The sequence below is a fragment of the Taudactylus pleione genome, unplaced genomic scaffold (assembly GCF_031769625.1).
Source record: "Taudactylus pleione unplaced genomic scaffold, aTauple2 ptg000085l, whole genome shotgun sequence".
NCBI lineage: Eukaryota > Metazoa > Chordata > Amphibia > Anura > Myobatrachidae > Taudactylus > Taudactylus pleione.
In genome coordinates this window covers 10,942,936-11,085,292 of record NW_028284487.1, presented here as the reverse complement: position 1 = coordinate 11,085,292, position 142,357 = coordinate 10,942,936, and the positions used below count along the sequence as shown (strand labels likewise).

Here is a 142,357-nt window from a genome sequence, read left to right as displayed (position 1 = left end):
TTTCCTTAAAGTTGAATTTTAGGATAGCTTATCTATATTTAAACTTTGTATAAATCCCATCATCTTCAGTGGTTTTTTTACTCCAAACTAATTTTGAAGCTGTTTCAAATCAGTTTTCAACTGGAGAGATGTTTGTCAAACATTTGGAAATAGGAAAAGTTGCAATAAGAATGCAGTGATCCATCACTTGTGCTATGGTTTTAAGATATTCTGGTCTTAAGAATTTTCTTCTTCAGTGTGCACTAATGAGAGTAAAGGTCTGTTCTTCTTCTCTTCTTAAAACTTAGTCCCCCATAGTAGATTCAATCACCAAATAAATGTCCTGATTGATTAATTTGCCTTAGCATTTCTTAGATTTGCCATATTGCTATATTTGAGAAAAAGTTTTCTATGTATGCCATATAGAGAAATGCTGCATCAGCCAAAGGATGACATTTTTGTTTATTCCTAACATGGATTTAAAAATTCTCTGTTTGTATGTGTCTATGATGTTCTCTAGCAAGTTTCAAGGGCTGCTAACTGTAGCCAATGCATTCATTCCACACTTCATGCACTTTGCCGCTGGATAAAATCCCTTCTTGGCATTTCTTGTAGGACAACAATAAAAATCACATGGCCCGTATGGGGATCGAACACATGACCTTGGCATTATTAGCACCACGCTCTAACCAACTGAGCTAACCGGCCAAACATAAAAGCATCAGCAAACACAAAAATGCCAAATGTACCTAAAACAGGAGAACATTCAGTATTTCAAAGATCAGCAATATTGAGTAGAGGAAGATTCTCTAATAATGGGTTCCATGGTGTAATGGTGAGCACTTTGGACTTTGAATCAAGTAATCTGATTTCAAATCTTGGTGGGACCTAACTTTGTTCAATTTCCTTAAAGTTGAATTTTAGGATAGCTTATCTATATTTAAACTTTGTATAAATCCCATCATCTTCAGTGGTTTTTTTACTCCAAACTAATTTTGAAGCTGTTTCAAATCAGTTTTCAACTGGAGAGATGTTTGTCAAACATTTGGAAATAGGAAAAGTTGCAATAAGAATGCAGTGATCCATCACTTGTGCTATGGTTTTAAGATATTCTGGTCTTAAGAATTTTCTTCTTCAGTGTGCACTAATGAGAGTAAAGGTCTGTTCTTCTTCTCTTCTTAAAACTTAGACCCCCATAGTAGATTCAATCACCAAATAAATGTCCTGATTGATTAATTTGCCTTAGCATTTCTTAGATTTGCCATATTGCTATATTTGAGAAAAAGTTTTTTATGTATGCCATATAGAGAAATGCTGCATCAGCCAAAGGATGACATTTTTGTTTATTCCTAACATGGATTTAAAAATTCTCTGTTTTGTATGTGTCTATGATGTTCTCTAGCAAGTTTCAAGGGCTGCTAACTGTAGCCAATGCATTCATCCCACACTTCATGCACTTTGCCGCTGGATAAAATCCCTTCTTGGCATTTCTTGTAGGACAACAAGAAAAAGCACATGGCCTGTATGGGGATCGAACACATGACCTTGGCGTTATTAGCACCACGCTCTAACCAACTGAGCTAACCGGCCAAACATAAACACATCAGCAAACACAAAAATGCCAAATGTACCTAAAACAGGAGAACATTCAGTATTTCAAAGATCAGCAATATTGAGTAGAGGAAGACTCTCTAATAATGGGTTCCATGGTGTAATGGTGAGCACTTTGGACTTTGAATCCAGTAATCTGATTTCAATTCTTGGTGGGACCTAACTTTGTTCAATTTCCTTAAAGTTGAATTTTAGGATAGCTTATCTATATTTAAACTTTGTATAAATCCCATCATCTTCAGTGGTTTCTTCACTCCAAACTAATTTTGAAACAGTTTCAAATCAGTTTTCAACTGGAGAGATGTTTGTCAAACATTTGGAAATAGGAAAAGTTGCAATAAGAATGCAGTGATCCATCACTTGTGCTATGGTTTTAAGATATTCTGGTTTTAAGAATTTTCTTCATCAGTGTGCACTAATGAGAGTAAAGGTCTGTTCTTCTTCTCGTCTTAAAACTTAGTCCCCCATAGTAGATTCAATCACCAAATAAATGTCCTGATTGATTAATTTGCCTTAGCATTTCTTAGATTTGCCATATTGCTATATTTGAGAAAAAGTTTTCTATGTATGCCATATAGAGAAATGCTGCATCAGCCAAAGGATGACATTTTTGTTTATTCCTAACATGGATTTAAAAATTCTCTGTTTTGTATGTGTCTATGATGTTCTCTAGCAAGTTTCAAGGGCTGCTAACTGTAGCCAATGCATTCATCCCACACTTCATGCACTTTGCCGCTGGATAAAATCCCTTCTTGGCATTTCTTGTAGGACAACAATAAAAATCACATGGCCCGTATGGGGATCGAACACATGACCTTGGTATTATTAGCACCATGCTCTAACCAACTGAGCTAACCGGCCAAACATAAAAGCATCAGCAAACACAAAAATGCCAAATGTACCTAAAACATTAGAACATTCAGTATTTCAAAGATCAGCAATATTGAGTAGAGGAAGATTCTCTAATAATGGGTTCCATGGTGTAATGGTGAGCACTTTGGACTTTGAATCCAGTAATCTGATTTCAATTCTTGGTGGGACCTAACTTTGTTCAATTTCCTTAAAGTTGAATTTTAGGATAGCTTATCTATATTTTTATCTTTGTATAAATTCCATCATCTTCAGTGGTTTCTTCACTCCAAACTAATTTTGAATCTGTTTCAAATCAGTTTTCAACTGGAGAGATGTTTGTCAAACATTTGGAAATAGGAAAAGTTGCAATAAGAATGCAGTGATCCATCACTTGTGCTATGGTTTTAAGATATTCTGGTTTTAAGAATTTTCTTCTTCAGTGTGCACTAATGAGAGTAAAGGTCTGTTCTTCTTCTCGTCTTAAAACTTAGTCCCCCATAGTAGATTCAATCACCAAATAAATGTCCTGATTGATTAATTTGCCTTAGCATTTCTTAGATTTGCCATATTGCTATATTTGAGAAAAAGTTTTCTATGTATGCCATATAGAGAAATGCTGCATCAGCCAAAGGATGACATTTTTGTTTATTCCTAACATGGATTTAAAAATTCTCTGTTTTGTATGTGTCTATGATGTTCTCTAGCAAGTTTCAAGGGCTGCTAACTGTAGCCAATGCATTCATCCCACACTTCATGCACTTTGCCGCTGGATAAAATCCCTTCTTGGCATTTCTTGTAGGACAACAATAAAAATCACACGGCCCGTATGGGGATCGAACACATGACCTTGGTGTTATTAGCACCACGCTCTAACCAACTGAGCTAACCGGCCAAACATAAAAGCATCAGCAAACGCAAAAATGCCAAATGTACCTAAAACATTAGAACATTCAGTATTTCAAAGATCAGCAATATTGAGTAGAGGAAGATTCTCTAATAATGGGTTCCATGGTGTAATGGTGAGCACTTTGGACTTTGAATCCAGTAATCTGATTTCAAATCTTGGTGGGACCTAACTTTGTTCAATTTCCTTAAAGTTGAATTTTAGGATAGCTTATCTATATTTAAACTTTGTATAAATCCCATCATCTTCAGTGGTTTTTTTACTCCAAACTAATTTTGAAGCTGTTTCAAATCAGTTTTCAACTGGAGAGATGTTTGTCAAACATTTGGAAATAGGAAAAGTTGCAATAAGAATGCAGTGATCCATCACTTGTGCTATGGTTTTAAGATATTCTGGTTTTAAGAATTTTCTTCTTCAGTGTGCACTAATGAGAGTAAAGGTCTGTTCTTCTTCTCGTCTTAAAACTTAGTCCCCCATAGTAGATTCAATCACCAAATAAATGTCCTGATTGATTAATTTGCCTTAGCATTTCTTAGATTTGCCATATTGCTATATTTGAGAAAAAGTTTTCTATGTATGCCATATAGAGAAATGCTGCATCAGCCAAAGGATGACATTTTTGTTTATTCCTAACATGGATTTAAAAATTCTCTGTTTTGTATGTGTCTATGATGTTCTCTAGCAAGTTTCAAGGGCTGCTAACTGTAGCCAATGCATTCATCCCACACTTCATGCACTTTGCCGCTGGATAAAATCCCTTCTTGGCATTTCTTGTAGGACAACAATAAAAATCACATGGCCCGTATGGGGATCGAACACATGACCTTGGTGTTATTAGCACCACGCTCTAACCAACTGAGCTAACCGGCCAAACATAAAAGCATCAGCAAACGCAAAAATGCCAAATGTACCTAAAACATTAGAACATTCAGTATTTCAAAGATCAGCAATATTGAGTAGAGGAAGATTCTCTAATAATGGGTTCCATGGTGTAATGGTGAGCACTTTGGACTTTGAATCCAGTAATCTGATTTCAAATCTTGGTGGGACCTAACTTTGTTCAATTTCCTTAAAGTTGAATTTTAGGATAGCTTATCTATATTTAAACTTTGTATAAATCCCATCATCTTCAGTGGTTTTTTTACTCCAAACTAATTTTGAAGCTGTTTCAAATCAGTTTTCAACTGGAGAGATGTTTGTCAAACATTTGGAAATAGGAAAAGTTGCAATAAGAATGCAGTGATCCATCACTTGTGCTATGGTTTTAAGATATTCTGGTCTTAAGAATTTTCTTCTTCAGTGTGCACTAATGAGAGTAAAGGTCTGTTCTTCTTCTCTTCTTAAAACTTAGTCCCCCATAGTAGATTCAATCACCAAATAAATGTCCTGTTTGATTAATTTGCCTTAGCATTTCTTAGATTTGCCATATTGCTATATTTGAGAAAAAGTTTTTTATGTATGCCATATAGAGAAATGCTGCATCAGCCAAAGGATGACATTTTTGTTTATTCCTAACATGGATTTAAAAATTCTCTGTTTTGTATGTGTCTATGATGTTCTCTAGCAAGTTTCAAGGGCTGCTAACTGTAGCCAATGCATTCATCCCACACTTCATGCACTTTGCCGCTGGATAAAATCCCTTCTTGGCATTTCTTGTAGGACAACAAGAAAAAGCACATGGCCCGTATGGGGATCGAACACATGACCTTGGCATTATTAGCACCACGCTCTAACCAACTGAGCTAACTGGCCAAACATAAAAGCATCAGCAAACACAAAAATGCCAAATGTACCTAAAACAGGAGAACATTCAGTATTTCAAAGATCAGCAATATTGAGTAGAGGAAGACTCTCTAATAATGGGTTCCATGGTGTAATGGTGAGCACTTTGGACTTTGAATCCAGTAATCTGATTTCAATTCTTGGTGGGACCTAACTTTGTTCAATTTCCTTAAAGTTGAATTTTAGGATAGCTTATCTATATTTAAACTTTGTATAAATCCCATCATCTTCAGTGGTTTCTTCACTCCAAACTAATTTTGAAACTGTTTCAAATCAGTTTTCAACTGGAGAGATGTTTGTCAAACATTTGGAAATAGGAAAAGTTGCAATAAGAATGCAGTGATCCATCACTTGTGCTATGGTTTTAAGATATTCTGGTTTTAAGAATTTTCTTCTTCAGTGTGCACTAATGAGAGTAAAGGTCTGTTCTTCTTCTCGTCTTAAAACTTAGTCCCCCATAGTAGATTCAATCACCAAATAAATGTCCTGATTGATTAATTTGCCTTAGCATTTCTTAGATTTGCCATATTGCTATATTTGAGAAAAAGTTTTCTATGTATGCCATATAGAGAAATGCTGCATCAGCCAAAGGATGACATTTTTGTTTATTCCTAACATGGATTTAAAAATTCTCTGTTTTGTATGTGTCTATGATGTTCTCTAGCAAGTTTCAAGGGCTGCTAACTGTAGCCAATGCATTCATCCCACACTTCATGCACTTTGCCGCTGGATAAAATCCCTTCTTGGCATTTCTTGTAGGACAACAATAAAAATCACATGGCCCGTATGGGGATCGAACACATGACCTTGGTGTTATTAGCACCACACTCTAACCAACTGAGCTAACCGGCCAAACATAAAAGCATCAGCAAACGCAAAAATGCCAAATGTACCTAAAACATTAGAACATTCAGTATTTCAAAGATCAGCAATATTGAGTAGAGGAAGATTCTCTAATAATGGGTTCCATGGTGTAATGGTGAGCACTTTGGACTTTGAATCCAGTAATCTGATTTCAAATCTTGGTGGGACCTAACTTTGTTCAATTTCCTTAAAGTTGAATTTTAGGATAGCTTATCTATATTTAAACTTTGTATAAATCCCATCATCTTCAGTGGTTTTTTTACTCCAAACTAATTTTGAAGCTGTTTCAAATCAGTTTTCAACTGGAGAGATGTTTGTCAAACATTTGGAAATAGGAAAAGTTGCAATAAGAATGCAGTGATCCATCACTTGTGCTATGGTTTTAAGATATTCTGGTTTTAAGAATTTTCTTCTTCAGTGTGCACTAATGAGAGTAAAGGTCTGTTCTTCTTCTCATCTTAAAACTTAGTCCCCCATAGTAGATTCAATCACCAAATAAATGTCCTGATTGATTAATTTGCCTTAGCATTTCTTAGATTTGCCATATTGCTATATTTGAGAAAAAGTTTTCTATGTATGCCATATAGAGAAATGCTGCATCAGCCAAAGGATGACATTTTTGTTTATTCCTAACATGGATTTAAAAATTCTCTGTTTTGTATGTGTCTATGATGTTCTCTAGCAAGTTTCAAGGGCTGCTAACTGTAGCCAATGCATTCATCCCACACTTCATGCACTTTGCCGCTGGATAAAATCCCTTCTTGGCATTTCTTGTAGGACAACAATAATAATCACATGGCCCGTATGGGGATCGAACACATGACCTTGGTGTTATTAGCACCACGCTCTAACCAACTGAGCTAACCGGCCAAACATAAAAGCATCAGCAAACACAAAAATGCCAAATGTACCTAAAACAGGAGAACATTCAGTATTTCAAAGATCAGCAATATTGAGTAGAGGAAGACTCTCTAATAATGGGTTCCATGGTGTAATGGTGAGCACTTTGGACTTTGAATCCAGTAATCTGATTTCAAATCTTGGTGGGACCTAACTTTGTTCAATTTCCTTAAAGTTGAATTTTAGGATAGCTTATCTATATTTAAACTTTGTATAAATCCCATCATCTTCAGTGGTTTTTTTACTCCAAACTAATTTTGAAGCTGTTTCAAATCAGTTTTCAACTGGAGAGATGTTTGTCAAACATTTGGAAATAAGAAAAGTTGCAATAAGAATGCAGTGATCCATCACTTGTGCTATGGTTTTAAGATATTCTGGTTTTAAGAATTTTCTTCTTCAGTGTGCACTAATGAGAGTAAAGGTCTGTTCTTCTTCTCTTCTTAAAACTTAGTCCCCCATAGTAGATTCAATCACCAAATAAATGTCCTGATTGATTAATTTGCCTTAGCATTTCTTAGATTTGCCATATTGCTATATTTGAGAAAAAGTTTTCAATGTATGCCATATAGAGAAATGCTGCATCAGCCAAAGGATGACATTTTTGTTTATTCCTAACATGGATTTAAAAATTCTCTGTTTTGTATGTGTCTATGATGTTCTCTAGCAAGTTTCAAGGGCTGCTAACTGTAGCCAATGCATTCATCCCACACTTCATGCACTTTGCCGCTGGATAAAATCCCTTCTTGGCATTTCTTGTAGGACAACAATAAAAATCACATGGCCCGTATGGGGATCGAACACATGACCTTGGCATTATTAGCACCACGCTCTAACCAACTGAGCTAACCGGCCAAACATAAAAGCATCAGCAAACACAAAAATGCCAAATGTACCTAAAACAGGAGAACATTCAGTATTTCAAAGATCAGCAATATTGAGTAGAGGAAGACTCTCTAATAATGGGTTCCATGGTGTAATGGTGAGCACTTTGGACTTTGAATCCAGTAATCTGATTTCAAATCTTGGTGGGACCTAACTTTGTTCAATTTCCTTAAAGTTGAATTTTAGGATAGCTTATCTATATTTAAACTTTGTATAAATCCCATCATCTTCAGTGGTTTTTTTACTCCAAACTAATTTTGAAGCTGTTTCAAATCAGTTTTCAACTGGAGAGATGTTTGTCAAACATTTGGAAATAGGAAAAGTTGCAATAAGAATGCAGTGATCCATCACTTGTGCTATGGTTTTAAGATATTCTGGTTTTAAGAATTTTCTTCTTCAGTGTGCACTAATGAGAGTAAAGGTCTGTTCTTCTTCTCATCTTAAAACTTAGTCCCCCATAGTAGATTCAATCACCAAATAAATGTCCTGATTGATTAATTTGCCTTAGCATTTCTTAGATTTGCCATATTGCTATATTTGAGAAAAAGTTTTTTATGTATGCCATATAGAGAAATGCTGCATCAGCCAAAGGATGACATTTTTGTTTATTCCTAACATGGATTTAAAAATTCTCTGTTTTGTATGTGTCTATGATGTTCTCTAGCAAGTTTCAAGGGCTGCTAACTGTAGCCAATGCATTCATCCCACACTTCATGCACTTTGCCGCTGGATAAAATCCCTTCTTGGCATTTCTTGTAGGACAACAAGAAAAAGCACATGGCCCGTATGGGGATCGAACACATGACCTTGGCGTTATTAGCACCACGCTCTAACCAACTGAGCTAACCGGCCAAACATAAACACATCAGCAAACACAAAAATGCCAAATGTACCTAAAACAGGAGAACATTCAGTATTTCAAAGATCAGCAATATTGAGTAGAGGAAGACTCTCTAATAATGGGTTCCATGGTGTAATGGTGAGCACTTTGGACTTTGAATCCAGTAATCTGATTTCAATTCTTGGTGGGACCTAACTTTGTTCAATTTCCTTAAAGTTGAATTTTAGGATAGCTTATCTATATTTAAACTTTGTATAAATCCCATCATCTTCAGTGGTTTCTTCACTCCAAACTAATTTTGAAACAGTTTCAAATCAGTTTTCAACTGGAGAGATGTTTGTCAAACATTTGGAAATAGGAAAAGTTGCAATAAGAATGCAGTGATCCATCACTTGTGCTATGGTTTTAAGATATTCTGGTTTTAAGAATTTTCTTCATCAGTGTGCACTAATGAGAGTAAAGGTCTGTTCTTCTTCTCGTCTTAAAACTTAGTCCCCCATAGTAGATTCAATCACCAAATAAATGTCCTGATTGATTAATTTGCCTTAGCATTTCTTAGATTTGCCATATTGCTATATTTGAGAAAAAGTTTTCTATGTATGCCATATAGAGAAATGCTGCATCAGCCAAAGGATGACATTTTTGTTTATTCCTAACATGGATTTAAAAATTCTCTGTTTTGTATGTGTCTATGATGTACTCTAGCAAGTTTCAAGGGCTGCTAACTGTAGCCAATGCATTCATCCCACACTTCATGCACTTTGCGCTGGATAAAAGCCCTTCTTGGCATTTCTTGTAGGACAACAAGAAAAAGCACATGGCCCGTATGGGGATCGAACACATGACCTTGGCGTTATTAGCCCCACGCTCTAACCAACTGAGCTAACCGGCCAAACATAAAAGCATCAGCAAACACAAAAATGCCAAATGTACCTAAAACAGGAGAACATTCAGTATTTCAAAGATCAGCAATATTGAGTAGAGGAAGACTCTCTAATAATGGGTTCCATGGTGTAATGGTGAGCACTTTGGACTTTGAATCCAGTAATCTGATTTCAAATCTTGGTGGGACCTAACTTTGTTCAATTTCCTTAAAGTTGAATTTTAGGATAGCTTATCTATATTTAAACTTTGTATAAATCCCATCATCTTCAGTGGTTTTTTTACTCCAAGCTAATTTTGAAGCTGTTTCAAATCAGTTTTCAACTGGAGAGATGTTTGTCAAACATTTGGAAATAGGAAAAGTTGCAATAAGAATGCAGTGATCCATCACTTGTGCTATGGTTTTAAGATATTCTGGTCTTAAGAATTTTCTTCTTCAGTGTGCACTAATGAGAGTAAAGGTCTGTTCTTCTTCTCATCTTAAAACTTAGTCCCCCATAGTAGATTCAATCACCAAATAAATGTCCTGATTGATTAATTTGCCTTAGCATTTCTTAGATTTGCCATATTGCTATTTTTGAGAAAAAGTTTTTTATGTATGCCATATAGAGAAATGCTGCATCAGCCAAAGGATGACATTTTTGTTTATTCCTAACATGGATTTAAAACTTCTCTGTTTTGTATGTGTCTATGATGTTCTCTAGCAAGTTTCAAGGGCTGCTAACTGTAGCCAATGCATTCATCCCACACTTCATGCACTTTGCCGCTGGATAAAATCCCTTCTTGGCATTTCTTGTAGGACAACAAGAAAAAGCACATGGCCCGTATGGGGATCGAACACATGACCTTGGCGTTATTAGCACCATGCTCTAACCAACTGAGCTAACCGGCCAAACATAAACACATCAGCAAACACAAAAATGCCAAATGTACCTAAAACAGGAGAACATTCAGTATTTCAAAGATCAGCAATATTGAGTAGAGGAAGACTCTCTAATAATGGGTTCCATGGTGTAATGGTGAGCACTTTGGACTTTGAATCCAGTAATCTGATTTCAATTCTTGGTGGGACCTAACTTTGTTCAATTTCCTTAAAGTTGAATTTTAGGATAGCTTATCTATATTTAAACTTTGTATAAATCCCATCATCTTCAGTGGTTTCTTCACTCCAAACTAATTTTGAAGCTGTTTCAAATCAGTTTTCAACTGGAGAGATGTTTGTCAAACATTTGGAAATAGGAAAAGTTGCAATAAGAATGCAGTGATCCATCACTTGTGCTATGGTTTTAAGATATTCTGGTTTTAAGAATTTTCTTCATCAGTGTGCACTAATGAGAGTAAAGGTCTGTTCTTCTTCTCGTCTTAAAACTTAGTCCCCCATAGTAGATTCAATCACCAAATAAATGTCCTGATTGATTAATTTGCCTTAGCATTTCTTAGATTTGCCATATTGCTATATTTGAGAAAAAGTTTTCTATGTATGCCATATAGAGAAATGCTGCATCAGCCAAAGGATGACATTTTTGTTTATTCCTAACATGGATTTAAAAATTCTCTGTTTTGTATGTGTCTATGATGTTCTCTAGCAAGTTTCAAGGGCTGCTAACTGTAGCCAATGCATTCATCCCACACTTCATGCACTTTGCCGCTGGATAAAATCCCTTCTTGGCATTTCTTGTAGGACAACAATAAAAATCACATGGCCCGTATGGGGATCGAACACATGACCTTGGTGTTATTAGCACCATGCTCTAACCAACTGAGCTAACCGGCCAAACATAAAAGCATCAGCAAACGCAAAAATGCCAAATGTACCTAAAACATTAGAACATTCAGTATTTCAAAGATCAGCAATATTGAGTAGAGGAAGATTCTCTAATAATGGGTTCCATGGTGTAATGGTGAGCACTTTGGACTTTGAATCCAGTAATCTGATTTCAAATCTTGGTGGGACCTAACTTTGTTCAATTTCCTTAAAGTTGAATTTTAGGATAGCTTATCTATATTTAAACTTTGTATAAATCCCATCATCTTCAGTGGTTTCTTCACTCCAAACTAATTTTGAAACTGTTTCAAATCAGTTTTCAACTGGAGAGATGTTTGTCAAACATTTGGAAATAGGAAAAGTTGCAATAAGAATGCAGTGATCCATCACTTGTGCTATGGTTTTAAGATATTCTGGTTTTAAGAATTTTCTTCTTCAGTGTGCACTAATGAGAGTAAAGGTCTGTTCTTCTTCTCGTCTTAAAACTTAGTCCCCCATAGTAGATTCAATCACCAAATAAATGTCCTGATTGATTAATTTGCCTTAGCATTTCTTAGATTTGCCATATTGCTATATTTGAGAAAAAGTTTTCTATGTATGCCATATAGAGAAATGCTGCATCAGCCAAAGGATGACATTTTTGTTTATTCCTAACATGGATTTAAAAATTCTCTGTTTTGTATGTGTCTATGATGTTCTCTAGCAAGTTTCAAGGGCTGCTAACTGTAGCCAATGCATTCATCCCACACTTCATGCACTTTGCCGCTGGATAAAATCCCTTCTTGGCATTTCTTGTAGGACAACAATAAAAATCACATGGCCCGTATGGGGATCGAACACATGACCTTGGTGTTATTAGCACCACACTCTAACCAACTGAGCTAACCGGCCAAACATAAAAGCATCAGCAAACGCAAAAATGCCAAATGTACCTAAAACATTAGAACATTCAGTATTTCAAAGATCAGCAATATTGAGTAGAGGAAGATTCTCTAATAATGGGTTCCATGGTGTAATGGTGAGCACTTTGGACTTTGAATCCAGTAATCTGATTTCAAATCTTGGTGGGACCTAACTTTGTTCAATTTCCTTAAAGTTGAATTTTAGGATAGCTTATCTATATTTAAACTTTGTATAAATCCCATCATCTTCAGTGGTTTTTTTACTCCAAACTAATTTTGAAGCTGTTTCAAATCAGTTTTCAACTGGAGAGATGTTTGTCAAACATTTGGAAATAGGAAAAGTTGCAATAAGAATGCAGTGATCCATCACTTGTGCTATGGTTTTAAGATATTCTGGTTTTAAGAATTTTCTTCTTCAGTGTGCACTAATGAGAGTAAAGGTCTGTTCTTCTTCTCATCTTAAAACTTAGTCCCCCATAGTAGATTCAATCACCAAATAAATGTCCTGATTGATTAATTTGCCTTAGCATTTCTTAGATTTGCCATATTGCTATATTTGAGAAAAAGTTTTCTATGTATGCCATATAGAGAAATGCTGCATCAGCCAAAGGATGACATTTTTGTTTATTCCTAACATGGATTTAAAAATTCTCTGTTTTGTATGTGTCTATGATGTTCTCTAGCAAGTTTCAAGGGCTGCTAACTGTAGCCAATGCATTCATCCCACACTTCATGCACTTTGCCGCTGGATAAAATCCCTTCTTGGCATTTCTTGTAGGACAACAATAATAATCACATGGCCCGTATGGGGATCGAACACATGACCTTGGTGTTATTAGCACCACGCTCTAACCAACTGAGCTAACCGGCCAAACATAAAAGCATCAGCAAATGCAAAAATGCCAAATGTACCTAAAACATTAGAACATTCAGTATTTCAAAGATCAGCAATATTGAGTAGAGGAAGATTCTCTAATAATGGGTTCCATGGTGTAATGGTGAGCACTTTGGACTTTGAATCCAGTAATCTGATTTCAAATCTTGGTGGGACCTAACTTTGTTCAATTTCCTTAAAGTTGAATTTTAGGATAGCTTATCTATATTTAAACTTTGTATAAATCCCATCATCTTCAGTGGTTTTTTTACTCCAAACTAATTTTGAAGCTGTTTCAAATCAGTTTTCAACTGGAGAGATGTTTGTCAAACATTTGGAAATAGGAAAAGTTGCAATAAGAATGCAGTGATCCATCACTTGTGCTATGGTTTTAAGATATTCTGGTCTTAAGAATTTTCTTCTTCAGTGTGCACTAATGAGAGTAAAGGTCTGTTCTTCTTCTCTTCTTAAAACTTAGTCCCCCATAGTAGATTCAATCACCAAATAAATGTCCTGATTGATTAATTTGCCTTAGCATTTCTTAGATTTGCCATATTGCTATATTTGAGAAAAAGTTTTTTATGTATGCCATATAGAGAAATGCTGCATCAGCCAAAGGATGACATTTTTGTTTATTCCTAACATGGATTTAAAAATTCTCTGTTTTGTATGTGTCTATGATGTTCTCTAGCAAGTTTCAAGGGCTGCTAACTGTAGCCAATGCATTCATCCCACACTTCATGCACTTTGCCGCTGGATAAAATCCCTTCTTGGCATTTCTTGTAGGACAACAAGAAAAAGCACATGGCCCGTATGGGGATCGAACACATGACCTTGGCATTATTAGCACCACGCTCTAACCAACTGAGCTAACTGGCCAAACATAAAAGCATCAGCAAACACAAAAATGCCAAATGTACCTAAAACAGGAGAACATTCAGTATTTCAAAGATCAGCAATATTGAGTAGAGGAAGACTCTCTAATAATGGGTTCCATGGTGTAATGGTGAGCACTTTGGACTTTGAATCCAGTAATCTGATTTCAATTCTTGGTGGGACCTAACTTTGTTCAATTTCCTTAAAGTTGAATTTTAGGATAGCTTATCTATATTTAAACTTTGTATAAATCCCATCATCTTCAGTGGTTTCTTCACTCCAAACTAATTTTGAAACTGTTTCAAATCAGTTTTCAACTGGAGAGATGTTTGTCAAACATTTGGAAATAGGAAAAGTTGCAATAAGAATGCAGTGATCCATCACTTGTGCTATGGTTTTAAGATATTCTGGTTTTAAGAATTTTCTTCTTCAGTGTGCACTAATGAGAGTAAAGGTCTGTTCTTCTTCTCATCTTAAAACTTAGTCCCCCATAGTAGATTCAATCACCAAATAAATGTCCTGATTGATTAATTTGCCTTAGCATTTCTTAGATTTGCCATATTGCTATATTTGAGAAAAAGTTTTCTATGTATGCCATATAGAGAAATGCTGCATCAGCCAAAGGATGACATTTTTGTTTATTCCTAACATGGATTTAAAAATTCTCTGTTTGTATGTGTCTATGATGTTCTCTAGCAAGTTTCAAGGGCTGCTAACTGTAGCCAATGCATTCATTCCACACTTCATGCACTTTGCCGCTGGATAAAATCCCTTCTTGGCATTTCTTGTAGGACAACAATAAAAATCACATGGCCCGTATGGGGATCGAACACATGACCTTGGCATTATTAGCACCACGCTCTAACCAACTGAGCTAACCGGCCAAACATAAAAGCATCAGCAAACACAAAAATGCCAAATGTACCTAAAACAGGAGAACATTCAGTATTTCAAAGATCAGCAATATTGAGTAGAGGAAGATTCTCTAATAATGGGTTCCATGGTGTAATGGTGAGCACTTTGGACTTTGAATCCAGTAGTCTGATTTCAAATCTTGGTGGGACCTAACTTTGTTCAATTTCCTTAAAGTTGAATTTTAGGATAGCTTATCTATATTTAAACTTTGTATAAATCCCATCATCTTCAGTGGTTTTTTTACTCCAAACTAATTTTGAAGCTGTTTCAAATCAGTTTTCAACTGGAGAGATGTTTGTCAAACATTTGGAAATAGGAAAAGTTGCAATAAGAATGCAGTGATCCATCACTTGTGCTATGGTTTTAAGATATTCTGGTCTTAAGAATTTTCTTCTTCAGTGTGCACTAATGAGAGTAAAGGTCTGTTCTTCTACTCTTCTTAAAACTTAGACCCCCATAGTAGATTCAATCACCAAATAAATGTCCTGATTGATTAATTTGCCTTAGCATTTCTGAGATTTGCCATATTGCTATATTTGAGAAAAAGTTTTTTATGTATGCCATATAGAGAAATGCTGCATCAGCCAAAGGATGACATTTTTGTTTATTCCTAACATGGATTTAAAAATTTTCTGTTTTGTATGTGTCTATGATGTTCTCTAGCAAGTTTCAAGGGCTGCTAACTGTAGCCAATGCATTCATCCCACACTTCATGCACTTTGCCGCTGGATAAAATCCCTTCTTGGCATTTCTTGTAGGACAACAAGAAAAAGCACATGGCCCGTATGGGGATCGAACACATGACCTTGGCGTTATTAGCACCACGCTCTAACCAACTGAGCTAACCGGCCAAACATAAACGCATCAGCAAACACAAAAATGCCAAATGTACCTAAAACAGGAGAACATTCAGTATTTCAAAGATCAGCAATATTGAGTAGATGAAGACTCTCTAATAATGGGTTCCATGGTGTAATGGTGAGCACTTTGGACTTTGAATCCAGTAATCTGATTTCAATTCTTGGTGGGACCTAACTTTGTTCAATTTCCTTAAAGTTGAATTTTAGGATAGCTTATCTATATTTAAACTTTGTATAAATCCCATCATCTTCAGTGGTTTTTTTACTCCAAACTAATTTTGAAGCTGTTTCAAATCAGTTTTCAACTGGAGAGATGTTTGTCAAACATTTGGAAATAGGAAAAGTTGCAATAAGAATGCAGTGATCCATCACTTGTGCTATGGTTTTAAGATATTCTGGTTTTAAGAATTTTCTTCTTCAGTGTGCACTAATGAGAGTAAAGGTCTGTTCTTCTTCTCGTCTTAAAACTTAGTCCCCCATAGTAGATTCAATCACCAAATAAATGTCCTGATTGATTAATTTGCCTTAGCATTTCTTAGATTTGCCATATTGCTATATTTGAGAAAAAGTTTTCTATGTATGCCATATAGAGAAATGCTGCATCAGCCAAAGGATGACATTTTTGTTTATTCCTAACATGGATTTAAAAATTCTCTGTTTGTATGTGTCTATGATGTTCTCTAGCAAGTTTCAAGGGCTGCTAACTGTAGCCAATGCATTCATTCCACACTTCATGCACTTTGCCGCTGGATAAAATCCCTTCTTGGCATTTCTTGTAGGACAACAATAAAAATCACATGGCCCGTATGGGGATCGAACACATGACCTTGGCATTATTAGCACCACGCTCTAACCAACTGAGCTAACCGGCCAAACATAAAAGCATCAGCAAACACAAAAATGCCAAATGTACCTAAAACAGGAGAACATTCAGTATTTCAAAGATCAGCAATATTGAGTAGAGGAAGATTCTCTAATAATGGGTTCCATGGTGTAATGGTGAGCACTTTGGACTTTGAATCCAGTAGTCTGATTTCAAATCTTGGTGGGACCTAACTTTGTTCAATTTCCTTAAAGTTGAATTTTAGGATAGCTTATCTATATTTAAACTTTGTATAAATCCCATCATCTTCAGTGGTTTTTTTACTCCAAACTAATTTTGAAGCTGTTTCAAATCAGTTTTCAACTGGAGAGATGTTTGTCAAACATTTGGAAATAGGAAAAGTTGCAATAAGAATGCAGTGATCCATCACTTGTGCTATGGTTTTAAGATATTCTGGTCTTAAGAATTTTCTTCTTCAGTGTGCACTAATGAGAGTAAAGGTCTGTTCTTCTACTCTTCTTAAAACTTAGACCCCCATAGTAGATTCAATCACCAAATAAATGTCCTGATTGATTAATTTGCCTTAGCATTTCTTAGATTTGCCATATTGCTATATTTGAGAAAAAGTTTTTTATGTATGCCATATAGAGAAATGCTGCATCAGCCAAAGGATGACATTTTTGTTTATTCCTAACATGGATTTAAAAATTTTCTGTTTTGTATGTGTCTATGATGTTCTCTAGCAAGTTTCAAGGGCTGCTAACTGTAGCCAATGCATTCATCCCACACTTCATGCACTTTGCCGCTGGATAAAATCCCTTCTTGGCATTTCTTGTAGGACAACAAGAAAAAGCACATGGCCCGTATGGGGATCGAACACATGACCTTGGCGTTATTAGCACCACGCTCTAACCAACTGAGCTAACCGGCCAAACATAAACGCATCAGCAAACACAAAAATGCCAAATGTACCTAAAACAGGAGAACATTCAGTATTTCAAAGATCAGCAATATTGAGTAGATGAAGACTCTCTAATAATGGGTTCCATGGTGTAATGGTGAGCACTTTGGACTTTGAATCCAGTAATCTGATTTCAATTCTTGGTGGGACCTAACTTTGTTCAATTTCCTTAAAGTTGAATTTTAGGATAGCTTATCTATATTTAAACTTTGTATAAATCCCATCATCTTCAGTGGTTTTTTTACTCCAAACTAATTTTGAAGCTGTTTCAAATCAGTTTTCAACTGGAGAGATGTTTGTCAAACATTTGGAAATAGGAAAAGTTGCAATAAGAATGCAGTGATCCATCACTTGTGCTATGGTTTTAAGATATTCTGGTTTTAAGAATTTTCTTCTTCAGTGTGCACTAATGAGAGTAAAGGTCTGTTCTTCTTCTCGTCTTAAAACTTAGTCCCCCATAGTAGATTCAATCACCAAATAAATGTCCTGATTGATTAATTTGCCTTAGCATTTCTTAGATTTGCCATATTGCTATATTTGAGAAAAAGTTTTCTATGTATGCCATATAGAGAAATGCTGCATCAGCCAAAGGATGACATTTTTGTTTATTCCTAACATGGATTTAAAAATTCTCTGTTTTGTATGTGTCTATGATGTTCTCTAGCAAGTTTCAAGGGCTGCTAACTGTAGCCAATGCATTCATCCCACACTTCATGCACTTTGCCGCTGGATAAAATCCCTTCTTGGCATTTCTTGTAGGACAACAATAATAACCACATGGCCCGTATGGGGATCGAACACATGACCTTGGCATTATTAGCACCACGCTCTAACCAACTGAGCTAACTGGCCAAACATAAAAGCATCAGCAAACACAAAAATGCCAAATGTACCTAAAACAGGAGAACATTCAGTATTTCAAAGATCAGCAATATTGAGTAGAGGAAGACTCTCTAATAATGGGTTCCATGGTGTAATGGTGAGCACTTTGGACTTTGAATCCAGTAATCTGATTTCAATTCTTGGTGGGACCTAACTTTGTTCAATTTCCTTAAAGTTGAATTTTAGGATAGCTTATCTATATTTAAACTTTGTATAAATCCCATCATCTTCAGTGGTTTCTTCACTCCAAACTAATTTTGAAACTGTTTCAAATCAGTTTTCAACTGGAGAGATGTTTGTCAAACATTTGGAAATAGGAAAAGTTGCAATAAGAATGCAGTGATCCATCACTTGTGCTATGGTTTTAAGATATTCTGGTTTTAAGAATTTTCTTCTTCAGTGTGCACTAATGAGAGTAAAGGTCTGTTCTTCTTCTCGTCTTAAAACTTAGTCCCCCATAGTAGATTCAATCACCAAATAAATGTCCTGATTGATTAATTTGCCTTAGCATTTCTTAGATTTGCCATATTGCTATATTTGAGAAAAAGTTTTCTATGTATGCCATATAGAGAAATGCTGCATCAGCCAAAGGATGACATTTTTGTTTATTCCTAACATGGATTTAAAAATTCTCTGTTTGTATGTGTCTATGATGTTCTCTAGCAAGTTTCAAGGGCTGCTAACTGTAGCCAATGCATTCATTCCACACTTCATGCACTTTGCCGCTGGATAAAATCCCTTCTTGGCATTTCTTGTAGGACAACAATAAAAATCACATGGCCCGTATGGGGATCGAACACATGACCTTGGCATTATTAGCACCACGCTCTAACCAACTGAGCTAACCGGCCAAACATAAAAGCATCAGCAAACACAAAAATGCCAAATGTACCTAAAACAGGAGAACATTCAGTATTTCAAAGATCAGCAATATTGAGTAGAGGAAGATTCTCTAATAATGGGTTCCATGGTGTAATGGTGAGCACTTTGGACTTTGAATCCAGTAGTCTGATTTCAAATCTTGGTGGGACCTAACTTTGTTCAATTTCCTTAAAGTTGAATTTTAGGATAGCTTATCTATATTTAAACTTTGTATAAATCCCATCATCTTCAGTGGTTTTTTTACTCCAAACTAATTTTGAAGCTGTTTCAAATCAGTTTTCAACTGGAGAGATGTTTGTCAAACATTTGGAAATAGGAAAAGTTGCAATAAGAATGCAGTGATCCATCACTTGTGCTATGGTTTTAAGATATTCTGGTCTTAAGAATTTTCTTCTTCAGTGTGCACTAATGAGAGTAAAGGTCTGTTCTTCTACTCTTCTTAAAACTTAGACCCCCATAGTAGATTCAATCACCAAATAAATGTCCTGATTGATTAATTTGCCTTAGCATTTCTTAGATTTGCCATATTGCTATATTTGAGAAAAAGTTTTTTATGTATGCCATATAGAGAAATGCTGCATCAGCCAAAGGATGACATTTTTGTTTATTCCTAACATGGATTTAAAAATTTTCTGTTTTGTATGTGTCTATGATGTTCTCTAGCAAGTTTCAAGGGCTGCTAACTGTAGCCAATGCATTCATCCCACACTTCATGCACTTTGCCGCTGGATAAAATCCCTTCTTGGCATTTCTTGTAGGACAACAAGAAAAAGCACATGGCACGTATGGGGATCGAACACATGACCTTGGCGTTATTAGCACCACGCTCTAACCAACTGAGCTAACCGGCCAAACATAAACGCATCAGCAAACACAAAAATGCCAAATGTACCTAAAACAGGAGAACATTCAGTATTTCAAAGATCAGCAATATTGAGTAGATGAAGACTCTCTAATAATGGGTTCCATGGTGTAATGGTGAGCACTTTGGACTTTGAATCCAGTAATCTGATTTCAATTCTTGGTGGGACCTAACTTTGTTCAATTTCCTTAAAGTTGAATTTTAGGATAGCTTATCTATATTTAAACTTTGTATAAATCCCATCATCTTCAGTGGTTTCTTCACTCCAAACTAATTTTGAAACTGTTTCAAATCAGTTTTCAACTGGAGAGATGTTTGTCAAACATTTGGAAATAGGAAAAGTTGCAATAAGAATGCAGTGATCCATCACTTGTGCTATGGTTTTAAGATATTCTGGTTTTAAGAATTTTCTTCTTCAGTGTGCACTAATGAGAGTAAAGGTCTGTTCTTCTTCTCGTCTTAAAACTTAGTCCCCCATAGTAGATTCAATCACCAAATAAATGTCCTGATTGATTAATTTGCCTTAGCATTTCTTAGATTTGCCATATTGCTATATTTGAGAAAAAGTTTTCTATGTATGCCATATAGAGAAATGCTGCATCAGCCAAAGGATGACATTTTTGTTTATTCCTAACATGGATTTAAAAATTCTCTGTTTGTATGTGTCTATGATGTTCTCTAGCAAGTTTCAAGGGCTGCTAACTGTAGCCAATGCATTCATTCCACACTTCATGCACTTTGCCGCTGGATAAAATCCCTTCTTGGCATTTCTTGTAGGACAACAATAAAAATCACATGGCCCGTATGGGGATCGAACACATGACCTTGGCATTATTAGCACCACGCTCTAACCAACTGAGCTAACCGGCCAAACATAAAAGCATCAGCAAACACAAAAATGCCAAATGTACCTAAAACAGGAGAACATTCAGTATTTCAAAGATCAGCAATATTGAGTAGATGAAGACTCTCTAATAATGGGTTCCATGGTGTAATGGTGAGCACTTTGAATCCAGTAATCTGATTTCAATTCTTGGTGGGACCTAACTTTGTTCAATTTCCTTAAAGTTGAATTTTAGGATAGCTTATCTATATTTAAACTTTGTATAAATCCCATCATCTTCAGTGGTTTCTTCACTCCAAACTAATTTTGAAACTGTTTCAAATCAGTTTTCAACTGGAGAGATGTTTGTCAAACATTTGGAAATAGGAAAAGTTGCAATAAGAATGCAGTGATCCATCACTTGTGCTATGGTTTTAAGATATTCTGGTTTTAAGAATTTTCTTCTTCAGTGTGCACTAATGAGAGTAAAGGTCTGTTCTTCGTCTCGTCTTAAAACTTAGTCCCCCATAGTAGATTCAATCACCAAATAAATGTCCTGATTGATTAATTTGCCTTAGCATTTCTTAGATTTGCCATATTGCTATATTTGAGAAAAAGTTTTCTATGTATGCCATATAGAGAAATGCTGCATCAGCCAAAGGATGACATTTTTGTTTATTCCTAACATGGATTTAAAAATTCTCTGTTTTGTATGTGTCTATGATGTTCTCTAGCAAGTTTCAAGGGCTGCTAACTGTAGCCAATGCATTCATTCCACACTTCATGCACTTTGCCGCTGGATAAAATCCCTTCTTGGCATTTCTTGTAGGACAACAATAAAAATCACATGGCCCGTATGGGGATCAAACACATGACCTTGGCATTATTAGCACCACGCTCTAACCAACTGAGCTAACCGGCCAAACATAAAAGCATCAGCAAACACAAAAATGACAAATGTACCTAAAACAGGAGAACATTCAGTATTTCAAAGATCAGCAATATTGAGTAGAGGAAGATTCTCTAATAATGGGTTCCATGGTGTAATGGTGAGCACTTTGGACTTTGAATCCAGTAATCTGATTTCAAATCTTGGTGGGACCTAACTTTGTTCAATTTCCTTAAAGTTGAATTTTAGGATAGCTTATCTATATTTAAACTTTGTATAAATCCCATCATCTTCAGTGGTTTTTTTACTCCAAACTAATTTTGAAGCTGTTTCAAATCAGTTTTCAACTGGAGAGATGTTTGTCAAACATTTGGAAATAGGAAAAGTTGCAATAAGAATGCAGTGATCCATCACTTGTGCTATGGTTTTAAGATATTCTGGTCTTAAGAATTTTCTTCTTCAGTGTGCACTAATGAGAGTAAAGGTCTGTTCTTCTACTCTTCTTAAAACTTAGACCCCCATAGTAGATTCAATCACCAAATAAATGTCCTGATTGATTAATTTGCCTTAGCATTTCTTAGATTTGCCATATTGCTATATTTGAGAAAAAGTTTTCTATGTATGCCATATAGAGAAATGCTGCATCAGCCAAAGGATGACATTTTTGTTTATTCCTAACATGGATTTAAAAATTCTCTGTTTTGTATGTGTCTATGATGTTCTCTAGCAAGTTTCAAGGGCTGCTAACTGTAGCCAATGCATTCATCCCACACTTCATGCACTTTGCCGCTGGATAAAATCCCTTCTTGGCATTTCTTGTAGGACAACAAGAAAAAGCACATGGCACGTATGGGGATCGAACACATGACCTTGGCATTATTAGCACCACGCTCTAACCAACTGAGCTAACCGGCCAAACATAAAAGCATCAGCAAACACAAAAATGCCAAATGTACCTAAAACAGGAGAACATTCAGTATTTCAAAGATCAGCAATATTGAGTAGAGGAAGATTCTCTAATAATGGGTTCCATGGTGTAATGGTGAGCACTTTGGACTTTGAATCCAGTAGTCTGATTTCAAATCTTGGTGGGACCTAACTTTGTTCAATTTCCTTAAAGTTGAATTTTAGGATAGCTTATCTATATTTAAACTTTGTATAAATCCCATCATCTTCAGTGGTTTTTTTACTCCAAACTAATTTTGAAGCTGTTTCAAATCAGTTTTCAACTGGAGAGATGTTTGTCAAACATTTGGAAATAGGAAAAGTTGCAATAAGAATGCAGTGATCCATCACTTGTGCTATGGTTTTAAGATATTCTGGTCTTAAGAATTTTCTTCTTCAGTGTGCACTAATGAGAGTAAAGGTCTGTTCTTCTACTCTTCTTAAAACTTAGACCCCCATAGTAGATTCAATCACCAAATAAATGTCCTGATTGATTAATTTGCCTTAGCATTTCTTAGATTTGCCATATTGCTATATTTGAGAAAAAGTTTTTTATGTATGCCATATAGAGAAATGCTGCATCAGCCAAAGGATGACATTTTTGTTTATTCCTAACATGGATTTAAAAATTTTCTGTTTTGTATGTGTCTATGATGTTCTCTAGCAAGTTTCAAGGGCTGCTAACTGTAGCCAATGCATTCATCCCACACTTCATGCACTTTGCCGCTGGATAAAATCCCTTCTTGGCATTTCTTGTAGGACAACAAGAAAAAGCACATGGCACGTATGGGGATCGAACACATGACCTTGGCGTTATTAGCACCACGCTCTAACCAACTGAGCTAACCGGCCAAACATAAACGCATCAGCAAACACAAAAATGCCAAATGTACCTAAAACAGGAGAACATTCAGTATTTCAAAGATCAGCAATATTGAGTAGATGAAGACTCTCTAATAATGGGTTCCATGGTGTAATGGTGAGCACTTTGGACTTTGAATCCAGTAATCTGATTTCAATTCTTGGTGGGACCTAACTTTGTTCAATTTCCTTAAAGTTGAATTTTAGGATAGCTTATCTATATTTAAACTTTGTATAAATCCCATCATCTTCAGTGGTTTCTTCACTCCAAACTAATTTTGAAACTGTTTCAAATCAGTTTTCAACTGGAGAGATGTTTGTCAAACATTTGGAAATAGGAAAAGTTGCAATAAGAATGCAGTGATCCATCACTTGTGCTATGGTTTTAAGATATTCTGGTTTTAAGAATTTTCTTCTTCAGTGTGCACTAATGAGAGTAAAGGTCTGTTCTTCGTCTCGTCTTAAAACTTAGTCCCCCATAGTAGATTCAATCACCAAATAAATGTCCTGATTGATTAATTTGCCTTAGCATTTCTTAGATTTGCCATATTGCTATATTTGAGAAAAAGTTTTCTATGTATGCCATATAGAGAAATGCTGCATCAGCCAAAGGATGACATTTTTGTTTATTCCTAACATGGATTTAAAAATTCTCTGTTTTGTATGTGTCTATGATGTTCTCTAGCAAGTTTCAAGGGCTGCTAACTGTAGCCAATGCATTCATTCCACACTTCATGCACTTTGCCGCTGGATAAAATCCCTTCTTGGCATTTCTTGTAGGACAACAATAAAAATCACATGGCCCGTATGGGGATCAAACACATGACCTTGGCATTATTAGCACCACGCTCTAACCAACTGAGCTAACCGGCCAAACATAAAAGCATCAGCAAACACAAAAATGACAAATGTACCTAAAACAGGAGAACATTCAGTATTTCAAAGATCAGCAATATTGAGTAGAGGAAGATTCTCTAATAATGGGTTCCATGGTGTAATGGTGAGCACTTTGGACTTTGAATCCAGTAATCTGATTTCAAATCTTGGTGGGACCTAACTTTGTTCAATTTCCTTAAAGTTGAATTTTAGGATAGCTTATCTATATTTAAACTTTGTATAAATCCCATCATCTTCAGTGGTTTTTTTACTCCAAACTAATTTTGAAGCTGTTTCAAATCAGTTTTCAACTGGAGAGATGTTTGTCAAACATTTGGAAATAGGAAAAGTTGCAATAAGAATGCAGTGATCCATCACTTGTGCTATGGTTTTAAGATATTCTGGTCTTAAGAATTTTCTTCTTCAGTGTGCACTAATGAGAGTAAAGGTCTGTTCTTCTACTCTTCTTAAAACTTAGACCCCCATAGTAGATTCAATCACCAAATAAATGTCCTGATTGATTAATTTGCCTTAGCATTTCTTAGATTTGCCATATTGCTATATTTGAGAAAAAGTTTTCTATGTATGCCATATAGAGAAATGCTGCATCAGCCAAAGGATGACATTTTTGTTTATTCCTAACATGGATTTAAAAATTCTCTGTTTTGTATGTGTCTATGATGTTCTCTAGCAAGTTTCAAGGGCTGCTAACTGTAGCCAATGCATTCATCCCACACTTCATGCACTTTGCCGCTGGATAAAATCCCTTCTTGGCATTTCTTGTAGGACAACAAGAAAAAGCACATGGCCCGTATGGGGATCGAACACATGACCTTGGCGTTATTAGCACCACGTTCTAACCAACTGAGCTAACTGGCCAAACATAAAAGCATCAGCAAACACAAAAATGCCAAATGTACCTAAAACTGGAGAACATTCAGTATTTCAAAGATCAGCAATATTGAGTAGAGGAAGACTCTCTAATAATGGGTTCCATGGTGTAATGGTGAGCACTTTGGACTTTGAATCCAGTAATCTGATTTCAATTCTTGGTGGGACCTAACTTTGTTCAATTTCCTTAAAGTTGAATTTTAGGATAGCTTATCTATATTTAAACTTTTTATAAATCCCATCATCTTCAGTGGTTTCTTCACTCCAAACTAATTTTGAAACTGTTTCAAATCAGTTTTCAACTGGAGAGATGTTTGTCAAACATTTGGAAATAGGAAAAGTTGCAATAAGAATGCAGTGATCCATCACTTGTGCTATGGTTTTAAGATATTCTGGTTTTAAGAATTTTCTTCTTCAGTGTGCACTAATGAGAGTTAAGGTCTGTTCTTCTTCTCGTCTTAAAACTTAGTCCCCCATAGTAGATTCAATCACCAAATAAATGTCCTGATTGATTAATTTGCCTTAGCATTTCTTAGATTTGCCATATTGCTATATTTGAGAAAAAGTTTTTTATGTATGCCATATAGAGAAATGCTGCATCAGCCAAAGGATGACATTTTTGTTTATTCCTAACATGGATTTAAAAATTCTCTGTTTTGTATGTGTCTATGATGTTCTCTAGCAAGTTTCAAGGGCTGCTAACTGTAGCCAATGCATTCATCCCACACTTCATGCACTTTGCCGCTGGATAAAATCCCTTCTTGGCATTTCTTGTAGGACAACAAGAAAAAGCACATGGCCCGTATGGGGATCGAACACATGACCTTGGCGTTATTAGCACCACGCTCTAACCAACTGAGCTAACTGGCCAAACATAAAAGCATCAGCAAACACAAAAATGCCAAATGTACCTAAAACAGGAGAACATTCAGTATTTCAAAGATCAGCAATATTGAGTAGAGGAAGACTCTCTAATAATGGGTTCCATGGTGTAATGGTGAGCACTTTGGACTTTGAATCCAGTAATCTGATTTCAATTCTTGGTGGGACCTAACTTTGTTCAATTTCCTTAAAGTTGAATTTTAGGATAGCTTATCTATATTTAAACTTTGTATAAATCCCATCATCTTCAGTGGTTTCTTCACTCCAAACTAATTTTGAAACTGTTTCAAATCAGTTTTCAACTGGAGAGATGTTTGTCAAACATTTGGAAATAGGAAAAGTTGCAATAAGAATGCAGTGATCCATCACTTGTGCTATGGTTTTAAGATATTCTGGTTTTAAGAATTTTCTTCTTCAGTGTGCACTAATGAGAGTAAAGGTCTGTTCTTCTTCTCGTCTTAAAACTTAGTCCCCCATAGTAGATTCAATCACCAAATAAATGTCCTGATTGATTAATTTGCCTTAGCATTTCTTAGATTTGCCATATTGCTATATTTGAGAAAAAGTTTTCTATGTATGCCATATAGAGAAATGCTGCATCAGCCAAAGGATGACATTTTTGTTTATTCCTAACATGGATTTAAAAATTCTCTGTTTTGTATGTGTCTATGATGTTCTCTAGCAAGTTTCAAGGGCTGCTAACTGTAGCCAATGCATTCATTCCACACTTCATGCACTTTGCCGCTGGATAAAATCCCTTCTTGGCATTTCTTGTAGGACAACAATAAAAATCACATGGCCCGTATGGGGATCAAACACATGACCTTGGCATTATTAGCACCACGCTCTAACCAACTGAGCTAACCGGCCAAACATAAAAGCATCAGCAAACACAAAAATGCCAAATGTACCTAAAACAGGAGAACATTCAGTATTTCAAAGATCAGCAATATTGAGTAGAGGAAGATTCTCTAATAATGGGTTCCATGGTGTAATGGTGAGCACTTTGGACTTTGAATCCAGTAATCTGATTTCAAATCTTGGTGGGACCTAACTTTGTTCAATTTCCTTAAAGTTGAATTTTAGGATAGCTTATCTATATTTAAACTTTGTATAAATCCCATCATCTTCAGTGGTTTTTTTACTCCAAACTAATTTTGAAGCTGTTTCAAATCAGTTTTCAACTGGAGAGATGTTTGTCAAACATTTGGAAATAGGAAAAGTTGCAATAAGAATGCAGTGATCCATCACTTGTGCTATGGTTTTAAGATATTCTGGTCTTAAGAATTTTCTTCTTCAGTGTGCACTAATGAGAGTAAAGGTCTGTTCTTCTACTCTTCTTAAAACTTAGACCCCCATAGTAGATTCAATCACCAAATAAATGTCCTGATTGATTAATTTGCCTTAGCATTTCTTAGATTTGCCATATTGCTATTTTTGAAAAAAACAGTTTTCTAAGTATGCCATATAGAGAAATGCTGTATCAGCCAAAGGATGACATTTTTGTTTATTCCTAACATGGATTTAAAAATTCTCTGTTTTGTATGTGTCTATGATGTTCTCTAGCAAGTTTCAAGGGCTGCTAACTGTAGCCAATGCATTCATCCCACACTTCATGCACTTTGCCGCTGGATAAAATCCCTTCTTGGCATTTCTTGTAGGACAACAAGAAAAAGCACATGGCCCGTATGGGGATCGAACACATGACCTTGGCGTTATTAGCACGACGCTCTAACCAACTGAGCTAACCGGCCAAACATAAAAGCATCAGCAAACACAAAAATGCCAAATGTACCTAAAACAGGAGAACATTCAGTATTTCAAAGATCAGCAATATTGAGTAGAGGAAGATTCTCTAATAATGGGTTCCATGGTGTAATGGTGAGCACTTTGGACTTTGAATCCAGTAATCTGATTTCAAATCTTGGTGGGACCTAACTTTGTTCAATTTCCTTAAAGTTGAATTTTAGGATAGCTTATCTATATTTAAACTTTGTATAAATCCCATCATCTTCAGTGGTTTTTTTACTCCAAACTAATTTTGAAGCTGTTTCAAATCAGTTTTCAACTGGAGAGATGTTTGTCAAACATTTGGAAATAGGAAAAGTTGCAATAAGAATGCAGTGATCCATCACTTGTGCTATGGTTTTAAGATATTCTGGTCTTAAGAATTTTCTTCTTCAGTGTGCACTAATGAGAGTAAAGGTCTGTTCTTCTTCTCTTCTTAAAACTTAGTCCCCCATAGTAGATTCAATCACCAAATAAATGTCCTGATTGATTAATTTGCCTTAGCATTTCTTAGATTTGCCATATTGCTATATTTGAGAAAAAGTTTTTTATGTATGCCATATAGAGAAATGCTGCATCAGCCAAAGGATGACATTTTTGTTTATTCCTAACATGGATTTAAAAATTCTCTGTTTTGTATGTGTCTATGATGTTCTCTAGCAAGTTTCAAGGGCTGCTAACTGTAGCCAATGCATTCATCCCACACTTCATGCACTTTGCCGCTGGATAAAATCCCTTCTTGGCATTTCTTGTAGGACAACAAGAAAAAGCACATGGCCCGTATGGGGATCGAACACATGACCTTGGCATTATTAGCACCACGCTCTAACCAACTGAGCTAACTGGCCAAACATAAAAGCATCAGCAAACACAAAAATGCCAAATGTACCTAAAACAGGAGAACATTCAGTATTTCAAAGATCAGCAATATTGAGTAGAGGAAGACTCTCTAATAATGGGTTCCATGGTGTAATGGTGAGCACTTTGGACTTTGAATCCAGTAATCTGATTTCAATTCTTGGTGGGACCTAACTTTGTTCAATTTCCTTAAAGTTGAATTTTAGGATAGCTTATCTATATTTAAACTTTGTATAAATCCCATCATCTTCAGTGGTTTCTTCACTCCAAACTAATTTTGAAACTGTTTCAAATCAGTTTTCAACTGGAGAGATGTTTGTCAAACATTTGGAAATAGGAAAAGTTGCAATAAGAATGCAGTGATCCATCACTTGTGCTATGGTTTTAAGATATTCTGGTCTTAAGAATTTTCTTCTTCAGTGTGCACTAATGAGAGTAAAGGTCTGTTCTTCTACTCTTCTTAAAACTTAGACCCCCATAGTAGATTCAATCACCAAATAAATGTCCTGATTGATTAATTTGCCTTAGCATTTCTTAGATTTGCCATATTGCTATATTTGAGAAAAAGTTTTTTATGTATGCCATATAGAGAAATGCTGCATCAGCCAAAGGATGACATTTTTGTTTATTCCTAACATGGATTTAAAAATTTTCTGTTTTGTATGTGTCTATGATGTTCTCTAGCAAGTTTCAAGGGCTGCTAACTGTAGCCAATGCATTCATCCCACACTTCATGCACTTTGCCGCTGGATAAAATCCCTTCTTGGCATTTCTTGTAGGACAACAAGAAAAAGCACATGGCCCGTATGGGGATCGAACACATGACCTTGGCGTTATTAGCACCACGCTCTAACCAACTGAGCTAACCGGCCAAACATAAACGCATCAGCAAACACAAAAATGCCAAATGTACCTAAAACAGGAGAACATTCAGTATTTCAAAGATCAGCAATATTGAGTAGATGAAGACTCTCTAATAATGGGTTCCATGGTGTAATGGTGAGCACTTTGGACTTTGAATCCAGTAATCTGATTTCAATTCTTGGTGGGACCTAACTTTGTTCAATTTCCTTAAAGTTGAATTTTAGGATAGCTTATCTATATTTAAACTTTGTATAAATCCCATCATCTTCAGTGGTTTCTTCACTCCAAACTAATTTTGAAACTGTTTCAAATCAGTTTTCAACTGGAGAGATGTTTGTCAAACATTTGGAAATAGGAAAAGTTGCAATAAGAATGCAGTGATCCATCACTTGTGCTATGGTTTTAAGATATTCTGGTTTTAAGAATTTTCTTCTTCAGTGTGCACTAATGAGAGTAAAGGTCTGTTCTTCTCGTCTTAAAACTTAGTCCCCCATAGTAGATTCAATCACCAAATAAATGTCCTGATTGATTAATTTGCCTTAGCATTTCTTAGATTTGCCATATTGCTATATTTGAGAAAAAGTTTTCTATGTATGCCATATAGAGAAATGCTGCATCAGCCAAAGGATGACATTTTTGTTTATTCCTAACATGGATTTAAAAATTCTCTGTTTTGTATGTGTCTATGATGTTCTCTAGCAAGTTTCAAGGGCTGCTAACTGTAGCCAATGCATTCATTCCACACTTCATGCACTTTGCCGCTGGATAAAATCCCTTCTTGGCATTTCTTGTAGGACAACAATAAAAATCACATGGCCCGTATGGGGATCAAACACATGACCTTGGCATTATTAGCACCACGCTCTAACCAACTGAGCTAACCGGCCAAACATAAAAGCATCAGCAAACACAAAAATGCCAAATGTACCTAAAACAGGAGAACATTCAGTATTTCAAAGATCAGCAATATTGAGTAGAGGAAGATTCTCTAATAATGGGTTCCATGGTGTAATGGTGAGCACTTTGGACTTTGAATCCAGTAATCTGATTTCAAATCTTGGTGGGACCTAACTTTGTTCAATTTCCTTAAAGTTGATTTTTAGGATAGCTTATCTATATTTAAACTTTGTATAAATCCCATCATCTTCAGTGGTTTTTTTACTCCAAACTAATTTTGAAGCTGTTTCAAATCAGTTTTCAACTGGAGAGATGTTTGTCAAACATTTGGAAATAGGAAAAGTTGCAATAAGAATGCAGTGATCCATCACTTGTGCTATGGTTTTAAGATATTCTGGTCTTAAGAATTTTCTTCTTCAGTGTGCACTAATGAGAGTAAAGGTCTGTTCTTCTACTCTTCTTAAAACTTAGACCCCCATAGTAGATTCAATCACCAAATAAATGTCCTGATTGATTAATTTGCCTTAGCATTTCTTAGATTTGCCATATTGCTATATTTGAGAAAAAGTTTTCTATGTATGCCATATAGAGAAATGCTGCATCAGCCAAAGGATGACATTTTTGTTTATTCCTAACATGGATTTAAAAATTCTCTGTTTTGTATGTGTCTATGATGTTCTCTAGCAAGTTTCAAGGGCTGCTAACTGTAGCCAATGCATTCATCCCACACTTCATGCACTTTGCCGCTGGATAAAATCCCTTCTTGGCATTTCTTGTAGGACAACAAGAAAAAGCACATGGCCCGTATGGGGATCGAACACATGACCTTGGTGTTATTAGCACCACGCTCTAACCAACTGAGCTAACCGGCCAAACATAAAAGCATCAGCAAACACAAAAATGCCAAATGTACCTAAAACAGGAGAACATTCAGTATTTCAAAGATCAGCAATATTGAGTAGAGGAAGACTATCTAATAATGGGTTCCATGGTGTAATGGTGAGCACTTTGGACTTTGAATCCAGTAATCTGATTTCAATTCTTGGTGGGACCTAACTTTGTTCAATTTCCATAAAGTTGAATTTTAGGATAGCTTATCTATATTTAAACTTTTTATAAATCCCATCATCTTCAGTGGTTTCTTCACTCCAAACTAATTTTGAAACTGTTTCAAATCAGTTTTCAACTGGAGAGATGTTTGTCAAACATTTGGAAATAGGAAAAGTTGCAATAAGAATGCAGTGATCCATCACTTGTGCTATGGTTTTAAGATATTCTGGTTTTAAGAATTTTCTTCTTCAGTGTGCACTAATGAGAGTTAAGGTCTGTTCTTCTTCTCGTCTTAAAACTTAGTCCCCCATAGTAGATTCAATCACCAAATAAATGTCCTGATTGATTAATTTGCCTTAGCATTTCTTAGATTTGCCATATTGCTATATTTGAGAAAAAGTTTTTTATGTATGCCATATAGAGAAATGCTGCATCAGCCAAAGGATGACATTTTTGTTTATTCCTAACATGGATTTAAAAATTCTCTGTTTTGTATGTGTCTATGATGTTCTCTAGCAAGTTTCAAGGGCTGCTAACTGTAGCCAATGCATTCATCCCACACTTCATGCACTTTGCCGCTGGATAAAATCCCTTCTTGGCATTTCTTGTAGGACAACAAGAAAAAGCACATGGCCCATATGGGGATCGAACACATGACCTTGGCGTTATTAGCACCACGCTCTAACCAACTGAGCTAACTGGCCAAACATAAAAGCATCAGCAAACACAAAAATGCCAAATGTACCTAAAACAGGAGAACATTCAGTATTTCAAAGATCAGCAATATTGAGTAGAGGAAGACTCTCTAATAATGGGTTCCATGGTGTAATGGTGAGCACTTTGGACTTTGAATCCAGTAATCTGATTTCAATTCTTGGTGGGACCTAACTTTGTTCAATTTCCTTAAAGTTGAATTTTAGGATAGCTTATCTATATTTAAACTTTGTATAAATCCCATCATCTTCAGTGGTTTCTTCACTCCAAACTAATTTTGAAACTGTTTCAAATCAGTTTTCAACTGGAGAGATGTTTGTCAAACATTTGGAAATAGGAAAAGTTGCAATAAGAATGCAGTGATCCATCACTTGTGCTATGGTTTTAAGATATTCTGGTTTTAAGAATTTTCTTCTTCAGTGTGCACTAATGAGAGTTAAGGTCTGTTCTTCTTCTCGTCTTAAAACTTAGTCCCCCATAGTAGATTCAATCACCAAATAAATGTCCTGATTGATTAATTTGCCTTAGCATTTCTTAGATTTGCCATATTGCTATATTTGAGAAAAAGTTTTCTATGTATGCCATATAGAGAAATGCTGCATCAGCCAAAGGATGACATTTTTGTTTATTCCTAACATGGATTTAAAAATTCTCTGTTTTGTATGTGTCTATGATGTTCTCTAGCAAGTTTCAAGGGCTGCTAACTGTAGCCAATGCATTCATTCCACACTTCATGCACTTTGCCGCTGGATAAAATCCCTTCTTGGCATTTCTTGTAGGACAACAATAAAAATCACATGGCCCGTATGGGGATCGAACACATGACCTTGGCATTATTAGCACCACGCTCTAACCAACTGAGCTAACCGGCCAAACATAAAAGCATCAGCAAACACAAAAATGCCAAATGTACCTAAAACAGGAGAACATTCAGTATTTCAAAGATCAGCAATATTGAGTAGAGGAAGATTCTCTAATAATGGGTTCCATGGTGTAATGGTGAGCACTTTGGACTTTGAATCCAGTAATCTGATTTCAAATCTTGGTGGGACCTAACTTTGTTCAATTTCCTTAAAGTTGAATTTTAGGATAGCTTATCTATATTTAAACTTTGTATAAATCCCATCATCTTCAGTGGTTTTTTTACTCCAAACTAATTTTGAAGCTGTTTCAAATCAGTTTTCAACTGGAGAGATGTTTGTCAAACATTTGGAAATAGGAAAAGTTGCAATAAGAATGCAGTGATCCATCACTTGTGCTATGGTTTTAAGATATTCTGGTTTTAAGAATTTTCTTCTTCAGTGTGCACTAATGAGAGTTAAGGTCTGTTCTTCTTCTCGTCTTAAAACTTAGTCCCCCATAGTAGATTCAATCACCAAATAAATGTCCTGATTGATTAATTTGCCTTAGCATTTCTTAGATTTGCCATATTGCTATATTTGAGAAAAAGTTTTTTATGTATGCCATATAGAGAAATGCTGCATCAGCCAAAGGATGACATTTTTGTTTATTCCTAACATGGATTTAAAAATTCTCTGTTTTGTATGTGTCTATGATGTTCTCTAGCAAGTTTCAAGGGCTGCTAACTGTAGCCAATGCATTCATCCCACACTTCATGCACTTTGCCGCTGGATAAAATCCCTTCTTGGCATTTCTTGTAGGACAACAAGAAAAAGCACATGGCCCGTATGGGGATCGAACACATGACCTTGGCATTATTAGCACCACGCTCTAACCAACTGAGCTAACCGGCCAAACATAAAAGCATCAGCAAACACAAAAATGCCAAATGTACCTAAAACAGGAGAACATTCAGTATTTCAAAGATCAGCAATATTGAGTAGAGGAAGATTCTCTAATAATGGGTTCCATGGTGTAATGGTGAGCACTTTGGACTTTGAATCCAGTAATCTGATTTCAAATCTTGGTGGGACCTAACTTTGTTCAATTTCCTTAAAGTTGAATTTTAGGATAGCTTATCTATATTTAAACTTTGTATAAATCCCATCATCTTCAGTGGTTTTTTTACTCCAAACTAATTTTGAAGCTGTTTCAAATCAGTTTTCAACTGGAGAGATGTTTGTCAAACATTTGGAAATAGGAAAAGTTGCAATAAGAATGCAGTGATCCATCACTTGTGCTATGGTTTTAAGATATTCTGGTCTTAAGAATTTTCTTCTTCAGTGTGCACTAATGAGAGTAAAGGTCTGTTCTTCTACTCTTCTTAAAACTTAGACCCCCATAGTAGATTCAATCACCAAATAAATGTCCTGATTGATTAATTTGCCTTAGCATTTCTTAGATTTGCCATATTGCTATATTTGAGAAAAAGTTTTTTATGTATGCCATATAGAGAAATGCTGCATCAGCCAAAGGATGACATTTTTGTTTATTCCTAACATGGATTTAAAAATTTTCTGTTTTGTATGTGTCTATGATGTTCTCTAGCAAGTTTCAAGGACTGCTAACTGTAGCCAATGCATTCATCCCACACTTCATGCACTTTGCCGCTGGATAAAATCCCTTCTTGGCATTTCTTGTAGGACAACAAGAAAAAGCACATGGCCCGTATGGGGATCGAACACATGACCTTGGCGTTATTAGCACCACGCTCTAACCAACTGAGCTAACCGGCCAAACATAAACGCATCAGCAAACACAAAAATGCCAAATGTACCTAAAACAGGAGAACATTCAGTATTTCAAAGATCAGCAATATTGAGTAGATGAAGACTCTCTAATAATGGGTTCCATGGTGTAATGGTGAGCACTTTGGACTTTGAATCCAGTAATCTGATTTCAATTCTTGGTGGGACCTAACTTTGTTCAATTTCCTTAAAGTTGAATTTTAGGATAGCTTATCTATATTTAAACTTTGTATAAATCCCATCATCTTCAGTGGTTTCTTCACTCCAAACTAATTTTGAAACTGTTTCAAATCAGTTTTCAACTGGAGAGATGTTTGTCAAACATTTGGAAATAGGAAAAGTTGCAATAAGAATGCAGTGATCCATCACTTGTGCTATGGTTTTAAGATATTCTGGTTTTAAGAATTTTCTTCTTCAGTGTGCACTAATGAGAGTAAAGGTCTGTTCTTCTCGTCTTAAAACTTAGTCCCCCATAGTAGATTCAATCACCAAATAAATGTCCTGATTGATTAATTTGCCTTAGCATTTCTTAGATTTGCCATATTGCTATATTTGAGAAAAAGTTTTCTATGTATGCCATATAGAGAAATGCTGCATCAGCCAAAGGATGACATTTTTGTTTATTCCTAACATGGATTTAAAAATTCTCTGTTTTGTATGTGTCTATGATGTTCTCTAGCAAGTTTCAAGGGCTGCTAACTGTAGCCAATGCATTCATTCCACACTTCATGCACTTTGCCGCTGGATAAAATCCCTTCTTGGCATTTCTTGTAGGACAACAATAAAAATCACATGGCCCGTATGGGGATCAAACACATGACCTTGGCATTATTAGCACCACGCTCTAACCAACTGAGCTAACCGGCCAAACATAAAAGCATCAGCAAACACAAAAATGCCAAATGTACCTAAAACAGGAGAACATTCAGTATTTCAAAGATCAGCAATATTGAGTAGAGGAAGATTCTCTAATAATGGGTTCCATGGTGTAATGGTGAGCACTTTGGACTTTGAATCCAGTAATCTGATTTCAAATCTTGGTGGGACCTAACTTTGTTCAATTTCCTTAAAGTTGAATTTTAGGATAGCTTATCTATATTTAAACTTTGTATAAATCCCATCATCTTCAGTGGTTTTTTTACTCCAAACTAATTTTGAAGCTGTTTCAAATCAGTTTTCAACTGGAGAGATGTTTGTCAAACATTTGGAAATAGGAAAAGTTGCAATAAGAATGCAGTGATCCATCACTTGTGCTATGGTTTTAAGATATTCTGGTCTTAAGAATTTTCTTCTTCAGTGTGCACTAATGAGAGTAAAGGTCTGTTCTTCTACTCTTCTTAAAACTTAGACCCCCATAGTAGATTCAATCACCAAATAAATGTCCTGATTGATTAATTTGCCTTAGCATTTCTTAGATTTGCCATATTGCTATATTTGAGAAAAAGTTTTCTATGTATGCCATATAGAGAAATGCTGCATCAGCCAAAGGATGACATTTTTGTTTATTCCTAACATGGATTTAAAAATTCTCTGTTTTGTATGTGTCTATGATGTTCTCTAGCAAGTTTCAAGGGCTGCTAACTGTAGCCAATGCATTCATCCCACACTTCATGCACTTTGCCGCTGGATAAAATCCCTTCTTGGCATTTCTTGTAGGACAACAAGAAAAAGCACATGGCCCGTATGGGGATCGAACACATGACCTTGGTGTTATTAGCACCACGCTCTAACCAACTGAGCTAACCGGCCAAACATAAAAGCATCAGCAAACACAAAAATGCCAAATGTACCTAAAACAGGAGAACATTCAGTATTTCAAAGATCAGCAATATTGAGTAGAGGAAGACTATCTAATAATGGGTTCCATGGTGTAATGGTGAGCACTTTGGACTTTGAATCCAGTAATCTGATTTCAATTCTTGGTGGGACCTAACTTTGTTCAATTTCCATAAAGTTGAATTTTAGGATAGCTTATCTATATTTAAACTTTTTATAAATCCCATCATCTTCAGTGGTTTCTTCACTCCAAACTAATTTTGAAACTGTTTCAAATCAGTTTTCAACTGGAGAGATGTTTGTCAAACATTTGGAAATAGGAAAAGTTGCAATAAGAATGCAGTGATCCATCACTTGTGCTATGGTTTTAAGATATTCTGGTTTTAAGAATTTTCTTCTTCAGTGTGCACTAATGAGAGTTAAGGTCTGTTCTTCTTCTCGTCTTAAAACTTAGTCCCCCATAGTAGATTCAATCACCAAATAAATGTCCTGATTGATTAATTTGCCTTAGCATTTCTTAGATTTGCCATATTGCTATATTTGAGAAAAAGTTTTTTATGTATGCCATATAGAGAAATGCTGCATCAGCCAAAGGATGACATTTTTGTTTATTCCTAACATGGATTTAAAAATTCTCTGTTTTGTATGTGTCTATGATGTTCTCTAGCAAGTTTCAAGGGCTGCTAACTGTAGCCAATGCATTCATCCCACACTTCATGCACTTTGCCGCTGGATAAAATCCCTTCTTGGCATTTCTTGTAGGACAACAAGAAAAAGCACATGGCCCGTATGGGGATCGAACACATGACCTTGGCGTTATTAGCACCACGCTCTAACCAACTGAGCTAACTGGCCAAACATAAAAGCATCAGCAAACACAAAAATGCCAAATGTACCTAAAACAGGAGAACATTCAGTATTTCAAAGATCAGCAATATTGAGTAGAGGAAGACTCTCTAATAATGGGTTCCATGGTGTAATGGTGAGCACTTTGGACTTTGAATCCAGTAATCTGATTTCAATTCTTGGTGGGACCTAACTTTGTTCAATTTCCTTAAAGTTGAATTTTAGGATAGCTTATCTATATTTAAACTTTGTATAAATCCCATCATCTTCAGTGGTTTCTTCACTCCAAACTAATTTTGAAACTGTTTCAAATCAGTTTTCAACTGGAGAGATGTTTGTCAAACATTTGGAAATAGGAAAAGTTGCAATAAGAATGCAGTGATCCATCACTTGTGCTATGGTTTTAAGATATTCTGGTTTTAAGAATTTTCTTCTTCAGTGTGCACTAATGAGAGTAAAGGTCTGTTCTTCTTCTCGTCTTAAAACTTAGTCCCCCATAGTAGATTCAATCACCAAATAAATGTCCTGATTGATTAATTTGCCTTAGCATTTCTTAGATTTGCCATATTGCTATATTTGAGAAAAAGTTTTCTATGTATGCCATATAGAGAAATGCTGCATCAGCCAAAGGATGACATTTTTGTTTATTCCTAACATGGATTTAAAAATTCTCTGTTTTGTATGTGTCTATGATGTTCTCTAGCAAGTTTCAAGGGCTGCTAACTGTAGCCAATGCATTCATTCCACACTTCATGCACTTTGCCGCTGGATAAAATCCCTTCTTGGCATTTCTTGTAGGACAACAATAAAAATCACATGGCCCGTATGGGGATCGAACACATGACCTTGGCATTATTAGCACCACGCTCTAACCAACTGAGCTAACCGGCCAAACATAAAAGCATCAGCAAACACAAAAATGCCAAATGTACCTAAAACAGGAGAACATTCAGTATTTCAAAGATCAGCAATATTGAGTAGAGGAAGATTCTCTAATAATGGGTTCCATGGTGTAATGGTGAGCACTTTGGACTTTGAATCCAGTAATCTGATTTCAAATCTTGGTGGGACCTAACTTTGTTCAATTTCCTTAAAGTTGAATTTTAGGATAGCTTATCTATATTTAAACTTTGTATAAATCCCATCATCTTCAGTGGTTTTTTTACTCCAAACTAATTTTGAAGCTGTTTCAAATCAGTTTTCAACTGGAGAGATGTTTGTCAAACATTTGGAAATAGGAAAAGTTGCAATAAGAATGCAGTGATCCATCACTTGTGCTATGGTTTTAAGATATTCTGGTTTTAAGAATTTTCTTCTTCAGTGTGCACTAATGAGAGTTAAGGTCTGTTCTTCTTCTCGTCTTAAAACTTAGTCCCCCATAGTAGATTCAATCACCAAATAAATGTCCTGATTGATTAATTTGCCTTAGCATTTCTTAGATTTGCCATATTGCTATATTTGAGAAAAAGTTTTTTATGTATGCCATATAGAGAAATGCTGCATCAGCCAAAGGATGACATTTTTGTTTATTCCTAACATGGATTTAAAAATTCTCTGTTTTGTATGTGTCTATGATGTTCTCTAGCAAGTTTCAAGGGCTGCTAACTGTAGCCAATGCATTCATCCCACACTTCATGCACTTTGCCGCTGGATAAAATCCCTTCTTGGCATTTCTTGTAGGACAACAAGAAAAAGCACATGGCCCGTATGGGGATCGAACACATGACCTTGGCATTATTAGCACCACGCTCTAACCAACTGAGCTAACCGGCCAAACATAAAAGCATCAGCAAACACAAAAATGCCAAATGTACCTAAAACAGGAGAACATTCAGTATTTCAAAGATCAGCAATATTGAGTAGAGGAAGATTCTCTAATAATGGGTTCCATGGTGTAATGGTGAGCACTTTGGACTTTGAATCCAGTAATCTGATTTCAAATCTTGGTGGGACCTAACTTTGTTCAATTTCCTTAAAGTTGAATTTTAGGATAGCTTATCTATATTTAAACTTTGTATAAATCCCATCATCTTCAGTGGTTTTTTTACTCCAAACTAATTTTGAAGCTGTTTCAAATCAGTTTTCAACTGGAGAGATGTTTGTCAAACATTTGGAAATAGGAAAAGTTGCAATAAGAATGCAGTGATCCATCACTTGTGCTATGGTTTTAAGATATTCTGGTCTTAAGAATTTTCTTCTTCAGTGTGCACTAATGAGAGTAAAGGTCTGTTCTTCTACTCTTCTTAAAACTTAGACCCCCATAGTAGATTCAATCACCAAATAAATGTCCTGATTGATTAATTTGCCTTAGCATTTCTTAGATTTGCCATATTGCTATATTTGAGAAAAAGTTTTTTATGTATGCCATATAGAGAAATGCTGCATCAGCCAAAGGATGACATTTTTGTTTATTCCTAACATGGATTTAAAAATTTTCTGTTTTGTATGTGTCTATGATGTTCTCTAGCAAGTTTCAAGGACTGCTAACTGTAGCCAATGCATTCATCCCACACTTCATGCACTTTGCCGCTGGATAAAATCCCTTCTTGGCATTTCTTGTAGGACAACAAGAAAAAGCACATGGCCCGTATGGGGATCGAACACATGACCTTGGCGTTATTAGCACCACGCTCTAACCAACTGAGCTAACCGGCCAAACATAAACGCATCAGCAAACACAAAAATGCCAAATGTACCTAAAACAGGAGAACATTCAGTATTTCAAAGATCAGCAATATTGAGTAGATGAAGACTCTCTAATAATGGGTTCCATGGTGTAATGGTGAGCACTTTGGACTTTGAATCCAGTAATCTGATTTCAATTCTTGGTGGGACCTAACTTTGTTCAATTTCCTTAAAGTTGAATTTTAGGATAGCTTATCTATATTTAAACTTTGTATAAATCCCATCATCTTCAGTGGTTTCTTCACTCCAAACTAATTTTGAAACTGTTTCAAATCAGTTTTCAACTGGAGAGATGTTTGTCAAACATTTGGAAATAGGAAAAGTTGCAATAAGAATGCAGTGATCCATCACTTGTGCTATGGTTTTAAGATATTCTGGTTTTAAGAATTTTCTTCTTCAGTGTGCACTAATGAGAGTAAAGGTCTGTTCTTCTCGTCTTAAAACTTAGTCCCCCATAGTAGATTCAATCACCAAATAAATGTCCTGATTGATTAATTTGCCTTAGCATTTCTTAGATTTGCCATATTGCTATATTTGAGAAAAAGTTTTCTATGTATGCCATATAGAGAAATGCTGCATCAGCCAAAGGATGACATTTTTGTTTATTCCTAACATGGATTTAAAAATTCTCTGTTTTGTATGTGTCTATGATGTTCTCTAGCAAGTTTCAAGGGCTGCTAACTGTAGCCAATGCATTCATTCCACACTTCATGCACTTTGCCGCTGGATAAAATCCCTTCTTGGCATTTCTTGTAGGACAACAATAAAAATCACATGGCCCGTATGGGGATCAAACACATGACCTTGGCATTATTAGCACCACGCTCTAACCAACTGAGCTAACCGGCCAAACATAAAAGCATCAGCAAACACAAAAATGCCAAATGTACCTAAAACAGGAGAACATTCAGTATTTCAAAGATCAGCAATATTGAGTAGAGGAAGATTCTCTAATAATGGGTTCCATGGTGTAATGGTGAGCACTTTGGACTTTGAATCCAGTAATCTGATTTCAAATCTTGGTGGGACCTAACTTTGTTCAATTTCCTTAAAGTTGAATTTTAGGATAGCTTATCTATATTTAAACTTTGTATAAATCCCATCATCTTCAGTGGTTTTTTTACTCCAAACTAATTTTGAAGCTGTATCAAATCAGTTTTCAACTGGAGAGATGTTTGTCAAACATTTGGAAATAGGAAAAGTTGCAATAAGAATGCAGTGATCCATCACTTGTGCTATGGTTTTAAGATATTCTGGTCTTAAGAATTTTCTTCTTCAGTGTGCACTAATGAGAGTAAAGGTCTGTTCTTCTACTCTTCTTAAAACTTAGACCCCCATAGTAGATTCAATCACCAAATAAATGTCCTGATTGATTAATTTGCCTTAGCATTTCTTAGATTTGCCATATTGCTATATTTGAGAAAAAGTTTTCTATGTATGCCATATAGAGAAATGCTGCATCAGCCAAAGGATGACATTTTTGTTTATTCCTAACATGGATTTAAAAATTCTCTGTTTTGTATGTGTCTATGATGTTCTCTAGCAAGTTTCAAGGGCTGCTAACTGTAGCCAATGCATTCATCCCACACTTCATGCACTTTGCCGCTGGATAAAATCCCTTCTTGGCATTTCTTGTAGGACAACAAGAAAAAGCACATGGCCCGTATGGGGATCGAACACATGACCTTGGTGTTATTAGCACCACGCTCTAACCAACTGAGCTAACCGGCCAAACATAAAAGCATCAGCAAACACAAAAATGCCAAATGTACCTAAAACAGGAGAACATTCAGTATTTCAAAGATCAGCAATATTGAGTAGAGGAAGACTATCTAATAGTGGGTTCCATGGTGTAATGGTGAGCACTTTGGACTTTGAATCCAGTAATCTGATTTCAATTCTTGGTGGGACCTAACTTTGTTCAATTTCCATAAAGTTGAATTTTAGGATAGCTTATCTATATTTAAACTTTTTATAAATCCCATCATCTTCAGTGGTTTCTTCACTCCAAACTAATTTTGAAACTGTTTCAAATCAGTTTTCAACTGGAGAGATGTTTGTCAAACATTTGGAAATAGGAAAAGTTGCAATAAGAATGCAGTGATCCATCACTTGTGCTATGGTTTTAAGATATTCTGGTTTTAAGAATTTTCTTCTTCAGTGTGCACTAATGAGAGTTAAGGTCTGTTCTTCTTCTCGTCTTAAAACTTAGTCCCCCATAGTAGATTCAATCACCAAATAAATGTCCTGATTGATTAATTTGCCTTAGCATTTCTTAGATTTGCCATATTGCTATATTTGAGAAAAAGTTTTTTATGTATGCCATATAGAGAAATGCTGCATCAGCCAAAGGATGACATTTTTGTTTATTCCTAACATGGATTTAAAAATTCTCTGTTTTGTATGTGTCTATGATGTTCTCTAGCAAGTTTCAAGGGCTGCTAACTGTAGCCAATGCATTCATCCCACACTTCATGCACTTTGCCGCTGGATAAAATCCCTTCTTGGCATTTCTTGTAGGACAACAAGAAAAAGCACATGGCCCGTATGGGGATCGAACACATGACCTTGGCGTTATTAGCACCACACTCTAACCAACTGAGCTAACTGGCCAAACATAAAAGCATCAGCAAACACAAAAATGCCAAATGTACCTAAAACAGGAGAACATTCAGTATTTCAAAGATCAGCAATATTGAGTAGAGGAAGACTCTCTAATAATGGGTTCCATGGTGTAATGGTGAGCACTTTGGACTTTGAATCCAGTAATCTGATTTCAATTCTTGGTGGGACCTAACTTTGTTCAATTTCCTTAAAGTTGAATTTTAGGATAGCTTATCTATATTTAAACTTTGTATAAATCCCATCATCTTCAGTGGTTTCTTCACTCCAAACTAATTTTGAAACTGTTTCAAATCAGTTTTCAACTGGAGAGATGTTTGTCAAACATTTGGAAATAGGAAAAGTTGCAATAAGAATGCAGTGATCCATCACTTGTGCTATGGTTTTAAGATATTCTGGTTTTAAGAATTTTCTTCTTCAGTGTGCACTAATGAGAGTAAAGGTCTGTTCTTCTTCTCGTCTTAAAACTTAGTCCCCCATAGTAGATTCAATCACCAAATAAATGTCCTGATTGATTAATTTGCCTTAGCATTTCTTAGATTTGCCATATTGCTATATTTGAGAAAAAGTTTTCTATGTATGCCATATAGAGAAATGCTGCATCAGCCAAAGGATGACATTTTTGTTTATTCCTAACATGGATTTAAAAATTCTCTGTTTTGTATGTGTCTATGATGTTCTCTAGCAAGTTTCAAGGGCTGCTAACTGTAGCCAATGCATTCATTCCACACTTCATGCACTTTGCCGCTGGATAAAATCCCTTCTTGGCATTTCTTGTAGGACAACAATAAAAATCACATGGCCCGTATGGGGATCGAACACATGACCTTGGCATTATTAGCACCACGCTCTAACCAACTGAGCTAACCGGCCAAACATAAAAGCATCAGCAAACACAAAAATGCCAAATGTACCTAAAACAGGAGAACATTCAGTATTTCAAAGATCAGCAATATTGAGTAGAGGAAGATTCTCTAATAATGGGTTCCATGGTGTAATGGTGAGCACTTTGGACTTTGAATCCAGTAATCTGATTTCAAATCTTGGTGGGACCTAACTTTGTTCAATTTCCTTAAAGTTGAATTTTAGGATAGCTTATCTATATTTAAACTTTGTATAAATCCCATCATCTTCAGTGGTTTTTTTACTCCAAACTAATTTTGAAGCTGTTTCAAATCAGTTTTCAACTGGAGAGATGTTTGTCAAACATTTGGAAATAGGAAAAGTTGCAATAAGAATGCAGTGATCCATCACTTGTGCTATGGTTTTAAGATATTCTGGTTTTAAGAATTTTCTTCTTCAGTGTGCACTAATGAGAGTTAAGGTCTGTTCTTCTTCTCGTCTTAAAACTTAGTCCCCCATAGTAGATTCAATCACCAAATAAATGTCCTGATTGATTAATTTGCCTTAGCATTTCTTAGATTTGCCATATTGCTATATTTGAGAAAAAGTTTTTTATGTATGCCATATAGAGAAATGCTGCATCAGCCAAAGGATGACATTTTTGTTTATTCCTAACATGGATTTAAAAATTCTCTGTTTTGTATGTGTCTATGATGTTCTCTAGCAAGTTTCAAGGGCTGCTAACTGTAGCCAATGCATTCATCCCACACTTCATGCACTTTGCCGCTGGATAAAATCCCTTCTTGGCATTTCTTGTAGGACAACAAGAAAAAGCACATGGCCCGTATGGGGATCAAACACATGACCTTGGCATTATTAGCACCACGCTCTAACCAACTGAGCTAACTGGCCAAACATAAAAGCATCAGCAAACACAAAAATGCCAAATGTACCTAAAACAGGAGAACATTCAGTATTTCAAAGATCAGCAATATTGAGTAGAGGAAGACTCTCTAATAATGGGTTCCATGGTGTAATGGTGAGCACTTTGGACTTTGAATCCAGTAATCTGATTTCAATTCTTGGTGGGACCTAACTTTGTTCAATTTCCTTAAAGTTGAATTTTAGGATAGCTTATCTATATTTAAACTTTGTATAAATCCCATCATCTTCAGTGGTTTCTTCACTCCAAACTAATTTTGAAACTGTTTCAAATCAGTTTTCAACTGGAGAGATGTTTGTCAAACATTTGGAAATAGGAAAAGTTGCAATAAGAATGCAGTGATCCATCACTTGTGCTATGGTTTTAAGATATTCTGGTTTTAAGAATTTTCTTCTTCAGTGTGCACTAATGAGAGTAAAGGTCTGTTCTTCTTCTCGTCTTAAAACTTAGTCCCCCATAGTAGATTCAATCACCAAATAAATGTCCTGATTGATTAATTTGCCTTAGCATTTCTTAGATTTGCCATATTGCTATATTTGAGAAAAAGTTTTCTATGTATGCCATATAGAGAAATGCTGCATCAGCCAAAGGATGACATTTTTGTTTATTCCTAACATGGATTTAAAAATTCTCTGTTTTGTATGTGTCTATGATGTTCTCTAGCAAGTTTCAAGGGTTGCTAACTGTAGCCAATGCATTCATTCCACACTTCATGCACTTTGCCGCTGGATAAAATCCCTTCTTGGCATTTCTTGTAGGACAACAATAAAAATCACATGGCCCGTATGGGGATCGAACACATGACCTTGGCATTATTAGCACGACGCTCTAACCAACTGAGCTAACCGGCCAAACATAAAAGCATCAGCAAACACAAAAATGCCAAATGTACCTAAAACAGGAGAACATTCAGTATTTCAAAGATCAGCAATATTGAGTAGAGGAAGACTCTCTAATAATGGGTTCCATGGTGTAATGGTGAGCACTTTGGACTTTGAATCCAGTAATCTGATTTCAATTCTTGGTGGGACCTAACTTTGTTCAATTTCCTTAAAGTTGAATTTTAGGATAGCTTATCTATATTTAAACTTTGTATAAATCCCATCATCTTCAGTGGTTTCTTCACTCCAAACTAATTTTGAAACTGTTTCAAATCAGTTTTCAACTGGAGAGATGTTTGTCAAACATTTGGAAATAGGAAAAGTTGCAATAAGAATGCAGTGATCCATCACTTGTGCTATGGTTTTAAGATATTCTGGTTTTAAGAATTTTCTTCTTCAGTGTGCACTAATGAGAGTAAAGGTCTGTTCTTCTTCTCGTCTTAAAACTTAGTCCCCCATAGTAGATTCAATCACCAAATAAATGTCCTGATTGATTAATTTGCCTTAGCATTTCTTAGATTTGCCATATTGCTATATTTGAGAAAAAGTTTTCTATGTATGCCATATAGAGAAATGCTGCATCAGCCAAAGGATGACATTTTTGTTTATTCCTAACATGGATTTAAAAATTCTCTGTTTTGTATGTGTCTATGATGTTCTCTAGCAAGTTTCAAGGGCTGCTAACTGTAGCCAATGCATTCATTCCACACTTCATGCACTTTGCCGCTGGATAAAATCCCTTCTTGGCATTTCTTGTAGGACAACAATAAAAATCACATGGCCCGTATGGGGATCGAACACATGACCTTGGCATTATTAGCACCACGCTCTAACCAACTGAGCTAACCGGCCAAACATAAAAGCATCAGCAAACACAAAAATGCCAAATGTACCTAAAACAGGAGAACATTCAGTATTTCAAAGATCAGCAATATTGAGTAGAGGAAGATTCTCTAATAATGGGTTCCATGGTGTAATGGTGAGCACTTTGGACTTTGAATCCAGTAATCTGATTTCAAATCTTGGTGGGACCTAACTTTGTTCAATTTCCTTAAAGTTGAATTTTAGGATAGCTTATCTATATTTAAACTTTGTATAAATCCCATCATCTTCAGTGGTTTTTTTACTCCAAACTAATTTTGAAGCTGTTTCAAATCAGTTTTCAACTGGAGAGATGTTTGTCAAACATTTGGAAATAGGAAAAGTTGCAATAAGAATGCAGTGATCCATCACTTGTGCTATGGTTTTAAGATATTCTGGTTTTAAGAATTTTCTTCATCAGTGTGCACTGATGAGAGTAAAGGTCTGTTCTTCTTCTCGTCTTAAAACTTAGTCCCCCATAGTAGATTCAATCACCAAATAAATGTCCTGATTGATTAATTTGCCTTAGCATTTCTTAGATTTGCCATATTGCTATATTTGAGAAAAAGTTTTCTATGTATGCCATATAGAGAAATGCTGCATCAGCCAAAGGATGACATTTTTGTTTATTCCTAACATGGATTTAAAAATTCTCTGTTTTGTATGTGTCTATGATGTTCTCTAGCAAGTTTCAAGGGCTGCTAACTGTAGCCAATGCATTCATCCCACACTTCATGCACTTTGCCGCTGGATAAAATCCCTTCTTGGCATTTCTTGTAGGACAACAATAAAAATCACATGGCCCGTATGGGGATCGAACACATGACCTTGGTGTTATTAGCACCACGCTCTAACCAACTGAGCTAACCAGCCAAACATAAAAGCATCAGCAAACACAAAAATGCCAAATGTACCTAAAACAGGAGAACATTCAGTATTTCAAAGATCAGCAATATTGAGTAGAGGAAGATTCTCTAATAATGGGTTCCATGGTGTAATGGTGAGCACTTTGGACTTTGAATCCAGTAATCTGATTTCAATTCTTGGTGGGACCTAACTTTGTTCAATTTCCTTAAAGTTGAATTTTAGGATAGCTTATCTATATTTAAACTTTGTATAAATCCCATCATCTTCAGTGGTTTCTTCACTCCAATCTAATTTTGAAACTGTTTCAAATCAGTTTTCAACTGGAGAGATGTTTGTCAAACATTTGGAAATAGGAAAAGTTGCAATAAGAATGCAGTGATCCATCACTTGTGCTATGGTTTTAAGATATTCTGGTTTTAAGAATTTTCTTCATCAGTGTGCACTAATGAGAGTAAAGGTCTGTTCTTCTTCTCGTCTTAAAACTTAGTCCCCCATAGTAGATTCAATCACCAAATAAATGTCCTGATTGATTAATTTGCCTTAGCATTTCTTAGATTTGCCATATTGCTATATTTGAGAAAAAGTTTTCTATGTATGCCATATAGAGAAATGCTGCATCAGCCAAAGGATGACATTTTTGTTTATTCCTAACATGGATTTAAAAATTCTCTGTTTTGTATGTGTCTATGATGTTCTCTAGCAAGTTTCAAGGGCTGCTAACTGTAGCCAATGCATTCATCCCACACTTCATGCACTTTGCCGCTGGATAAAATCCCTTCTTGGCATTTCTTGTAGGACAACAATAAAAATCACATGGCCCGTATGGGGATCAAACACATGACCTTGGTGTTATTAGCACCACGCTCTAACCAACTGAGCTAACCGGCCAAACATAAAAGCATCAGCAAACACAAAAATGCCAAATGTACCTAAAACAGGAGAACATTCAGTATTTCAAAGATCAGCAATATTGAGTAGAGGAAGATTCTCTAATAATGGGTTCCATGGTGTAATGGTGAGCACTTTGGACTTTGAATCCAGTAATCTGATTTCAAATCTTGGTGGGACCTAACTTTGTTCAATTTCCTTAAAGTTGAATTTTAGGATAGCTTATCTATATTTAAACTTTGTATAAATCCCATCATCTTCAGTGGTTTTTTTACTCCAAACGAATTTTGAAGCTGTTTCAAATCAGTTTTCAACTGGAGAGATGTTTGTCAAACATTTGGAAATAGGAAAAGTTGCAATAAGAATGCAGTGATCCATCACTTGTGCTATGGTTTTAAGATATTCTGGTCTTAAGAATTTTCTTCTTCAGTGTGCACTAATGAGAGTAAAGGTCTGTTCTTCTTCTCTTCTTAAAACTTAGTCCCCCATAGTAGATTCAATCACCAAATAAATGTCCTGATTGATTAATTTGCCTTAGCATTTCTTAGATTTGCCATATTGCTATATTTGAGAAAAAGTTTTTTATGTATGCCATATAGAGAAATGCTGCATCAGCCAAAGGATGACATTTTTGTTTATTCCTAACATGGATTTAAAAATTCTCTGTTTTGTATGTGTCTATGATGTTCTCTAGCAAGTTTCAAGGGCTGCTAACTGTAGCCAATGCATTCATCCCACACTTCATGCACTTTGCCGCTGGATAAAATCCCTTCTTGGCATTTCTTGTAGGACAACAAGAAAAATCACATGGCCCGTATGGGGATCAAACACATGACCTTGGTGTTATTAGCACCACGCTCTAACCAACTGAGCTAACCGGCCAAGCATAAAAGCATCAGCAAACACAAAAATGCCAAATGTACCTAAAACAGGAGAACATTCAGTATTTCAAAGATCAGCAATATTGAGTAGAGGAAGATTCTCTAATAATGGGTTCCATGGTGTAATGGTGAGCACTTTGGACTTTGAATCCAGTAATCTGATTTAAAATCTTGGTGGGACCTAACTTTGTTCAATTTCCTTAAAGTTGAATTTTAGGATAGCTTATCTATATTTAAACTTTGTATAAATCCCATCATCTTCAGTGGTTTTTTTACTCCAAACGAATTTTGAAGCTGTTTCAAATCAGTTTTCAACTGGAGAGATGTTTGTCAAACATTTGGAAATAGGAAAAGTTGCAATAAGAATGCAGTGATCCATCACTTGTGCTATGGTTTTAAGATATTCTGGTCTTAAGAATTTTCTTCTTCAGTGTGCACTAATGAGAGTAAAGGTCTGTTCTTCTTCTCGTCTTAAAACTTAGTACCCCATAGTAGATTCAATCACCAAATAAATGTCCTGATTGATTAATTTGCCTTAGCATTTCTTAGATTTGCCATATTGCTATATTTGAGAAAAAGTTTTCTATGTATGCCATATAGAGAAATGCTGCATCAGCCAAAGGATGACATTTTTGTTTATTCCTAACATGGATTTAAAAATTCTCTGTTTTGTATGTGTCTATGATGTTCTCTAGCAAGTTTCAAGGGCTGCTAACTGTAGCCAATGCATTCATCCCACACTTCATGCACTTTGCCGCTGGATAAAATCCCTTCTTGGCATTTCTTTTAGGACAACAAGAAAAAGCACATGGCCCGTATGGGGATCGAACACATGACCTTGGTGTTATTAGCACCACGCTCTAACCAACTGAGCTAACCAGCCAAACATAAAAGCATCAGCAAACACAAAAATGCCAAATGTACCTAAAACAGGAGAACATTCAGTATTTCAAAGATCAGCAATATTGAGTAGAGGAAGATTCTCTAATAATGGGTTCCATGGTGTAATGGTGAGCACTTTGGACTTTGAATCCAGTAATCTGATTTCAATTCTTGGTGGGACCTAACTTTGTTCAATTTCCTTAAAGTTGAATTTTAGGATAGCTTATCTATATTTAAACTTTGTATAAATCCCATCATCTTCAGTGGTTTCTTCACTCCAATCTAATTTTGAAACTGTTTCAAATCAGTTTTCAACTGGAGAGATGTTTGTCAAACATTTGGAAATAGGAAAAGTTGCAATAAGAATGCAGTGATCCATCACTTGTGCTATGGTTTTAAGATATTCTGGTTTTAAGAATTTTCTTCATCAGTGTGCACTAATGAGAGTAAAGGTCTGTTCTTCTTCTCTTCTTAAAACTTAGTCCCCCATAGTAGATTCAATCACCAAATAAATGTCCTGATTGATTAATTTGCCTTAGCATTTCTTAGATTTGCCATATTGCTATATTTGAGAAAAAGTTTTCTATGTATGCCATATAGAGAAATGCTGCATCAGCCAAAGGATGACATTTTTGTTTATTCCTAACATGGATTTAAAAATTCTCTGTTTTGTATGTGTCTATGATGTTCTCTAGCAAGTTTCAAGGGCTGCTAACTGTAGCCAATGCATTCATCCCACACTTCATGCACTTTGCCGCTGGATAAAATCCCTTCTTGGCATTTCTTGTAGGACAACAATAAAAATCACATGGCCCGTATGGGGATCAAACACATGACCTTGGTGTTATTAGCACCACGCTCTAACCAACTGAGCTAACCGGCCAAACATAAAAGCATCAGCAAACACAAAAATGCCAAATGTACCTAAAACAGGAGAACATTCAGTATTTCAAAGATCAGCAATATTGAGTAGAGGAAGATTCTCTAATAATGGGTTCCATGGTGTAATGGTGAGCACTTTGGACTTTGAATCCAGTAATCTGATTTCAAATCTTGGTGGGACCTAACTTTGTTCAATTTCCTTAAAGTTGAATTTTAGGATAGCTTATCTATATTTAAACTTTGTATAAATCCCATCATCTTCAGTGGTTTTTTTACTCCAAACGAATTTTGAAGCTGTTTCAAATCAGTTTTCAACTGGAGAGATGTTTGTCAAACATTTGGAAATAGGAAAAGTTGCAATAAGAATGCAGTGATCCATCACTTGTGCTATGGTTTTAAGATATTCTGGTCTTAAGAATTTTCTTCTTCAGTGTGCACTAATGAGAGTAAAGGTCTGTTCTTCTTCTCTTCTTAAAACTTAGTCCCCCATAGTAGATTCAATCACCAAATAAATGTCCTGATTGATTAATTTGCCTTAGCATTTCTTAGATTTGCCATATTGCTATATTTGAGAAAAAGTTTTTTATGTATGCCATATAGAGAAATGCTGCATCAGCCAAAGGATGACATTTTTGTTTATTCCTAACATGGATTTAAAAATTCTCTGTTTTGTATGTGTCTATGATGTTCTCTAGCAAGTTTCAAGGGCTGCTAACTGTAGCCAATGCATTCATCCCACACTTCATGCACTTTGCCGCTGGATAAAATCCCTTCTTGGCATTTCTTGTAGGACAACAAGAAAAATCACATGGCCCGTATGGGGATCAAACACATGACCTTGGTGTTATTAGCACCACGCTCTAACCAACTGAGCTAACCGGCCAAGCATAAAAGCATCAGCAAACACAAAAATGCCAAATGTACCTAAAACAGGAGAACATTCAGTATTTCAAAGATCAGCAATATTGAGTAGAGGAAGATTCTCTAATAATGGGTTCCATGGTGTAATGGTGAGCACTTTGGACTTTGAATCCAGTAATCTGATTTAAAATCTTGGTGGGACCTAACTTTGTTCAATTTCCTTAAAGTTGAATTTTAGGATAGCTTATCTATATTTAAACTTTGTATAAATCCCATCATCTTCAGTGGTTTTTTTACTCCAAACGAATTTTGAAGCTGTTTCAAATCAGTTTTCAACTGGAGAGATGTTTGTCAAACATTTGGAAATAGGAAAAGTTGCAATAAGAATGCAGTGATCCATCACTTGTGCTATGGTTTTAAGATATTCTGGTCTTAAGAATTTTCTTCTTCAGTGTGCACTAATGAGAGTAAAGGTCTGTTCTTCTTCTCGTCTTAAAACTTAGTACCCCATAGTAGATTCAATCACCAAATAAATGTCCTGATTGATTAATTTGCCTTAGCATTTCTTAGATTTGCCATATTGCTATATTTGAGAAAAAGTTTTCTATGTATGCCATATAGAGAAATGCTGCATCAGCCAAAGGATGACATTTTTGTTTATTCCTAACATGGATTTAAAAATTCTCTGTTTTGTATGTGTCTATGATGTTCTCTAGCAAGTTTCAAGGGCTGCTAACTGTAGCCAATGCATTCATCCCACACTTCATGCACTTTGCCGCTGGATAAAATCCCTTCTTGGCATTTCTTGTAGGACAACAATAAAAATCACATGGCCCGTATGGGGATCGAACACATGACCTTGGTGTTATTAGCACCACGCTCTAACCAACTGAGCTAACCAGCCAAACATAAAAGCATCAGCAAACACAAAAATGCCAAATGTACCTAAAACAGGAGAACATTCAGTATTTCAAAGATCAGCAATATTGAGTAGAGGAAGATTCTCTAATAATGGGTTCCATGGTGTAATGGTGAGCACTTTGGACTTTGAATCCAGTAATCTGATTTCAATTCTTGGTGGGACCTAACTTTGTTCAATTTCCTTAAAGTTGAATTTTAGGATAGCTTATCTATATTTAAACTTTGTATAAATCCCATCATCTTCAGTGGTTTCTTCACTCCAATCTAATTTTGAAACTGTTTCAAATCAGTTTTCAACTGGAGAGATGTTTGTCAAACATTTGGAAATAGGAAAAGTTGCAATAAGAATGCAGTGATCCATCACTTGTGCTATGGTTTTAAGATATTCTGGTTTTAAGAATTTTCTTCATCAGTGTGCACTAATGAGAGTAAAGGTCTGTTCTTCTTCTCTTCTTAAAACTTAGTCCCCCATAGTAGATTCAATCACCAAATAAATGTCCTGATTGATTAATTTGCCTTAGCATTTCTTAGATTTGCCATATTGCTATATTTGAGAAAAAGTTTTCTATGTATGCCATATAGAGAAATGCTGCATCAGCCAAAGGATGACATTTTTGTTTATTCCTAACATGGATTTAAAAATTCTCTGTTTTGTATGTGTCTATGATGTTCTCTAGCAAGTTTCAAGGGCTGCTAACTGTAGCCAATGCATTCATCCCACACTTCATGCACTTTGCCGCTGGATAAAATCCCTTCTTGGCATTTCTTGTAGGACAACAATAAAAATCACATGGCCCGTATGGGGATCAAACACATGACCTTGGTGTTATTAGCACCACGCTCTAACCAACTGAGCTAACCGGCCAAACATAAAAGCATCAGCAAACACAAAAATGCCAAATGTACCTAAAACAGGAGAACATTCAGTATTTCAAAGATCAGCAATATTGAGTAGAGGAAGATTCTCTAATAATGGGTTCCATGGTGTAATGGTGAGCACTTTGGACTTTGAATCCAGTAATCTGATTTCAAATCTTGGTGGGACCTAACTTTGTTCAATTTCCTTAAAGTTGAATTTTAGGATAGCTTATCTATATTTAAACTTTGTATAAATCCCATCATCTTCAGTGGTTTTTTTACTCCAAACGAATTTTGAAGCTGTTTCAAATCAGTTTTCAACTGGAGAGATGTTTGTCAAACATTTGGAAATAGGAAAAGTTGCAATAAGAATGCAGTGATCCATCACTTGTGCTATGGTTTTAAGATATTCTGGTCTTAAGAATTTTCTTCTTCAGTGTGCACTAATGAGAGTAAAGGTCTGTTCTTCTTCTCTTCTTAAAACTTAGTCCCCCATAGTAGATTCAATCACCAAATAAATGTCCTGATTGATTAATTTGCCTTAGCATTTCTTAGATTTGCCATATTGCTATATTTGAGAAAAAGTTTTTTATGTATGCCATATAGAGAAATGCTGCATCAGCCAAAGGATGACATTTTTGTTTATTCCTAACATGGATTTAAAAATTCTCTGTTTTGTATGTGTCTATGATGTTCTCTAGCAAGTTTCAAGGGCTGCTAACTGTAGCCAATGCATTCATCCCACACTTCATGCACTTTGCCGCTGGATAAAATCCCTTCTTGGCATTTCTTGTAGGACAACAATAAAAATCACATGGCCCGTATGGGGATCAAACACATGACCTTGGTGTTATTAGCACCACGCTCTAACCAACTGAGCTAACCGGCCAAACATAAAAGCATCAGCAAACACAAAAATGCCAAATGTACCTAAAACAGGAGAACATTCAGTATTTCAAAGATCAGCAATATTGAGTAGAGGAAGATTCTCTAATAATGGGTTCCATGGTGTAATGGTGAGCACTTTGGACTTTGAATCCAGTAATCTGATTTCAAGTCTTGGTGGGACCTAACTTTGTTCAATTTCCTTAAAGTTGAATTTTAGGATAGCTTATCTATATTTAAACTTTGTATAAATCCCATCATCTTCAGTGGTTTTTTTTACTCCAAACGAATTTTGAAGCTGTTTCAAATCAGTTTTCAACTGGAGAGATGTTTGTCAAACATTTGGAAATAGGAAAAGTTGCAATAAGAATGCAGTGATCCATCACTTGTGCTATGGTTTTAAGATATTCTGGTTTTAAGAATTTTCTTCTTCAGTGTGCACTAATGAGAGTAAAGGTCTGTTCTTCTTCTCTTCTTAAAACTTAGTCCCCCATAGTAGATTCAATCACCAAATAAATGTCCTGATTGATTAATTTGCCTTAGCATTTCTTAGATTTGCCATATTGCTATATTTGAGAAAAAGTTTTTTATGTATGCCATATAGAGAAATGCTGCATCAGCCAAAGGATGACATTTTTGTTTATTCCTAACATGGATTTAAAAATTCTCTGTTTTGTATGTGTCTATGATGTTCTCTAGCAAGTTTCAAGGGCTGCTAACTGTAGCCAATGCATTCATCCCACACTTCATGCACTTTGCCGCTGGATAAAATCCCTTCTTGGCATTTCTTGTAGGACAACAAGAAAAAGCACATGGCCCGTATGGGGATCGAACACATGACCTTGGTGTTATTAGCACCACGCTCTAACCAACTGAGCTAACCGGCCAAACATAAAAGCATCAGCAAACACAAAAATGCCAAATGTACCTAAAACAGGAGAACATTCAGTATTTCAAAGATCAGCAATATTGAGTAGAGGAAGACTCTCTAATAATGGGTTCCATGGTGTAATGGTGAGCACTTTGGACTTTGAATCCAGTAATCTGATTTCAAATCTTGGTGTGACCTAACTTTGTTCAATATCCTTAAAGTTGAATTTTAGGATAGCTTATCTATATTTAAACTTTGTATAAATCCCATCATCTTCAGTGGTTTCTTCACTCCAAACTAATTTTGAAACTGTTTCAAATCAGTTTTCAACTGGAGAGATGTTTGTCAAACATTTGGAAATAGGAAAAGTTGCAATAAGAATGCAGTGATCCATCACTTGTGCTATGGTTTTAAGATATTCTGGTTTTAAGAATTTTCTTCTTCAGTGTGCACTAATGAGAGTAAAGGTCTGTTCTTCTTCTCGTCTTAAAACTTAGTACCCCATAGTAGATTCAATCACCAAATAAATGTCCTGATTGATTAATTTGCCTTAGCATTTCTTAGATTTGCCATATTGCTATATTTGAGAAAAAGTTTTCTATGTATGCCATATAGAGAAATGCTGCATCAGCCAAAGGATGACATTTTTGTTTATTCCTAACATGGATTTAAAAATTCTCTGTTTTGTATGTGTCTATGATGTTCTCTAGCAAGTTTCAAGGGCTGCTAACTGTAGCCAATGCATTCATTCCACACTTCATGCACTTTGCCGCTGGATAAAATCCCTTCTTGGCATTTCTTGTAGGACAACAATAAAAATCACATGGCCCGTATGGGGATCGAACACATGACCTTGGCATTATTAGCACCACGCTCTAACCAACTGAGCTAACCGGCCAAACATAAAAGCATCAGCAAACACAAAAATGCCAAATGTACCTAAAACAGGAGAACATTCAGTATTTCAAAGATCAGCAATATTGAGTAGAGGAAGACTCTCTAATAATGGGTTCCATGGTGTAATGGTGAGCACTTTGGACTTTGAATCCAGTAATCTGATTTCAATTCTTGGTGGGACCTAACTTTGTTCAATTTCCTTAAAGTTGAATTTTAGGATAGCTTATCTATATTTAAACTTTGTATAAATCCCATCATCTTCAGTGGTTTCTTCACTCCAATCTAATTTTGAAACTGTTTCAAATCAGTTTTCAACTGGAGAGATGTTTGTCAAACATTTGGAAATAGGAAAAGTTGCAATAAGAATGCAGTGATCCATCACTTGTGCTATGGTTTTAAGATATTCTGGTTTTAAGAATTTTCTTCATCAGTGTGCACTAATGAGAGTAAAGGTCTGTTCTTCTTCTCGTCTTAAAACTTAGTCCCCCATAGTAGATTCAATCACCAAATAAATGTCCTGATTGATTAATTTGCCTTAGCATTTCTTAGATTTGCCATATTGCTATATTTGAGAAAAAGTTTTCTATGTATGCCATATAGAGAAATGCTGCATCAGCCAAAGGATGACATTTTTGTTTATTCCTAACATGGATTTAAAAATTCTCTGTTTTGTATGTGTCTATGATGTTCTCTAGCAAGTTTCATGGGCTGCTAACTGTAGCCAATGCATTCATCCCACACTTCATGCACTTTGCCGCTGGATAAAATCCCTTCTTGGCATTTCTTGTAGGACAACAAGAAAAAGCACATGGCCCGTATGGGGATCGAACACATGACCTTGGCGTTATTAGCACCACGCTCTAACCAACTGAGCTAACCGGCCAAACATAAAAGCATCAGCAAACACAAAAATGCCAAATGTACCTAAAACAGGAGAACATTCAGTATTTCAAAGATCAGCAATATTGAGTAGAGGAAGACTCTCTAATAATGGGTTCCATGGTGTAATGGTGAGCACTTTGGACTTTGAATCCAGTAATCTGATTTCAAATCTTGGTGGGACCTAACTTTGTTCAATTTCCTTAAAGTTGAATTTTAGGATAGCTTATCTATATTTAAACTTTGTATAAATCCCATCATCTTCAGTGGTTTTTTTACTCCAAACGAATTTTGAAGCTGTTTCAAATCAGTTTTCAACTGGAGAGATGTTTGTCAAACATTTGGAAATAGGAAAAGTTGCAATAAGAATGCAGTGATCCATCACTTGTGCTATGGTTTTAAGATATTCTGGTGTTAAGAATTTTCTTCTTCAGTGTGCACTAATGAGAGTAAAGGTCTGTTCTTCTTCTCTTCTTAAAACTTAGTCCCCCATAGTAGATTCAATCACCAAATAAATGTCCTGATTGATTAATTTGCCTTAGCATTTCTTAGATTTGCCATATTGCTATATTTGAGAAAAAGTTTTTTATGTATGCCATATAGAGAAATGCTGCATCAGCCAAAGGATGACATTTTTGTTTATTCCTAACATGGATTTAAAAATTCTCTGTTTTGTATGTGTCTATGATGTTCTCTAGCAAGTTTCAAGGGCTGCTAACTGTAGCCAATGCATTCATCCCACACTTCATGCACTTTGCCGCTGGATAAAATCCCTTCTTGGCATTTCTTGTAGGACAACAAGAAAAAGCACATGGCCCGTATGGGGATCGAACACATGACCTTGGTGTTATTAGCACCACGCTCTAACCAACTGAGCTAACCGGCCAAACATAAAAGCATCAGCAAACACAAAAATGCCAAATGTACCTAAAACAGGAGAACATTCAGTATTTCAAAGATCAGCAATATTGAGTAGAGGAAGACTCTCTAATAATGGGTTCCATGGTGTAATGGTGAGCACTTTGGACTTTGAATCCAGTAATCTGATTTCAAATCTTGGTGTGACCTAACTTTGTTCAATTTCCTTAAAGTTGAATTTTAGGATAGCTTATCTATATTTAAACTTTGTATAAATCCCATCATCTTCAGTGGTTTCTTCACTCCAAACTAATTTTGAAACTGTTTCAAATCAGTTTTCAACTGGAGAGATGTTTGTCAAACATTTGGAAATAGGAAAAGTTGCAATAAGAATGCAGTGATCCATCACTTGTGCTATGGTTTTAAGATATTCTGGTCTTAAGAATTTTCTTCTTCAGTGTGCACTAATGAGAGTAAAGGTCTCTTCTTCTCTTCTTAAAACTTAGTCCCCCATAGTAGATTCAATCACCAAATAAATGTCCTGATTGATTAATTTGCCTTAGCATTTCTTAGATTTGCCATATTGCTATATTTGAGAAAAAGTTTTTTATGTATGCCATATAGAGAAATGCTGCATCAGCCAAAGGATGACATTTTTGTTTATTCCTAACATGGATTTAAAAATTCTCTGTTTTGTATGTGTCTATGATGTTCTCTAGCAAGTTTCAAGGGCTGCTAACTGTAGCCAATGCATTCATCCCACACTTCATGCACTTTGCCGCTGGATAAAATCCCTTCTTGGCATTTCTTGTAGGACAACAAGAAAAAGCACATGGCCCGTATGGGGATCGAACACATGACCTTGGTGTTATTAGCACCACGCTCTAACCAACTGAGCTAACCGGCCAAACATAAAAGCATCAGCAAACACAAAAATGCCAAATGTACCTAAAACAGGAGAACATTCAGTATTTCAAAGATCAGCAATATTGAGTAGAGGAAGACTCTCTAATAATGGGTTCCATGGTGTAATGGTGAGCACTTTGGACTTTGAATCCAGTAATCTGATTTCAAATCTTGGTGTGACCTAACTTTGTTCAATTTCCTTAAAGTTGAATTTTAGGATAGCTTATCTATATTTAAACTTTGTATAAATCCCATCATCTTCAGTGGTTTCTTCACTCCAAACTAATTTTGAAACTGTTTCAAATCAGTTTTCAACTGGAGAGATGTTTGTCAAACATTTGGAAATAGGAAAAGTTGCAATAAGAATGCAGTGATCCATCACTTGTGCTATGGTTTTAAGATATTCTGGTTTTAAGAATTTTCTTCTTCAGTGTGCACTAATGAGAGTAAAGGTCTGTTCTTCTTCTCGTCTTAAAACTTAGTACCCCATAGTAGATTCAATCACCAAATAAATGTCCTGATTGATTAATTTGCCTTAGCATTTCTTAGATTTGCCATATTGCTATATTTGAGAAAAAGTTTTCTATGTATGCCATATAGAGAAATGCTGCATCAGCCAAAGGATGACATTTTTGTTTATTCCTAACATGGATTTAAAAATTCTCTGTTTTGTATGTGTCTATGATGTTCTCTAGCAAGTTTCAAGGGCTGCTAACTGTAGCCAATGCATTCATCCCACACTTCATGCACTTTGCCGCTGGATAAAATACCTTCTTGGCATTTCTTGTAGGACAACAAGAAAAAGCACATGGCCTGTATGGGGATCGAACACATGACCTTGGCGTTATTAGCACCACGCTCTAACCAACTGAGCTAACCGGCCAAACATAAAAGCATCAGCAAACACAAAAATGCCAAATGTACCTAAAACAGGAGAACATTCAGTATTTCAAAGATCAGCAATATTGAGTAGAGGAAGACTCTCTAATAATGGGTTCCATGGTGTAATGGTGAGCACTTTGGACTTTGAATCCAGTAATCTGATTTCAAATCTTGGTGGGACCTAACTTTGTTCAATTTCCTTAAAGTTGAATTTTAGGATAGCTTATCTATATTTAAACTTTGTATAAATCCCATCATCTTCAGTGGTTTTTTTACTCCAAACGAATTTTGAAGCTGTTTCAAATCAGTTTTCAACTGGAGAGATGTTTGTCAAACATTTGGAAATAGGAAAAGTTGCAATAAGAATGCAGTGATCCATCACTTGTGCTATGGTTTTAAGATATTCTGGTGTTAAGAATTTTCTTCTTCAGTGTGCACTAATGAGAGTAAAGGTCTGTTCTTCTTCTCTTCTTAAAACTTAGTCCCCCATAGTAGATTCAATCACCAAATAAATGTCCTGATTGATTAATTTGCCTTAGCATTTCTTAGATTTGCCATATTGCTATATTTGAGAAAAAGTTTTTTGTGTATGCCATATAGAGAAATGCTGCATCAGCCAAAGGATGACATTTTTGTTTATTCCTAACATGGATTTAAAAATTCTCTGTTTTGTATGTGTCTATGATGTTCTCTAGCAAGTTTCAAGGGCTGCTAACTGTAGCCAATGCATTCATCCCACACTTCATGCACTTTGCCGCTGGATAAAATCCCTTCTTGGCATTTCTTGTAGGACAACAAGAAAAAGCACATGGCCCGTATGGGGATCGAACACATGACCTTGGTGTTATTAGCACCACGCTCTAACCAACTGAGCTAACCGGCCAAACATAAAAGCATCAGCAAACACAAAAATGCCAAATGTACCTAAAACAGGAGAACATTCAGTATTTCAAAGATCAGCAATATTGAGTAGAGGAAGACTCTCTAATAATGGGTTCCATGGTGTAATGGTGAGCACTTTGGACTTTGAATCCAGTAATCTGATTTCAAATCTTGGTGTGACCTAACTTTGTTCAATTTCCTTAAAGTTGAATTTTAGGATAGCTTATCTATATTTAAACTTTGTATAAATCCCATCATCTTCAGTGGTTTCTTCACTCCAAACTAATTTTGAAACTGTTTCAAATCAGTTTTCAACTGGAGAGATGTTTGTCAAACATTTGGAAATAGGAAAAGTTGCAATAAGAATGCAGTGATCCATCACTTGTGCTATGGTTTTAAGATATTCTGGTGTTAAGAATTTTCTTCTTCAGTGTGCACTAATGAGAGTAAAGGTCTGTTCTTCTTCTCTTCTTAAAACTTAGTCCCCCATAGTAGATTCAATCACCAAATAAATGTCCTGATTGATTAATTTGCCTTAGCATTTCTTAGATTTGCCATATTGCTATATTTGAGAAAAAGTTTTTTATGTATGCCATATAGAGAAATGCTGCATCAGCCAAAGGATGACATTTTTGTTTATTCCTAACATGGATTTAAAAATTCTCTGTTTTGTATGTGTCTATGATGTTCTCTAGCAAGTTTCAAGGGCTGCTAACTGTAGCCAATGCATTCATCCCACACTTCATGCACTTTGCCGCTGGATAAAATCCCTTCTTGGCATTTCTTGTAGGACAACAAGAAAAAGCACATGGCCCGTATGGGGATCGAACACATGACCTTGGTGTTATTAGCACCACGCTCTAACCAACTGAGCTAACCAGCCAAACATAAAAGCATCAGCAAACACAAAAATGCCAAATGTACCTAAAACAGGAGAACATTCAGTATTTCAAAGATCAGCAATATTGAGTAGAGGAAGACTCTCTAATAATGGGTTCCATGGTGTAATGGTGAGCACTTTGGACTTTGAATCCAGTAATCTGATTTCAAATCTTGGTGTGACCTAACTTTGTTCAATTTCCTTAAAGTTGAATTTTAGGATAGCTTATCTATATTTAAACTTTGTATAAATCCCATCATCTTCAGTGGTTTCTTCACTCCAAACTAATTTTGAAACTGTTTCAAATCAGTTTTCAACTGGAGAGATGTTTGTCAAACATTTGGAAATAGGAAAAGTTGCAATAAGAATGCAGTGATCCATCACTTGTGCTATGGTTTTAAGATATTCTGGTTTTAAGAATTTTCTTCTTCAGTGTGCACTAATGAGAGTAAAGGTCTGTTCTTCTTCTCGTCTTAAAACTTAGTACCCCATAGTAGATTCAATCACCAAATAAATGTCCTGATTGATTAATTTGCCTTAGCATTTCTTAGATTTGCCATATTGCTATATTTGAGAAAAAGTTTTCTATGTATGCCATATAGAGAAATGCTGCATCAGCCAAAGGATGACATTTTTGTTTATTCCTAACATGGATTTAAAAATTCTCTGTTTTGTATGTGTCTATGATGTTCTCTAGCAAGTTTCAAGGGCTGCTAACTGTAGCCAATGCATTCATTCCACACTTCATGCACTTTGCCGCTGGATAAAATCCCTTCTTGGCATTTCTTGTAGGACAACAATAAAAATCACATGGCCCGTATGGGGATCGAACACATGACCTTGGTGTTATTAGCACCACGCTCTAACCAACTGAGCTAACCGGCCAAACATAAAAGCATCAGCAAACACAAAAATGCCAAATGTACCTAAAACAGGAGAACATTCAGTATTTCAAAGATCAGCAATATTGAGTAGAGGAAGATTCTCTAATAATGGGTTCCATGGTGTAATGGTGAGCACTTTGGACTTTGAATCCAGTAATCTGATTTCAAATCTTGGTGGGACCTAACTTTGTTCAATTTCCTTAAAGTTGAATTTTAGGATAGCTTATCTATATTTAAACTTTGTATAAATCCCATCATCTTCAGTGGTTTTTTTACTCCAAACGAATTTTGAAGCTGTTTCAAATCAGTTTTCAACTGGAGAGATGTTTGTCAAACATTTGGAAATAGGAAAAGTTGCAATAAGAATGCAGTGATCCATCACTTGTGCTATGGTTTTAAGATATTCTGGTCTTAAGAATTTTCTTCTTCAGTGTGCACTAATGAGAGTAAAGGTCTGTTCTTCTTCTCTTCTTAAAACTTAGTCCCCCATAGTAGATTCAATCACCAAATAAATGTCCTGATTGATTAATTTGCCTTAGCATTTCTTAGATTTGCCATATTGCTATATTTGAGAAAAAGTTTTTTATGTATGCCATATAGAGAAATGCTGCATCAGCCAAAGGATGACATTTTTGTTTATTCCTAACATGGATTTAAAAATTCTCTGTTTTGTATGTGTCTATGATGTTCTCTAGCAAGTTTCAAGGGCTGCTAACTGTAGCCAATGCATTCATCCCACACTTCATGCACTTTGCCGCTGGATAAAATCCCTTCTTGGCATTTCTTGTAGGACAACAAGAAAAAGCACATGGCCCGTATGGGGATCGAACACATGACCTTGGCGTTATTAGCACCACACTCTAACCAACTGAGCTAACCGGCCAAACATAAAAGCATCAGCAAACACAAAAATGCCAAATGTACCTAAAACAGGAGAACATTCAGTATTTCAAAGATCAGCAATATTGAGTAGAGGAAGACTCTCTAATAATGGGTTCCATGGTGTAATGGTGAGCACTTTGGACTTTGAATCCAGTAATCTGATTTCAATTCTTGGTGGGACCTAACTTTGTTCAATTTCCTTAAAGTTGAATTTTAGGATAGCTTATCTATATTTAAACTTTGTATAAATCCCATCATCTTCAGTGGTTTCTTCACTCCAATCTAATTTTGAAACTGTTTCAAATCAGTTTTCAACTGGAGAGATGTTTGTCAAACATTTGGAAATAGGAAAAGTTGCAATAAGAATGCAGTGATCCATCACTTGTGCTATGGTTTTAAGATATTCTGGTTTTAAGAATTTTCTTCATCAGTGTGCACTAATGAGAGTAAAGGTCTGTTCTTCTTCTCGTCTTAAAACTTAGTCCCCCATAGTAGATTCAATCACCAAATAAATGTCCTGATTGATTAATTTGCCTTAGCATTTCTTAGATTTGCCATATTGCTATATTTGAGAAAAAGTTTTCTATGTATGCCATATAGAGAAATGCTGCATCAGCCAAAGGATGACATTTTTGTTTATTCCTAACATGGATTTAAAAATTCTCTGTTTTGTATGTGTCTATGATGTTCTCTAGCAAGTTTCAAGGGCTGCTAACTGTAGCCAATGCATTCATCCCACACTTCATGCACTTTGCCGCTGGATAAAATCCCTTCTTGGCATTTCTTGTAGGACAACAATAAAAATCACATGGCCCGTATGGGGATCAAACACATGACCTTGGTGTTATTAGCACCACGCTCTAACCAACTGAGCTAACCGGCCAAACATAAAAGCATCAGCAAACACAAAAATGCCAAATGTACCTAAAACAGGAGAACATTCAGTATTTCAAAGATCAGCAATATTGAGTAGAGGAAGATTCTCTAATAATGGGTTCCATGGTGTAATGGTGAGCACTTTGGACTTTGAATCCAGTAATCTGATTTCAAATCTTGGTGGGACCTAACTTTGTTCAATTTCCTTAAAGTTGAATTTTAGGATAGCTTATCTATATTTAAACTTTGTATAAATCCCATCATCTTCAGTGGTTTTTTTACTCCAAACGAATTTTGAAGCTGTTTCAAATCAGTTTTCAACTGGAGAGATGTTTGTCAAACATTTGGAAATAGGAAAAGTTGCAATAAGAATGCAGTGATCCATCACTTGTGCTATGTTTTTAAGATATTCTGGTCTTAAGAATTTTCTTCTTCAGTGTGCACTAATGAGAGTAAAGGTCTGTTCTTCTTCTCTTCTTAAAACTTAGTCCCCCATAGTAGATTCAATCACCAAATAAATGTCCTGATTGATTAATTTGCCTTAGCATTTCTTAGATTTGCCATATTGCTATATTTGAGAAAAAGTTTTTTATGTATGCCATATAGAGAAATGCTGCATCAGCCAAAGGATGACATTTTTGTTTATTCCTAACATGGATTTAAAAATTCTCTGTTTTGTATGTGTCTATGATGTTCTCTAGCAAGTTTCAAGGGCTGCTAACTGTAGCCAATGCATTCATCCCACACTTCATGCACTTTGCCGCTGGATAAAATCCTTCTTGGCATTTCTTGTAGGACAACAAGAAAAAGCACATGGCCCGTATGGGGATCGAACACATGACCTTGGCGTTATTAGCACCACGCTCTAACCAACTGAGCTAACCGGCCAAACATAAAAGCATCAGCAAACACAAAAATGCCAAATGTACCTAAAACAGGAGAACATTCAGTATTTCAAAGATCAGCAATATTGAGTAGAGGAAGATTCTCTAATAATGGGTTCCATGGTGTAATGGTGAGCACTTTGGACTTTGAATCCAGTAATCTGATTTCAAATCTTGGTGGGACCTAACTTTGTTCAATTTCCTTAAAGTTGAATTTTAGGATAGCTTATCTATATTTAAACTTTGTATAAATCCCATCATCTTCAGTGGTTTTTTTACTCCAAACGAATTTTGAAGCTGTTTCAAATCAGTTTTCAACTGGAGAGATGTTTGTCAAACATTTGGAAATAGGAAAAGTTGCAATAAGAATGCAGTGATCCATCACTTGTGCTATGGTTTTAAGATATTCTGGTCTTAAGAATTTTCTTCTTCAGTGTGCACTAATGAGAGTAAAGGTCTGTTCTTCTTCTCTTCTTAAAACTTAGTCCCCCATAGTAGATTCAATCACCAAATAAATGTCCTGATTGATTAATTTGCCTTAGCATTTCTTAGATTTGCCATATTGCTATATTTGAGAAAAAGTTTTTTATGTATGCCATATAGAGAAATGCTGCATCAGCCAAAGGATGACATTTTTGTTTATTCCTAACATGGATTTAAAAATTCTCTGTTTTGTATGTGTCTATGATGTTCTCTAGCAAGTTTCAAGGGCTGCTAACTGTAGCCAATGCATTCATCCCACACTTCATGCACTTTGCCGCTGGATAAAATCCCTTCTTGGCATTTCTTGTAGGACAACAAGAAAAAGCACATGGCCCGTATGGGGATCGAACACATGACCTTGGCGTTATTAGCACCACGCTCTAACCAACTGAGCTAACCGGCCAAACATAAAAGCATCAGCAAACACAAAAATGCCAAATGTACCTAAAACAGGAGAACATTCAGTATTTCAAAGATCAGCAATATTGAGTAGAGGAAGACTCTCTAATAATGGGTTCCATGGTGTAATGGTGAGCACTTTGGACTTTGAATCCAGTAATCTGATTTCAAATCTTGGTGGGACCTAACTTTGTTCAATTTCCTTAAAGTTGAATTTTAGGATAGCTTATCTATATTTAAACTTTGTATAAATCCCATCATCTTCAGTGGTTTCTTCACTCCAAACTAATTTTGAAACTGTTTCAAATCAGTTTTCAACTGGAGAGATGTTTGTCAAACATTTGGAAATAGGAAAAGTTGCAATAAGAATGCAGTGATCCATCACTTGTGCTATGGTTTTAAGATATTCTGGTTTTAAGAATTTTCTTCTTCAGTGTGCACTAATGAGAGTAAAGGTCTGTTCTTCTTCTCGTCTTAAAACTTAGTCCCCCATAGTAGATTCAATCACCAAATAAATGTCCTGATTGATTAATTTGCCTTAGCATTTCTTAGATTTGCCATATTGCTATATTTGAGAAAAAGTTTTCTATGTATGCCATATAGAGAAATGCTGCATCAGCCAAAGGATGACATTTTTGTTTATTCCTAACATGGATTTAAAAATTCTCTGTTTTGTATGTGTCTATGATGTTCTCTAGCAAGTTTCAAGGGCTGCTAACTGTAGCCAATGCATTCATTCCACACTTCATGCACTTTGCCGCTGGATAAAATCCCTTCTTGGCATTTCTTGTAGGACAACAATAAAAATCACATGGCCCGTATGGGGATCGAACACATGACCTTGGCATTATTAGCACCACGCTCTAACCAACTGAGCTAACCGGCCAAACATAAAAGCATTGGCAAACACAAAAATGCCAAATGTACCTAAAACAGGAGAACATTCAGTATTTCAAAGATCAGCAATATTGAGTAGAGGAAGACTCTCTAATAATGGGTTCCATGGTGTAATGGTGAGCACTTTGGACTTTGAATCCAGTAATCTGATTTCAATTCTTGGTGGGACCTAACTTTGTTCAATTTCCTTAAAGTTGAATTTTAGGATAGCTTATCTATATTTAAACTTTGTATAAATCCCATCATCTTCAGTGGTTTCTTCACTCCAATCTAATTTTGAAACTGTTTCAAATCAGTTTTCAACTGGAGAGATGTTTGTCAAACATTTGGAAATAGGAAAAGTTGCAATAAGAATGCAGTGATCCATCACTTGTGCTATGGTTTTAAGATATTCTGGTTTTAAGAATTTTCTTCATCAGTGTGCACTAATGAGAGTAAAGGTCTGTTCTTCTTCTCGTCTTAAAACTTAGTCCCCCATAGTAGATTCAATCACCAAATAAATGTCCTGATTGATTAATTTGCCTTAGCATTTCTTAGATTTGCCATATTGCTATATTTGAGAAAAAGTTTTCTATGTATGCCATATAGAGAAATGCTGCATCAGCCAAAGGATGACATTTTTGTTTATTCCTAACATGGATTTAAAAATTCTCTGTTTTGTATGTGTCTATGATGTTCTCTAGCAAGTTTCAAGGGCTGCTAACTGTAGCCAATGCATTCATCCCACACTTCATGCACTTTGCCGCTGGATAAAATCCCTTCTTGGCATTTCTTGTAGGACAACAATAAAAATCACATGGCCCGTATGGGGATCAAACACATGACCTTGGTGTTATTAGCACCACGCTCTAACCAACTGAGCTAACCGGCCAAACATAAAAGCATCAGCAAACACAAAAATGCCAAATGTACCTAAAACAGGAGAACATTCAGTATTTCAAAGATCAGCAATATTGAGTAGAGGAAGACTCTCTAATAATGGGTTCCATGGTGTAATGGTGAGCACTTTGGACTTTGAATCCAGTAATCTGATTTCAATTCTTGGTGGGACCTAACTTTGTTCAATTTCCTTAAAGTTGAATTTTAGGATAGCTTATCTATATTTAAACTTTGTATAAATCCCATCATCTTCAGTGGTTTCTTCACTCCAATCTAATTTTGAAACTGTTTCAAATCAGTTTTCAACTGGAGAGATGTTTGTCAAACATTTGGAAATAGGAAAAGTTGCAATAAGAATGCAGTGATCCATCACTTGTGCTATGGTTTTAAGATATTCTGGTTTTAAGAATTTTCTTCATCAGTGTGCACTAATGAGAGTAAAGGTCTGTTCTTCTTCTCGTCTTAAAACTTAGTCCCCCATAGTAGATTCAATCACCAAATAAATGTCCTGATTGATTAATTTGCCTTAGCATTTCTTAGATTTGCCATATTGCTATATTTGAGAAAAAGTTTTCTATGTATGCCATATAGAGAAATGCTGCATCAGCCAAAGGATGACATTTTTGTTTATTCCTAACATGGATTTAAAAATTCTCTGTTTTGTATGTGTCTATGATGTTCTCTAGCAAGTTTCAAGGGCTGCTAACTGTAGCCAATGCATTCATCCCACACTTCATGCACTTTGCCGCTGGATAAAATCCCTTCTTGGCATTTCTTGTAGGACAACAATAAAAATCACATGGCCCGTATGGGGATCAAACACATGACCTTGGTGTTATTAGCACCACGCTCTAACCAACTGAGCTAACCGGCCAAACATAAAAGCATCAGCAAACACAAAAATGCCAAATGTACCTAAAACAGGAGAACATTCAGTATTTCAAAGATCAGCAATATTGAGTAGAGGAAGAATCTCTAATAATGGGTTCCATGGTGTAATGGTGAGCACTTTGGACTTTGAATCCAGTAATCTGATTTCAAATCTTGGTGGGACCTAACTTTGTTCAATTTCCTTAAAGTTGAATTTTAGGATAGCTTATCTATATTTAAACTTTGTATAAATCCCATCATCTTCAGTGGTTTTTTTACTCCAAACGAATTTTGAAGCTGTTTCAAATCAGTTTTCAACTGGAGAGATGTTTGTCAAACATTTGGAAATAGGAAAAGTTGCAATAAGAATGCAGTGATCCATCACTTGTGCTATGGTTTTAAGATATTCTGGTCTTAAGAATTTTCTTCTTCAGTGTGCACTAATGAGAGTAAAGTTCTGTTCTTCTTCTCTTCTTAAAACTTAGTCCCCATAGTAGATTCAATCACCAAATAAATGTCCTGATTGATTAATTTGCCTTAGCATTTCTTAGATTTGCCATATTGCTATATTTGAGAAAAAGTTTTTTATGTATGCCATATAGAGAAATGCTGCATCAGCCAAAGGATGACATTTTTGTTTATTCCTAACATGGATTTAAAAATTCTCTGTTTTGTATGTGTCTATGATGTTCTCTAGCAAGTTTCAAGGGCTGCTAACTGTAGCCAATGCATTCATCCCACACTTCATGCACTTTGCCGCTGGATAAAATCCCTTCTTGGCATTTCTTGTAGGACAACAAGAAAAAGCACATGGCCCGTATGGGGATCGAACACATGACCTTGGTGTTATTAGCACCACGCTCTAACCAACTGAGCTAACCGGCCAAACATAAAAGCATCAGCAAACACAAAAATGCCAAATGTACCTAAAACAGGAGAACATTCAGTATTTCAAAGATCAGCAATATTGAGTAGAGGAAGACTCTCTAATAATGGGTTCCATGGTGTAATGGTGAGCACTTTGGACTTTGAATCCAGTAATCTGATTTCAATTCTTGGTGGGACCTAACTTTGTTCAATTTCCTTAAAGTTGAATTTTAGGATAGCTTATCTATATTTAAACTTTGTATAAATCCCATCATCTTCAGTGGTTTTTTTACTCCAAACGAATTTTGAAGCTGTTTCAAATCAGTTTTCAACTGGAGAGATGTTTGTCAAACATTTGGAAATAGGAAAAGTTGCAATAAGAATGCAGTGATCCATCACTTGTGCTATGGTTTTAAGATATTCTGGTCTTAAGAATTTTCTTCTTCAGTGTGCACTAATGAGAGTAAAGGTCTGTTCTTCTCTTCTTAAAACTTAGTCCCCCATAGTAGATTCAATCACCAAATAAATGTCCTGATTGATTAATTTGCCTTAGCATTTCTTAGATTTGCCATATTGCTATATTTGAGAAAAAGTTTTCTATGTATGCCATAAAGAGAAATGCTGCATCAGCCAAAGGATGACATTTTTGTTTATTCCTAACATGGATTTAAAAATTCTCTGTTTTGTATGTGTCTATGATGTTCTCTAGCAAGTTTCAAGGGCTGCTAACTGTAGCCAATGCATTCATCCCACACTTCATGCACTTTGCCGCTGGATAAAATCCCTTCTTGGCATTTCTTGTAGGACAACAATAAAAATCACATGGCCCGTATGGGGATCGAACACATGACCTTGGTGTTATTAGCACCACGCTCTAACCAACTGAGCTAACTGGCCAAACATAAAAGCATCAGCAAACACAAAAATGCCAAATGTACCTAAAACAGGAGAACATTCAGTATTTCAAAGATCAGCAATATTGAGTAGAGGAAGATTCTCTAATAATGGGTTCCATGGTGTAATGGTGAGCACTTTGGACTTTGAATCCAGTAATCTGATTTCAAATGTTGGTGGGACCTAACTTTGTTCAATTTCCTTAAAGTTGAATTTTAGGATAGCTTATCTATATTTAAACTTTGTATAAATCCCATCATCTTCAGTGGTTTCTTCACTCCAAACTAATTTTGAAACTGTTTCAAATCAGTTTTCAACTGGAGAGATGTTTGTCAAACATTTGGAAATAGGAAAAGTTGCAATAAGAATGCAGTGATCCATCACTTGTGCTATGGTTTTAAGATATTCTGGTTTTAAGAATTTTCTTCTTCAGTGTGCACTAATGAGAGTAAAGGTCTGTTCTTCTTCTCGTCTTAAAACTTAGTCCCCCATAGTAGATTCAATCACCAAATAAATGTCCTGATTGATTAATTTGCCTTAGCATTTCTTAGATTTGCCATATTGCTATATTTGAGAAAAAGTTTTCTATGTATGCCATATAGAGAAATGCTGCATCAGCCAAAGGATGACATTTTTGTTTATTCCTAACATGGATTTAAAAATTCTCTGTTTTGTATGTGTCTATGATGTTCTCTAGCAAGTTTCAAGGGCAGCTAACTGTAGCCAATGCATTCATCCCACACTTCATGCACTTTGCCGCTGGATAAAATCCCTTCTTGGCATTTCTTGTAGGACAACAATAAAAATCACATGGCCCGTATGGGGATCGAACACATGACCTTGGTGTTATTAGCACCACGCTCTAACCAACTGAGCTAACTGGCCAAACATAAAAGCATCAGCAAACACAAAAATGCCAAATGTACCTAAAACAGGAGAACATTCAGTATTTCAAAGATCAGCAATATTGAGTAGAGGAAGACTCTTTAATAATGGGTTCCATGGTGTAATGGTGAGCACTTTGGACTTTGAATCCAGTAATCTGATTTCAAATCTTGGTGGGACCTAACTTTGTTCAATTTCCTTAAAGTTGAATTTTAGGATAGCTTATCTATATTTAAACTTTGTATAAATCCCATCATCTTCAGTGGTTTTTTTACTCCAAACTAATTTTGAAGCTGTTTCAAATCAGTTTTCAACTGGAGAGATGTTTGTCAAACATTTGGAAATAGGAAAAGTTGCAATACGAATGCAGTGATCCATCACTTGTGCTATGGTTTTAAGATATTCTGGTCTTAAGAATTTTCTTCTTCAGTGTGCACTAATGAGAGTAAAGGTCTGTTCTTCTTCTCTTCTTAAAACTTAGTCCCCCATAGTAGATTCAATCATCAAATAAATGTCCTGATTGATTAATTTGCCTTAGCATTTCTTAGATTTGCCATATTGCTATATTTGAGAAAAAGTTTTTTATGTATGCCATATAGAGAAATGCTGCATCAGCCAAAGGATGACATTTTTGTTTATTCCTAACATGGATTTAAAAATTCTCTGTTTTGTATGTGTCTATGATGTTCTCTAGCAAGTTTCAAGGGCTGCTAACTGTAGCCAATGCATTCATCCCACACTTCATGCACTTTGCCGCTGGATAAAATCCCTTCTTGGCATTTCTTGTAGGACAACAAGAAAAAGCACATGGCCCGTATGGGGATCGAACACATGACCTTGGTGTTATTAGCACCAAGCTCTAACCAACTGAGCTAACTGGCCAAACATAAAAGCATCAGCAAACACAAAAATGCCAAATGTACCTAAAACAGGAGAACATTCAGTATTTCAAAGATCAGCAATATTGAGTAGAGGAAGATTCTCTAATAATGGGTTCCATGGTGTAATGGTGAGCACTTTGGACTTTGAATCCAGTAATCTGATTTCAAATCTTGGTGGGACCTAACTTTGTTCAATTTCCTTAAAGTTGAATTTTAGGATAGCTTATCTATATTTAAACTTTGTATAAATCCCATCATCTTCAGTGGTTTTTTTACTCCAAACTAATTTTGAAGCTGTTTCAAATCAGTTTTCAACTGGAGAGATGTTTGTCAAACATTTGGAAATAGGAAAAGTTGCAATAAGAATGCAGTGATCCATCACTTGTGCTATGGTTTTAAGATATTCTGGTTTTAAGAATTTTCTTCTTCAGTGTGCACTAATGAGAGTAAAGGTCTGTTCTTCTTCTTGTCTTAAAACTTAGTCCCCCATAGTAGATTCAATCACCAAATAAATGTCCTGATTGATTAATTTGCCTTAGCATTTCTTAGATTTGCCATATTGCTATTTTTGAGAAAAAGTTTTCTATGTATGCCATATAGAGAAATGCTGCATCAGCCAAAGGATGACATTTTTGTTTATTCCTAACATTGATTTAAAAATTCTCTGTTTTGTATGTGTCTATGATGTTCTCTAGCAAGTTTCAAGGGCTGCTAACTGTAGCCAATGCATTCATCCCACACTTCATGCACTTTGCCGCTGGATAAAATCCCTTCTTGGCATTTCTTGTAGGACAACAATAAAAATCACATAGCCCGTATGGGGATCAAACACATGACCTTGGCATTATTAGCACCACGCTCTAACCAACTGAGCTAACCGGCCAAACATAAAAGCATGAGCAAACACAAAAATGCCAAATGTACCTAAAACAGGAGAACAATCAGTATTTCAAAGATCAGCAATATTGAGTAGAGGAAGATTCTCTAATAATGGGTTCCATGGTGTAATGGTGAGCACTTTGGACTTTGAATCCAGTAATCTGATTTCAAATCTTGGTGGGACCTAACTTTGTTCAATTTCCTTAAAGTTGAATTTTAGGATAGCTTATCTATATTTAAACTTTGTATAAATCCCATCATCTTCAGTGGTTTCTTAACTCAAAACTAATTTTGAAACTGTTTCAAATCAGTTTTCAACTGGAGAGATGTTTGTCAAACATTTGGAAATAGGAAAAGTTGCAATAAGAATGCAGTGATCCATCACTTGTGCTATGGTTTTAAGATATTCTGGTTTTAAGAATTTTCTTCTTCAGTGTGCACTAATGAGAGTAAAGGTCTGTTCTTCTTCTTGTCTTAAAACTTAGTCCCCCATAGTAGATTCAATCACCAAATAAATGTCCTGATTGATTAATTTGCCTTAGCATTTCTTAGATTTGCCATATTGCTATTTTTGAGAAAAAGTTTTCTATGTATGCCATATAGAGAAATGCTGCATCAGCCAAAGGATGACATTTTTGTTTATTCCTAACATTGATTTAAAAATTCTCTGTTTTGTATGTCTATGATGTTCTCTAGCAAGTTTCAAGGGCTGCTAACTGTAGCCAATGCATTCATCCCACACTTCATGCACTTTGCCGCTGGATAAAATCCCTTCTTGGCATTTCTTGTAGGACAACAATAAAAATCACATGGCCCGTATGGGGATCAAACACATGACCTTGGCATTATTAGCACCACGCTCTAACCAACTGAGCTAACCGGCCAAACATAAAAGCATCAGCAAACACAAAAATGCCAAATGTACCTAAAACAGGAGAACATTCAGTATTTCAAAGATCAGCAATATTGAGTAGAGGAAGATTCTCTAATAATGGGTTCCATGGTGTAATGGTGAGCACTTTGGACTTTGAATCCAGTAATCTGATTTCAAATCTTGGTGGGACCTAACTTTGTTCAATTTCCTTAAAGTTGAATTTTAGGATAGCTTATCTATATTTAAACTTTGTATAAATCCCATCATCTTCAGTGGTTTTTTTTACTCCAAACTAATTTTGAAGCTGTTTCAAATCAGTTTTCAACTGGAGAGATGTTTGTCAAACATTTGGAAATAGGAAAAGTTGCAATAAGAATGCAGTGATCCATCACTTGTGCTATGGTTTTAAGATATTCTGGTCTTAAGAATTTTCTTCTTCAGTGTGCACTAATGAGAGTAAAGGTCTGTTCTTCTTCTCTTCTTAAAACTTAGTCCCCCATAGTAGATTCAATCACCAAATAAATGTCCTGATTGATTAATTTGCCTTAGCATTTCTTAGATTTGCCATATTGCTATTTTTGAGAAAAAGTTTTCTATGTATGCCATATAGAGAAATGCTGCATCAGCCAAAGGATGACATTTTTGTTTATTCCTAACATTGATTTAAAAATTCTCTGTTTTGTATGTGTCTATGATGTTCTCTAGCAAGTTTCAAGGGCTGCTAACTGTAGCCAATGCATTCATCCCACACTTCATGCACTTTGCCGCTGGATAAAATCCCTTCTTGGCATTTCTTGTAGGACAACAATAAAAATCACATGGCCCGTATGGGGATCGAACACATGACATTGGCGTTATTAGCACCACGCTCTAACCAACTGAGCTAACCGGCCAAACATAAAGGCATCAGCAAACACAAAAATGCCAAATGTACCTAAAACAGGAGAACATTCAGTATTTCAAAGATCAGCAATATTGAGTAGAGGAAGATTCTCTAATAATGGGTTCCATGGTGTAATGGTGAGCACTTTGGACTTTGAATCCAGTAATCTGATTTCAAATCTTGGTGGGACCTAACTTTGTTCAATTTCCTTAAAGTTGAATTTTAGGATAGCTTATCTATATTTAAACTTTGTATAAATCCCATCATCTTCAGTGGTTGTTTTTACTCCAAACTAATTTTGAAGCTGTTTCAAATCAGTTTTCAACTGGAGAGATGTTTGTCAAACATTTGGAAATAGGAAAAGTTGCAATAAGAATGCAGTGATCCATCACTTGTGCTATGGTTTTAAGATATTCTGGTCTTAAGAATTTTCTTCTTCAGTGTGCACTAATGAGAGTAAAGGTCTGTTCTTCTTCTCTTCTTAAAACTTAGTCCCCCATAGTAGATTCAATCACCAAATAAATGTCCTGATTGATTAATTTGCCTTAGCATTTCTTAGATTTGCCATCTTGCTATTTTTGAAAAAAACAGTTTTCTATTTATGCCATATAGAGAAATGCTGCATCAGCCAAAGGATGACATTTTTGTTTATTCCTAACATGGATTTAAAAATTCTCTGTTTTGTATGTGTCTATGATGTTCTCTAGCAAGTTTCAAGGGCTGCTAACTGTAGCCAATGCATTCATCCCACACTTCATGCACTTTGCCGCTGGATAAAATCCCTTCTTGGCATTTCTTGTAGGACAACAAGAAAAAGCACATGGCCCGTATGGGGATCGAACACATGACATTGGCGTTATTAGCACCACGCTCTAACCAACTGAGCTAACCGGCCAAACATAAAGGCATCAGCAAACACAAAAATGCCAAATGTACCTAAAACAGGAGAACATTCAGTATTTCAAAGATCAGCAATATTGAGTAGAGGAAGATTCTCTAATAAAGGGTTCCATGGTGTAATGGTGAGCACTTTGGACTTTGAATCCAGTAATCTGATTTCAAATCTTGGTGGGACCTAACTTTGTTCAATTTCCTTAAAGTTGAATTTTAGGATAGCTTATCTATATTTAAACTTTGTATAAATCCCATCATCTTCAGTGGTTGTTTTTACTCCAAACTAATTTTGAAGCTGTTTCAAATCAGTTTTCAACTGGAGAGATGTTTGTCAAACATTTGGAAATAGGAAAAGTTGCAATAAGAATGCAGTGATCCATCACTTGTGCTATGGTTTTAAGATATTCTGGTCTTAAGAATTTTCTTCTTCAGTGTGCACTAATGAGAGTAAAGGTCTGTTCTTCTTCTCTTCTTAAAACTTAGTCCCCCATAGTAGATTCAATCACCAAATAAATGTCCTGATTGATTAATTTGCCTTAGCATTTCTTAGATTTGCCATCTTGCTATTTTTGAAAAAAACAGTTTTCTATTTATGCCATATAGAGAAATGCTGCATCAGCCAAAGGATGACATTTTTGTTTATTCCTAACATGGATTTAAAAATTCTCTGTTTTGTATGTGTCTATGATGTTCTCTAGCAAGTTTCAAGGGCTGCTAACTGTAGCCAATGCATTCATCCCACACTTCATGCACTTTGCCGCTGGATAAAATCCCTTCTTGGCATTTCTTGTAGGACAACAAGAAAAAGCACATGGCCCGTATGGGGATCGAACACATGACCTTGGCGTTATTAGCACCACGCTCTAACCAACTGAGCTAACCGGCCAAACATAAAAGCATCAGCAAACACAAAAATGCCAAATGTACCTAAAACAGGAGAACATTCAGTATTTCAAAGAGCAGCAATATTGAGTAGAGGAAGATTCTCTAATAATGGGTTCCATGGTGTAATGGTGAGCACTTTGGACTTTGAATCCAGTAATCTGATTTCAAATCTTGGTGGGACCTAACTTTGTTCAATTTCCTTAAAGTTGAATTTTAGGATAGCTTATCTATATTTAAACTTTGTATAAATCCCATCATCTTCAGTGGTTTTTTTACTCCAAACTAATTTTGAAGCTGTTTCAAATCAGTTTTCAACTGGAGAGATGTTTGTCAAACATTTGGAAATAGGAAAAGTTGCAATAAGAATGCAGTGATCCATCACTTGTGCTATGGTTTTAAGATATTCTGGTCTTAAGAATTTTCTTCTTCAGTGTGCACTAATGAGAGTAAAGGTCTGTTCTTCTTCTCTTCTTAAAACTTAGTCCCCCATAGTAGATTCAATCACCAAATAAATGTCCTGATTGATTAATTTGCCTTAGCATTTCTTAGATTTGCCATATTGCTATTTTTGAAAAAAACAGTTTTCTATGTATGCCATATAGAGAAATGCTGCATCAGCCAAAGGATGACATTTTTGTTTATTCCTAACATGGATTTAAAAATTCTCTGTTTTGTATGTGTCTATGATGTTCTCTAGCAAGTTTCAAGGGCTGCTAACTGTAGCCAATGCATTCATCCCACACTTCATGCACTTTGCCGCTGGATAAAATCCCTTCTTGGCATTTCTTGTAGGACAACAAGAAAAAGCACATGGCCCATATGGGGATCAAACACATGACCTTGGCGTTATTAGCACCATGCTCTAACCAACTGAGCTAACCGGCCAAACATAAAAGCATCAGCAAACACAAAAATGCCAAATGTACCTAAAACAGGAGAACATTCAGTATTTCAAAGATCAGCAATATTGAGTAGAGGAAGATTCTCTAATAATGGGTTCCATGGTGTAATGGTGAGCACTTTGGACTTTGAATCCAGTAATCTGATTTCAAATCTTGGTGGGACCTAACTTTGTTCAATTTCCTTAAAGTTGAATTTTAGGATAGCTTATCTATATTTAAACTTTGTATAAATCCCATCATCTTCAGTGGTTTTTTTACTCCAAACTAATTTTGAAGCTGTTTCAAATCAGTTTTCAACTGGAGAGATGTTTGTCAAACATTTGGAAATAGGAAAAGTTGCAATAAGAATGCAGTGATCCATCACTTGTGCTATGGTTTTAAGATATTCTGGTTTTAAGAATTTTCTTCTTCAGTGTGCACTAATGAGAGTAAAGGTCTGTTCTTCTTCTTGTCTTAAAACTTAGTCCCCCATAGTAGATTCAATCACCAAATAAATGTCCTGATTGATTAATTTGCCTTAGCATTTCTTAGATTTGCCATATTGCTATATTTGAGAAAAAGTTTTTTATGTATGCCATATAGAGAAATGCTGCATCAGCCAAAGGATGACATTTTTGTTTATTCCTAACATGGATTTAAAAATTCTCTGTTTTGTATGTGTCTATGATGTTCTCTAGCAAGTTTCAAGGGCTGCTAACTGTAGCCAATGCATTCATCCCACACTTCATGCACTTTGCCGCTGGATAAAATCCCTTCTTGGCATTTCTTGTAGGACAACAATAAAAATCACATGGCCCGTATGGGGATCGAACACATGACCTTGGTGTTATTAGCACCACGCTCTAACCAACTGAGCTAACCGGCCAAACATAAAAGCATCAGCAAACACATAAATGCCAAATGTACCTAAAACAGGAGAACATTCAGTATTTCAAAGATCAGCAATATTGAGTAGAGGAAGATTCTCTAATAATGGGTTCCATGGTGTAATGGTGAGCACTTTGGACTTTGAATCCAGTAATCTGATTTCAAATCTTGGTGGGACCTAACTTTGTTCAATTTCCTTAAAGTTGAATTTTAGGATAGCTTATCTATATTTAAACTTTGTATAAATCCCATCATCTTCAGTGGTTTTTTTACTCCAAACTAATTTTGAAGCTGTTTCAAATCAGTTTTCAACTGGAGAGATGTTTGTCAAACATTTGGAAATAGGAAAAGTTGCAATAAGAATGCAGTGATCCATCACTTGTGCTATGGTTTTAAGATATTCTGGTTTTAAGAATTTTCTTCTTCAGTGTGCACTAATGAGAGTAAAGGTCTGTTCTTCTTCTTGTCTTAAAACTTAGTCCCCCATAGTAGATTCAATCACCAAATAAATGTCCTGATTGATTAATTTGCCTTAGCATTTCTTAGATTTGCCATATTGCTATATTTGAGAAAAAGTTTTTTATGTATGCCATATAGAGAAATGCTGCATCAGCCAAAGGATGACATTTTTGTTTATTCCTAACATGGATTTAAAAATTCTCTGTTTTGTATGTGTCTATGATGTTCTCTAGCAAGTTTCAAGGGCTGCTAACTGTAGCCAATGCATTCATCCCACACTTCATGCACTTTGCCGCTGGATAAAATCCCTTCTTGGCATTTCTTGTAGGACAACAAGAAAAAGCACATGGCCCATATGGGGATCGAACACATGACCTTGGCGTTATTAGCACCACGCTCTAACCAACTGAGCTAACCGGCCAAACATAAAAGCACTTTGCCGCTGGATAAAATCCCTTCTTGGCATTTCTTGTAGGACAACAAGAAAAAGCACATGGCCCGTATGGGGATCGAACACATGACCTTGGCGTTATTAGCACCACGCTCTAACCAACTGAGCTAACCGGCCAAACATAAAAGCATCAGCAAACACAAAAATGCCAAATGTACCTAAAACAGGAGAACATTCAGTATTTCAAAGATCAGCAATATTGAGTAGAGGAAGACTCTCTAATAATGGGTTCCATGGTGTAATGGTGAGCACTTTGGACTTTGAATCCAGTAATCTGATTTCAAATCTTGGTGGGACCTAACTTTGTTCAATTTCCTTAAAGTTGAATTTTAGGATAGCTTATCTATATTTAAACTTTGGATAAATCCCATCATCTTCAGTGGTTTCTTCACTCCAAACTAATTTTGAAACTGTTTCAAATCAGTTTTCAACTGGAGAGATGTTTGTCAAACATTTGGAAATAGGAAAAGTTGCAATAAGAATGCAGTGATCCATCACTTGTGCTATGGTTTTAAGATATTCTGGTTTTAAGAATTTTCTTCTTCAGTGTGCACTAATGAGAGTAAAGGTCTGTTCTTCTTCTCTTCTTAAAACTTAGTCCCCCATAGTAGATTCAATCACCAAATAAATGTCCTGATTGATTAATTTGCCTTAGCATTTCTTAGATTTGCCATATTGCTATATTTGAGAAAAAGTTTTTTATGTATGCCATATAGAGAAATGCTGCATCAGCCAAAGGATGACATTTTTGTTTATTCCTAACATGGATTTAAAAATTCTCTGTTTTGTATGTGTCTATGATGTTCTCTAGCAAGTTTCAAGGGCTGCTAACTGTAGCCAATGCATTCATCCCACACTTCATGCACTTTGCCGCTGGATAAAATCCCTTCTTGGCATTTCTTGTAGGACAACAAGAAAAAGCACATGGCCCGTATGGGGATCGAACACATGACCTTGGCGTTATTAGCACCACGCTCTAACCAACTGAGCTAACCGGGAAAACATAAAAGCATCAGCAAACACAAAAATGCCAAATGTACCTAAAACAGGAGAACATTCAGTATTTCAAAGATCAGCAATATTGAGTAGAGGAAGACTCTCTAATAATGGGTTCCATGGTGTAATGGTGAGCACTTTGGACTTTGAATCCAGTAATCTGATTTCAAATCTTGGTGGGACTTAACTTTGTTCAATTTCCTTAAAGTTGAATTTTAGGATAGCTTATCTATATTTAAACTTTGGATAAATCCCATCATCTTCAGTGGTTTCTTCACTCCAAACTAATTTTGAAACTGTTTCAAATCAGTTTTCAACTGGAGAGATGTTTGTCAAACATTTGGAAATAGGAAAAGTTGCAATAAGAATGCAGTGATCCATCACTTGTGCTATGGTTTTAAGATATTCTGGTTTTAAGAATTTTCTTCTTCAGTGTGCACTAATGAGAGTAAAGGTCTGTTCTTCTTCTCGTCTTAAAACTTAGTCCCCCATAGTAGATTCAATCACCAAATAAATGTCCTGATTGATTAATTTGCCTTAGCATTTCTTAGATTTGCCATATTGCTATATTTGAGAAAAAGTTTTCTATGTATGCCATATAGAGAAATGCTGCATCAGCCAAAGGATGACATTTTTGTTTATTCCTAACATGGATTTAAAAATTCTCTGTTTTGTATGTGTCTATGATGTTCTCTAGCAAGTTTCAAGGCCTGCTAACTGTAGCCAATGCATTCATCCCACACTTCATGCACTTTGCCGCTGGATAAAATCCCTTCTTGGCATTTCTTGTAGGACAACAATAAAAATCACATGGCACCGTATGGGGATCAAACACATGACCTTGGCATTATTAGCACCACGCTCTAACCAACTGAGCTAACCTGCCAAACATAAAAGCATCAGCAAACACAAAAATGCCAAATGTACCTAAAACAGGAGAACATTCAGTATTTCAAAGATCAGCAATATTGAGTAGAGGAAGATTCTCTAATAATGGGTTCCATGGTGTAATGGTGAGCATTTTGGACTTTGAATCCAGTAATCTGATTTCAAATCTTGGTGGGACCTAACTTTGTTCAATTTCCTTAAAGTTGAATTTTAGGATAGCTTATCTATATTTAAACTTTGTATAAATCCCATCATCTTCAGTGGTTTTTTTACTCCAAACTAATTTTGAAGCTGTTTCAAATCAGTTTTCAACTGGAGAGATGTTTGTCAAACATTTGGAAATAGGAAAAGTTGCAATAAGAATGCAGTGATCCATCACTTGTGCTATGGTTTTAAGATATTCTGGTTTTAAGAATTTTCTTCTTCAGTGTGCACTAATGAGAGTAAAGGTCTGTTCTTCTTCTTGTCTTAAAACTTAGTCCCCCATAGTAGATTCAATCACCAAATAAATGTCCTGATTGATTAATTTGCCTTAGCATTTCTTAGATTTGCCATATTGCTATTTTTGAGAAAAAGTTTTCTATGTAAGCCATATAGAGAAATGCTGCATCAGCCAAAGGATGACATTTTTGTTTATTCCTAACATGGATTTAAAAATTCTCTGTTTTGTATGTGTCTATGATGTTCTCTAGCAAGTTTCAAGGGCTGCTAACTGCAGCCAATGCATTCATCCCACACTTCATGCACTTTGCCGCTGGATAAAATCCCTTCTTGGCATTTCTTGTAGGACAACAAGAAAAAGCACATGGCCCGTATGGGGATCGAACACATGACCTTGGTGTTATTAGCACCACGCTCTAACCAACTGAGCTAACCGGCCAAACATAAAAGCATCAGCAAACACAAAAATGCCAAATGTACCTAAAACAGGAGAACATTCAGTATTTCAAAGATCAGCAATATTGAGTAGAGGAAGACTCTCTAATAATGGGTTCCATGGTGTAATGGTGAGCACTTTGGACTTTGAATCCAGTAATCTGATTTCAAATCTTGGTGGGACCTAACTTTGTTCAATTTCCTTAAAGTTGAATTTTTGGATAGCTTATCTATATTTAAACTTTGTATAAATCCCATCATCTTCAGTGGTTTCTTCACTCCAAACTAATTTTGAAACTGTTTCAAATCAGTTTTCAACTGGAGAGATGTTTGTCAAACATTTGGAAATAGGAAAAGTTGCAATAAGAATGCAGTGATCCATCACTTGTGCTATGGTTTTAAGATATTCTGGTTTTAAGAATTTTCTTCTTCAGTGTGCACTAATGAGAGTAAAGGTCTGTTCTTCTTCTCGTCTTAAAACTTAGTACCCCATAGTAGATTCAATCACCAAATAAATGTCCTGATTGATTAATTTGCCTTCGCATTTCTTAGATTTGCCATATTGCTATATTTGAGAAAAAGTTTTTTATGTATGCCATATAGAGAAATGCTGCATCAGCCAAAGGATGACATTTTTGTTTGTTCCTAACATGGATTAAAAAATTCTCTGTTTTGTATGTGTCTATGATGTTCTCTAGCAAGTTTCAAGGCCTGCTAACTGTAGCCAATGCATTCATCCCACACTTCATGCACTTTGCCGCTGGATAAAATCCCTTCTTTGCATTTCTTGTAGGACAACAAGAAAAAGCACATGGCCCGTATGGGGATCAAACACATGACCTTGGCGTTATTAGCACCACGCTCTAACCAACTGAGCTAACCGGCCAAACATAAAAGCATCAGCAAACACAAAAATGCCAAATGTGCCTAAAAGAGGAGAACATTCAGTATTTCAAAGATCAGCAATATTGAGTAGAGGAAGACTCTCTAATAATGGGTTTCATGGTGTAATGGTGAGCACTTTGGACTTTGAATCCAGTAATCTGATTTCAATTCTTGGTGGGACCTAACTTTGTTCAATTTCCTTAAAGTTGAATTTTAGGATAGCTTATCTATATTTAAACTTTGTATAAATCCCATCATCTTCAGTGGTTTTTTTACTCCAAACTAATTTTGAAGCTGTTTCAAATCAGTTTTCAACTGGAGAGATGTTTGTCAAACATTTGGAAATAGGAATAGTTGCAATAAGAATGCAGTGATCCATCACTTGTGCTATGGTTTTAAGATTTTCTGGTTTTAAGAATTTTCTTCTTCAGTGTGCACTAATGAGAGTAAAGGTCTGTTCTTCTTCTTGTCTTAAAACTTAGTCCCCCATAGTAGATTCAATCACCAAATAAATGTCCTGATTGATTAATTTGCCTTAGCATTTCTTAGATTTGCCATATTGCTATTTTTGAGAAAAAGTTTTCTATGTATGCCATATAGAGAAATGCTGCATCAGCCAAAGGATGACATTTTTGTTTATTCCTAACATGGATTTAAAAATTCTCTGTTTTGTATGTGTCTATGATGTTCTCTAGCAAGTTTCAAGGGCTGCTAACTGTAGCCAATGCATTCATCCCACACTTCATGCACTTTGCCGCTGGATAAAATCCCTTCTTGGCATTTCTTGTAGGACAACAATAAAAATCACATGGCACCGTATGGGGATCGAACACATGACCTTGGCGTTATTAGCACCACGCTCTAACCAACTGAGCTAACCTGCCAAACATAGAAGCATCAGCAAACACAAAAATGCCAAATGTACCTAAAACAGGAGAACATTCAGTATTTCAAAGATCAGCAATATTGAGTAGAGGAAGATTCTCTAATAATGGGTTCCATGGTGTAATGGTGAGCACTTTTGACTTTGAATCCAGTAATCTAATTTCAAATCTTGGTGGGACCTAACTTTGTTCAATTTCCTTAAAGTTGAATTTTAGGATAGCTTATCTATATTTAAACTTTGTATAAATCCCATCATCTTCAGTGGTTTTTTTACTCCAAACTAATTTTGAAGCTGTTTCAAATCAGTTTTCAACTGGAGAGATGTTTGTCAAACATTTGGAAATAGGAAAAGTTGCAATAAGAATGCAGTGATCCATCACTTGTGCTATGGTTTTAAGATATTCTGGTTTTAAGAATTTTCTTCTTCAGTGTGCACTAATGAGAGTAAAGGTCTGTTCTTCTTCTTGTCTTAAAACTTAGTCCCCCATAGTAGATTCAATCACCAAATAAATGTCCTGATTGATTAATTAGCCTTAGCATTTCTTAGATTTGCCATATTGCTATATTTGAGAAAAAGTTTTCTATGTATGCCATATAGAGAAATGCTGCATCAGCCAAAGGATGACATTTTTGTTTATTCCTAACATGGATTTAAAAATTCTCTGTTTTGTATGTGTCTATGATGTTCTCTAGCAAGTTTCAAGGGCTGCTAACTGTAGCCAATGCATTCATCCCACACTTCATGCACTTTGCCGCTGGATAAAATCCCTTCTTGGCATTTCTTGTAGGACAACAATAAAAATCACATGGCCCTTATGGGGATCGAACACATGACCTTGGTGTTATTAGCACCACACTCTAACCAACTGAGCTAACCGGCCAAACATAAAAACATCAGCAAACACAAAAATGCCAAATGTACCTAAAACAGGAGAACATTCAGTATTTCAAAGATCAGCAATATTGAGTAGAGGAAGATTCTCTAATAATGGGTTCCATGGTGTAATGGTGAGCACTTTGGACTTTGAATCCAGTAATCTGATTTCAAATCTTGGTGGGACCTTACTTTGTTCAATTTCCTTAAAGTTGAATTTTAGGATAGCTTATCTATATTTAAATTTTGTATAAATCCCATCATCTTCAGTGGTTTTTTTACTCCAAACTAATTTTGAAGCTGTTTCAAATCAGTTTTCAACTGGAGAGATGTTTGTCAAACATTTGGAAATAGGAAAAGTTGCAATAAGAATGCAGTGATCCATCACTTGTGCTATGGTTTTAAGATATTCTGGTCTTAAGAATTTTCTTCTTCAGTGTGCACTAATGAGAGTAAAGGTCTGTTCTTCTTCTCTTCTTAAAACTTAGTCCCCCATAGTAGATTCAATCACCAAATAAATGTCCTGATTGATTAATTTGCCTTAGCATTTCTTAGATTTGCCATATTGCTATATTTGAGAAAAAGTTTTCTATGTATGCCATATAGAGAAATGCTGCATCAGCCAAAGGATGACATTTTTGTTTATTCCTAACATGGATTTAAAAATTCTCTGTTTTGTATGTGTCTATGATGTTCTCTAGCAAGTTTCAAGGGCTGCTAACTGTAGCCAATGCATTCATCCCACACTTCATGCACTTTGGCGCTGGATAAAATCCCTTCTTGGCATTTCTTGTAGGACAACAATAAAAATCAAATGGCCCGTATGGGGATCGAACACATGACCTTGGTGTTATTAGCACCACGCTCTAACCAACTGAGCTAACCGGCCAAACATAAAAGCATCAGCAAACACAAAAATGCCAAATGTACCTAAAACAGGAGAACATTCAGTATTTCAAAGATCAACAATATTGAGTAGAGGAAGATTCTCTAATAATGGGTTCCATGGTGTAATGGTGAGCACTTTGGACTTTGAATCCAGTAATCTGATTTCAAATCTTGGTGGGACCTAACTTTGTTCAATTTCCTTAAAGTTGAATTTTAGGATAGCTTATCTATATTTAAACTTTGTATAAATCCCATCATCTTCAGTGGTTTTTTTACTCCAAACTAATTTTGAAGCTGTTTCAAATCAGTTTTCAACTGGAGAGATGTTTGTCAAACATTTGGAAATAGGAAAAGTTGCAATAAGAATGCAGTGATCCATCACTTGTGCTATGGTTTTAAGATATTCTGGTTTTAAGAATTTTCTTCTTCAGTGTGCACTAATGAGAGTAAAGGTCTGTTCTTCTTCTCTTCTTAAAACTTAGTCCCCCATAGTAGATTCAATCACCAAATAAATGTCCTGATTGATTAATTTGCCTTAGCATTTCTTAGATTTGCCATATTGCTATATTTGAGAAAAAGTTTTCTATGTATGCCATATAGAGAAATGCTGCATCAGCCAAAGGATGACATTTTTGTTTATTCCTAACATGGATTTAAAAATTCTCTGTTTTGTATGTGTCTATGATGTTCTCTAGCAAGTTTCAAGGGCTGCTAACTGTAGCCAATGCATTCATCCCACACTTCATGCACTTTGCCGCTGGATAAAATCCCTTCTTGGCATTTCTTGTAGCACAACAAGAAAAAGCACATGGCCCGTATGGGGATCGAACACATGACCTTGGCATTATTAGCACCACGCTCTAACCAACTGAGCTAACCGGCCAAACATAAAAGCATCAGCAAACACAAAAATGCCAAATGTACCTAAAACAGGAGAACATTCAGTATTTCAAAGATCAGCAATATTGAGTAGAGGAAGACTCTCTAATAATGGGTTCCATGGTGTAATGGTGAGCACTTTGGACTTTGAATCCAGTAATCTGATTTCAAATCTTGGTGGGACCTAACTTTGTTCAATTTCCTGAAAGTTGAATTTTAGGATAGCTTATCTATATTTAAACTTTGTATAAATCCCATCATCTTCAGTGGTTTTTTTTACTCCAAACTAATTTTGAAGCTGTTTCAAATCAGTTTTCAACTGGAGAGATGTTTGTCAAACATTTGGAAATAGGAAAAGTTGCAATAAGAATGCAGTGATCCATCACTTGTGCTATGGTTTTAAGATATTCTGGTTTTAAGAATTTTCTTCTTCAGTGTGCACTAATGAGAGTAAAGGTCTGTTCTTCTTCTCTTCTTAAAACTTAGTCCCCCATAGTAGATTCAATCACCAAATAAATGTCCTGATTGATTAATTTGCCTTAGCATTTCTTAGATTTGCCATATTGCTATTTTTGAAAAAAACAGTTTTCTATGTATGCCATATAGAGAAATGCTGCATCAGCCAAAGGATGACATTTTTGTTTATTCCTAACATGGATTTAAAAATTCTCTGTTTTGTATGTGTCTATGATGTTCTCTAGCAAGTTTCAAGGGCTGCTAACTGTAGCCAATGCATTCATCCCACACTTCATGCACTTTGCCGCTAGATAAAATCCCTTGTTTGCATTTCTTGTAGGACAACAAGAAAAAGCACATGGCCGGTATGGGGATCAAACACATGACCTTGGCGTTATTAGCACCACGCTCTAACCAACTGAGCTAACCGACCAAACATAAAAGCATCAGCAAACACAAAAATGCCAAATGTACCTAAAACAGGAGAACATTCAGTATTTCAAAGATCAGCAATATTGAGTAGAGGAAGACTCTCTAATAATGGGTTCCATGGTGTAATGGTGAGCACTTTGGACTTTGAATCCAGTAATCTGATTTCAAATCTTGGTGGGACCTAACTTTGTTCAATTTCCTTAAAGTTGAATTTTAGGATAGCTTATCTATATTTAAACTTTGTATAAATCCCATCATCTTCAGTGGTTTCTTCACTCCAAACTAATTTTGAAACTGTTTCAAATCAGTTTTCAACTGGAGAGAAGTTTGTCAAACATTTGGAAATAGGAAAAGTTGCAATAAGAATGCAGTGATCCATCACTTGTGCTATGGTTTTAAGATATTCTGGTTTTAAGAATTTTCTTCTTCAGTGTGCACTAATGAGAGTAAAGGTCTGTTCTTCTTCTCGTCTTAAAACTTAGTCCCCCATAGTAGATTCAATCACCAAATAAATGTCCTGATTGATTAATTTGCCTTAGCATTTCTTAGATTTGCCATATTGCTATATTTGAGAAAAAGTTTTCTATGTATGCCATATAGAGAAATGCTGCATCAGCCAAAGGATGACATTTTTGTTTATTCCTAACATGGATTTAAAAATTCTCTGTTTTGTATGTGTCTATGATGTTCTCTAGCAAGTTTCAAGGGCTGCTAACTGTAGCCAATGCATTCATCCCACACTTCATGCACTTTGCCGCTGGATAAAATCCCTTCTTGGCATTTCTTGTAGCACAACAAGAAAAAGCACATGGCCAGTATGGGGACCTAGGCGTTATTAGCACCACGCTCTAACCAACTGAGCTAACCGGCCAAACATAAAAGCATCAGCAAACACAAAAATGCCAAATGTACCTAAAACAGGAGAACATTCAGTATTTCAAAGATCAGCAATATTGAGTAGAGGAAGACTCTCTAATAATGGGTTCCATGGTGTAATGGTGAGCACTTTGGACTTTGAATCCAGTAATCTGATTTCAAATCTTGGTGGGACCTAACTTTGTTCAATTTCCTTAAAGTTGAATTTTAGGATAGCTTATCTATATTTAAACTTTGTATAAATCCCATCATCTTCAGTGGTTTTTTTACTCCAAACTAATTTTGAAGCTGTTTCAAATCAGTTTTCAACTGGAGAGATGTTTGTCAAACATTTGGAAATAGGAAAAGTTGCAATAAGAATGCAGTGATCCATCACTTGTGCTATGGTTTTAAGATATTCTGGTTTTAAGAATTTTCTTCTTCAGTGTGCACTAATGAGAGTAAAGGTCTGTTCTTCTTCTCTTCTTAAAACTTAGTCCCCCATAGTAGATTCAATCACCAAATAAATGTCCTGATTGATTAATTTGCCTTAATATTTCTTAGATTTGCCATATTGCTATATTTGAGAAAAAGTTTTCTATGTATGCCATATAGAGAAATGCTGCATCAGCCAAAGGATGACATTTTTGTTTATTCCTAACATGGATTTAAAAAATCTCTGTTTTGTATGTGTCTATGATGTTCTCTAGCAAGTTTCAAGGGCTGCTAACTGTAGCCAATGCATTCATCCCACACTTCATGCACTTTGCAGCTGGATAAAATCCCTTCTTGGCATTTCTTGTAGGACAATATCGCCAAGATGGGGATCGAACACATGACCTTGGTGTTATTAGCACCACGCTCTAATCAACTGAGCTAAACGGCCAAACATAAAAGCATCAGCAAACACAAAAATGCCAAATGTACCTAAAACAGGAGAACATTCAGTATTTCAAAGATCAGCAATATTGAGTAGAGGAAGACTCTCTAATAATGGGTTCCATGGTGTAATGGTGAGCTCTTTGGACTTTGAATCCAGTAATGTGATTTCAATTCTTGGTGGGACCTAACTTTGTTCAATTTCCTTAAAGTTGAATTTTAGGATAACTTATCCTAAATTTAAAAATTCTCTGTTTTGTATGTGTCTATGATGTTCTCTAGCAAGTTTCAAGGGCTGCTAGCTGTAGCCAATGCATTCATCCCACACTTCATGCACTTTTCCGCTGGATAAAATCCCTTCTTGGCATTTCTTGTAGGACAACTATAAAAATTACATGGCCCGTATGGGGATCGAACACATGACCTTGGCGTTCTTAGCACCAAGCTCTAACCAACTGAGCTAACCAGCCAAACATAAAAGCATCAGCAAACACAAAAATGCCAAATGTACATAAAACAGGAGAACATTCAGTATTTCAAAGATCAGCAATATTGAGTAGAGGAAGACTCTCTAATAATGGGTTCCATGGTGTAATGGTGAGCACTTTGGACTTTGAATCCAGTAATCTGATTTCAAATCTTGGTGGGACCTAACTTTGTTCAATTTCCTTAAAGTTGAATTTTAGGATAGCTTATCTATATTTAAACTTTGTATAAATCCCATCATCTTCAGTGTTTTTTTTTACTCCAAACTAATTTTGAAGCTGTTTCAAATCAGTTTTCAACTGGAGAGATGTTTGTCAAACATTTGGAAATAGGAAAAGTTGCAATAAGAATGCAGTGATCCATCACTTGTGCTATGGTTTTAAGATATTCTGGTTTTAAGAATTTTCTTCTTCAGTGTGCACTAATGAGAGTAAAGGTCTGTTCTTCTTCTCTTCTTAAAACTTAGTCCCCCATAGTAGATTCAATCACCAAATAAATGTCCTGATTGATTAATTTGCCTTAGCATTTCTTAGATTTGCCATATTGCTATATTTGAGAAAAAGTTTTCTATGTATGCCATATAGAGAAATGCTGCATCAGCCAAAGGATGACATTTTTGTTTATTCCTAACATGGATTTAAAAATTCTCTGTTTTGTATGTGTCTATGATGTTCTCTAGCAAGTTTCAAGGGCTGCTAACTGTAGCCAATGCATTCATCCCACACTTCATGCACTTTGCCGCTGGAAAAAATCCCTTCTTGGCATTTCTTGTAGGACAACAAGAAAAATCACATGGCCCGTATGGGGATCGAACACATGACCTTGGTGTTATTAGCACCACGCTCTAACCAACTGAGCTAACCGTCCAAACATAAAAGCATCAGCAAACACAAAAATGCCAAATGTACCTAAAACAGGAGAACATTCAGTATTTCAAAGATCAGCAATATTGAGTAGAGGAAGACTCTCTAATAATGGGTTCCATGGTGTAATGGTGAGCTCTTTGGACTTTGAATCCAGTAATGTGATTTCAATTCTTGGTGGGACCTAACTTTGTTCAATTTCCTTAAAGTTGAATTTTAGGATAGCTTATCTATATTTAAACTTTGTATAAATCCCATCATCTTCAGTGGTTTTTTTACTCCAAACTAATTTTGAAGCTGTTTCAAATCAGTTTTCAACTGGAGAGATGTTTGTCAAACATTTGGAAATAGGAAAGTTGCAATAAGAATGCAGTGATCCATCACTTGTGCTATGGTTTTAAGATATTCTGGTTTTAAGAATTTTCTTCTTCAGTGTGCACTAATGAGAGTAAAGGTCTGTTCTTCTTCTCTTCTTAAAACTTAGTCCCCCATAGTAGATTCAATCACCAAATAAATGTCCTGATTGATTAATTTGCCTTAGCATTTCTTAGATTTGCCATATTGCTATATTTGAGAAAAAGTTTTCTATGTATGCCATATAGAGAAATGCTGCATCAGCCAAAGGATGACATTTTTGTTTATTCCTAACATGGATTTAAAAATTCTCTGTTTTGTATGTGTCTATGATGTTCTCTAGCAAGTTTCAAGGGCTGCTAACTGTAGCCAATGCATTCATCCCACACTTCATGCACTTTGCCGCTGGATAAAATCCCTTCTTGGCATTTCTTGTAGGACAACAAGAAAAATCACATGGCCCGTATGGGGATCGAACACATGACCTTGATGTTATTAGCACCACGCTCTAACCAACTGAGCTAACCGGCCAAACATAAAAGCATCAGCAAACACAAAAATGCCAAATGTACCTAAAACAGGAGAACATTCAGTATTTCAAAGATCAGCAATATTGAGTAGAGGAAGACTCTCTAATAATGGGTTCCATGGTGTAATGGTGAGCTCTTTGGACTTTGAATCCAGTAATCTGATTTCAATTCTTGGTGGGACCTAACTTTGTTCAATTTCAATAAAGTTGAATTTTAGGATAGCTTATCCTAAATTTAAAAATTCTCTGTTTTGTATGTGTCTATGATGTTCTCTAGCAAGTTTCAAGGGCTGCTAGCTGTAGCCAATGCATTCATCCCACACTTCATGCACTTTTCCGCTGGATAAAATCCCTTCTTGGCATTTCTTGTAGGACAACAATAAAAATCACATGGCCCGTATGGGGATCGAACACATGACCTTGGCGTTATTAGCACCACGCTCTAACCAACATAAAAGCATCAGCAAACACAAAAATGCCAAATGTACCTAAAACAGGAGAACATTCAGTATTTCAAAGATCAGCAATATTGAGTAGAGGAAGACTCTCTAATAATGGGTTCCATGGTGTAATGGTGAGCACTTTGGACTTTGAATCCAGTAATCTGATTTCAAATCTTGGTGAGACCTAACTTTGTTCAATTTCCTTAAAGTTGAATTTTAGGATAGCTTATCTATATTTAAACTTTGTATAAATCCCATCATCTTCAGTGGTTGTTTTTACTCCAAACTAATTTTGAAGCTGTTTCAAATCAGTTTTCAACTGGAGAGATGTTTGTCAAACATTTGGAAATAGGAAAAGTTGCAATAAGAATGCAGTGATCCATCACTTGTGCTATGGTTTTAAGATATTCTGGTTTTAAGAATTTTCTTCTTCAGTGTGCACTAATGAGAGTAAAGGTCTGTTCTTCTTCTCTTCTTAAAACTTAGTCCCCCATAGTAGATTCAATCACCAAATAAATGTCCTGATTGATTAATTTGCCTTAGCATTTCTTAGATTTGCCATATTGCTATATTTGAGAAAAAGTTTTCTATGTATGCCATATAGAGAAATGCTGCATCAGCCAAAGGATGACATTTTTGTTTATTCCTAACATGGATTTAAAAATTCTCTGTTTTGTATGTGTCTATGATGTTCTCTAACAAGTTTCAAGGGCTGCTAACTGTAGCCAATGCATTCATCCCACACTTCATGCACTTTGCCGCTGGATAAAATCCCTTCTTGGCATTTCTTGTAGGACAACAAGAAAAAGCACATGGCCCGTATGGGGACCTTGGCGTTATTAGCACCACGCTCTAACCAACTGAGCTAACCGGCCAAACATAAAAGCATCAGCAAACACAAAAATGCCAAATGTACCTAAAACAGGAGAACATTCAGTATTTCAAAGATCAGCAATATTGAGTAGAGGAAGACTCTCTAATAATGGGTTCCATGGTGTAATGGTGAGCACTTTGGACTTTGAATCCAGTAATCTGATTTCAAATCTTGGTGGGACCTAACTTTGTTCAATTTCCTTAAAGTTGAATTTTAGGATAGCTTATCTATATTTAAACTTTGTATAAATCCCATCATCTTCAGTGGTTTTTTTACTCCAAACTAATTTTGAAGCTGTTTCAAATCAGTTTTCAACTGGAGAGATGTTTGTCAAACATTTGGAAATAGGAAAAGTTGCAATAAGAATGCAGTGATCCATCACTTGTGCTATGGTTTTAAGATATTCTGGTTTTAAGAATTTTCTTCTTCAGTGTGCACTAATGAGAGTAAAGGTCTGTTCTTCTTCTCTTCTTAAAACTTAGTCCCCCATAGTAGATTCAATCACCAAATAAATGTCCTGATTGATTAATTTGCCTTAGCATTTCTTAGATTTGCCATATTGCTATATTTGACAAAAAGTTTTCTATGTATGCCATATAGAGAAATGCTGCATCAGCCAAAGGATGACATTTTTGTTTATTCCTAACATGGATTTAAAAATTCTCTGTTTTGTATGTGTCTATGATGTTCTCTATCAAGTTTCAAGGGCTGCTAACTGTAGCCAATGCATTCATCCCACACTTCATGCACTTTGCCGCTGGATAAAATCCCTTCTTGGCATTTCTTGTAGGACAACAAGAAAAAGCACATGGCCCGTATGGGGATCAAACCCATGACCTTGGCGTAATTAACAACCCGCTCTAACCAACTGAGCTAACCGGCCAAACATAAAAGCATCAGCAAACTCATAAATGCCAAATGTACCTAAAACAGGAGAACATTCAGTATTTCAAAGATCAGCAATATTGAGTAGAGGAAGAATCTCTAATAATGGGTTCCATGGTGAAATGGTGAGCTCTTTGGACTTTGAATCCAGTAATGTGATTTCAATTCTTGGTGGGACCTAACTTTGTTCAATTTCCTTAAAGTTGAATTTTAGGATAGCTTATCCTAAATTTAAAAATTCTCAGTTTTGTATGTGTCTATGATGTTCTCTAGCAAGTTTCAAGGGCTGCTAGCTGTAGCCAATGCATTCATCCCACACTTCATGCACTTTTCCGCTGGATAAAATCCCTTCTTGGCATTTCTTGTAGGACAACAATAAAAATCACATGGCCCGTATGGGGATCGAACACATGACCTTGGCGTTCTTAGCACCACGCTCTAACCAACTGAGCTAACCAGCCAAACATAAAAGCATCAGCAAACACAAAAATGCCAAATGTACCTAAAACAGGAGAACATTCAGTATTTCAAAGATCAGCAATATTGAGTAGAGGAAGACTCTCTAATAATGGGTTCCATGGTGTAATGGTGAGCACTTTGGACTTTGAATCCAGTAATCTGATTTCAATTCTTGGTGGGACCTAACTTTGTTCAATTTCCTTGAAGTTGAATTTTAGGATAGCTTATCTATATTTAAACTTTGTATAAATCCCATCATCTTCAGTGGTTTTTTTACTCCAAACTAATTTTGAAGCTGTTTCAAATCAGTTTTCAACTGGAGAGATGTTTGTCAGACATTTGGAAATAGGAAAAGTTGCAATAAGAATGCAGTGATCCTTCACTTGTGCTGTGGTTTTAAGATAATCTGGTTTTAAGAATTTTCTTCTTCAGTGTGCACTAATGAGAGTAAAGGTCTGTTCTTCTTCTCTTCTTAAAACTTAGTCCCCCATAGTAGATTCAATCACCAAATAAATGTCCTGATTGATTAATTTGCCTTAGCATTTCTTAGATTTGCCATATTGCTATATTTGAGAAAAAGTTTTCTATGTATGCCATATAGAGAAATGCTGCATCAGCCAAAGGATGACATTTTTGTTTATTCCTAACATGGATTTAAAAATTCTCTGTTTTGTATGTGTCTATGATGTTCTCTAGCAAGTTTCAAGGCCTGCTAACTGTAGCCAATGCATTCATCCCACACTTCATGCACTTTGTCGCTGGATAAAATCCCTTCTTTGCATTTCTTGTAGGACAACAAGAAAAAGCACATGGCCCATATGTGGATCGAACACATGACCTTGGCGTTATTAGCACCACGCTCTAACCAACTGAGCTAACCGGCCAAACATAAAAGCATCAGCAAACACAAAAATGCCAAATGTGCCTAAAAGAGGAGAACATTCAGTATTTCAAAGATCAGCAATATTGAGTAGAGGAAGACTCTCTAATAATGGGTTCCATGGTGTAATGGTGAGCACTTTGGACTTTGAATCCAGTAATCTGATTTCAATTTTTGGTGGGACCTAACTTTGTTCAATTTCCTTAAAGTTGAATTTTAGGATAGCTTATCTATATTTAAACTTTGTATAAATCCCATCATCTTCAGTGGTTTTTTTACTCCAAACTAATTTTGAAGCTGTTTCAAATCAGTTTTCAACTGGAGAGATGTTTGTCAAACATTTGGAAATAGGAAAAGTTGCAATAAGAATGCAGTGATCCATCACTTGTGCTATGGTTTTAAGATATTCTGGTTTTAAGAATTTTCTTCTTCAGTGTGCACTAATGAGAGTAAAGGTCTGTTCTTCTTCTCTTCTTAAAACTTAGTCCCCCATAGTAGATTCAATCACCAAATAAATGTCCTGATTGATTAATTTGACTTAGCATTTCTTAGATTTGCCATATTGCTATATTTGAGAAAAAGTTTTCTCTGTATGCCATATAGAGAAATGCTGCATCAGCCAAAGGATGACATTTTTGTTTATTCCTAACATGGATTTAAAAATTCTCTGTTTTGTATGTGTCTATGATGTTCTCTAGCAAGTTTCAAGGGCTGCTAACTGTAGCCAATGCATTCATCCCACACTTCATGCACTTTTCCGCTGGATAAAATCCCTTCTTGGCATTTCTTGTAGGACAACAAGAAAAAGCACATGGCCCGTATGGGGACCTTGGCGTTATTAGCACCACGCTCTAACCAACTGAGCTAACCGGCCAAACATAAAAGCATCAGCAAACACAAAAATGCCAAATGTACCTAAAACAGGAGAACATTCAGTATTTCAAAGATCAGCAATATTGAGTAGAGGAAGATTCTCTAATAATGGGTTCCATGGTGTAATGGTGAGCACTTTGGACTTTGAATCCAGTAATCTGATTTCAAATCTTGGTGGGACCTAACTTTGTTCAATTTCCTTAAAGTTGAATTTTAGGATAGCTTATCTATATTTAAACTTTGTATAAATCCCATCATCTTCAGTGGTTTCTTCACTCCAAACTAATTTTGAAACTGTTTCAAATCAGTTTTCAACTGGAGAGAAGTTTGTCAAACATTTGGAAATAGGAAAAGTTGCAATAAGAATGCAGTGATCCATCACTTGTGCTATGGTTTTAAGATATTCTGGTTTTAAGAATTTTCTTCTTCAGTGTGCACTAATGAGAGTAAAGGTCTGTTCTTCTTCTCGTCTTAAAACTTAGTCCCCCATAGTAGATTCAATCACCAAATAAATGTCCTGATTGATTAATTTGCCTTAGCATTTCTTAGATTTGCCATATTGCTATATTTGAGAAAAAGTTTTCTATGTATGCCATATAGAGAAATGCTGCATCAGCCAAAGGATGACATTTTTGTTTATTCCTAACATGGATTTAAAAATTCTCTGTTTTGTATGTGTCTATGATGTTCTCTAGCAAGTTTCAAGGGCTGCTAACTGTAGCCAATGCATTCATCCCACACTTCATGCACTTTGCCGCTGGATAAAATCCCTTCTTGGCATTTCTTGTAGCACAACAAGAAAAAGCACATGGCCAGTATGGGGACCTAGGCGTTATTAGCACCACGCTCTAACCAACTGAGCTAACCGGCCAAACATAAAAGCATCAGCAAACACAAAAATGCCAAATGTACCTAAAACAGGAGAACATTCAGTATTTCAAAGATCAGCAATATTGAGTAGAGGAAGACTCTCTAATAATGGGTTCCATGGTGTAATGGTGAGCACTTTGGACTTTGAATCCAGTAATCTGATTTCAAATCTTGGTGGGACCTAACTTTGTTCAATTTCCTTAAAGTTGAATTTTAGGATAGCTTATCTATATTTAAACTTTGTATAAATCCCATCATCTTCAGTGGTTTTTTTACTCCAAACTAATTTTGAAGCTGTTTCAAATCAGTTTTCAACTGGAGAGATGTTTGTCAAACATTTGGAAATAGGAAAAGTTGCAATAAGAATGCAGTGATCCATCACTTGTGCTATGGTTTTAAGATATTCTGGTTTTAAGAATTTTCTTCTTCAGTGTGCACTAATGAGAGTAAAGGTCTGTTCTTCTTCTCTTCTTAAAACTTAGTCCCCCATAGTAGATTCAATCACCAAATAAATGTCCTGATTGATTAATTTGCCTTAATATTTCTTAGATTTGCCATATTGCTATATTTGAGAAAAAGTTTTCTATGTATGCCATATAGAGAAATGCTGCATCAGCCAAAGGATGACATTTTTGTTTATTCCTAACATGGATTTAAAAAATCTCTGTTTTGTATGTGTCTATGATGTTCTCTAGCAAGTTTCAAGGGCTGCTAACTGTAGCCAATGCATTCATCCCACACTTCATGCACTTTGCAGCTGGATAAAATCCCTTCTTGGCATTTCTTGTAGGACAATATCGCCAAGATGGGGATCGAACACATGACCTTGGTGTTATTAGCACCACGCTCTAACCAACTGAGCTAAACGGCCAAACATAAAAGCATCAGCAAACACAAAAATGCCAAATGTACCTAAAACAGGAGAACATTCAGTATTTCAAAGATCAGCAATATTGAGTAGAGGAAGACTCTCTAATAATGGGTTCCATGGTGTAATGGTGAGCTCTTTGGACTTTGAATCCAGTAATGTGATTTCAATTCTTGGTGGGACCTAACTTTGTTCAATTTCCTTAAAGTTGAATTTTAGGATAACTTATCCTAAATTTAAAAATTCTCTGTTTTGTATGTGTCTATGATGTTCTCTAGCAAGTTTCAAGGGCTGCTAGCTGTAGCCAATGCATTCATCCCACACTTCATGCACTTTTCCGCTGGATAAAATCCCTTCTTGGCATTTCTTGTAGGACAACTATAAAAATCACATGGCCCGTATGGGGATCGAACACATGACCTTGGCGTTCTTAGCACCACGCTCTAACCAACTGAGCTAACCAGCCAAACATAAAAGCATCAGCAAACACAAAAATGCCAAATGTACATAAAACAGGAGAACATTCAGTATTTCAAAGATCAGCAATATTGAGTAGAGGAAGACTCTCTAATAATGGGTTCCATGGTGTAATGGTGAGCACTTTGGACTTTGAATCCAGTAATCTGATTTCAAATCTTGGTGGGACCTAACTTTGTTCAATTTCCTTAAAGTTGAATTTTAGGATAGCTTATCTATATTTAAACTTTGTATAAATCCCATCATCTTCAGTGTTTTTTTTTACTCCAAACTAATTTTGAAGCTGTTTCAAATCAGTTTTCAACTGGAGAGATGTTTGTCAAACATTTGGAAATAGGAAAAGTTGCAATAAGAATGCAGTGATCCATCACTTGTGCTATGGTTTTAAGATATTCTGGTTTTAAGAATTTTCTTCTTCAGTGTGCAGTAATGAGAGTAAAGGTCTGTTCTTCTTCTCTTCTTAAAACTTAGTCCCCCATAGTAGATTCAATCACCAAATAAATGTCCTGATTGATTAATTTGACTTAGCATTTCTTAGATTTGCCATATTGCTATATTTGAGAAAAAGTTTTCTCTGTATGCCATATAGAGAAATGCTGCATCAGCCAAAGGATGACATTTTTGTTTATTCCTAACATGGATTTAAAAATTCTCTGTTTTGTATGTGTCTATGATGTTCTCTAGCAAGTTTCAAGGGCTGCTAACTGTAGCCAATGCATTCATCCCACACTTCATGCACTTTTCCGCTGGATAAAATCCCTTCTTGGCATTTCTTGTAGGACAACAAGAAAAAGCACATGGCCCGTATGGGGACCTTGGCGTTATTAGCACCACGCTCTAACCAACTGAGCTAACCGGCCAAACATAAAAGCATCAGCAAACACAAAAATGCCAAATGTACCTAAAACAGGAGAACATTCAGTATTTCAAAGATCAGCAATATTGAGTAGAGGAAGATTCTCTAATAATGGGTTCCATGGTGTAATGGTGAGCACTTTGGACTTTGAATCCAGTAATCTGATTTCAAATCTTGGTGGGACCTAACTTTGTTCAATTTCCTTAAAGTTGAATTTTAGGATAGCTTATCTATATTTAAACTTTGTATAAATCCCATCATCTTCAGTGGTTTCTTCACTCCAAACTAATTTTGAAACTGTTTCAAATCAGTTTTCAACTGGAGAGAAGTTTGTCAAACATTTGGAAATAGGAAAAGTTGCAATAAGAATGCAGTGATCCATCACTTGTGCTATGGTTTTAAGATATTCTGGTTTTAAGAATTTTCTTCTTCAGTGTGCACTAATGAGAGTAAAGGTCTGTTCTTCTTCTCGTCTTAAAACTTAGTCCCCCATAGTAGATTCAATCACCAAATAAATGTCCTGATTGATTAATTTGCCTTAGCATTTCTTAGATTTGCCATATTGCTATATTTGAGAAAAAGTTTTCTATGTATGCCATATAGAGAAATGCTGCATCAGCCAAAGGATGACATTTTTGTTTATTCCTAACATGGATTTAAAAATTCTCTGTTTTGTATGTGTCTATGATGTTCTCTAGCAAGTTTCAAGGGCTGCTAACTGTAGCCAATGCATTCATCCCACACTTCATGCACTTTGCCGCTGGATAAAATCCCTTCTTGGCATTTCTTGTAGCACAACAAGAAAAAGCACATGGCCAGTATGGGGACCTAGGCGTTATTAGCACCACGCTCTAACCAACTGAGCTAACCGGCCAAACATAAAAGCATCAGCAAACACAAAAATGCCAAATGTACCTAAAACAGGAGAACATTCAGTATTTCAAAGATCAGCAATATTGAGTAGAGGAAGACTCTCTAATAATGGGTTCCATGGTGTAATGGTGAGCACTTTGGACTTTGAATCCAGTAATCTGATTTCAAATCTTGGTGGGACCTAACTTTGTTCAATTTCCTTAAAGTTGAATTTTAGGATAGCTTATCTATATTTAATCTTTGTATAAATCCCATCATCTTCAGTGGTTTTTTTACTCCAAACTAATTTTGAAGCTGTTTCAAATCAGTTTTCAACTGGAGAGATGTTTGTCAAACATTTGGAAATAGGAAAAGTTGCAATAAGAATGCAGTGATCCATCACTTGTGCTATGGTTTTAAGATATTCTGGTTTTAAGAATTTTCTTCTTCAGTGTGCACTAATGAGAGTAAAGGTCTGTTCTTCTTCTCTTCTTAAAACTTAGTCCCCCATAGTAGATTCAATCACCAAATAAATGTCCTGATTGATTAATTTGCCTTAATATTTCTTAGATTTGCCATATTGCTATATTTGAGAAAAAGTTTTCTATGTATGCCATATAGAGAAATGCTGCATCAGCCAAAGGATGACATTATTGTTTATTCCTAACATGGATTTAAAAAATCTCTGTTTTGTATGTGTCTATGATGTTCTCTAGCAAGTTTCAAGGGCTGCTAACTGTAGCCAATGCATTCATCCCACACTTCATGCACTTTGCAGCTGGATAAAATCCCTTCTTGGCATTTCTTGTAGGACAATATCGCCAAGATGGGGATCGAACACATGACCTTGGTGTTATTAGCACCACGCTCTAACCAACTGAGCTAAACGGCCAAACATAAAAGCATCAGCAAACACAAAAATGCCAAATGTACCTAAAACAGGAGAACATTCAGTATTTCAAAGATCAGCAATATTGAGTAGAGGAAGACTCTCTAATAATGGGTTCCATGGTGTAATGGTGAGCTCTTTGGACTTTGAATCCAGTAATGTGATTTCAATTCTTGGTGGGACCTAACTTTGTTCAATTTCCTTAAAGTTGAATTTTAGGATAACTTATCCTAAATTTAAAAATTCTCTGTTTTGTATGTGTCTATGATGTTCTCTAGCAAGTTTCAAGGGCTGCTAGCTGTAGCCAATGCATTCATCCCACACTTCATGCACTTTTCCGCTGGATAAAATCCCTTCTTGGCATTTCTTGTAGGACAACTATAAAAATCACATGGCCCGTATGGGGATCGAACACATGACCTTGGCGTTCTTAGCACCACGCTCTAACCAACTGAGCTAACCAGCCAAACATAAAAGCATCAGCAAACACAAAAATGCCAAATGTACATAAAACAGGAGAACATTCAGTATTTCAAAGATCAGCAATATTGAGTAGAGGAAGACTCTCTAATAATGGGTTCCATGGTGTAATGGTGAGCACTTTGGACTTTGAATCCAGTAATCTGATTTCAAATCTTGGTGGGACCTAACTTTGTTCAATTTCCTTAAAGTTGAATTTTAGGATAGCTTATCTATATTTAAACTTTGTATAAATCCCATCATCTTCAGTGTTTTTTTTTACTCCAAACTAATTTTGAAGCTGTTTCAAATCAGTTTTCAACTGGAGAGATGTTTGTCAAACATTTGGAAATAGGAAAAGTTGCAATAAGAATGCAGTGATCCATCACTTGTGCTATGGTTTTAAGATATTCTGGTTTTAAGAATTTTCTTCTTCAGTGTGCACTAATGAGAGTAAAGGTCTGTTCTTCTTCTCTTCTTAAAACTTAGTCCCCCATAGTAGATTCAATCACCAAATAAATGTCCTGATTGATTAATTTGCCTTAGCATTTCTTAGATTTGCCATATTGCTATATTTGAGAAAAAGTTTTCTATGTATGCCATATAGAGAAATGCTGCATCAGCCAAAGGATGACATTTTTGTTTATTCCTAACATGGATTTAAAAATTCTCTGTTTTGTATGTGTCTATGATGTTCTCTAGCAAGTTTCAAGGGCTGCTAACTGTAGCCAATGCATTCATCCCACACTTCATGCACTTTGCCGCTGGATAAAATCCCTTCTTGGCATTTCTTGTAGGACAACAAGAAAAATCACATGGCCCGTATGGGGATCGAACACATGACCTTGGTGTTATTAGCACCACGCTCTAACCAACTGAGCTAACCGGCCAAACATAAAAGCATCAGCAAACACAAAAATGCCAAATGTACCTAAAACAGGAGAACATTCAGTATTTCAAAGATCAGCAATATTGAGTAGAGGAAGACTCTCTAATAATGGGTTCCATGGTGTAATGGTGAGCTCTTTGGACTTTGAATCCAGTAATGTGATTTCAATTCTTGGTGGGACCTAACTTTGTTCAATTTCCTTAAAGTTGAATTTTAGGATAGCTTATCTATATTTAAACTTTGTATAAATCCCATCATCTTCAGTGGTTTTTTTACTCCAAACTAATTTTGAAGCTGTTTCAAATCAGTTTTCAACTGGAGAGATGTTTGTCAAACATTTGGAAATAGGAAAGTTGCAATAAGAATGCAGTGATCCATCACTTGTGCTATGGTTTTAAGATATTCTGGTTTTAAGAATTTTCTTCTTCAGTGTGCACTAATGAGAGTAAAGGTCTGTTCTTCTTCTCTTCTTAAAACTTAGTCCCCCATAGTAGATTCAATCACCAAATAAATGTCCTGATTGATTAATTTGCCTTAGCATTTCTTAGATTTGCCATATTGCTATATTTGAGAAAAAGTTTTCTATGTATGCCATATAGAGAAATGCTGCATCAGCCAAAGGATGACATTTTTGTTTATTCCTAACATGGATTTAAAAATTCTCTGTTTTGTATGTGTCTATGATGTTCTCTAGCAAGTTTCAAGGGCTGCTAACTGTAGCCAATGCATTCATCCCACACTTCATGCACTTTGCCGCTGGATAAAATCCCTTCTTGGCATTTCTTGTAGGACAACAAGAAAAATCACATGGCCCGTATGGGGATCGAACACATGACCTTGATGTTATTAGCACCACGCTCTAACCAACTGAGCTAACCGGCCAAACATAAAAGCATCAGCAAACACAAAAATGCCAAATGTACCTAAAACAGGAGAACATTCAGTATTTCAAAGATCAGCAATATTGAGTAGAGGAAGACTCTCTAATAATGGGTTCCATGGTGTAATGGTGAGCTCTTTGGACTTTGAATCCAGTAATCTGATTTCAATTCTTGGTGGGACCTAACTTTGTTCAATTTCAATAAAGTTGAATTTTAGGATAGCTTATCCTAAATTTAAAAATTCTCTGTTTTGTATGTGTCTATGATGTTCTCTAGCAAGTTTCAAGGGCTGCTAGCTGTAGCCAATGCATTCATCCCACACTTCATGCACTTTTCCGCTGGATAAAATCCCTTCTTGGCATTTCTTGTAGGACAACAATAAAAATCACATGGCCCGTATGGGGATCGAACACATGACCTTGGCGTTATTAGCACCACGCTCTAACCAACATAAAAGCATCAGCAAACACAAAAATGCCAAATGTACCTAAAACAGGAGAACATTCAGTATTTCAAAGATCAGCAATATTGAGTAGAGGAAGACTCTCTAATAATGGGTTCCATGGTGTAATGGTGAGCACTTTGGACTTTGAATCCAGTAATCTGATTTCAAATCTTGGTGAGACCTAACTTTGTTCAATTTCCTTAAAGTTGAATTTTAGGATAGCTTATCTATATTTAAACTTTGTATAAATCCCATCATCTTCAGTGGTTTTTTTACTCCAAACTAATTTTGAAGCTGTTTCAAATCAGTTTTCAACTGGAGAGATGTTTGTCAAACATTTGGAAATAGGAAAAGTTGCAATAAGAATGCAGTGATCCATCACTTGTGCTATGGTTTTAAGATATTCTGGTTTTAAGAATTTTCTTCTTCAGTGTGCACTAATGAGAGTAAAGGTCTGTTCTTCTTCTCTTCTTAAAACTTAGTCCCCCATAGTAGATTCAATCACCAAATAAATGTCCTGATTGATTAATTTGCCTTAGCATTTCTTAGATTTGCCATATTGCTATATTTGAGAAAAAGTTTTCTATGTATGCCATATAGAGAAATGCTGCATCAGCCAAAGGATGACATTTTTGTTTATTCCTAACATGGATTTAAAAATTCTCTGTTTTGTATGTGTCTATGATGTTCTCTAACAAGTTTCAAGGGCTGCTAACTGTAGCCAATGCATTCATCCCACACTTCATGCACTTTGCCGCTGGATAAAATCCCTTCTTGGCATTTCTTGTAGGACAACAAGAAAAAGCACATGGCCCGTATGGGGACCTTGGCATTATTAGCACCACGCTCTAACCAACTGAGCTAACCGGCCAAACATAAAAGCATCAGCAAACACAAAAATGCCAAATGTACCTAAAACAGGAGAACATTCAGTATTTCAAAGATCAGCAATATTGAGTAGAGGAAGACTCTCTAATAATGGGTTCCATGGTGTAATGGTGAGCACTTTGGACTTTGAATCCAGTAATCTGATTTCAAATCTTGGTGGGACCTAACTTTGTTCAATTTCCTTAAAGTTGAATTTTAGGATAGCTTATCTATATTTAAACTTTGTATAAATCCCATCATCTTCAGTGGTTTTTTTACTCCAAACTAATTTTGAAGCTGTTTCAAATCAGTTTTCAACTGGAGAGATGTTTGTCAAACATTTGGAAATAGGAAAAGTTGCAATAAGAATGCAGTGATCCATCACTTGTGCTATGGTTTTAAGATATTCTGGTTTTAAGAATTTTCTTCTTCAGTGTGCACTAATGAGAGTAAAGGTCTGTTCTTCTTCTCTTCTTAAAACTTAGTCCCCCATAGTAGATTCAATCACCAAATAAATGTCCTGATTGATTAATTTGCCTTAGCATTTCTTAGATTTGCCATATTGCTATATTTGACAAAAAGTTTTCTATGTATGCCATATAGAGAAATGCTGCATCAGCCAAAGGATGACATTTTTGTTTATTCCTAACATGGATTTAAAAATTCTCTGTTTTGTATGTGTCTATGATGTTCTCTATCAAGTTTCAAGGGCTGCTAACTGTAGCCAATGCATTCATCCCACACTTCATGCACTTTGCCACTGGATAAAATCCCTTCTTGGCATTTCTTGTAGGACAACAAGAAAAAGCACATGGCCCGTATGGGGATCAAACCCATGACCTTGGCGTAATTAACAACCCGCTCAAACCAACTGAGCTAACCGGCCAAACATAAAAGCATCAGCAAACTCATAAATGCCAAATGTACCTAAAACAGGAGAACATTCAGTATTTCAAAGATCAGCAATATTGAGTAGAGGAAGAATCTCTAATAATGGGTTCCATGGTGAAATGGTGAGCTCTTTGGACTTTGAATCCAGTAATGTGATTTCAATTCTTGGTGGGACCTAACTTTGTTCAATTTCCTTAAAGTTGAATTTTAGGATAGCTTATCCTAAATTTAAAAATTCTCAGTTTTGTATGTGTCTATGATGTTCTCTAGCAAGTTTCAAGGGCTGCTAGCTGTAGCCAATGCATTCATCCCACACTTCATGCACTTTTCCGCTGGATAAAATCCCTTCTTGGCATTTCTTGTAGGACAACAATAAAAATCACATGGCCCGTATGGGGATCGAACACATGACCTTGGCGTTCTTAGCACCACGCTCTAACCAACTGAGCTAACCAGCCAAACATAAAAGCATCAGCAAACACAAAAATGCCAAATGTACCTAAAACAGGAGAACATTCAGTATTTCAAAGATCAGCAATATTGAGTAGAGGAAGACTCTCTAATAATGGGTTCCATGGTGTAATGGTGAGCACTTTGGACTTTGAATCCAGTAATCTGATTTCAATTCTTGGTGGGACCTAACTTTGTTCAATTTCCTTGAAGTTGAATTTTAGGATAGCTTATCTATATTTAAACTTTGTATAAATCCCATCATCTTCAGTGGTTTTTTTACTCCAAACTAATTTTGAAGCTGTTTCAAATCAGTTTTCAACTGGAGAGATGTTTGTCAGACATTTGGAAATAGGAAAAGTTGCAATAAGAATGCAGTGATCCTTCACTTGTGCTGTGGTTTTAAGATAATCTGGTTTTAAGAATTTTCTTCTTCAGTGTGCACTAATGAGAGTAAAGGTCTGTTCTTCTTCTCTTCTTAAAACTTAGTCCCCCATAGTAGATTCAATCACCAAATAAATGTCCTGATTGATTAATTTGCCTTAGCATTTCTTAGATTTGCCATATTGCTATATTTGAGAAAAAGTTTTCTATGTATGCCATATAGAGAAATGCTGCATCAGCCAAAGGATGACATTTTTGTTTATTCCTAACATGGATTTAAAAATTCTCTGTTTTGTATGTGTCTATGATGTTCTCTAGCAAGTTTCAAGGCCTGCTAACTGTAGCCAATGCATTCATCCCACACTTCATGCACTTTTCCGCTGGATAAAATCCCTTCTTGGCATTTCTTGTAGGACAACAAGAAAAAGCACATGGCCCGTATGGGGACCTTGGCGTTATTAGCACCACGCTCTAACCAACTGAGCTAACCGGCCAAACATAAAAGCATCAGCAAACACAAAAATGCCAAATGTACCTAAAACAGGAGAACATTCAGTATTTCAAAGATCAGCAATATTGAGTAGAGGAAGATTCTCTAATAATGGGTTCCATGGTGTAATGGTGAGCACTTTGGACTTTGAATCCAGTAATCTGATTTCAAATCTTGGTGGGACCTAACTTTGTTCAATTTCCTTAAAGTTGAATTTTAGGATAGCTTATCTATATTTAAACTTTGTATAAATCCCATCATCTTCAGTGGTTTTTTTACTCCAAACTAATTTTGAAGCTGTTTCAAATCAGTTTTCAACTGGAGAGATGTTTGTCAAACATTTGGAAATAGGAAAAGTTGCAATAAGAATGCAGTGATCCATCACTTGTGCTATGGTTTTAAGATATTCTGGTTTTAAGAATTTTCTTCTTCAGTGTGCACTAATGAGAGTTAAGGTCTGTTCTTCTTCTCTTCTTAAAACTTAGTCCCCCATAGTAGATTCAATCACCAAATAAATGTCCTGATTGATTAATTTGCCTTAGCATTTCTTAGATTTGCCATATTGCTATATTTGAGAAAAAGTTTTCTATGTATGCCATATAGAGAAATGCTGCATCAGCCAAAGGATGACATTTTTGTTTATTCCTAACATGGATTTAAAAATTCTCTGTTTTGTATGTGTCTATGATGTTCTCTAGCAAGTTTCAAGGGCTGCTAACTGTAGCCAATGCATTCATCCCACACTTCATGCACTTTGCCGCTGGATAAAATCCCTTCTTGGCATTTCTTGTAGGACAACAAGAAAAAGCACATGGCCCGTATGGGGATAGAACACATGACCTTGGCATTATTAGCACCACGCTCTAACCAACTGAGCAAACCGGCCAATCATAAAAGCATCAGAAAACTCATAAATGCCAAATGTACCTAAAACAGGAGAACATTCAGTATTTCAAAGATCAGCAATATTGAGTAGAGGAAGACTCTCGAACAATGGGTTCCATGGTGTAATGGTGAGCACTTTGGACTTTGAATCCAGTAATCTGATTTCAAATCTTGGTGGGACCTAACTTTGTTCAATTTCCTTAAAGTTGAATTTTAGGATAGCTTATCTATATTTAAACTTTGTATAAATCCCATCATCTTCAGTGTTTTTTTTACTCCAAACTAATTTTGAAGCTGTTTCAAATCAGTTTTCAACTGGAGAGATGTTTGTCAAACATTTGGAAATAGGAAAAGTTGCAATAAGAATGCAGTGATCCATCACTTGTTCTATGGTTTTAAGATATTCTGGTTTTAAGAATTTTCTTCTTCAGTGTGCACTAATGAGAGTAAAGGTCTGTTCTTCTTCTCTTCTTAAAACTTAGTCCCCCATAGTAGATTCAATCACCAAATAAATGTCCTGATTGATTAATTTGCCTTAGCATTTCTTAGATTTGCCATATTGCTATATTTGAGAAAAAGTTTTCTATGTATGCCATATAGAGAAATGCTGCATCAGCCAAAGGATGACATTTTTGTTTATTCCTAACATGGATTTAAAATTCTCTGTTTTGTATGTGTCTATGATGTTCTCTAACAAGTTTCAAGGGCTGCTAACTGTAGCCAATGCATTCATCCCACACTTCATGCACTTTGCCGCTGGATAAAATCCCTTCTTGGCATTTCTTGTAGGACAACAAGAAAAAGCACATGGCCCGTATGGGGACCTTGGCGTTATTAGCACCACGCTCTAACCAACTGAGCTAACCGGCCAAACATAAAAGCATCAGCAAACTCAAAAATGCCAAATGTACCTAAAACAGGAGAACATTCAGTATTTCAAAGATCAGCAATATTGAGTAGAGGAAGACTCTCTAATAATGGGTTCCATGGTGTAATGGTAAGCACTTTGGACTTTGAATCCAGTAATCTGATTTCAAATCTTGGTGGGACCTAACTTTGTTCACTTTCCTTAAAGTTGAATTTTAGGATAGCTTATCTATATTTAAACTTTGTATAAATCCCATCATCTTCAGTGGTTTCTTTACTCCAAACTAATTTTGAAACTGTTTCAAATCAGTTTTCAACTGGAGAGATGTTTGTCAAACATTTGAAAATAGGAAAAGTTGCAATAAGAATGCAGTGATCCATCACTTGTGCTATGGTTTTAAGATATTCTGGTTTTAAGAATTTTCTTCTTCAGTGTGCACTAATGAGAGTAAAGGTCTGTTCTTCTTCTCTTCTTAAACTTAGTCCCCCATAGTAGATTCAATCACCAAATAAATGTCCTGATTGATTAATTAGCCTTAGCATTTCTTAGATTTGCCATATTGCTATATTTGAGAAAAAGTTTTCTATGTATGCCATATAGAGAAATGCTGCATCAGCCAAAGGATGACATTTTTGTTTATTCCTAACATGGATTTAAAAATTCTCTGTTTTGTATGTGTCTATGATGTTCTCTAGCAAGTTTCAAGGGCTGCCAACTGTAGCCAATGCATTCATCCCACACTTCATGCACTTTGCCGCTGGATAAAATCCCTTCTTGGCATTTCTTGTAGGACAACAAGAAAAAGCACATGGCCCGTATGGGGATCGAACCCATGACCTTGGTGTAATTAGCACCACGCTCTAACCAACTGAGCTAACCGGCCAAACATAAAAGCATCAGCAAACTCATAAATGCCAAATGTACCTAAAACAGGAGAACATTCAGTATTTCAAAGATCAGCAATATTGAGTAGAGGAAGATTCTTGAACAATGGGTTCCATGGTGTAATGGTGAGCACTTTGGACTTTGAATCCAGTAATCTGATATCAAATCTTGGTGGGACCTAACTTTGTTCAATTTCCTTAAAGTTGAATTTTAGGGTAGCTTATCTATATTTAAACTTTGTATAAATCCCATCATCTTCAGTGGTTTCTTTACTCCAAACTAATTTTGAAACTGTTTCAAATCAGTTTTCAACTGGAGAGATGTTTGTCAAACATTTGGAAATAGGAAAAGTTGCAATAAGAATGCAGTGATCCATCACTTGTGCTATGGTTTTAAGATATTCTGGTTTTAAGAATTTTCTTCTTCAGTGTGCACTAATGAGAGTAAAGGTCTGTTCTTCTTCTCTTCTTAAAACTTAGTCCCCCATAGTAGATTCAATCACCAAATAAATGTCCTGATTGATTAATTAGCCTTAGCATTTCTTAGATTTGCCATATTTCTATATTTGAGAAAAAATTTTCTATGTATGCCATATAGAGAAATGCTGCATCAGCCAAAGGATGACATTTTTGTTTATTCCTAACATGGATTTAAAAATTCTCTGTTTTGTATGTGTCTATGATGTTCTCTAACAAGATTCAAGGGCTGCTAACTGTAGCCAATGCATTCATCCCACACTTCATGCACTTTGCCGCTGGATAAACTCCCTTCTTGGCATTTCTTGTAGGACAACAAGAAAAAGCACATGGCCCGTATGTGGATCGAACACATGACCTTGGCATTATTAGCACCACGCTCTAACCAACTGAGCTAACCGGCCAAACATAAAAGCATCAGCAAACTCAAAAATGCCAAATGTACCTAAAACAGGAGAACATTCAGTATTTCAAAGATCAGCAATATTGAGTAGAGGAAGACTCTCTAATAATGGGTTCCATGGTGTAATGGTAAGCACTTTGGACTTTGAATCCAGTAATCTGATTTCAAATCTTGGTGGGACCTAACTTTGTTCACTTTCCTTAAAGTTGAATTTTAGGATAGCTTATCTATATTTAAACTTTGTATAAATCCCATCATCTTCAGTGGTTTCTTTACTCCAAACTAATTTTGAAACTGTTTCAAATCAGTTTTCAACTGGAGAGATGTTTGTCAAACATTTGAAAATAGGAAAAGTTGCAATAAGAATGCAGTGATCCATCACTTGTGCTATGGTTTTAAGATATTCTGGTTTTAAGAATTTTCTTCTTCAGTGTGCACTAATGAGAGTAAAGGTCTGTTCTTCTTCTCTTCTTAAACTTAGTCCCCCATAGTAGATTCAATCACCAAATAAATGTCCTGATTGATTAATTAGCCTTAGCATTTCTTAGATTTGCCATATTGCTATATTTGAGAAAAAGTTTTCTATGTATGCCATATAGAGAAATGCTGCATCAGCCAAAGGATGACATTTTTGTTTATTCCTAACATGGATTTAAAAATTCTCTGTTTTGTATGTGTCTATGATGTTCTCTAGCAAGTTTCAAGGGCTGCCAACTGTAGCCAATGCATTCATCCCACACTTCATGCACTTTGCCGCTGGATAAAATCCCTTCTTGGCATTTCTTGTAGGACAACAAGAAAAAGCACATGGCCCGTATGGGGATCGAACCCATGACCTTGGTGTAATTAGCACCACGCTCTAACCAACTGAGCTAACCGGCCAAACATAAAAGCATCAGCAAACTCATAAATGCCAAATGTACCTAAAACAGGAGAACATTCAGTATTTCAAAGATCAGCAATATTGAGTAGAGGAAGATTCTTGAACAATGGGTTCCATGGTGTAATGGTGAGCACTTTGGACTTTGAATCCAGTAATCTGATATCAAATCTTGGTGGGACCTAACTTTGTTCAATTTCCTTAAAGTTGAATTTTAGGATAGCTTATCTATATTTAAACTTTGTATAAATCCCATCATCTTCAGTGGTTTCTTTACTCCAAACTAATTTTGAAACTGTTTCAAATCAGTTTTCAACTGGAGAGATGTTTGTCAAACATTTGGAAATAGGAAAAGTTGCAATAAGAATGCAGTGATCCATCACTTGTGCTATGGTTTTAAGATATTCTGGTTTTAAGAATTTTCTTCTTCAGTGTGCACTAATGAGAGTAAAGGTCTGTTCTTCTTCTCTTCTTAAAACTTAGTCCCCCATAGTAGATTCAATCACCAAATAAATGTCCTGATTGATTAATTTGCCTTAGCATTTCTTAGATTTGCCATATTGCTATATTTGAGAAAAAGTTTTCTATGTATGCCATATAGAGAAATGCTGCATCAGCCAAAGGATGACATTTTTGTTTATTCCTAACATGGATTTAAAAATTCTCTGTTTTGTATGTGTCTATGATGTTCTCTAGCAAGTTTCAAGGGCTGCAAACTGTAGCCAATGCATTCATCCCACACTTCATGCACTTTGCCGCTGGATAAAATCCCTTCTTGGCATTTCTTGTAGGACAACAAGAAAAAGCACATGGCCCGTATGGGGATCGAACACATGACCTTGGCGTTATTAGCACCACGCTCTAACCAACTGAGCTAACCGGCCAAACATAAAAGCATCAGCAAACACAAAAATGCCATATGTACCTAAAACAGGAGAACATTCAGTATTTCAAAGATCAGCAATATTGAGTAGAGGAAGACTCTCGAATAATGGGTTCCATGGTGTAATGGTGAGCACTTTGGACTTTGAATCCAGTAATCTGATTTCAAATCTTGGTGGGACCTAACTTTGTTCAATTTCCTTAAAGTTGAATTTTAGGGTAGCTTATCTATATTTAAACTTTGTATAAATCCCATCATCTTCAGTGGTTTGTTTACTCCAAACTAATTTTGAAACTGTTTCAAATCAGTTTTCAACTGGAGAGATGTTTGTCAAACATTTGGAAATAGGAAAAGTTACAATAAGAATGCAGTGATCCATCACTTGTGCTATGGTTTTAAGATATTCTGGTTTTAAGAATTTTCTTCTTCAGTGTGCACTAATGAGAGTAAAGGTCTGTTCTTCTTCTCTTCTTAAAACTTAGTCCCCCATAGTAGATTCAATCACCAAATAAATGTCCTGATTGATTAATTAGCCTTAGCATTTCTTAGATTTGCCATATTGCTATATTTGAGAATAAGTTTTCTATGTATGCCATATAGAGAAATGCTGCATCAGCCAAAGGATGACATTTTTGTTTATTCCTAACATGGATTTAAAAATTCTGTGTTTTGTATGTGTCTATGATGTTCTCTAGCAAGTTTCAAGGGCTGCCAACTGTAGCCAATGCATTCATCCCACACTTCATGCACTTTGCCGCTGGATAAAATCCCTTCTTGGCATTTCTTATAGGACAACAAGAAAAAGCACATGGCTCGAACACATGACCTTGGCGTTATTAGCACCACGCTCTAACCAACTGAGCTAACCAGCCAAACATAAAAACAACAGCAAACTCAAAAATGCCAAATGTACCTAAAACAGGAGAACATTCAGTATTTCAAAGATCAGCAATATTGAGTAGAGGAAGACTCTCGAACAATTGGTTCCATGGTGTAATGGTGAGCACTTTGGACTTTGAATCCAGTAATCTGATTTCAAATCTTGGTGGGACCTAACTTTGTTCAATTTCCTTAAAGTTGAATTTTAGGATAGCTTATCTATATTTAAACTTTGTATAAATCCCATCATCTTCAGTGGTTTCTTTACTCCAAACTAATTTTGAAACTGTTTCAAATCAGTTTTCAACTGGAGAGATGTTTGTCAAACATTTGGAAATAGGAAAAGTTGCAATAAGAATGCAGTGATCCATCACTTGTGCTATGGTTTTAAGATATTCTGGTTTTAAGAATTTTCTTCTTCAGTGTGCACTAATGAGAGTAAAGGTCTGTTCTTCTTCTCTTCTTAAAACTTAGTCCCCCATAGTAGATTCAATCACCAAATAAATGTCCTGATTGATTAATTTGCCTTAGCATTTCTTAGATTTGCCATATTGCTATATTTGAGAAAAAGTTTTCTATGTATGCCATATAGAGAAATGCTGCATCAGCCAAAGGATGACATTTTTGTTTATTCCTAACATGGATTTAAAAATTCTCTGTTTTGTATGTGTCTATGATGTTCTCTAGCAAGTTTCAAGGGCTGCAAACTGTAGCCAATGCATTCATCCCACACTTCATGCACTTTGCCGCTGGATAAAATCCCTTCTTGGCATTTCTTGTAGGACAACAAGAAAAAGCACATGGCCCGTATGGGGATCGAACACATGACCTTGGCGTTATTAGCACCACGCTCTAACCAACTGAGCTAACCGGCCAAACATAAAAGCATCAGCAAACACAAAAATGCCATATGTACCTAAAACAGGAGAACATTCAGTATTTCAAAGATCAGCAATATTGAGTAGAGGAAGACTCTCGAATAATGGGTTCCATGGTGTAATGGTGAGCACTTTGGACTTTGAATCCAGTAATCTGATTTCAAATCTTGGTGGGACCTAACTTTGTTCAATTTCCTTAAAGTTGAATTTTAGGGTAGCTTATCTATATTTAAACTTTGTATAAATCCCATCATCTTCAGTGGTTTGTTTACTCCAAACTAATTTTGAAACTGTTTCAAATCAGTTTTCAACTGGAGAGATGTTTGTCAAACATTTGGAAATAGGAAAAGTTACAATAAGAATGCAGTGATCCATCACTTGTGCTATGGTTTTAAGATATTCTGGTTTTAAGAATTTTCTTCTTCAGTGTGCACTAATGAGAGTAAAGGTCTGTTCTTCTTCTCTTCTTAAAACTTAGTCCCCCATAGTAGATTCAATCACCAAATAAATGTCCTGATTGATTAATTAGCCTTAGCATTTCTTAGATTTGCCATATTGCTATATTTGAGAATAAGTTTTCTATGTATGCCATATAGAGAAATGCTGCATCAGCCAAAGGATGACATTTTTGTTTATTCCTAACATGGATTTAAAAATTCTGTGTTTTGTATGTGTCTATGATGTTCTCTAGCAAGTTTCAAGGGCTGCCAACTGTAGCCAATGCATTCATCCCACACTTCATGCACTTTGCCGCTGGATAAAATCCCTTCTTGGCATTTCTTATAGGACAACAAGAAAAAGCACATGGCTCGAACACATGACCTTGGCGTTATTAGCACCACGCTCTAACCAACTGAGCTAACCAGCCAAACATAAAAACAACAGCAAACTCAAAAATGCCAAATGTACCTAAAACAGGAGAACATTCAGTATTTCAAAGATCAGCAATATTGAGTAGAGGAAGACTCTCGAACAATTGGTTCCATGGTGTAATGGTGAGCACTTTGGACTTTGAATCCAGTAATCTGATTTCAAATCTTGGTGGGACCTAACTTTGTTCAATTTCCTTAAAGTTGAATTTTAGGATAGCTTATCTATATTTAAACTTTGTATAAATCCCATCATCTTCAGTGGTTTGTTTACTCCAAACTAATTTTGAAACTGTTTCAAATCAGTTTTCAACTGGAGAGATGTTTGTCAAACATTTGGAAATAGGAAAAGTTGCAATAAGAATGCAGTGATCCATCACTTGTGCTATGGTTTTAAGATATTCTGGTTTTAAGAATTTTCTTCTTCAGTGTGCACTAATGAGAGTAAAGTTCTGTTCTTCATCTCTTCTTAAAACTTAGTCCCCCATAGTAGATTCAATCACCAAATAAATGTCCTGATTGATTAATTTGCCTTAGCATTTCTTAGATTTGCCATATTGCTATATTTGAGAAAAAGTTTTCTATGTATGCCATATAGAGAAATGCTGCATCAGCCAAAGGATGACATTTTTGTTTATTCCTAACATGGATTTAAAAATTCTCTGTTTTGTATATGTCTTTGATGTTCTCTAGCAAGTTTCAAGGGCTGCTAACTGTAGCCAATGCATTCATCCCACACTTCATGCACTTTGCCGCTGGATAAAATCCCTTCTTGGCATTTCTTGTAGGACAACAAGAAAAAGCACATGGCCCGTATGGGGACCTTGGCGTTATTAGCACCATGCTCTAACCAACTGAGCTAACCGGCCAAACATAAAAGCATCAGCAAACACAAAAATGCCAAATGTACCTAAAACAGGAGAAAATTCAGTATTTCAAAGATCAGCAATATTGAGTAGAGGAAGACTCTCTAATAATGGGTTCCATGGTGTAATGGTGAGCACTTTGGACTTTGAATCCAGTAATCTGATTTCAAATCTTGGTCTGACCTAACTTTGTTCAATTTCCTTAAAGTTGAATTTTAGGATAGCTTATCTATATTTAAACTTTGTATAAATCCCATCATCTTCAGTGGTTTTTTTACTCCAAACTAATTTTGAAGCTGTTTCAAATCAGTTTTCAACTGGAGAGATGTTTGTCAAACATTTGGAAATAGGAAAAGTTGCAATAAGAATGCAGTGATCCATCACTTGTGCTATGGTTTTAAGATATTCTGGTTTTAAGAATTTTCTTCTTCAGTGTGCACTAATGAGAGTAAAGGTCTGTTCTTCTTCTCTTCTTAAAACTTAGTCCCCCATAGTAGATTCAATCACCAAATAAATGTCCTGATTGATTAATTTGCCTTAGCATTTCTTAGATTTGCCATATTGCTATATTTGAGAAAAAGTTTTCTATGTATGCCATATAGAGAAATGCTGCATCAGCCAAAGGATGACATTTTTGTTTATTCCTAACATGGATTTAAAAATTCTCTGTTTTGTTTGTGTCTATGATGTTCTCTAGCAAGTTTCAAGGGCTGCTAACTGTAGCCAATGCATTCATCCCACACTTCATGCACTTTGCCGCTGGATAAAATCCCTTCTTGGCATTTCTTGTAGGACAACAAGAAAAAGCACATGGCCCGTATGGGGATCGAACCCATGACCTTGGTGTAATTAGCACCACGCTCTAACCAACTGAGCTAACCGGCCAAACATAAAAGCATCAGCAAACTCATAAATGCCAAATGTACCTAAAACAGGAGAACATTCAGTATTTCAAAGATCAGCAATATTGAGTAGAGGAAGACTCTCGAACAATGGGTTCCATGGTGTAATGGTGAGCACTTTGGACTTTGAATCCAGTAATCTGATATCAAATCTTGGTGGGACCTAACTTTGTTCAATTTCCTTAAAGTTGAATTTTAGGATAGCTTATCTATATTTAAACTTTGTATAAATCCCATCATCTTCAGTGGTTTCTTTACTCCAAACTAATTTTGAAACTGTTTCAAATCAGTTTTCAACTGGAGAGATGTTTGTCAAACATTTGGAAATAGGAAAAGTTGCAATAAGAATGCAGTGATCCATCACTTGTGCTATGGTTTTAAGATATTCTGGTTTTAAGAATTTTCTTCTTCAGTGTGCACTAATGAGAGTAAAGGTCTGTTCTTCTTCTCTTCTTAAAACTTAGTCCCCCATAGTAGATTCAATCACCAAATAAATGTCCTGATTGATTAATTTGCCTTAGCATTTCTTAGATTTGCCATATTGCTATATTTGAGAAAAAGTTTTCTATGTATGCCATATAGAGAAATGCTGCATCAGCCAAAGGATGACATTTTTGTTTATTCCTAACATGGATTTAAAAATTCTCTGTTTTGTATGTGTCTATGATGTTCTCTAGCAAGTTTCAAGGGCTGCTAACTGTAGCCAATGCATTCATCCCACACTTCATGCACTTTGCCGCTGGATAAAATCCCTTCTTGGCATTTCTTGTAGGACAACAAGAAAAAGCACATGGCCCGTATGGGGACCTTGGCGTTATTAGCACCACGCTCTAACCAACTGAGCTAACCGGCCAAACATAAAAGCATCAGCAAACACAAAAATGCCAAATGTACATAAAACAGGAGAACATTCAGTATTTCAAAGATCAGCAACATGGAGTAGAGGAAGACTCTCTAATAATGGGTTCCATGGTGTAATGGTGAGCACTTTGGACTTTGAATCCAGTAATCTGATTTCAAATCTTGGTGGGACCTAACTTTGTTCAATTTCCTTAAAGTTGAATTTTAGGATAGCTTATCTATATTTAAACTTTGTATAAATCCCATCATCTTCAGTGGTTTTTTTACTCCAAACTAATTTTGAAGCTGTTTCAAATCAGTTTTCAACTGGAGAGATGTTTGTCAAACATTTGGAAATAGGAAAAGTTGCAATAAGAATGCAGTGATCCATCACTTGTGCTATGGTTTTAAGATATTCTGGTTTTAAGAATTTTCTTCTTCAGTGTGCACTAATGAGAGTAAAGGTCTGTTCTTCTTCTCTTCTTAAAACTTAGTCCCCCATAGTAGATTCAATCACCAAATAAATGTCCTGATTGATTAATTTGCCTTAGCATTTCTTAGATTTGCCATATTGCTATATTTGAGAAAAAGTTTTCTATGTATGCCATATAGAGAAATGCTGCATCAGCCAAAGGATGACATTTTTGTTTATTCCTAACATGGATTTAAAAATTCTCTGTTTCGTTTGTGTCTATGATGTTCTCTAGCAAGTTTCAAGGGCTGCTAACTGTAGCCAATGCATTCATCCCACACTTCATGCACTTTGCCGCTGGATAAAATCCCTTCTTGGCATTTCTTGTAGGACAACAAGAAAAAGCACATGGCCCGTATGGGGACCTTGGCGTTATTAGCACCACGCTCTAACCAACTGAGCTAACCGGCCAAACATAAAAGCATCAGCAAACACAAAAATGCCAAATGTACCTAAAACAGGAGAACATTCAGTATTTCAAAGATCAGCAATATTGAGTAGAGGAAGACTCTCTAATAATGGGTTCCATGGTGTAATGGTGAGCACTTTGGACTTTGAATCCAGTAATCTGATTTCAAATCTTGGTGGGACCTAACTTTGTTCAATTTCCTTAAAGTTGAATTTTAGGATAGCTTATCTATATTTAAACTTTGTATAAATCCCATCATCTTCAGTGGTTTGTTTACTCCAAACTAATTTTGAAACTGTTTCAAATCAGTTTTCAACTGGAGAGATGTTTGTCAAACATTTGGAAATAGGAAAAGTTGCAATAAGAATGCAGTGATCCATCACTTGTGCTATGGTTTTAAGATATTCTGGTTTTAAGAATTTTCTTCTTCAGTGTGCACTAATGAGAGTAAAGGTCTGTTCTTCTTCTCTTCTTAAAACTTAGTCCCCCATAGTAGATTCAATCACCAAATAAATGTCCTGATTGATTAATTTGCCTTAGCATTTCTTAGATTTGCCATATTGCTATATTTGAGAAAAAGTTTTCTATGTATGCCATATAGAGAAATGCTGCATCAGCCAAAGGATGACATTTTTGTTTATTCCTAACATGGATTTAAAAATTCTCTGTTTTGTTTGTGTCTATGATGTTCTCTAGCAAGTTTCAAGGGCTGCTAACTGTAGCCAATGCATTCATCCCACACTTCATGCACTTTGCCGCTGGATAAAATCCCTTCTTGGCATTTCTTGTAGGACAACAAGAAAAAGCACATGGCCCGTATGGGGATCGAACCCATGACCTTGGTGTAATTAGCACCACGCTCTAACCAACTGAGCTAACCGGCCAAACATAAAAGCATCAGCAAACTCATAAATGCCAAATGTACCTAAAACAGGAGAACATTCAGTATTTCAAAGATCAGCAATATTGAGTAGAGGAAGACTCTCGAATAATGGGTTCCATGGTGTAATGGTGAGCACTTTGGACTTTGAATCCAGTAATCTGATTTCAAATCTTGGTGGGACCTAACTTTGTTCAATTTCCTTAAAGTTGAATTTTAGGATAGCTTATCTATATTTAAACTTTGTATAAATCCCATCATCTTCAGTGGTTTGTTTACTCCAAACTAATTTTGAAACTGTTTCAAATCAGTTTTCAACTGGAGAGATGTTTGTCAAACATTTGGAAATAGGAAAAGTTGCAATAAGAATGCAGTGATCCATCACTTGTGCTATGGTTTTAAGATATTCTGTTTTTAAGAATTTTCTTCTTCAGTGTGCACTAATGAGAGTAAAGGTCTGTTCTTCTTCTCTTCTTAAAACTTAGTCCCCCATAGTAGATTCAATCACCAAATAAATGTCCTGATTGATTAATTAGCCTTAGCATTTCTTAGATTTGCCATATTGCTATATTTGAGAATAAGTTTTCTATGTATGCCATATAGAGAAATGCTGCATCAGCCAAAGGATGACATTTTTGTTTATTCCTAACATGGATTTAAAAATTCTGTGTTTTGTATGTGTCTATGATGTTCTCTAGCAAGTTTCAAGGGCTGCCAACTGTAGCCAATGCATTCATCCCACACTTCATGCACTTTGCCGCTGGATAAAATCCCTTCTTGGCATTTCTTGTAGGACAACAAGAAAAAGCACATGGCCCGTATGGGGATCGAACACATGACCTTGGCGTTATTAGCACCACGCTCTAACCAACTGAGCTAACCGGCCAAACATAAAAACATCAGCAAACTCAAAAATGCCAAATGTACCTAAAACAGGAGAACATTCAGTATTTCAAAGATCAGCAATATTGAGTAGAGGAAGACTCTCGAACAATTGGTTCCATGGTGTAATGGTGAGCACTTTGGACTTTGAATCCAGTAATCTGATTTCAAATCTTGGTGGGACCTAACTTTGTTCAATTTCCTTAAAGTTGAATTTTAGGATAGCTTATCTATATTTAAACTTTGTATAAATCCCATCATCTTCAGTGGTTTTTTTACTCCAAACTAATTTTGAAACTGTTTCAAATCAGTTTTCAACTGGAGAGATGTTTGTCAAACATTTGGAAATAGGAAAAGTTGCAATAAGAATGCAGTGATCCATCACTTGTGCTATGGTTTTAAGATATTCTGGTTTTAAGAATTTTCTTCTTCAGTGTGCACTAATGAGAGTAAAGGTCTGTTCTTCATCTCTTCTTAAAACTTAGTCCCCCATAGTAGATTCAATCACCAAATAAATGTCCTGATTGATTAATTTGCCTTAGCATTTCTTAGATTTGCCATATTGCTATATTTGAGAAAAAGTTTTCTATGTATGCCATATAGAGAAATGCTGCATCAGCCAAAGGATGACATTTTTGTTTATTCCTAACATGGATTTAAAAATTCTCTGTTTTGTATATGTCTTTGATGTTCTCTAGCAAGTTTCAAGGGCTGCTAACTGTAGCCAATGCATTCATCCCACACTTCATGCACTTTGCCGCTGGATAAAATCCCTTCTTGGCATTTCTTGTAGGACAACAAGAAAAAGCACATGGCCCGTATGGGGACCTTGGCGTTATTAGCACCACGCTCTAACCAACTGAGCTAACCGGCCAAACATAAAAGCATCAGCAAACACAAAAATGCCAAATGTACATAAAACAGGAGAACATTCAGTATTTCAAAGATCAGCAATATGGAGTAGAGGAAGACTCTCGAACAATGGGTTCCATGGTGTAATGGTGAGCACTTTGGACTTTGAATCCAGTAATCTGATTTCAAATCTTGGTGGGACCTAACTTTGTTCAATTTCCTTAAAGTTGAATTTTAGGATAGCTTATCTATATTTAAACTTTGTATAAATATCATCATCTTCAGTGGTTTCTTTACTCCAAACTAATTTTGAAACTGTTTCAAATCAGTTTTCAACTGGAGAGATGTTTGTCAAACATTTGGAAATAGGAAAAGTTGCAATAAGAATGCAGTGATCCATCACTTGTGCTATGGTTTTAAGATATTCTGTTTTTAAGAATTTTCTTCTTCAGTGTGCACTAATGAGAGTAAAGGTCTGTTCTTCTTCTCTTCTTAAAACTTAGTCCCCCATAGTAGATTCAATCACCAAATAAATGTCCTGATTGATTAATTAGCCTTAGCATTTCTTAGATTTGCCATATTGCTATATTTGAGAATAAGTTTTCTATGTATGCCATATAGAGAAATGCTGCATCAGCCAAAGGATGACATTTTTGTTTATTCCTAACATGGATTTAAAAATTCTGTGTTTTGTATGTGTCTATGATGTTCTCTAGCAAGTTTCAAGGGCTGCCAACTGTAGCCAATGCATTCATCCCACACTTCATGCACTTTGCCGCTGGATAAAATCCCTTCTTGGCATTTCTTGTAGGACAACAAGAAAAAGCACATGGCCCGTATGGGGATCGAACACATGACCTTGGCGTTATTAGCACCACGCTCTAACCAACTGAGCTAACCGGCCAAACATAAAAACATCAGCAAACTCAAAAATGCCAAATGTACCTAAAACAGGAGAACATTCAGTATTTCAAAGATCAGCAATATTGAGTAGAGGAAGACTCTCGAACAATTGGTTCCATGGTGTAATGGTGAGCACTTTGGACTTTGAATCCAGTAATCTGATTTCAAATCTTGGTGGGACCTAACTTTGTTCAATTTCCTTAAAGTTGAATTTTAGGATAGCTTATCTATATTTAAACTTTGTATAAATCCCATCATCTTCAGTGGTTTTTTTACTCCAAACTAATTTTGAAACTGTTTCAAATCAGTTTTCAACTGGAGAGATGTTTGTCAAACATTTGGAAATAGGAAAAGTTGCAATAAGAATGCAGTGATCCATCACTTGTGCTATGGTTTTAAGATATTCTGGTTTTAAGAATTTTCTTCTTCAGTGTGCACTAATGAGAGTAAAGGTCTGTTCTTCATCTCTTCTTAAAACTTAGTCCCCCATAGTAGATTCAATCACCAAATAAATGTCCTGATTGATTAATTTGCCTTAGCATTTCTTAGATTTGCCATATTGCTATATTTGAGAAAAAGTTTTCTATGTATGCCATAGAGAGAAATGCTGCATCAGCCAAAGGATGACATTTTTGTTTATTCCTAACATGGATTTAAAAATTCTCTGTTTTGTATATGTCTTTGATGTTCTCTAGCAAGTTTCAAGGGCTGCTAACTGTAGCCAATGCATTCATCCCACACTTCATGCACTTTGCCGCTGGATAAAATCCCTTCTTGGCATTTCTTGTAGGACAACAAGAAAAAGCACATGGCCCGTATGGGGACCTTGGCGTTATTAGCACCACGCTCTAACCAACTGAGCTAACCGGCCAAACATAAAAGCATCAGCAAACACAAAAATGCCAAATGTACATAAAACAGGAGAACATTCAGTATTTCAAAGATCAGCAATATGGAGTAGAGGAAGACTCTCGAACAATGGGTTCCATGGTGTAATGGTGAGCACTTTGGACTTTGAATCCAGTAATCTGATTTCAAATCTTGGTGGGACCTAACTTTGTTCAATTTCCTTAAAGTTGAATTTTAGGATAGCTTATCTATATTTAAACTTTGTATAAATATCATCATCTTCAGTGGTTTCTTTACTCCAAACTAATTTTGAAACTGTTTCAAATCAGTTTTCAACTGGAGAGATGTTTGTCAAACATTTGGAAATAGGAAAAGTTGCAATAAGAATGCAGTGATCCATCACTTGTGCTATGGTTTTAAGATATTCTGGTTTTAAGAATTTTCTTCTTCAGTGTGCACTAATGAGAGTAAAGGTCTGTTCTTCTTCTCTTCTTAAAACTTAGTCCCCCATAGTAGATTCAATCACCAAATAAATGTCCTGATTGATTAATTTGCCTTAGCATTTCTTAGATTTGCCATATTGCTATATTTGAGAAAAAGTTTTCTATGTATGCCATATAGAGAAATGCTGCATCAGCCAAATGATGACATTTTTGTTTATTCCTAACATGGATTTAAAAATTCTCTGTTTTGTATATGTCTTTGATGTTCTCTAGCAAGTTTCAAGGGCTGCTAACTGTAGCCAATGCATTCATCCCACACTTCATGCACTTTGCCGCTGGATAAAATCCCTTCTTGGCATTTCTTGTAGGACAACAAGAAAAAGCACATGGCCCGTATGGGGACCTTGGCGTTATTAGCACCACGCTCTAACCAACTGAGCTAACCGGCCAAACATAAAAGCATCAGCAAACACAAAAATGCCAAATGTACATAAAACAGGAGAACATTCAGTATTTCAAAGATCAGCAATATGGAGTAGAGGAAGACTCTCGAACAATGGGTTCCATGGTGTAATGGTGAGCACTTTGGACTTTGAATCCAGTAATCTGATTTCAAATCTTGGTGGGACCTAACTTTGTTCAATTTCCTTAAAGTTGAATTTTAGGATAGCTTATCTATATTTAAACTTTGTATAAATCCCATCATCTTCAGTGGTTTCTTTACTCCAAACTAATTTTGAAACTGTTTCAAATCAGTTTTCAACTGGAGAGATGTTTGTCAAACATTTGGAAATAGGAAAAGTTGCAATAAGAATGCAGTGATCCATCACTTGTGCTATGGTTTTAAGATATTCTGGTTTTAAGAATTTTCTTCTTCAGTGTGCACTAATGAGAGTAAAGGTCTGTTCTTCTTCTCTTCTTAAAACTTAGTCCCCCATAGTAGATTCAATCACCAAATAAATGTCCTGATTGATTAATTTGCCTTAGCATTTCTTAGATTTGCCATATTGCTATATTTGAGAAAAAGTTTTCTATGTATGCCATATAGAGAAATGCTGCATCAGCCAAAGGATGACATTTTTGTTTATTCCTAACATGGATTTAAAAATTCTCTGTTTCGTTTGTGTCTATGATGTTCTCTAGCAAGTTTCAAGGGCTGCTAACTGTAGCCAATGCATTCATCCCACACTTCATGCACTTTGCCGCTGGATAAAATCCCTTCTTGGCATTTCTTGTAGGACAACAAGAAAAAGCACATGGCCCGTATGGGGACCTTGGCGTTATTAGCACCACGCTCTAACCAACTGAGCTAACCGGCCAAACATAAAAGCATCAGCAAACACAAAAATGCCAAATGTACCTAAAACAGGAGAACATTCAGTATTTCAAAGATCAGCAATATTGAGTAGAGGAAGACTCTCTAATAATGGGTTCCATGGTGTAATGGTGAGCACTTTGGACTTTGAATCCAGTAATCTGATTTCAAATCTTGGTGGGACCTAACTTTGTTCAATTTCCTTAAAGTTGAATTTTAGGATAGCTTATCTATATTTAAACTTTGTATAAATCCCATCATCTTCAGTGGTTTTTTTACTCCAAACTAATTTTGAAGCTGTTTCAAATCAGTTTTCAACTGGAGAGATGTTTGTCAAACATTTGGAAATAGGAAAAGTTGCAATAAGAATGCAGTGATCCATCACTTGTGCTATGGTTTTAAGATATTCTGGTTTTAAGAATTTTCTTCTTCAGTGTGCACTAATGAGAGTAAAGGTCTGTTCTTCTTCTCTTCTTAAAACTTAGTCCCCCATAGTAGATTCAATCACCAAATAAATGTCCTGATTGATTAATTTGCCTTAGCATTTCTTAGATTTGCCATATTGCTATATTTGAGAAAAAGTTTTCTATGTATGCCATATAGAGAAATGCTGCATCAGCCAAAGGATGACATTTTTGTTTATTCCTAAGATGGATTTAAAAATTCTCTGTTTTGTATGTGTCTAAGATGTTCTCTAGCAAGTTTCAAGGGCTGCTAACTGTAGCCAATGCATTCATCCCACACTTCATGCACTTTGCCGCTGGATAAAATCCCTTCTTGGCATTTCTTGTAGGACAACAAGAAAAAGCACATGGCCCGTATGGTGATCGAACACATGACCTTGGTGTTATTAGCACCACGCTCTAACCAACTGAGCTAACCGGCCAAACATAAAAGCATCAGCAAACACAAAAATGCCAAATGTACCTAAAACAGGAGAACATTCAGTATTTCAAAGATCAGCAATATTGAGTAGAGGAAGACTCTCTAATAATGTGTTCCATGGTGTAATGGTGAGCACTTTGGACTTTGAATCCAGTAATCTGATTTCAAATCTTGGTGGGACCTAACTTTGTTCAATTTCCTTAAAGTTGAATTTTAGGATAGCTTATCTATATTTAAACTTTGTATAAATCCCATCATCTTCAGTGGTTTGTTTACTCCAAACTAATTTTGAAACTGTTTCAAATCAGTTTTCAACTGGAGAGATGTTTGTCAAACATTTGGAAATAGGAAAAGTTGCAATAAGAATGCAGTGATCCATCACTTGTGCTATGGTTTTAAGATATTCTGGTTTTAAGAATTTTCTTCTTCAGTGTGCACTAATGAGAGTAAAGGTCTGTTCTTCATCTCTTCTTAAAACTTAGTCCCCCATAGTAGATTCAATCACCAAATAAATGTCCTGATTGATTAATTTGCCTTAGCATTTCTTAGATTTGCCATATTGCTATATTTGAGAAAAAGTTTTCTATGTATGCCATATAGAGAAATGCTGCATCAGCCAAAGGATGACATTTTTGTTTATTCCTAACATGGATTTAAAAATTCTCTGTTTTGTATATGTCTTTGATGTTCTCTAGCAAGTTTCAAGGGCTGCTAACTGTAGCCAATGCATTCATCCCACACTTCATGCACTTTGCCGCTGGATAAAATCCCTTCTTGGCATTTCTTGTAGGACAACAAGAAAAAGCACATGGCCCGTATGGGGACCTTGGCGTTATTAGCACCATGCTCTAACCAACTGAGCTAACCGGCCAAACATAAAAGCATCAGCAAACACAAAAATGCCAAATGTACCTAAAACAGGAGAACATTCAGTATTTCAAAGATCAGCAATATTGAGTAGAGGAAGACTCTCTAATAATGGGTTCCATGGTGTAATGGTGAGCACTTTGGACTTTGAATCCAGTAATCTGATTTCAAATCTTGGTCTGACCTAACTTTGTTCAATTTCCTTAAAGTTGAATTTTAGGATAGCTTATCTATATTTAAACTTTGTATAAATCCCATCATCTTCAGTGGTTTTTTTACTCCAAACTAATTTTGAAGCTGTTTCAAATCAGTTTTCAACTGGAGAGATGTTTGTCAAACATTTGGAAATAGGAAAAGTTGCAATAAGAATGCAGTGATCCATCACTTGTGCTATGGTTTTAAGATATTCTGGTTTTAAGAATTTTCTTCTTCAGTGTGCACTAATGAGAGTAAAGGTCTGTTCTTCTTCTCTTCTTAAAACTTAGTCCCCCATAGTAGATTCAATCACCAAATAAATGTCCTGATTGATTAATTTGCCTTCGCATTTCTTAGATTTGCCATATTGCTATATTTGAGAAAAAGTTTTCTATGTATGCCATATAGAGAAATGCTGCATCAGCCAAAGGATGACATTTTTGTTTATTCCTAACATGGATTTAAAAATTCTCTGTTTTGTATGTGTCTATGATGTTCTCTAGCAAGTTTCAAGGGCTGCTAACTGTAGCCAATGCATTCATCCCACACTTCATGCACTTTGCCGCTGGATAAAATCCCTTCTTGGCATTTCTTGTAGGACAACAAGAAAAAGCACATGGCCCGTATGGGGATCGAACACATGACCTTGGCGTTATTAGCACCACGCTCTAACCAACTGAGCTAACCGGCCAAACATAAAAGCATCAGCAAACACAAAAATGCCAAATGTACCTAAAACAGGAGAACATTCAGTATTTCAAAGATCAGCAATATTGAGTAGAGGAAGACTCTCGAATAATGGGTTCCATGGTGTAATGGTGAGCACTTTGGACTTTGAATCCAGTAATCTGATTTCAAATCTTGGTGGGACCTAACTTTGTTCAATTTCCTTAAAGTTGAATTTTAGGATAGCTTATCTATATTTAAACTTTGTATAAATCCCATCATCTTCAGTGGTTTGTTTACTCCAAACTAATTTTGAAACTGTTTCAAATCAGTTTTCAACTGGAGAGATGTTTGTCAAACATTTGGAAATAGGAAAAGTTGCAATAAGAATGCAGTGATCCATCACTTGTGCTATGGTTTTAAGATATTCTGTTTTTAAGAATTTTCTTCTTCAGTGTGCACTAATGAGAGTAAAGGTCTGTTCTTCTTCTCTTCTTAAAACTTAGTCCCCCATAGTAGATTCAATCACCAAATAAATGTCCTGATTGATTAATTAGCCTTAGCATTTCTTAGATTTGCCATATTGCTATATTTGAGAATAAGTTTTCTATGTATGCCATATAGAGAAATGCTGCATCAGCCAAAGGATGACATTTTTGTTTATTCCTAACATGGATTTAAAAATTCTGTGTTTTGTATGTGTCTATGATGTTCTCTAGCAAGTTTCAAGGGCTGCCAACTGTAGCCAATGCATTCATCCCACACTTCATGCACTTTGCCGCTGGATAAAATCCCTTCTTGGCATTTCTTGTAGGACAACAAGAAAAAGCACATGGCCCGTATGGGGATCGAACACATGACCTTGGCGTTATTAGCACCACGCTCTAACCAACTGAGCTAACCGGCCAAACATAAAAACATCAGCAAACTCAAAAATGCCAAATGTACCTAAAACAGGAGAACATTCAGTATTTCAAAGATCAGCAATATTGAGTAGAGGAAGACTCTCGAACAATTGGTTCCATGGTGTAATGGTGAGCACTTTGGACTTTGAATCCAGTAATCTGATTTCAAATCTTGGTGGGACCTAACTTTGTTCAATTTCCTTAAAGTTGAATTTTAGGATAGCTTATCTATATTTAAACTTTGTATAAATCCCATCATCTTCAGTGGTTTTTTTACTCCAAACTAATTTTGAAACTGTTTCAAATCAGTTTTCAACTGGAGAGATGTTTGTCAAACATTTGGAAATAGGAAAAGTTGCAATAAGAATGCAGTGATCCATCACTTGTGCTATGGTTTTAAGATATTCTGGTTTTAAGAATTTTCTTCTTCAGTGTGCACTAATGAGAGTAAAGGTCTGTTCTTCATCTCTTCTTAAAACTTAGTCCCCCATAGTAGATTCAATCACCAAATAAATGTCCTGATTGATTAATTTGCCTTAGCATTTCTTAGATTTGCCATATTGCTATATTTGAGAAAAAGTTTTCTATGTATGCCATATAGAGAAATGCTGCATCAGCCAAAGGATGACATTTTTGTTTATTCCTAACATGGATTTAAAAATTCTCTGTTTTGTATATGTCTTTGATGTTCTCTAGCAAGTTTCAAGGGCTGCTAACTGTAGCCAATGCATTCATCCCACACTTCATGCACTTTGCCGCTGGATAAAATCCCTTCTTGGCATTTCTTGTAGGACAACAAGAAAAAGCACATGGCCCGTATGGGGACCTTGGCGTTATTAGCACCACGCTCTAACCAACTGAGCTAACCGGCCAAACATAAAAGCATCAGCAAACACAAAAATGCCAAATGTACATAAAACAGGAGAACATTCAGTATTTCAAAGATCAGCAATATGGAGTAGAGGAAGACTCTCTAATAATGGGTTCCATGGTGTAATGGTGAGCACTTTGGACTTTGAATCCAGTAATCTGATTTCAAATCTTGGTGGGACCTAACTTTGTTCAATTTCCTTAAAGTTGAATTTTAGGATAGCTTATCTATATTTAAACTTTGTATAAATCCCATCATCTTCAGTGGTTTTTTTACTCCAAACTAATTTTGAAGCTGTTTCAAATCAGTTTTCAACTGGAGAGATGTTTGTCAAACATTTGGAAATAGGAAAAGTTGCAATAAGAATGCAGTGATCCATCACTTGTGCTATGGTTTTAAGATATTCTGGTTTTAAGAATTTTCTTCTTCAGTGTGCACTAATGAGAGTAAAGGTCTGTTCTTCTTCTCTTCTTAAAACTTAGTCCCCCATAGTAGATTCAATCACCAAATAAATGTCCTGATTGATTAATTTGCCTTAGCATTTCTTAGATTTGCCATATTGCTATATTTGAGCAAAGTTTTCTATGTATGCCATATAGAGAAATGCTGCATCAGCCAAAGGATGACATTTTTGTTTATTCCTAACATGGATTTAAAAATTCTCTGTTTTGTATGTGTCTATGATGTTCTCTATCAAGTTTCAAGGGCTGCTAACTGTAGCCAATGCATTCATCCCACACTTCATGCACTTTGCCGCTGGATAAAATCCCTTCTTGGCATTTCTTGTAGGACAACAAGAAAAAGCACATGGCCCGTATGGGGATCGAACACATGACCTTGGCGTTATTAGCACCACGTTCTAACCAACTGAGCTAACCGGCCAAACATAAAAGCATCAGCAAACACAAAAATGCCAAATGTACCTAAAACAGGAGAACATTCAGTATTTCAAAGATCAGCAATATTGAGTAGAGGAAGACTCTCTAATAATGGGTTCCATGGTGTAATGGTGAGCACTTTGGACTTTGAATCCAGTAATCTGATTTCAAATCTTGGTGGGACCTAACTTTGTTCAATTTCCTTAAAGTTGAATTTTAGGATAGCTTATCTATATTTAAACTTTGTATAAATCCCATCATCTTCAGTGGTTTTTTTACTCCAAACTAATTTTGAAACTGTTTCAAATCAGTTTTCAACTGGAGAGATGTTTGTCAAACATTTGGAAATAGGAAAAGTTGCAATAAGAATGCAGTGATCCATCACTTGTGCTATGGTTTTAAGATATTCTGGTTTTAAGAATTTTCTTCTTCAGTGTGCACTAATGAGAGTAAAGGTCTGTTCTTCTTCTCTTCTTAAAACTTAGTCCCCCATAGTAGATTCAATCACCAAATAAATGTCCTGATTGATTAATTTGCCTTAGCATTTCTTAGATTTGCCATATTGCTATATTTGAGAAAAAGTTTTCTATGTATGCCATATAGAGAAATGCTGCATCAGCCAAAGGATGACATTTTTGTTTATTCCTAACATGGATTTAAAAATTCTCTGTTTTGTATATGTCTATGATGTTCTCTAGCAAGTTTCCAGGGCTGCTAACTGTAGCCAATGCATTCATCCCACACTTCATGCACTTTGCCGCTGGATAAAATCCCTTCTTGGCATTTCTTGTAGGACAACAAGAAAAAGCACATGGCCCGTATGGGGACCTTGGCGTTATTAGCACCACGCTCTAACCAACTGAGCTAACCGGCCAAACATAAAAGCATCAGCAAACTCATAAATGCCAAATGTACCTAAAACAGGAGAACATTCAGTATTTCAAAGATCAGCAATATTGAGTAGAGGAAGACTCTCGAACAATGGGTTCCATGGTGTAATGGTGAGCACTTTGGACTTTGAATCCAGTAATCTGATTTCAAATCTTGGTGGGACCTAACTTTGTTCAATTTCCTTAAAGTTGAATTTTAGGATAGCTTATCTATATTTAAACTTTGTATAAATCCCATCATCTTCAGTGGTTTCTTTACTCCAAACTAATTTTGAAACTGTTTCAAATCAGTTTTCAACTGGAGAGATGTTTGTCAAACATTTGGAAATAGGAAAAGTTGCAATAAGAATGCAGTGATCCATCACTTGTGCTATGGTTTTAAGATATTCTGGTTTTAAGAATTTTCTTCTTCAGTGTGCACTAATGAGAGTAAAGGTCTGTTCTTCTTCTCTTCTTAAAACTTAGTCCCCCATAGTAGATTCAATCACCAAATAAATGTCCTGATTGATTAATTTGCCTTAGCATTTCTTAGATTTGCCATATTGCTATATTTGAGAAAAAGTTTTCTATGTATGCCATATAGAGAAATGCTGCATCAGCCAAAGGATGACATTTTTGTTTATTCCTAACATGGATTTAAAAATTCTCTGTTTCGTTTGTGTCTATGATGTTCTCTAGCAAGTTTCAAGGGCTGCTAACTGTAGCCAATGCATTCATCCCACACTTCATGCACTTTGCCGCTGGATAAAATCCCTTCTTGGCATTTCTTGTAGGACAACAAGAAAAAGCACATGGCCCGTATGGGGACCTTGGCGTTATTAGCACCACGCTCTAACCAACTGAGCTAACCGGCCAAACATAAAAGCATCAGCAAACACAAAAATGCCAAATGTACCTAAAACAGGAGAACATTCAGTATTTCAAAGATCAGCAATATTGAGTAGAGGAAGACTCTCTAATAATGGGTTCCATGGTGTAATGGTGAGCACTTTGGACTTTGAATCCAGTAATCTGATTTCAAATCTTGGTGGGACCTAACTTTGTTCAATTTCCTTAAAGTTGAATTTTAGGATAGCTTATCTATATTTAAACTTTGTATAAATCCCATCATCTTCAGTGGTTTTTTTACTCCAAACTAATTTTGAAGCTGTTTCAAATCAGTTTTCAACTGGAGAGATGTTTGTCAAACATTTGGAAATAGGAAAAGTTGCAATAAGAATGCAGTGATCCATCACTTGTGCTATGGTTTTAAGATATTCTGGTTTTAAGAATTTTCTTCTTCAGTGTGCACTAATGAGAGTAAAGGTCTGTTCTTCTTCTCTTCTTAAAACTTAGTCCCCCATAGTAGATTCAATCACCAAATAAATGTCCTGATTGATTAATTTGCCTTAGCATTTCTTAGATTTGCCATATTGCTATATTTGAGAAAAAGTTTTCTATGTATGCCATATAGAGAAATGCTGCATCAGCCAAAGGATGACATTTTTGTTTATTCCTAAGATGGATTTAAAAATTCTCTGTTTTGTATGTGTCTAAGATGTTCTCTAGCAAGTTTCAAGGGCTGCTAACTGTAGCCAATGCATTCATCCCACACTTCATGCACTTTGCCGCTGGATAAAATCCCTTCTTGGCATTTCTTGTAGGACAACAAGAAAAAGCACATGGCCCGTATGGGGATCGAACACATGACCTTGGCGTTATTAGCACCACGCTCTAACCAACTGAGCTAACTGGCCAAACATAAAAGCATCAGCAAACACAAAAATGCCAAATGTACCTAAAACAGGAGAACATTCAGTATTTCAAAGATCAGCAATATTGAGTAGAGGAAGACTCTCTAATAATGTGTTCCATGGTGTAATGGTGAGCACTTTGGACTTTGAATCCAGTAATCTGATTTCAAATCTTGGTGGGACCTAACTTTGTTCAATTTCCTTAAAGTTGAATTTTAGGATAGCTTATCTATATTTAAACTTTGTATAAATCCCATCATCTTCAGTGGTTTCTTTACTCCAAACTAATTTTGAAACTGTTTCAAATCAGTTTTCAACTGGAGAGATGTTTGTCAAACATTTGGAAATAGGAAAAGTTGCAATAAGAATGCAGTGATCCATCACTTGTGCTATGGTTTTAAGATATTCTGGTTTTAAGAATTTTCTTCTTCAGTGTGCACTAATGAGAGTAAAGGTCTGTTCTTCTTCTCTTCTTAAAACTTAGTCCCCCATAGTAGATTCAATCACCAAATAAATGTCCTGATTGATTAATTTGCCTTAGCATTTCTTAGATTTGCCATATTGCTATATTTGAGAAAAAGTTTTCTATGTATGCCATATAGAGAAATGCTGCATCAGCCAAAGGATGACATTTTTGTTTATTCCTAACATGGATTTAAAAATTCTCTGTTTTGTTTGTGTCTATGATGTTCTCTAGCAAGTTTCAAGGGCTGCTAACTGTAGCCAATGCATTCATCCCACACTTCATGCACTTTGCCGCTGGATAAAATCCCTTCTTGGCATTTCTTGTAGGACAACAAGAAAAAGCACATGGCCCGTATGGGGACCTTGGCGTTATTAGCACCACGCTCTAACCAACTGAGCTAACCGGCCAAACATAAAAGCATCAGCAAACACAAAAATGCCAAATGTACCTAAAACAGGAGAACATTCAGTATTTCAAAGATCAGCAATATTGAGTAGAGGAAGACTCTTTAATAATGGGTTCCATGGTGTAATGGTGAGCACTTTGGACTTTGAATCCAGTAATCTGTTTTCAAATCTTGGTGGTACCTAACTTTGTTCAATTTCCTTAAAGTTGAATTTTAGGATAGCTTATCTATATTTAAACTTTGTATAAATCCCATCATCTTCAGTGTTTTTTTTTACTCCAAACTAATTTTGAAGCTGTTTCAAATCAGTTTTCAACTGGAGAGATGTTTGTCAAACATTTGGAAATAGGAAAAGTTGCAATAAGAATGCAGTGATCCATCACTTGTGCTATGGTTTTAAGATATTCTGGTTTTAAGAATTTTCTTCTTCAGTGTGCACTAATGAGAGTAAAGGTCTGTTCTTCTTCTCTTCTTAAAACTTAGTCCCCCATAGTAGATTCAATCACCAAATAAATGTCCTGATTGATTAATTTGCCTTAGCATTTCTTAGATTTGCCATATTGCTATATTTGAGAAAAAGTTTTCTATGTATGCAATATAGAGAAATGCTGCATCAGCCAAAGGATGACATTTTTGTTTATTCCTAAGATGGATTTAAAAATTCTCTGTTTTGTATGTGTCTATGATGTTCTCTAGCAAGTTTCAAGGGCTGCTAACTGTAGCCAATGCATTCATCCCACACTTCATGCACTTTGCCGCTGGATAAAATCCCTTCTTGGCATTTCTTGTAGCACAACAAGAAAAAGCACATGGCCCGTATGGGGATCGAACACATGACCTTGGCGTTATTAACACCACGCTCTAACCAACTGAGCTAACCGGCCAAACATAAAAGCATCAGCAAACACAAAAATGCCAAATGTACCTAAAACAGGAGAACATTCAGTATTTCAAAGATCAGCAATATTGAGTAGAGGAAGACTCTCTAATAATGGGTTCCATGGTGTAATGGTGAGCACTTTGGACTTTGAATCCAGTAATCTGATTTCAAATCTTGGTGGGACCTAACTTTGTTCAATTTCCTTAAAGTTGAATTTTAGGATAGCTTATCTATATTTAAACTTTGTATAAATCCCATCATCTTCAGTGGTTTTTTTACTCCAAACTAATTTTGAAACTGTTTCAAATCAGTTTTCAACTGGAGAGATGTTTGTCAAACATTTGGAAATAGGAAAAGTTGCAATAAGAATGCAGTGATCCATCACTTGTGCTATGGTTTTAAGATATTCTGGTTTTAAGAATTTTCTTCTTCAGTGTGCACTAATGAGAGTAAAGGTCTGTTCTTCTTCTCTTCTTAAAACTTAGTCCCCCATAGTAGATTCAATCACCAAATAAATGTCCTGATTGATTAATTTGCCTTAGCATTTCTTAGATTTGCCATATTGCTATATTTGAGAAAAAGTTTTCTATGTATGCCATATAGAGAAATGCTGCATCAGCCAAAGGATGACATTTTTGTTTATTCCTAACATGGATTTAAAAATTATCTGTTTTGTATATGTCTATGATGTTCTCTAGCAAGTTTCAAGGGCTGCTAACTGTAGCCAATGCATTCATCCCACACTTCATGCACTTTGCCGCTGGATAAAATCCCTTCTTGGCATTTCTTGTAGGACAACAAGAAAAAGCACATGGCCCGTATGGGGACCTTGGCGTTATTAGCACCACGCTCTAACCAACTGAGCTAACCGGCCAAACAAAAAAGCATCAGCAAACACAAAAATGCCAAATGTACCTAAAACAGGAGAACATTCAGTATTTCAAAGATCAGCAATATTGAGTAGAGGAAGACTCTCTAATAATGGGTTCCATGGTGTAATGGTGAGCACTTTGGACTTTGAATCCAGTAATCTGATTTCAAATCTTGGTGGGACCTAACTTTGTTCAATTTCCTTAAAGTTGAATTTTAGGATAGCTTATCTATATTTAAACTTTGTATAAATCCCATCATCTTCAGTGGTTTTTTTACTCCAAACTAATTTTGAAGCTGTTTCAAATCAGTTTTCAACTGGAGAGATGTTTGTCAAACATTTGGAAATAGGAAAAGTTGCAATAAGAATGCAGTGATCCATCACTTGTGCTATGGTTTTAAGATATTCTGGTTTTAAGAATTTTCTTCTTCAGTGTGCACTAATGAGAGTAAAGGTCTGTTCTTCTTCTCTTCTTAAAACTTAGTCCCCCATAGTAGATTCAATCACCAAATAAATGTCCTGATTGATTAATTTGCCTTAGCATTTCTTAGATTTGCCATATTGCTATATTTGAGAAAAAGTTTTCTATGTATGCCATATAGAGAAATGCTGCATCAGCCAAAGGATGACATTTTTGTTTATTCCTAAGATGGATTTAAAAATTCTCTGTTTTGTATGTGTCTAAGATGTTCTCTAGCAAGTTTCAAGGGCTGCTAACTGTAGCCAATGCATTCATCCCACACTTCATGCACTTTGCCGCTGGATAAAATCCCTTCTTGGCATTTCTTGTAGGACAACAAGAAAAAGCACATGGCCCGTATGGGGATCGAACACATGACCTTGGCGTTATTAGCACCACGCTCTAACCAACTGAGCTAACCGGCCAAACATAAAAGCATCAGCAAACACAAAAATGCCAAATGTACCTAAAACAGGAGAACATTCAGTATTTCAAAGATCAGCAATATTGAGTAGAGGAAGACTCTCTAATAATGTGTTCCATGGTGTAATGGTGAGCACTTTGGACTTTGAATCCAGTAATCTGATTTCAAATCTTGGTGGGACCTAACTTTGTTCAATTTCCTTAAAGTTGAATTTTAGGATAGCTTATCTATATTTAAACTTTGTATAAATCCCATCATCTTCAGTGGTTTCTTTACTCCAAACTAATTTTGAAACTGTTTCAAATCAGTTTTCAACTGGAGAGATGTTTGTCAAACATTTGGAAATAGGAAAAGTTGCAATAAGAATGCAGTGATCCATCACTTGTGCTATGGTTTTAAGATATTCTGGTTTTAAGAATTTTCTTCTTCAGTGTGCACTAATGAGAGTAAAGGTCTGTTCTTCTTCTCTTCTTAAAACTTAGTCCCCCATAGTAGATTCAATCACCAAATAAATGTCCTGATTGATTAATTTGCCTTAGCATTTCTTAGATTTGCCATATTGCTATATTTGAGAAAAAGTTTTCTATGTATGCCATATAGAGAAATGCTGCATCAGCCAAAGGATGACATTTTTGTTTATTCCTAACATGGATTTAAAAATTCTCTGTTTTGTTTGTGTCTATGATGTTCTCTATCAAGTTTCAAGGGCTGCTAACTGTAGCCAATGCATTCATCCCACACTTCATGCACTTTGCCGCTGGATAAAATCCCTTCTTGGCATTTCTTGTAGGACAACAAGAAAAAGCACATGGCCCGTATGGGGACCTTGGCGTTATTAGCACCACGCTCTAACCAACTGAGCTAACCGGCCAAACATAAAAGAATCAGCAAACACAAAAATGCCAAATGTACCTAAAACAGGAGAACATTCAGTATTTCAAAGATCAGAAATATTGAGTAGAGGAAGTCTCTCTAATAATGGGTTCCATGGTGTAATGGTGAGCACTTTGGACTTTGAATCCAGTAATCTGATTTCAAATCTTGGTGGGACCTAACTTTGTTCAATTTCCTTAAAGTTGAATTTTAGGATAGCTTATCTATATTTAAACTTTGTATAAATCCCATCATCTTCAGTGGTTTTTTTACTCCAAACTAATTTTGAAGCTGTTTCAAATCAGTTTTCAACTGGAGAGATGTTTGTCAAACATTTGGAAATAGGAAAAGTTGCAATAAGAATGCAGTGATCCATCACTTGTGCTATGGTTTTAAGATATTCTGGTTTTAAGAATTTTCTTCTTCAGTGTGCACTAATGAGAGTAAAGGTCTGTTCTTCTTCTCTTCTTAAAACTTAGTCCCCCATAGTAGATTCAATCACCAAATAAATGTCCTGATTGATTAATTTGCCTTAGCATTTCTTAGATTTGCCATATTGCTATATTTGAGAAAAAGTTTTCTATGTATGCCATATAGAGAAATGCTGCATCAGCCAAAGGATGACATTTTTGTTTATTCCTAAGATGGATTTAAAAATTCTCTGTTTTGTATGTGTCTAAGATGTTCTCTAGCAAGTTTCAAGGGCTGCTAACTGTAGCCAATGCATTCATCCCACACTTCATGCACTTTGCCGCTGGATAAAATCCCTTCTTGGCATTTCTTGTAGGACAACAAGAAAAAGCACATGGCCCGTATGGGGATCGAACACATGACCTTGGCGTTATTAGCACCACGCTCTAACCAACTGAGCTAACCGGCCAAATATAAAAGCCTCAGCAAACACAAAAATGCCAAATGTACCTAAAACAGGAGAACATTCAGTATTTCAAAGATCAGCAATATTGAGTAGAGGAAGACTCTCTAATAATGGGTTCCATGGTGTAATGGTGAGCACTTTGGACTTTGAATCCAGTAATCTGATTTCAAATCTTGGTGGGACCTAACTTTGTTCAATTTCCTTAAAGTTGAATTTTAGGATAGCTTATCTATATTTAAACTTTGTATAAATCCCATCATCTTCAGTGGTTTTTTTACTCCAAACTAATTTTGAAACTGTTTCAAATCAGTTTTCAACTGGAGAGATGTTTGTCAAACATTTGGAAATAGGAAAAGTTGCAATAAGAATGCAGTGATCCATCACTTGTGCTATGGTTTTAAGATATTCTGGTTTTAAGAATTTTCTTCTTCAGTGTGCACTAATGAGAGTAAAGGTCTGTTCTTCTTCTCTTCTTAAAACTTAGTCCCCCATAGTAGATTCAATCACCAAATAAATGTCCTGATTGATTAATTTGCCTTAGCATTTCTTAGATTTGCCATATTGCTATATTTGAGAAAAAGTTTTCTATGTATGCCATATAGAGAAATGCTGCATCAGCCAAAGGATGACATTTTTGTTTATTCCTAACATGGATTTAAAAATTCTCTGTTTTGTATATGTCTATGATGTTCTCTAGCAAGTTTCAAGGGATGCTAACTGTAGCCAATGCATTCATCCCACACTTCATGCACTTTGCCGCTGGATAAAATCCCTTCTTGGCATTTCTTGTAGGACAACAAGAAAAAGCACATGGCCCGTATGGGGACCTTGGCGTTATTAGCACCACGCTCTAACCAACTGAGCTAACCGGCCAAACATAAAAGCATCAGCAAACACAAAAATGCCAAATGTACCTAAAACAGGAGAACATTCAGTATTTCAAAGATCAGCAATATTGAGTAGAGGAAGACTCTCTAATAATGGGTTCCATGGTGTAATGGTGAGCACTTTGGACTTTGAATCCAGTAATCTGATTTCAAATCTTGGTGGGACCTAACTTTGTTCAATTTCCTTAAAGTTGAATTTTAGGATAGCTTATCTATATTTAAACTTTGTATAAATCCCATCATCTTCAGTGGTTTTTTTACTCCAAACTAATTTTGAAGCTGTTTCAAATCAGTTTTCAACTGGAGAGATGTTTGTCAAACATTTGGAAATAGGAAAAGTTGCAATAAGAATGCAGTGATCCATCACTTGTGCTATGGTTTTAAGATATTCTGGTTTTAAGAATTTTCTTCTTCAGTGTGCACTAATGAGAGTAAAGGTCTGTTCTTCTTCTCTTCTTAAAACTTAGTCCCCCATAGTAAATTCAATCACCAAATAAATGTCCTGATTGATTAATTTGCCTTAGCATTTCTTAGATTTGCCATATTGCTATATTTGAGAAAAAGTTTTCTATGTATGCCATATAGAGAAATGCTGCATAAGCCAAAGGATGACATTTTTGTTTATTCCTAACATGGATTTAAAAATTCTCTGTTTTGTATGTGTCTATGATGTTCTCTATCAAGTTTCAAGGGCTGCTAACTGTAGCCAATGCATTCATCCCACACTTCATGCACTTTGCCGCTGGATAAAATCCCTTCTTGGCATTTCTTGTAGGACAACAAGAAAAAGCACATGGCCCGTATGGGGATCGAACACATGACCTTGGCGTTTTTAGCACCACGCTCTAACCAACTGAGCTAACCGGCCAAACATAAAAGCATCAGCAAACACAAAAATGCCAAATGTACCTAAAACAGGAGAACATTCAGTATTTCAAAGATCAGCAATATTGAGTAGAGGAAGACTCTCTAATAATGGGTTCCATGGTGTAATGGTGAGCACTTTGGACTTTGAATCCAGTAATCTGATTTCAAATCTTGGTGGGACCTAACTTTGTTCAATTTCCTTAAAGTTGAATTTTAGGATAGCTTATCTATATTTAAACTTTGTATAAATCCCATCATCTTCAGTGGTTTTTTTACTCCAAACTAATTTTGAAACTGTTTCAAATCAGTTTTCAACTGGAGAGATGTTTGTCAAACATTTGGAAATAGGAAAAGTTGCAATAAGAATGCAGTGATCCATCACTTGTGCTATGGTTTTAAGATATTCTGGTTTTAAGAATTTTCTTCTTCAGTGTGCACTAATGAGAGTAAAGGTCTGTTCTTCTTCTCTTCTTAAAACTTAGTCCCCCATAGTAGATTCAATCACCAAATAAATGTCCTGATTGATTAATTTGCCTTAGCATTTCTTAGATTTGCCATATTGCTATATTTGAGAAAAAGTTTTCTATGTATGCCATATAGAGAAATGCTGCATCAGCCAAAGGATGACATTTTTGTTTATTCCTAACATGGATTTAAAAATTCTCTGTTTTGTATATGTCTATGATGTTCTCTAGCAAGTTTCAAGGGCTGCTAACTGTAGCCAATGCATTCATCCCACACTTCATGCACTTTGCCGCTGGATAAAATCCCTTCTTGGCATTTCTTGTAGGACAACAAGAAAAAGCACATGGCCCGTATGGGGACCTTGGCGTTATTAGCACCACGCTCTAACCAACTGAGCTAACCGGCCAAACATAAAAGCATCAGCAAACACAAAAATGCCAAATGTACCTAAAACAGGAGAACATTCAGTATTTCAAAGATCAGCAATATTGAGTAGAGGAAGACTCTCTAATAATGGGTTCCATGGTGTAATGGTGAGCACTTTGGACTTTGAATCCAGTAATCTGATTTCAAATCTTGGTGGGACCTAACTTTGTTCAATTTCCTTAAAGTTGAATTTTAGGATAGCTTATCTATATTTAAACTTTGTATAAATCCCATCATCTTCAGTGGTTTTTTTACTCCAAACTAATTTTGAAGCTGTTTCAAATCAGTTTTCAACTGGAGAGATGTTTGTCAAACATTTGGAAATAGGAAAAGTTGCAATAAGAATGCAGTGATCCATCACTTGTGCTATGGTTTTAAGATATTCTGGTTTTAAGAATTTTCTTCTTCAGTGTGCACTAATGAGAGTAAAGGTCTGTTCTTCTTCTCTTCTTAAAACTTAGTCCCCCATAGTAGATTCAATCACCAAATAAATGTCCTGATTGATTAATTTGCCTTAGCATTTCTTAGATTTGCCATATTGCTATATTTGAGAAAAAGTTTTCTATGTATGCCATATAGAGAAATGCTGCATAAGCCAAAGGATGACATTTTTGTTTATTCCTAACATGGATTTAAAAATTCTCTGTTTTGTATGTGTCTATGATGTTCTCTAGCAAGTTTCAAGGGCTGCTAACTGTAGCCAATGCATTCATCCCACACTTCATGCACTTTGCCGCTGGATAAAATCCCTTCTTGGCATTTCTTGTAGGACAACAAGAAAAAGCACATGGCCCGTATGGGGATCGAACACATGACCTTGGCGTTATTAGCACCACGCTCTAACCAACTGAGCTAACCGGCCAAACATAAAAGCATCAGCAAACACAAAAATGCCAAATGTACCTAAAACAGGAGAACATTCAGTATTTCAAAGATCAGCAATATTGAGTAGAGGAAGACTCTCTAATAATGGGTTCCATGGTGTAATGGTGAGCACTTTGGACTTTGAATCCAGTAATCTGATTTCAAATCTTGGTGGGACCTAACTTTGTTCAATTTCCTTAAAGTTGAATTTTAGGATAGCTTATCTATATTTAAACTTTGTATAAATCCCATCATCTTCAGTGGTTTTTTTACTCCAAACTAATTTTGAAACTGTTTCAAATCAGTTTTCAACTGGAGAGATGTTTGTCAAACATTTGGAAATAGGAAAAGTTGCAATAAGAATGCAGTGATCCATCACTTGTGCTATGGTTTTAAGATATTCTGGTTTAAGAATTTTCTTCTTCAGTGTGCACTAATGAGAGTAAAGGTCTGTTCTTCTTCTCTTCTTAAAACTTAGTCCCCCATAGTAGATTCAATCACCAAATAAATGTCCTGATTGATTAATTTGCCTTAGCATTTCTTAGATTTGCCATATTGCTATATTTGAGAAAAAGTTTTCTATGTATGCCATATAGAGAAATGCTGCATCAGCCAAAGGATGACATTTTTGTTTATTCCTAACATGGATTTAAAAATTATCTGTTTTGTATATGTCTATGATGTTCTCTAGCAAGTTTCAAGGGCTGCTAACTGTAGCCAATGCATTCATCCCACACTTCATGCACTTTGCCGCTGGATAAAATCCCTTCTTGGCATTTCTTGTAGGACAACAAGAAAAAGCACATGGCCCGTATGGGGACCTTGGCGTTATTAGCACCACGCTCTAACCAACTGAGCTAACCGGCCAAACATAAAAGCATCAGCAAACACAAAAATGCCAAATGTACCTAAAACAGGAGAACATTCAGTATTTCAAAGATCAGCAATATTGAGTAGAGGAAGACTCTCTAATAATGGGTTCCATGGTGTAATGGTGAGCACTTTGGACTTTGAATCCAGTAATCTGATTTCAAATCTTGGTGGGACCTAACTTTGTTCAATTTCCTTAAAGTTGAATTTTAGGATAGCTTATCTATATTTAAACTTTGTATAAATCCCATCATCTTCAGTGGTTTTTTTACTCCAAACTAATTTTGAAGCTGTTTCAAATCAGTTTTCAACTGGAGAGATGTTTGTCAAACATTTGGAAATAGGAAAAGTTGCAATAAGAATGCAGTGATCCATCACTTGTGCTATGGTTTTAAGATATTCTGGTTTTAAGAATTTTCTTCTTCAGTGTGCACTAATGAGAGTAAAGGTCTGTTCTTCTTCTCTTCTTAAAACTTAGTCCCCCATAGTAGATTCAATCACCAAATAAATGTCCTGATTGATTAATTAGCCTTAGCATTTCTTAGATTTGCCATATTGCTATATTTGAGAAAAAGTTTTCTATGTATGCCATATAGAGAAATGCTGCATCAGCCAAAGGATGACATTTTTGTTTATTCCTAACATGGATTTAAAAATTCTCTGTTTTGTATGTGTCTATGATGTTCTCTATCAAGTTTCAAGGGCTGCTAACTGTAGCCAATGAATTCATCCCACACTTCATGCACTTTGCCGCTGGATAAAATCCCTTCTTGGCATTTCTTGTAGGACAACAAGAAAAAGCACATGGCCCGTATGGGGACCTTGGCGTTATTAGCACCACGCTCTAACCAACTGAGCTAACCAGCCAAACATAAAAGCATCAGCAAACTCATAAATGCCAAATGTACCTAAAACATTAGAACATTCAGTATTTCAAAGATCAGCAATATTGAGTAGAGGAAGACTCTCGAACAATGGGTTCCATGGTGTAATGGTGAGCACTTTGGACTTTGAATCCAGTAATCTGATTTCAAATCTTGGTGGGACCTAACTTTGTTCAATTTCCTTAAAGTTGAATTTTAGGATAGCTTATCTATATTTAAACTTT

At 35.9% G+C, this 142,357-nt stretch overlaps 41 non-coding genes across 41 annotated transcripts; all 41 read right to left on the bottom strand.

Moving 5' to 3' along the window:
- Positions 1-1,495: 1,495 nt before the first annotated feature.
- TRNAI-AAU (transfer RNA isoleucine (anticodon AAU)) lies at positions 1,496-1,569 on the bottom strand. The gene has a single exon. It is a non-coding gene; the product is annotated as a tRNA-Ile (tRNA).
- A 6,983-nt stretch (positions 1,570-8,552) lies between these two features.
- Positions 8,553-8,626, bottom strand: TRNAI-AAU (transfer RNA isoleucine (anticodon AAU)). The gene has a single exon. It is a non-coding gene; the product is annotated as a tRNA-Ile (tRNA).
- Positions 8,627-10,315: 1,689 nt separating this feature from the next.
- TRNAI-AAU (transfer RNA isoleucine (anticodon AAU)) lies at positions 10,316-10,389 on the bottom strand. The gene has a single exon. It is a non-coding gene; the product is annotated as a tRNA-Ile (tRNA).
- Positions 10,390-15,606: 5,217 nt separating this feature from the next.
- On the bottom strand, positions 15,607-15,680 carry TRNAI-AAU (transfer RNA isoleucine (anticodon AAU)). Its single transcript has one exon. It is a non-coding gene; the product is annotated as a tRNA-Ile (tRNA).
- A 1,689-nt stretch (positions 15,681-17,369) lies between these two features.
- On the bottom strand, positions 17,370-17,443 carry TRNAI-AAU (transfer RNA isoleucine (anticodon AAU)). Its single transcript has one exon. It is a non-coding gene; the product is annotated as a tRNA-Ile (tRNA).
- Positions 17,444-26,180: 8,737 nt separating this feature from the next.
- On the bottom strand, positions 26,181-26,254 carry TRNAI-AAU (transfer RNA isoleucine (anticodon AAU)). Its single transcript has one exon. It is a non-coding gene; the product is annotated as a tRNA-Ile (tRNA).
- A 3,456-nt stretch (positions 26,255-29,710) lies between these two features.
- TRNAI-AAU (transfer RNA isoleucine (anticodon AAU)) lies at positions 29,711-29,784 on the bottom strand. Its single transcript has one exon. It is a non-coding gene; the product is annotated as a tRNA-Ile (tRNA).
- Positions 29,785-34,999: 5,215 nt separating this feature from the next.
- Positions 35,000-35,073, bottom strand: TRNAI-AAU (transfer RNA isoleucine (anticodon AAU)). Its single transcript has one exon. It is a non-coding gene; the product is annotated as a tRNA-Ile (tRNA).
- A 2,569-nt stretch (positions 35,074-37,642) lies between these two features.
- On the bottom strand, positions 37,643-37,716 carry TRNAI-AAU (transfer RNA isoleucine (anticodon AAU)). The gene has a single exon. It is a non-coding gene; the product is annotated as a tRNA-Ile (tRNA).
- A 2,572-nt stretch (positions 37,717-40,288) lies between these two features.
- On the bottom strand, positions 40,289-40,362 carry TRNAI-AAU (transfer RNA isoleucine (anticodon AAU)). Its single transcript has one exon. It is a non-coding gene; the product is annotated as a tRNA-Ile (tRNA).
- A 16,682-nt stretch (positions 40,363-57,044) lies between these two features.
- Positions 57,045-57,118, bottom strand: TRNAI-AAU (transfer RNA isoleucine (anticodon AAU)). The gene has a single exon. It is a non-coding gene; the product is annotated as a tRNA-Ile (tRNA).
- Positions 57,119-59,687: 2,569 nt separating this feature from the next.
- Positions 59,688-59,761, bottom strand: TRNAI-AAU (transfer RNA isoleucine (anticodon AAU)). The gene has a single exon. It is a non-coding gene; the product is annotated as a tRNA-Ile (tRNA).
- Positions 59,762-63,215: 3,454 nt separating this feature from the next.
- TRNAI-AAU (transfer RNA isoleucine (anticodon AAU)) lies at positions 63,216-63,289 on the bottom strand. Its single transcript has one exon. It is a non-coding gene; the product is annotated as a tRNA-Ile (tRNA).
- A 1,689-nt stretch (positions 63,290-64,978) lies between these two features.
- On the bottom strand, positions 64,979-65,052 carry TRNAI-AAU (transfer RNA isoleucine (anticodon AAU)). Its single transcript has one exon. It is a non-coding gene; the product is annotated as a tRNA-Ile (tRNA).
- Positions 65,053-65,860: 808 nt separating this feature from the next.
- On the bottom strand, positions 65,861-65,934 carry TRNAI-AAU (transfer RNA isoleucine (anticodon AAU)). The gene has a single exon. It is a non-coding gene; the product is annotated as a tRNA-Ile (tRNA).
- Positions 65,935-76,445: 10,511 nt separating this feature from the next.
- TRNAI-AAU (transfer RNA isoleucine (anticodon AAU)) lies at positions 76,446-76,519 on the bottom strand. Its single transcript has one exon. It is a non-coding gene; the product is annotated as a tRNA-Ile (tRNA).
- A 2,574-nt stretch (positions 76,520-79,093) lies between these two features.
- TRNAI-AAU (transfer RNA isoleucine (anticodon AAU)) lies at positions 79,094-79,167 on the bottom strand. The gene has a single exon. It is a non-coding gene; the product is annotated as a tRNA-Ile (tRNA).
- Positions 79,168-79,240: 73 nt separating this feature from the next.
- TRNAI-AAU (transfer RNA isoleucine (anticodon AAU)) lies at positions 79,241-79,314 on the bottom strand. Its single transcript has one exon. It is a non-coding gene; the product is annotated as a tRNA-Ile (tRNA).
- A 10,072-nt stretch (positions 79,315-89,386) lies between these two features.
- On the bottom strand, positions 89,387-89,460 carry TRNAL-AAG (transfer RNA leucine (anticodon AAG)). Its single transcript has one exon. It is a non-coding gene; the product is annotated as a tRNA-Leu (tRNA).
- Positions 89,461-93,811: 4,351 nt separating this feature from the next.
- On the bottom strand, positions 93,812-93,885 carry TRNAL-AAG (transfer RNA leucine (anticodon AAG)). Its single transcript has one exon. It is a non-coding gene; the product is annotated as a tRNA-Leu (tRNA).
- Positions 93,886-94,693: 808 nt separating this feature from the next.
- On the bottom strand, positions 94,694-94,767 carry TRNAI-AAU (transfer RNA isoleucine (anticodon AAU)). Its single transcript has one exon. It is a non-coding gene; the product is annotated as a tRNA-Ile (tRNA).
- Positions 94,768-97,766: 2,999 nt separating this feature from the next.
- On the bottom strand, positions 97,767-97,840 carry TRNAL-AAG (transfer RNA leucine (anticodon AAG)). The gene has a single exon. It is a non-coding gene; the product is annotated as a tRNA-Leu (tRNA).
- Positions 97,841-100,840: 3,000 nt separating this feature from the next.
- Positions 100,841-100,914, bottom strand: TRNAL-AAG (transfer RNA leucine (anticodon AAG)). The gene has a single exon. It is a non-coding gene; the product is annotated as a tRNA-Leu (tRNA).
- A 4,350-nt stretch (positions 100,915-105,264) lies between these two features.
- On the bottom strand, positions 105,265-105,338 carry TRNAL-AAG (transfer RNA leucine (anticodon AAG)). Its single transcript has one exon. It is a non-coding gene; the product is annotated as a tRNA-Leu (tRNA).
- A 3,428-nt stretch (positions 105,339-108,766) lies between these two features.
- On the bottom strand, positions 108,767-108,840 carry TRNAI-AAU (transfer RNA isoleucine (anticodon AAU)). The gene has a single exon. It is a non-coding gene; the product is annotated as a tRNA-Ile (tRNA).
- An 808-nt stretch (positions 108,841-109,648) lies between these two features.
- On the bottom strand, positions 109,649-109,722 carry TRNAI-AAU (transfer RNA isoleucine (anticodon AAU)). The gene has a single exon. It is a non-coding gene; the product is annotated as a tRNA-Ile (tRNA).
- An 807-nt stretch (positions 109,723-110,529) lies between these two features.
- TRNAI-AAU (transfer RNA isoleucine (anticodon AAU)) lies at positions 110,530-110,603 on the bottom strand. Its single transcript has one exon. It is a non-coding gene; the product is annotated as a tRNA-Ile (tRNA).
- An 808-nt stretch (positions 110,604-111,411) lies between these two features.
- TRNAI-AAU (transfer RNA isoleucine (anticodon AAU)) lies at positions 111,412-111,485 on the bottom strand. Its single transcript has one exon. It is a non-coding gene; the product is annotated as a tRNA-Ile (tRNA).
- A 1,679-nt stretch (positions 111,486-113,164) lies between these two features.
- Positions 113,165-113,238, bottom strand: TRNAI-AAU (transfer RNA isoleucine (anticodon AAU)). Its single transcript has one exon. It is a non-coding gene; the product is annotated as a tRNA-Ile (tRNA).
- A 2,549-nt stretch (positions 113,239-115,787) lies between these two features.
- On the bottom strand, positions 115,788-115,861 carry TRNAI-AAU (transfer RNA isoleucine (anticodon AAU)). Its single transcript has one exon. It is a non-coding gene; the product is annotated as a tRNA-Ile (tRNA).
- Positions 115,862-118,409: 2,548 nt separating this feature from the next.
- TRNAI-AAU (transfer RNA isoleucine (anticodon AAU)) lies at positions 118,410-118,483 on the bottom strand. Its single transcript has one exon. It is a non-coding gene; the product is annotated as a tRNA-Ile (tRNA).
- Positions 118,484-119,291: 808 nt separating this feature from the next.
- On the bottom strand, positions 119,292-119,365 carry TRNAI-AAU (transfer RNA isoleucine (anticodon AAU)). Its single transcript has one exon. It is a non-coding gene; the product is annotated as a tRNA-Ile (tRNA).
- Positions 119,366-121,043: 1,678 nt separating this feature from the next.
- On the bottom strand, positions 121,044-121,117 carry TRNAI-AAU (transfer RNA isoleucine (anticodon AAU)). Its single transcript has one exon. It is a non-coding gene; the product is annotated as a tRNA-Ile (tRNA).
- Positions 121,118-126,287: 5,170 nt separating this feature from the next.
- Positions 126,288-126,361, bottom strand: TRNAI-AAU (transfer RNA isoleucine (anticodon AAU)). The gene has a single exon. It is a non-coding gene; the product is annotated as a tRNA-Ile (tRNA).
- Positions 126,362-127,169: 808 nt separating this feature from the next.
- Positions 127,170-127,243, bottom strand: TRNAI-AAU (transfer RNA isoleucine (anticodon AAU)). The gene has a single exon. It is a non-coding gene; the product is annotated as a tRNA-Ile (tRNA).
- A 4,299-nt stretch (positions 127,244-131,542) lies between these two features.
- TRNAI-AAU (transfer RNA isoleucine (anticodon AAU)) lies at positions 131,543-131,616 on the bottom strand. Its single transcript has one exon. It is a non-coding gene; the product is annotated as a tRNA-Ile (tRNA).
- A 1,679-nt stretch (positions 131,617-133,295) lies between these two features.
- TRNAI-AAU (transfer RNA isoleucine (anticodon AAU)) lies at positions 133,296-133,369 on the bottom strand. The gene has a single exon. It is a non-coding gene; the product is annotated as a tRNA-Ile (tRNA).
- A 1,678-nt stretch (positions 133,370-135,047) lies between these two features.
- On the bottom strand, positions 135,048-135,121 carry TRNAI-AAU (transfer RNA isoleucine (anticodon AAU)). Its single transcript has one exon. It is a non-coding gene; the product is annotated as a tRNA-Ile (tRNA).
- A 1,678-nt stretch (positions 135,122-136,799) lies between these two features.
- TRNAI-AAU (transfer RNA isoleucine (anticodon AAU)) lies at positions 136,800-136,873 on the bottom strand. Its single transcript has one exon. It is a non-coding gene; the product is annotated as a tRNA-Ile (tRNA).
- A 1,678-nt stretch (positions 136,874-138,551) lies between these two features.
- On the bottom strand, positions 138,552-138,625 carry TRNAF-AAA (transfer RNA phenylalanine (anticodon AAA)). Its single transcript has one exon. It is a non-coding gene; the product is annotated as a tRNA-Phe (tRNA).
- Positions 138,626-140,303: 1,678 nt separating this feature from the next.
- On the bottom strand, positions 140,304-140,377 carry TRNAI-AAU (transfer RNA isoleucine (anticodon AAU)). The gene has a single exon. It is a non-coding gene; the product is annotated as a tRNA-Ile (tRNA).
- Between the last annotated feature and the right edge of the window lie 1,980 nt (positions 140,378-142,357).